We start from the raw sequence: 119,849 nt of genomic DNA, 5'->3' as shown, positions 1-119,849 counted from the left end.
TCCAGCTTTGTTCCATTGCTGGTGAGGAACTGCATTCCTTTGGAGGAGGAGAGGTGCTCTGCTTTTTAGAGTTTCCAGTTTTTCTGCTCTGTTTTTTCCCCATCTTTGTGGTTTTATCTACTTTTGGTCTTTGATGATGGTGATGTACAGATGGGTTTTTGGTGTGGGTGTCTTTTCTGTTTGTTGGTTTTCCTTCTACCAGACAGGACCCTCAGCTGCAGGACTGTTGGAGTTTGCTAGAGGTCCACTCCAGAGCCTGTTTGGCTGGGTGTCAGCAGCAGTGGCTGCAGAACAGCAGATTTTCGTGAGACCACAAATTCAGCTGTCTGATAGTTCCTCTGGAAGTTTTGTCTCAGAGGAGTACCTGTCCGAGTGAGGTGTCAGTCTGTCCCTACTGGGGGATGCCTCCCAGTTAGGCTGCTCGGGGGTGAGGGACCCACTTTAGGAGGCAGTCTGTCCGTTCTCAGATCTCCAGCTGTGTGCTGGGAGAACCACTACTCTCTTCAAAGCTGTCAGACAGGGACATTTAAATCTGCAGAGGTTCCTGCTGAATTTTTGTTTGTCTGTGCCCTGTGGCTAGAGGTGGAGCCTACAGAAGCACACAGGCCTCCTTGAGCTGTGGTGGGCTCCACCCAGTTCGAGCTTCCTGGCTGCTTTGTTTACCTAAGCAAGCCTGGGCAATGGCGGGTGCCCCTCCCCCAGCCTCGCTGTGGCCTTGCAGTTTGATCTCAGACTGCTGTGCTAGCAATCAGCGAGACTCTGTGGGCATAGGACCTTCCGAGCCAGGTGCGGGACACAATCTCCTGGTGTGCCATTTTCCAAGCCCGTTGGAAAAGCGCAGTATTAGGGTGGGAGTGACCCGATTTTCCAGGTGCCATCTGTCTGTTACCCCTTTCTTTGACTAGGAAAGGGAACTCCCTGACCCCTTGCACTTCCCGAGTGAGGCAATGCCTCGCCCTGCTTAGGCTCGCGCACTGTGCGCTGCACTGACTGTCCCGCACCCACTGTTTGGCACTCCCTAGTGAGATGAACCCGGTACCTCAAATGGAAATGCAGAAATCACCCGTCTTCTGTGTTGCTCAGGCTGGGAGCTGTAGACTGGAGCTCTTCCTATTCAGCCATCTTCGCAAATGTCTAGACTTTTTTTTCTTGAACCAATGAGATTTTGAAGTGTCTTCATTAGTTTCCAAATTCTTGGGGGTATTTTCTAGCAATATTCTTGTTAATGAATTTTAATTTGATTTAATAATGGTCAGAGGATGTACTTTGTATTACTTGGATCCTCTTATTTTTAACTTTAGGTTTGGCGGTACGTATGAAGGTTTTTTGTTGTTGTTGTTTTTGTTTTTTGAGATGGAGTCTCACTCTGTCACCCAGTCTAGAGTGCAGTGGCACAATCATCTCAGCTCCATATGAAGGTTTTTTACACAGGTAAACTCATGTCACAGGGGTTTGTTGTACAGATAATTTCATCACCCAGGAATTAAGCCCAGTACCCAATATTATCTTTTCTGTTCCTCTCCCTCCTCCCACCCTCCACTCTCAAGGAGACCCCAGTGTCTGTTTCCTTCTTTGTGTCTGTGGGTTCTCATCACTTAGCTCCCACTTGTAAGGGAAAAAATGCGGGATTTTGTTTTCTGTTCCTGAGTTAGTTTGCTAAGGATAAAGGTCTCCAGTTCCATCCTTGTTCCCACAAAAGACATGATCTTGTTCTTTTTTTTTGGTTGCATAGTATTCCATAGTGTATATATACCACATTTTCTTTTTTGTTGTTGTTGTTGTTTTGTTTTGAGACAAAGTTATACTCTTGTCACCCAGACTGGAGTGTAATGGCGCGATCTTGGCTCCCTGCAACCTCTGCCTCCTGGGTTCAAGCGATTCTCCTGCCTCGGCCTCCTGAGTAGCTGGGATTATAGGTGCCCGCCACCATGCCGGGCTAATTTTTGTATTTTTAATAGAGATGGGGTTTCACCACACTGGCCAGGCTGGTCTTGAAGTCCTGACCTCAGGTGATCCACCTGCCTCGGCCTCCCTAAGTGCTGGGATTACACAAGTGAGCCACCATGCCAGGCCTGTACTACATTTTCTTTATCCAATCTGACATCAATAGGCATTTAGGTTGTGTGTTAGTCTGCTCTCACGCTTTTATAAGGAGATACCTGAGACTGGGTAATTTATAAAGGAAAGAAGTTTAATTGACTCATAGTTCCACATGGCTGGGGAGGCCTCAGGAAACTTACAATCATGGCAGAAGGGGAAGCAAACACGTCCTTCCTCACATGGTGGCAGGAGAGAGAAGTGCTGAGCATAGTGGGGAAAGCCCCTTATAAAACCATCAGATCTCATGAGAACTCACTCACTACCACAAGAACAGCATGGGGGTAACTGTCCCTATGGTTCAATTATCTCCCACCAGGTCCCTCCCACGACACGTGGGGATTATGGGAACTATAACTCAAAATGAGATTTGGGTAGGAACACAGCCAAACCATACCAGATTGATTGCATGTCTTTGCTATTGTGAACAGTACTGCAGTGAACATTTTGTGTGCATGTGTCTTTATGGTAGAATGATTTACATTCCTCTGGATAGATACCCAGTAATGGGTCTGCTGGGTCAAATGGTAGTTCTACTTTTAGCTCTTTGAGGAATCACCGTACTGCTTTCCACAATGGTTGAACTAATTTGCCCTCCCACCAACAGTGTATAAGTGTTGCCTTTTCTGTGTAACTTTGCCAGCATCTGATATTTTTTGACTTTTAATAATAGCCATTCTGACTGATGTAAAATGGTACCTCATTGTGGTTTTGATTTGCATTTCTTTAATGATCAGTGATAGTGAGCTTTCTTTCATATGCATGTTGGCTGCATGTATGTCCTCTTTGAAGAGCATTTGTTCATGTTCTTTGCCCACTTTTTAATGGGGTTGTTTTTCTTGTAAATTTAAGTTCTTTATAGAGAGGCTGGATATTTAGACCTTTGTCAGATGCACAGTTTGCAAATGGCTTCTCCTATTCTGTAAGCTATCTGTTTATTCTGTTTAGTTTCTTCTGTGCAGAAGCTCTTAAGTTTAATTAATCCCACTTGTCAATTTTCGCTTTTGTTGCGATTGCTTTTGGTGTTTTTGTCATAAAATCTTTGCCCATTCCTATGTCTGGGATGGCATTGCCTAGGTTGCCTTCCAGGGTTTTTTATAGTTTTGAGTTTTAAAGTCTTTAGTTCATCTTCAGTTAGTTTTTGTATATGGTGTAAGGAAGGGGTCCAGCTTTAGTCTTCTGCATATGGCTAGCCAGTTATCCCAGCACCACTTATTGAAGAGGGAATTCTGTTTCCCCATTGCTTGCTTTTGTCAGCCTTGTCAAAGATCAGGTGGTCATAGGTGTGCAGCCTTATTTCTGGGCTCTCTATTCTGTTCCATTGATCTGTGTGCCTGTTTTTGTAGCAGCACCGTGTTGTTTTGGTTACTGTAGTCCTGTAGTATAGTTTGAAGTTGGTAATGTGATTCCTCCAGCTTTGTTCTTTTGGCTTAGGATTGCCTTGGTTATTTGGGCTCTCTTTTGGTTTCATATGAATTTTAAAATAGTTTTTCCTAGTTCTGTGAAGAATGTTGTTGGTAGTTTGATAGGAATAGCCCTGAATTTGTAAATTGCTTTGAGCAATATGGCCATTTACGTGATATTCTTCCTATCTATGAGCATGGGAGATTTTTCCATTCATTTGACTTCTATGAGCAGTGTTTTATAATTCTCATTGTAGAGACCTTTCAACCTCCCTGGTTAGCTGTATTCCTAGGTATTTTATTTTTTTGTGGCAATTATGAATGGAATTGCCTTTCTGATTTGGTTCTTGGCTTGGCTTTTGTTGGTATATAGGAATGCTAGTGATTTTTATACATTGATTTTTTTTTTTCTTTTGTATCCTGAACCTTTGAAGTTATTTATCAGCTAAAGGAGCTTTTGGGCTGAGACTATGGGGTTCTGTAGTTATTGAATCATGTTGTCTGCAAGAGAGAGAGTTTGACTTCCTCTCTTCCTATTTGGATGCCCTCTATTACTTTCTCTTGCCTGACTGCTCTGACTAGGACTTCCAATACTATGTTGAATAGAAGGGGTGAAGGAGGGCATCCTTGTCTTATGCAGGTTTTTAAGGGGAATGCTTCCAGCTTCTGCCCATTCGGTATAATGTTGGCTGTGGGTTTTTCATAGATGGCTCTTATTATTTTGAGGTATGCTCCTTGAATACCTAGTCTATTGAGAGTTTTTAATATGAAGAGGTGTTGAATTTTATCAAAATCCTTTTCTGTGTCTATTGAGATAATCATGTGGGTTTTGTTTATGTGATGAATCACATTTATTGATTTGTGTGTTTTGAACCAAACTTGCATCCTGAGGATAAAGCCTACCTGATCATGATGTATTTGCTTTTTGATGTGCTCCTGGATTTGGTTTGCTAGTATTTCACTGAGGATTTTTACATCAATGTTCATCAAGGATATTGGCCCAAATTTTTCTTTGTTGTTGTTGTTGTTGTTGTTGTGTCTCTGCCTGGTTTTGGTATCAGGATGATGATAGCCTCATAGAATGAGTTGGGGAAGAGAACCCCCTCCTGAATTTTTTTGAAATAGTTGCTGTAGGAATGGTACCAGCTCTTCTTTCTACATCTAGTAGAATTCAGCTATGAATCTATCAGGTCCTGGGCTTTGTTTGGTTGGTGGGCTATTACTGATACCATTTCAGAGCTCACGATTGGTCTGTTCAGGAAATCAGTTTCTTCATGGTTCAGTCTTGTAGGGTGTATGTGTCCAGGAATGTATCCATCTCTTCCAGGTTTTCTAGTTTGTGCATAGAGGTGTTTATAGTAGTTTAATGGTCTATTTCTATTTCTGTGGGGTCAGTGGTAACATTCCCTTCATCATTTCTAATTGTGTTTATTCAGATCTTCTCTCTTTTCTTTATTAATATAGCAAGTGGCCTGTCTTACTAACTTTTCAAAAAACCGCCTCCTGGATTCATTAGTTGATCTTTTGAATGTTTTTTTCGGTATCTTGATTTCCTCTAGTTCAGCTCTGATTTTTGGCTATTACTTGTCTCCTGCTAGCTTTGGGGTTGATTTGTTCTTCTCTTATTCTGTCAGTTGTAATGTTAGATTTGTAAATTTGAGATGTTTCTAACTTTTTTTTTTTTTTTTTTTTTTTGAGACAGAGTTTCATTCTTGTTGCCCAGGCTGGAGTGCAAACAGCATGATCTCGGCTCACCGCAACCTCTGCCTCCAGGGTTCAAGTGATTCTCCTACCTCAGCCTTCCAAGTAGCTGGGATTACAGGCATGTTCCACCACGTCCAGCTAATTTCGTATTTTTAGTAGAGATAGAGTTTCTCCATGTTGGCAAGGCTGGTTTGGAACTCCTGACCTTAGGTGATCCACCTGCCTCAGCCTCCCAAAGTGCTGGAATTACAGGTATAAGCCACTGTGCCCAGCCAAGATGTTTCTAACTTTTTGATGTGGGCATTTAGTGCTGTGAATTTCCCTCTTAACACTGCCTTAGCTGTGACCCAGAGATTCTGATATGCTATATCTTTGTTCTCATTAGTTTCAAAGACTTCTTGATTTCTATCTTAATTTCATTGTTTACCCAAAAGTCATTTAGGATCATGCTTAATTTCCATATAATTGCATGGTTTCGAGGGATTTTCTTAGTCTTGTGTTTTTATTGCACAAAAGTGTGTTTGGTATGACTTTGGTTCTTTTGCTTTTGCTGAGGATTGTTTTATGTCCAATTATGTGGTCAATTTGAGGAGAATGTATATTGATTTTGGGGTGGAGAGTTCTGTAGAGGTCTATCAGATCCGTTTGGTCCAATGTTGAGTTTAGGTCTGAATATCTTTACTAATTTTCTGCCTTGATCTGTCTAATACTATCAGTGGAGTGTTGAAGTCTTCCACTATAATTGTGTGGGAGTCTGTCTCTTTATAGGTCTCTAATAACTTGCATTATGAATCTGGGTGCTCCTGTGTTGGGTGAATATATATTTAGGATAGTTGGGTCTTCTTGTTGAATTGTACCCTTTACCATTATGTAATGCCATTCATTGTCCTTTTTGATCTGTTTTGAAGTCTTTTTTTTTTTTCTGAAATTAGGATTGTAACCCGTCTTTGTCTGTTTTCTATTTCCTGGTAGATTTTCCTCTAACCCCTTATTTTGAGTCTATGGGGGTCATTTCATGTGAGATCTTAAAGACAGCATACCATAAGTTCTTGTTTTTTTTTTTTTTTTTTTTTTTTCCAGCTTGCCACCCTGTGCCTTTTAAGTAGGGCATTTAGCCCATTTACATTCACAGTTAGTATTGATATGTGTGAATTTGATCCTGTCATTGTGTTAGCTGGTTATTATGTTAGCTTTTTGTGTGGTTGCTTTATAGTGACACTGGTTTGTGTGTTTGTGTTTTTGTATTAGTTGGCAGCAGTCTTTCCTTTCTATATTTTGTGCGCTTTTCAAGACGTCTTGTAAGACAGATCTGGTGGTAACAAACTCCCTCAACATTTGCTTATCTGAAAAGGATTTTGTTTTGTTTTGTCTTTTTTTTTTTTTTTTTTTTTTGAGGCAGTCTTGCTCTGTCACCCAGGCTGGAGTGCAGTGGCACGATCTTGGCTCACTGCAACCTCTGCCTCTCATGTTCAAGCGATTCTCCTGCCTTAGCCTCCTGAGTAGCTGGGATTACAGGTGTGTGCCACCACGCCCAGCTAATTTTTGAATTTTTAGTAGAGACTGGGTTTCACCATGTTGGTCAGGCTGATCTCGAACTCCTGACCTCATGATCCACCCGCCTCGGCCTCCCAAGGTACTAGGATTATAGGCATGAGCCACCATGCCTGGCTGAAAAGGATCTTAAGATCTTATTTCTTCTTTGTTTGGGAAGCTTAGTTTGGCTGGATACAAAATTCTTAGTTGAATTTTTTTTTTTTTTTTTTTTTTTAGAGAATGTTGAGTATATGTCCCCATTCTCTTCTGGCTTGTAAGATTTCAGCTGAGAGGTCCACTGTTAGCCTGATGGGGAGCCCTTTGTAGGCTGCCATTTCCCTCTAGCCGCCTTTAACATTCTTTCATTTTGAGTTTGGAAAATCTAATGACTATGTGTATTGGGGATGATCTTCTTGTGCAGAATCTTGCAGTTCTCTGCATTTCCTGAATTTGACTGTCAGCCTCTCTAGCAAGGTTGGAGGAGTTTTCACAGATGATATCCTGAAACATGTTTTCCAAGTTGTTTGCTTTCTCCTCCCTTTCAGGGATGCCAGTGATCCATAGATTTGGCCTCTCTACATAATCCCATACTTTTCGGAGGTTTTGTTCATTCCTTTTTATTCTTTTATTTTTGTCTGTCTTAGTTCAGAGAACCAGTCTTCAAGTTCTGAAATTCTTTCCTCAGCTTGGTTTATTCTGCTGTTAATACTTGCATTGTGAAATTCTTGTATCATGTTATTCAGCTCTGTCAGACCTGTTTTAAGTTCTTGTTTAGACTGGCTTTTTTTTTTTTTTTTTTTTAAACTGGCTATTTTATCCTTTAGCTTCTGTATCACTTTATTGTGATGCTTATTTTCCTTGGTTTGAGTTTTGCCATCCTCCTGAATCTTGATCTTTGTTTCTGTCCATATTCATATTTCTGTCATTCAAGCCAGTTCAGCCTGGTTAAGAACTCTTACTGGAGAACTGGTGTGGCCATTTGGAGGACATACAACACTCTGGCCATTTGAGTTATCAGTTCTTATGTTGGTTTGTTCTCATCTCTGCATGTGGGTGTTCCTTTAACTACAGTGTAGATCGAATACAGCCAATAGACTTCTTTTCTGGATGTTTTCATTGGGCCAAGGCTTTGTGCAGGGTCTTTGTTTGAAGCTGCCCTCTTGTCTCTGGTTTCAGAGAAGTGAGTATGTTAGTGAGGTATTTCTGGTGTTGAAGCTTTGGGGTGTGAGCCAGCAGGTGGCACTTAGGCTTACTGGTCATTTGGTATACTCTTGCTCTGTTGGATGGCTCCCCTGTGTTTCCTTACAGTCGCAGCTGTGTCCCCTCTCAATACTTTGAAAGTGTGGGTTCCTCCCCTCCTTGAGTGCTGGCTGTAGATTATGGCTTGACACTCCTGGTATGCCTACTGCGGCTCTGGGGCAATCTCAGTGTTTATGTTCCTTGTTCAACATGGAGGCAGCAGAGGAAAGGATCTTAGCAGTGGTTGTGGCCAAGGGTCTTTTCTTGTCTCCTAGGGGTTCCACCTCAGAGAGATGCAGGTCAGCAGTCACTCAGTACAGTCAGCTCAGGATGTAGGGTCTGTCCTGTGGGCCCAAGCCAGAGGTTCCCTATCCAATGAGCAGTGGGAATGTGTGTGGGACCCGTGGGAGCTAGACTGGACTCCTCTCCTTGGGTCAACTGCAGCTTGTTGGTGGTGTGAACAGAGTACTTAGGGCCTTTGCACCTTCGTTAGTCCAAGGATAGCAAGGGCAGTTCCACTACAGAGGCAGTGGCAGAGAGGCTTTCAGTTGTCTCTGGAGACTCTGTTCAGGGAGTTGCCAAGTTGCCACTGGCTTGATAGCTACAGTGGAGGGTGACTGGAGACCCAGGCCTGGAGGACCTGCCCAGTGAGGAGATATGGGAATGGGCACCCATGTAACAATCTGTCCACTTTTCCGTAGGACTGCTGTGGTATGCTGGGGTCTTGCTCAATCCCTAGTTGTCTTGGATTTTCCAGTACCTGGGGGTATCACCAGTGAAGGCTGTGATACAGCAAAGATGGTAGCCTGCCCTTCCCTCTGAAAGTTCTGCTCCAGGGAGTTATGGACCTGTTGCCAGCCCAAGCAGACCTGTAGGAGGTGGCTGGAGACCCTGGTTGGGACGTTCCTCCCAGTGAGGAGGAATGGGATCTGAGACTCAGTTAAAGCAGCCTGGGCTGGACACAATGGCTCATGCCTGTAATCCCAGCACTTTGGGAGGCTGAGGCAGGCAGATCACTTGAGCCTAGGAGTTTGACACCAGCATAGGTAACATGGTGAAACTCCACCTCTACAACAAAAAATGCAAAAATTAGCCAGGCATGGTGATGTGTCCATAGTTTAGCTGCTTGAGAGGCTATGACAGGAGAATCACTTGAGCCCAGGAGGCAGAGGTTGCAGTGAGCTGAGATAGAGCCATTGCTCAGTTTGGGCAATGGGAGTTGAAACCCTGTTTCAGAGGCAGTCTGGCTACATTTTGGTAGAGCAGTTGTGCTGTGCTGGGGGTCTGCTTCAGCCCTGGACACTCCAAAGCTCAAAGGCCAGAATAACTAAGTGACCCAAACAGCGAAGATGATGGCCTGCCCCTCCATCTGGGAGCTCCATCCTGGGGAGGCTTGAAACTTCTCTCAGCTGAAGAACACTCGTGGGGATAGCTGCAGACTCCACCTGGTGATGAGGAGTGGGATCAGGGACCCGCTTGGAAAAGCAGTCTGGTTGAGTTTTGGTAGGGTAGCTGTGCTGTGCTGGGCATCCACTTCAGCCCCTGGTCATCTTGGACTCTCCAAAGTCCAAAGGCTAGAATAACTAAGTTACCCAAACAGTAAAGATGGTGGCCCGTGCCTCCCTCTGGGATCTCTGTCCCAGGAGGTTTTCAAATCTGTGTTGGCCAGACAGCACTGGTGGGGGTGGCTGGAGGCCCCAGTTGAGAATTCCTGCCCAGTGAGCAGGAACAGAATTGGGGACTGGTTTAAAAAAGCAGTCTGGCCATGTTTCACAGGGAGCTGTACTGTGCCGGGGTACTGCTTCTGCCTGGTCAGAAGCTTGGGCTCTCCAAAGCCTGAAGACTAGAAATGCTATCACCCAAACAGCAAAGATAGCAGACCACCCCTCCCACTGGGAGCTCCATCCCAGGGAGGCTCCAAATCTCTGTTGGCTGGAGAACATGGGAGTAGGTGGCTGGAGGCTCTGGTCATCCAGCCCAGTGAGGAGGGATTGGGGACCTGCTTAAAAGAACAGTCTGACCACGTTTCATAAAGCAGCTGTGCTGGGGCATCCCTTCCGCCCCTGGTCAGCTTAGACTCTCCAAAGCTTGGAGGCTGGAATGGCTAAGTTGCCCAAACAGCAAAGATGGCAGCCCACCCTTCCCTGCTGGAGTTTTATCCCAGGGAGGTGCAACGCTGCTACCAGTGGCTGTCTGGAGTTCTAAGCCAGTGGGTCTTTATCTTGTGAGGTTTGTGGAAGTGGGGCCTGCAGACTGTCACTGCTCAGCCCCCTGGATTCAGCCTTTTTCCTGAGGATATGTACAGAGGTCTAACCTCCCGCTTTGCTGGAGTTTAAACTACTTTTGCTGGGAAGTCTGGAGAGCCCGAGTATCGAGGCTTTCCTGGGTCTCCACATGTGCCTGAGTGGCTGTTCTGTTGAGACTCCATGTAGCTGTTTGTGTCAGACAGAAGGCCCTGGTGGAGTGGGTTCACAAGGAGATCTCCTGACCCAAGGATTGCAGAGATCCATGGGAGAAACATGGGTTCCTGGGGCTGCATGTTCATGCGCCGCTTCCCAGGGTCGGGGGAAGTTCCCTTGGCTCCATGTTGCTCCTGGGTGAACCATCATCCTGCCTTGCTTTTCTCCATCCTCCGTGGGTCAAGTTGCTTTCTTGATTAGTCCCAACGTGAGTAACTAGATGTTTCAGTTGAAGGTGCTGTATTTACTCGCCCTTTCTGTTCCTCTCCATGAGAGCTACATATATTATCTGCTTCTAGTCAACCATCTTGGCCACCTCCAGCACCTAGAATCCTTTAAAATGTATTGAAACTTGTTTTATAGCCCCGAACATGGCTGATCTTTGTTAATTTTCCATGTGTTCTTAAAAAGAATGTGTATTCTGCTACTGCTGTTGAGTGGAATGTTTTATAACTATCAAGTTTGTTGTTAGTGTTCAATTCTTCTACATCTGTGGTAGGCAAGTTATATCACACAAAGATTTCCATGTCTGAATCTTTAGAACTTGTGAGTGTGTTATTTCAGTTGACAAAAGGGATTTTGCAGACATGATTCAGGTTAAGGAAACTTGGATATTTAGATGAAGACTAGATTGTCCAGGTGGGTCCAATCTAATCACATGAGTTTTTTTTTTTTTTTTAAACCTATGAGTCTGCCTTTTTATTGCAAGACAACAGGTAGAAGAAACCACACAAACATATAAGGCAAACACTCTTAGAACGATCATCCAGGTTATGAAATAGAAGTTTTCCAGCAATCCCAGACTCTTCATGTACACCTTCTTCACTTTAACCCATCCCACTATAGAGATTAGTTTTAGTTTTCTATATCATCTAACTAGTTTAATAATTCCATCAGAGATAGATCAGTTTTAAAATTGGAATCTGTTACATAGAAGCTATCTGCATTGGATAGAGCAGGGCTCAGCAGACCCTACCTTTGAATGACTAAGTTGACTTGCTCAGATTGTCCTTGGAGGGAAGAGACAAACGCAAGAAGTGTCTCCACAGTACTGCTTTGCTTTCATCACTGTCGTCTCAGCCATCGCCTCTGGAGGCCTGTGATGTTGGAGCAGCCAACCCTGGAAGTGGTGCCCAAAGCCTGTCTCACTGCCTTCACCTTTTGGAGAGTTGGGCAACAGCATTTGTCAGAAATCTTGACAGCTGACAATCCTTTTCCTCTGAGCTAGAGGTCTTGGCTGGGCTCCAGCGGAGGCTTGAGCTGCCCCACGGAGACCATGGTGCTGAGCTGCCCTGAGGCACAGCTTGCAGGTGGGAAGGTGACCAAGTCTGAGACCTTGTTCTCACTCTGATCACTGTGCTGCTGCCTGTGGCATCTCAGAGTCATCCCTGACAAAGGCGGTGCTGCAGGTCTCACAGCGAAAGGCCCTCTGCCCCACGATCTTGGCCACGTGTTGGGAGCTGCTCTCTGAGCCCTTCCTTGGCTGGAGGGGCCCGGTTCTCTGTCTTGGAACTCGTCCTTGTGCACCTTGTCGATGTGCTTGGCCAGGCTGCTGGGCCACTTTGTGTCGAAGCTGCAGAAGTCACACTTGAAGGGATGGTCCTTACAGTGGACTCTGCTGTATATGCACAGTGCGGCTGCGCTGGAGCAGGAGTTGCACTCAGGACACTTCTCCGGGTGGTCGGCCTGGTGCAGCCAGCTGTGCTCCAGCAAGTCAGCCCATCCTTGCCCTGGAAGGCACAGTTCTGACACTTGAAGGTGTGCTTGATGCGGATGTGCGATTTGAGATTCACCTTCATGGTGCAGTGGACGTCGCTGCAGAACTTGCACTCGAAAGGCTTCTCCCCCAGTGCACGATCATGTGCCTTTTCAAGTCTGGGCTGATTTTGAACTTGGCGCTACAGAGCCAGCACTGGAAGGAGATATCCCCAGTGTGGGATCGCAGGTGGACGGTGAGCTGGCTGGAGTTGCGGCTGGCATAGGGGCAGAGCTGGCATTTGTACGACTGCTCGTCCGAGTGGATCCGTAGGTGCTTCTTGAGGCTACTGCTGTCCACGGCAGCATAGTCACACAGGTGGCACTGATGTGGCATCACATGTGTATGCTCAGGTTGTCCTTCCGGCTGAAGCACTTGTCACAGAACTCACACTTGAGCGGTTTGTCACCCGTTGTGGATTCTGAGATAGCGGTCCAAGTCTTTCATGCCATGGAGAGTTTTGAAGTGGCAACCTGGGTAGCAACAGTCGAATGTCCTCTCTCCAAGGGTGGCCGTCTGTTCCCTTGACTCTGAGGGAAGAGTGATGACAGGGGCCTTCTGCTTTCAGTCACTGCTTTCAGTGGAGAGGCAGGTTGCTCTTGGAACATTATCAAGTTCTGAAGCTGCACAGCTTGCTCTGTCCCATCCTTCGGGTCTTCACTCGAAGGTCCGCTCGTTGGTGAGGATTTCCCTGGACAACGCATTTGAAACAACCCCAGGGCAAGGAGCCACCTTCCAGGTGCGCAGCCAAAGCCCAGTACCAAGGAGGCCGGGGACTTGGGTGCCTGTGTACCCCGAAAACGGTCTCTGAGCGGTCCTCAGAGCATCTTTCCAGCATGTTTTTAACAGCAGAGAACCTTTCCCAGCTCTAATCAGAGGGAGCGGTCACTATGGAAAAAGGGTCAGAAATATAGTGTTGTTGACTTCTGAAGATGAAAAAAGGAGGCCATGAGCCAAAAAGTATAAGTGACCTCTAGAAGCTAGAAAAGACAAAGAAGTAGAAACGAATGTACCCTGCTGACATCTTGTGTGTGTGTGTGTGTGTGTGTGTGTGTGTGTGTATGCTTCTCAATGAAATGTTAAACTTTGAGCCTGCAGTACTGTAAAATAATAAATCTATATTTTTAAATGACTAAGTTCTTGGTAATTTGTTGCAGTACCAAGAGAGAACTAATACATTTGCCAATGTAGTTGGCATTTCTTGTGTGTGAGTGTGTGAGTGTGTGTGTGTGTGAGTGGATGTTTCTTTAGATTCACATTTCTAATTGGTATCACTCTATTTTTTTTAAACACTTATAGTGGAGGCCTACTAGCAATGTAATATTTCAGCTTATGTCTGAAAGTTCCTATTTCACCTTCATTTTTTGAAGATATCTTCATTGGGTAAAGAATTTTAGGCTAGCAGTTTCATTTCCTTCAGTACTTTATAGATGCAATATTTCTTGCATTCTTTCTGATGAAAAATCTGTCATCTTTATTTTTGTTTCTCTGTACGTAATGTATCTGTTTCTCTAGCTACTGAAAAATGAGTGGGCTTTATATTTTAAACAATGGTTTAAGGTACTACAAAAAGGTAATTTTTGGTGAAAAATGGATCAACTAATACTAGGTTGACCAAAAATTGGATTTGTCTGTATATATACTATATATCATATATATATAGTAACTATATGTAATTATATGTGAATATATAGTAATGGTTCTCAAAATTTTTGGTCTTAGGATTACTTTGCACTCTTATAAACTATTGAGGACCTCAGAGATTTTGCTTATGTGAATTATATCCAGCAACATTTATCATGTTCGAAGAGAAAAACTTTAAAGTATTTATATATTTTAAAGTACTGAAAAATAAGCCCATTACATGTTTAACACCATAACATACTTTCACGAGAAATAAACATATATTACAAAACAAAGTATTTGAGAAGAGCTGTGAAGAAATCTCTTAAATGTCTGGCTTAATAGAGAGTAGCTGAATTATCCCATTTGTTTCTGCATTTATTCTGTTGTTGTGTGTCATTTTGGTTGAAGTGTATGGAAAAAAACCTGGTCTCACAGAGGCAAGTACTGTAGTTAGAAAAGGGAAAAGTATTTTAATCTTTTTTAATATAGATAGATAGTCTTCAGTTGATACTAAACCAAATCAAACGAGTAGTTTCTTAGAGGTAAGTTGAAATGTAGAATCTGAAATCAATACACTTCTTGTACTCTTTTTTTTTTTTTTTGAGACGGAGTCTCGCTCTGTTGCCAGTCTGGAGAGTAGTGGCACAATCTCAGCTCACTGCAATCTCCGCCTCCTGGGTTCAAGTGATTCTCCTGCCTCAGCCTCCTGAGTAGCTTGGATTACAGGTGCACACCACCACACCCAGCTAACTTTTTTGTAGTTTTATAGAGACGGGATTTCACCATATTAGCCAGGCTGGTCTCAATCTCCTGATCTCATGATCCACCCACCTCAGCCTCCCAAAGTGCTGGGATTACAGGCGTGAGTCACTGCGCCCGGCCTATACTCTTAATATTAGAATCCACTGGTCCATCTTGGACTTTGAATGGATCTTTCATCCATGCATGATTTTGTAACATCAAGCGTTGGTCATATGGAAAATATTGGTTACTGGGTTATATAGATCCTCTCATTGATTCATACATACAATTATACAGTATTTTAAAATTATATTCATAAATATCACCACCGATTTTAATCTGAAAAGTCTTTAAATATTGGAAAACTGTCAAGGCCACAGTGGCAGACACACGATTTCAAAATACTAATTTTTTTCTTTTTTTAAGATGAAGTCTCACTCTGTTGCCCAGGCTGGAGTGCAATGGCATGATCTTGTCTCATTGCAACCTCTGCCTCCTGGGTTCAAGTGATTCTCCTGTCTCAGCCTCCCAAGTAGCTGGGATTACAGGCATGCACCACCACGCCCAGCTAATTTTTTTGTATTTTTGTAGAGATGGGGTTTCTCCATGTTAGCCAGGCTGGTCTCAAGCTCCTGACCTCAAGTGATCCACCTGCCTCAGCTTCCCAAAGTGCTGGGATTACAGGCGTGAGCCACTGTGCCCAGCCTCAAAATTCTAATTTTTTTATTGAAAGCTTTGAGCATGTAGTCAATCATCTTTGAAATTATAGAATCATTTCATTCATTTTTCAAGAAAATGCTATCTGGATATTAAAGTCTGAACAACTAGGGTTTGTCTCTTCATCACTCTTTCATGTAAAAATGGTGTTCCATGAAAACGGCAGCTAGTTTAGCACACTCAAAGAATCACATAAGTGCTTTTCCTTGAGACAACCATATACTCTGGTATGGAGCGAAAGTGCTTTAGGTGTACTCCCTATTTCATTGCACAGAATATTAAAAATATGTATATGGAAGGGTCAAGATTGTATAAAGTTAACATTTTTTTTTACTGCTTCATCAAGAAAATTATTTTATTTTTGTTATTTTGAGGTGGAGTCTCACTCTGTCTCCAGGCTGGAGGGTAGTGGCGTGATCTCAGCTCACTGCAACCTCCGCCTCCTGGGTTCAAGTGATTCTCTTGCCTCAGCCTCCCAAGTAGCTGGAAATATAAGTGCACGCCACCATGCCCAGCTAATTTTTGTATTTATAGTAGAGATGGGGTTTCACCGTGTTGGCCACTTGATCTCTTGACCTCAGATGATCTGCCCACCTCGGCTTCCCAAAGTGCTGCAATTACGGGCATGAGCCACCGTGCCCGGCTGCATCGAGAAAATTCCTAAGTGAAACTGGCTTCCTTTCCCCTACTCCTCTTGCTGCCTCGATCAAGAGTGTGTAGTGGAGGAAAATACCATGACTGTTCGTATAACTTGGTGCCATCGTTTTGATGCATACTAAGATACCACCAGTTTTACCCACTATTGTTTTTGTACAATCAGTGCAAATGTCAGCATAGTGAAAAAGGCAAATAATGCATTTTTTAATCTTCATTTTTATTTTTTTTCTTAGTGACAGTATCTTGCTCTCACTCAGGCTAGAATGCAGTGGTGTGATCATAGCTTGCTATGAGACAGAAAAAATCCTCCTGTCTCAGCCTCTTGAATAGCTGAGACCACAGGAGTGTGCCACCACCCCCAGCTAATTTTTTAAAAATACCTTTTTGGTAGAGACGGGGTCTCCCTATGTTTCCCAGGCTGGTCTTGAACTCCTGTCCTCAAGTGATCTTCCTGCCTTGGCCTCCCAAAGTGCTGGGATTACAGGCCTGAATCACAGTGCCTGGCTAAATAATGCATTCTAATGGAATTAATCTTATGGACCCACTGAAATGGATCTTAGATTCCTAGGTTCCATGGACTACACTTTGAGAACTACTAGCATATATTTACTATGACCTCACAAGTCCCACACGATTAGCATTATCATCCTTGTCTTACAAATGCAGTAAATCAAAGCGAGGGGTTAAATATTAAGTTTTTTGTTTGTTTTGTTTTCAAATCTATACAGTTAGTAGGTAGCACAGTCAGAATTTGTACAGAGCTCTTTCTTTCTCTGACTTTATACTCTTAACCACTATGCTACTTATAGTTGTCCCTGTAAATCTTCTCATACTAAAAAGCTGAATATTGATAAATTATTGACTTGGTCTGTAGTATGGTAAAGCTTTCTGCTGCTTTTATTCTGGTCATTATGTTCCTCTCTCCAATGTGCTTTTAGTTTGTTTCCTATCTGTCTCAATCATCAAACATAGTAGATTTCTATTGTGTTGTCAGGTAGCATGAATTTGTCTGATGAATGTATTCTAATATTATGGGGAGCACCCATCTTCAACTCTCGGTACATGCAGTTCTGGTGAAGCTAACTTCTTTGCTAGTTCATCTGCCTCTCCCATAGGGTTGAAAGCTCCCTGAAACAAGGACTTTGTCTATTTCCAGTTTCTAGTATTATACATTGTATATGAGATGATCAAGTAAGTTACAAATTAAGTTATTTTATCTCTTTGAATCTCCATTTCTTCATAGGAAAAATATATAAATACTTATACCACAATGTTCTCTGAATTTTATTTTATTTTTATTTTTATTTTATTTTATTTATTTTTTGAGACGGAGTCTTGCTCTGTCGCCCAGGCTGGAGTGCAGTGGCGTGATCTCGGCTCACTGCAAGCTCCACCTCCTGGGTTCACGCCATTCTCCTGCCTCAGCCTCCCGCGTAGCTGGGACTACAGGTACCCACCACCACACCCGGCTAATTTTTTGTATTTTTTAGTAGAGACGGGGTTTCACTGTGTTAGCCAGGATGGTCTCGATCTCCTGACCTTGTGATCTGCCCGCCTTGGCCTCCCAAAGTGCTGGGATTACAGGCGTGAGCCACCGCGCCCAGCCTGAATTTTAATAATATAATGGTACTGATATGCTTGGTCCATGTGAAATGACTAAAATAAATGTTCACCAAGTGTTAATATGTTTATTTACTGTCTTGATAGGTTTATCTCCTGGAAGACAGAAGCAACAAATAGGGAACTGCTACTCTACTTAATTCTAACAAAGAGGAATTGTTGGCAAAAGTTAGTGATGGGAAGCTTGGGAAAATTGACCCAAATTAGAGTTAGAATCCTAATAGGGAGAGAAAAAAAATAGACATGGTTAAATGGTTGACCAAGACTATAAGAAGTGTAACTCACAAAATTCAAAGAAAAGACACTATTATATTGTCATGAGACCTACAGAGGGAAAGATGAGCCAAAAGGAATCACAAACTATCAAAATCTGGAAGTGCAAATGCTCTCGAAGTAAGAGGAATTATTTAAATCCTGTGTGGTTGGAAAAAGAGCTCTCCATTAAGCTCAAATGTTAAAAGAACTTGCACAAAAGATAAAAAGATAGGAATATACATTCAAAAAAGAATACACAAATGTGGCAGGCCTGGAGCAATAGTACCAAGAATTCATATACATCAACCACGTGCCCACATCAAATTCGGGTTCTTGCTGCCTTCTTTGCCGAGCTTAGTCTGTGCTCCTCCCCTAAGCCTCTACCCAATGTACCCCCAATCCTCTTGCCATTTTCGCCAAAAATGAGGTCAGACTTGCAAAAATGCTACGGACAGCTAGAGAACTTCTTAAATTTATGATCTGATGTTTGAGGCCAGGAGTTTGAAACCAGCCTGGACAACACAGTAAGGCTGCATCTCTACCAAAAAAAAAAAATTAGCCAAGCATGGTGGCACATGCCTGTAGTCCCAGCTACTTGCGAGGCTGAGGTGGGAGGGTTGCTTGAGCCCAGGAGTTTGAAGTTGCAGTGAGCTATGATTGTGCCACCGCATTCCAGCCTGGGTAACAGAGCAAGACCCCCTCTAGGAAAAAAATACGAGAAATAGCCACCTGAAGATAAGAAATAGATATACTGTAAATGATGTCATGTTTACAGATGAAGAACTTCTATTCCTATTTTGCTTGTATCTTCTTTGTCAAGAAATGATTTTTTTTTGTACCGGCGGTTGGGGGGGGCGGGAAGGTAGAATTGTGTGGGATCCTGAAATACAATTAATGAAGACATTCTAATAGATAGCTGGTCCTCTCCTGTCCAAGACAAATTTCAAGACAACAGAACTCATGAGTGAATTGCTCAACTTCTGTGAGGGACCTTTGAAGCACTCTGAAGAAAATGAGAGTTACTATTGGGAACAATGGAGAAAGGAAAGCTAATAATACAAGATAATAATTGTAAGAAAACATCCTGAGAAAGTGAGAAGGGACAGGATCTAGTTCACAAAGGCGTTTGGCCTAGGGAGCAAGGGCAGTTTATTAATTACAAATTATTAACAGATGCAGGAAGTGGGTAGAGTTGGTGGTGGTTAAATGAGCAGTTCTCTTATGAGAATCAACTTAGAGTAAAGAGGACGAATTGGAGGTATTGGAGATTTGAATAGGACATATGAAACCATTATCTTGGATAGAAAATTTTCTCTTCTCTTTTTTTCTTCTCTTTTTTCTTTTCTCTTTTTTCTTTTTTCTCTTTTTTCTTTTATTTTCTGATGGAGTCTTGCTCTTTTGTCCAAGCTGAAGTGCACTGGCATGATCTCGGCTCACTGCAACCTCTGCTTCCTGGGTTCAAGCAGTTCTTCTGCTTCAGCCTCCTGAGTAGCTGGGATTACAGGCACCTGCCACCACACCCAGCTAACTTTTTTCTTTTTGAGATGGGGTCTCTCTCTGTTGCCCAGGCTGGACTCAGTGGCACGATCTCTGCTCACTGCAACCTCTGCCTCCCAGGTTCAAGTGATTCTCCTGCCTCAGCCTCCCAAAGTAGCTGAGACTACAGGCATGTGCCACCATACCACACTAAAAATTTTAGTATTTTTAGTAGAGAAGGGGCTTCACCATATTGGCCAGGCTGGTCTCAAACTCCTGACCTTGTGATCTGCCTGCCTCGGCCTCCCAAAGTGCTGAGATTACACGAGTGAGCTATTGCGCCCAGCCAATAGTGAGAAACTTTCCAAGAGCTGGGCGTCATGGCACATACCTGTAATCCCAGCTACTGGGGAGGCTGAGGCAAGAAAATCCCTTGAGCCCAGGAGTTTGAGGCTGTAGTAAGCTAACATTGTTCCACTGCACTCCAGTCTGGGTGACTATGAAATCCTGTCTTAAAAAAAATAAAATAAAATAAATGTAATGGAATTGTTAAGCAATGTTGAAATCAGTGTTTATGAATTTAAAGTGAGGCCAGCTGGAGCAGCTGACTGTCTTTCTCTGACCATTTTCAGTTGCTTTGGTGTAATTGCAGAATAGGAAAAGAGCTGAGTTTAACCCGGGTTGGGAAGTTGGAATTGCCATAGGTAAATGTCATGAAGGTAGATAGGGGCAAGCAAAGTGATTGTGTTTCAGGGGAAGTGGCTCTAGTGATGGATCATGGAACATAAGCTGAGTAAAGAGATCATGAGGACATGAGGTAGGTGTAAGGTTTAGTGATGGACAGTGGAAAAGTGGTGGGATCAATGGATAGAAGAAACGAATTTTAGAAGTAAAGGAGAAGAAAGATGGATGTTCAAAGCGTTGGATGCTTGAAATAAAGACCAGAGATGGTGAAATTATTGACAAGGTAGAGTATGGTCTCATCTTTCTCTCCACGATTGAAATATATCAAATACGAGATATTGAAAGCACTAAGAATAGTGATAGAGGTAGTAGTGAGAAAAAGACAGTGACCCAAGTTCTAAAATAATCAGTGAGGGAGATGGCCAGGAGGTAGGTAGATAACGACAAGGAATGTCTCATCTGTTTCTAATTATAGCCTACTGCTTGGAATTGATCTCTTAGAAAATCTGTAGTAATGAGGCTTGAATTTGTATACTATATACAAATTATAATATGCAAATGTATATATTATACTATAATATACAAATGTATATATTCTCTCTACATATATATTATATCTCTCTCTGTCGGTGGTATCATAGCCATGAGAGGAATGGCCTGAGCAAAGCACACAGCAATCTTGGCTCATTTACAGATTGCAATGGACAATTTACCAGCCAGTGAAGTGATCACTTTGTGGGCTAAGGTGGAGAAAAGATGTCTAACTAGGGGAAGGGAGTGCAATGAAAACCCTGTAGTTAATTTTGTACTTTGTACTTCTAGAAAGTATAAAGAAGCTTAAATAAACTTTTCAAAGGAAATCTTCAAAGGTGTACTCATTTGTAGTCTACCACTTGTTTGGGGGTTCCTCTTACAGGTTCCACTGTGAATGACTATTCCTAAGTAGACGGGAAAATCTGTAGAAAACTCTTTGTGCCTATGTCCAGATCATACTGTTCTGTAGGCAAAAAACCTCGTGGCTTTTCTAAAGCCCCCATTTTCAGACACCTATTGCAAATCTTAGGAGCAGTAATGTCAATTTCTTCTCCCCAATACCACATGTTGACTTCTCCAGTTGTCTCTGGTCAATGAAGACAAGCTCAGTCTTATTTCAGGGTCAAAGTACAGCCAATTTAGTACTGCTTGAAAAGTGGAATCCAAGGGCTATCACCCTGGACATCAATATAAAAATAAAATTGCTGCATTTAATTAGCCTTCACCACTGCAGGCTACTGCTGCTGCTTTCTCTCCCCCACAAAATTCTACCACTTTTTCTTTCCCCAGGTGGATATATCATGTTTAAACATAAAAATTACCCTGTTCTCTCCAGGAAACCAACCATAGAACTAAACTCTACCTTTCTTGGATTTCATCTTTTCTAGAGTTGCATACAACTTTGTATCTTCTCTAGGGTCAGGCTGGAAAATCAAGACCACTTTATCCTTCCCCGATATCCAACCAATTCTAGGTCTCAATTAGGAGAAGGTATGGCTGCATATAACAAGAAAATCCAAAATAACAGTTACTTAAACAACTAAAAGTTTACTCCTTTTTCGTAAAGTCCAGAAGGAATTAATTGAGGCCTCACATGATAGCTACATGAATTTGTCAGAGATATAGGCTCTTTACAGCTCTCTACACTGCCATCTATAGGATGAGGCCCTCATCTTTAGGGTCCAGCATAGTTGCTAGATCTTCAATCATCATCTTCACTCTAGGCAGTAGGAACAAAAGAAGGTGTATCCCGCCTATTTATTTTTGGAGATGGGGTCTTGCTCTGTTGCCCAGGCAGAAGTGCAGTGTAGTAATCATAGCTACTGCAGCCTCAAACTCCTGAGCTTAAGGGATCCTCCCACCTTAGCTTCCTGAATAGCTAGGACTGCAGACACTGTGTCTGGCTAAATTAAAAAAAAAAAAATTTAAGAGACAAGATCTCACTCTACTGCCCAGGCTGGTCTCACGATCCTGGGCTTAAGTGACACATTAGTGTCTCAGTCTCCCTAGTAGCTGGGACTGTAGGATTATGCCATCACAGCAGCTTATCCCCTCTTTTAAGAAGTCTTCCCAGACCTCCTACATATCAGTGGCCAAAACCTAGTCACATGGTCACATCTAGCTGCCAAAGAGGCTAGAGAATAGTCTTGTAGCTGGGTAATAACATGCATGGTCAAATTTCAGCCTTCTTTTTTTTTTTAAAGAGGAAGGGGAGGATGGTTAACTGGAAGCAACTATTTGTCTTGCCTTTTCCTCCTATTCAATACACAGACAACAGAGCAAGAGATACTGTTGCCCTTTGAGAAGCTAAACAAAGTTTGGTATGGCTAAATTCACTAATTATTACTTTCTGAATTAATCAGAAGGTATTCTTAAGAATTTAAAATCTTAAGTATTTTCACCACAAAAGTGATAAGAATGTGAGGTTATATATGTTAATTAACTCAATTTAGCCATTTCACAATGTATATGTGTTTCTTTTTTTATTTTTATTTTATTATTATACTTTAGGTTTTGGGGTACATGTGCACAATGTGCAGGTTTGTTACATATGTGTCCATGTGCCGTGTTGGTTTGCTGCACCCATTAACTCGTCATTTAGCATTAGGTATATCTCCTAATGCTGTCCCTCCCCCCTCCCCCCAACCCACAACAGTCCCTGGAGTATGATGTTCCCCTTCCTGTGTCCATGAGTTCTCACTGTTCAATTCCCACCTATGAGTGAGAACATGCGGTGTTTGGTTTTTTGTCCTTGAGATAGTTTACTGAGAACGATGGTTTCCAGTTTCATCCATGTCCCTACAAAGGACATGAACTCATCGTTTTTTATGGCTGCATAGTATTCTGTGGTGTATATGTGCCACATTTTCTTTTTTTTTTTTTTTTTTTGTATTTTTAGTAGAGACGGGGTTTCACCGTGGTCTCGATCTTCTGACCTCATGATCCGCCCGCCTCGGCCTCCCAAGGTGCTGGGATTACAAGCGTGAGCCACCGTGCCCAGCCTATGTGCCACATTTTCTTAATCCAGTCTATCGTTGTTGGACATTTGGGTTGGTTCCAAGTCTTTGCTATTGTGAATAGTGCCGCAATAAACATACATGTGCATGTGTCTTTATAGCAGCATGATTTATTTTATTTTATTTTTTTATTATACTTTAGGGTTTTAGGGTACATGTACACAATGTGCAGGTTTGTTACATATGTATCCATGTGCCATGTTGATTTCCTGCACCCATTAACTTGTCATTTAGCATTAGGTGTATCTCCTAATGCTGTCCCTCCCCCCTCCCCCTACCCCACAACAGTCCCCGGAGTGTGATGTTCCCCTTCCTGTGTCCATGAGTTCTCATTGTTCAATTCCCACCTATGAGTGAGAACATGCGGTGTTTGGTTTTTTGTCCTTGCGATAGTTTACTGAGAATGATGTTTTCCAGTTTCATCCATGTCCCTACAAAGGACACGAACTCATCATTTTTTATGGCTGCATAGTATTCCATGGTGTATATGTGCCACATTTTCTTAATCCAGTCTATCGTTGTTGGACATTTGGGTTGGTTCCAAGTCTTTGCTATTGTGAATAGTGCCGCAATAAACATACGTGTGCATGTGTCTTTATAGCAGCATGATTTATAGTCCTTTGGGTATATACCCAGTAATGGGATGGCTGGGTCAAATGGTATTTCTAGTTCGAGATCCCTGAGGAATCGCCACACTGACTTCCACAATGGTTGAACTAGTTTACAGTCCCACCAACAGTGTAAAAGTGTTCCTATTTCTCCACATCCTCTCCAGCACCTGTTGTTTCCTGACTTTTTAATGATGGCCATTCTAACTGGTGTGAGATGGTATCTCATTGTGGTTTTGATTTGCATTTCTCTGATGGCCAGTGATGATGAGCATTTTTTCATGTGTTTTTCGGCTGCATAAATGTCTTCTTTTGAGAAGTGTCTGTTCATGTCCTCTGCCCACTTTTTGATGGGGTTGTTTGTTTTTTTTCTTGTAAATTTGTTTGAGTTCATTGTAGATTCTGGATATTAGCCCTTTGTCAGATGAGTAGGTTGCAAAAATTTTCTCCCATTCTGTAGGTTGCCTGTTCACTCTGATGGTAGTTTCTTTTGCTGTGCAGAAGCTCTTTAGTTTAGTGAGATCCCATTTGTCAATTTTGGCTTTTGTTGCCATTGCTTTTGGTGTTTTAGACATGAAGTCCTTGCCCATGCGTATGTCTTGAATGGTATTGCCTAGGTTTTCTTGTAGGGTTTTAATGGTTTTAGGTCTAACATTTAAGTCTTTAATCCATCTTGAATTAATTTTTGTATAAGGTGTAAGGAAGGGATCCAGTTTCAGCTTTCTACATAGGGCTAGCCAGTTTTCCCAGCACCATTTATTAAATAGGGAATCTTTTCCCCATTGCTTGTTTTTGTCAGGTTTGTCAAAGATCAGATAGTTGTAGATATGCGGCATCATTTCTGAGGGCTCTGTTCTGTTCCATTGATCTATGTCTCTGTTGTGGTACCAGTACCATGCTGTTTTGGTTACTGTAGCCTTGTAGTATAGTTTGAAGTCAGGTAGTGTGATGCCTCCAGCTTTGTTCTTTTGGCTTAGGATTGACTTGGTGATGCAGGCTCTTTTTTGGTTCCATATGAACTTTAAAGTAGTTTTTTCCAATTCTGTGAAGAAAGTCATTGGTAGCTTGATGGGGATGGCATTGAATCTACAAATTACCTTGGGCAGTATGGCCATTTTCACGATATTGATTCTTCCAACCCATGGGCATGGAATGTTCTTCCATTTGTTTGTATCCTCTTTTATTTTATTGAGCAGTGGTTTGTAGTTCTCCTTGAAGACTTCCTTCACATCCCTTGTAAGTTGGATTCCTAGGTATTTTATTCTCTTTAAAGCAATTGTGAATGGGAGTTCACTCATTATTTGGCTCTCTGTTTGTCTGTGATTGGTGTACGAGAATGCTTGTGATTTTTGTACATTGATTTTGTATCCTGAGACTTTGCTGAAGTTGCTAATCAGCTTAAGGAGATTTGGGGCTGAGACAATGGGGTTTTCTAGATATACAATCATGTCATCAGAACAGGGACAATTTGACTTCCTCTTTTCCTAATTGAATATCCTTTGTTTCTTTCTCCTGCCTGATTGCCCTGACCAGAATTTCCAGCACTATGTTGAATAGGAGTGGTGAGAGAGGGCATCCCTGTCTTGTGCCGGTTTTCAAAGGGAATGCTTCCAGTTTTTGCCCATTCAGTATGATATTGGCTGTGGGTTTGTCATAGATAGCTCTGATTATTTTGAGGTACGTCCCATCAATACCTAATTTATTGAGAGTTTTTAGCATGAAGGGTTGTTGAATTTGGTCAAAGGCCTTTTCTGCATCTATTGAGATAATCATGTGGTTTTCGTCTTTGGTTCTGTTTATATGCTGGACTACATTTATTGATTTGTGTATGTTGAACCAGCCTTGCATCCCAGGGATGAAGCCCACTTGATCATGGTGTATAAGCTTTTTGATGTGCTGCTGGATTCGATTTGCCAGTATTTTATTGAGGATTTTTGCATCAATGTTCATCAAGGATATTGGTCTGAAATTCTCTTTTTTGGTTATGTCTCTGCCAGGCTTTGGTATTAGGACGATGCTGGCCTCATAAAATGTGTTAGGGAGGATTCCCTCTTTTTCTATCAATTGGAATAGTTTCAGAAGGAATGGTACCAGTTCCTCCTTGTACCTCTGGTAGAATTCGGCTGTGAATCCATCAGGTCATGGACTCTTTTTGGTTGGTAAGCTGTTGATTATTGCCACAATTTCAGAGCCTGTTATTGGTCTACTCAGAGATTCAACTTCTTCCTGGTTTAGTCTTGGGAGGGTGTATGTGTCGAGGAATTTATCCATTTCTTCTAGATTTTCTAGTTTATTTGTGTAGAGGTGTTTGTAGTATTCTCTGATGGTAGATTGTATTTCTGTGGGATCGGTGGTGATATCCCCTTTATCATTTTTTATTGCATCTATTTGATTCTTCTCTCTTTTCTTCTTTGTCTTGCTAGTGGTCTATCAATTTTATTGATCTTTTCAAAAAACCAGCTCCTGGATTCATTAATTTTTTGAAGGGTTTTTTGTGTCTCTATTTCCTTCAGTTCTGCTCTGATTTTAGTTATTTCTAGCCTTCTGCTAGCTTTTGAATGTGTTTGCTCTTGCTTTTCTAGTTCTTTTAATTGTGATGTTAGGGTGTCAATTTTGGATCATTCTTGCTTTCTCTTGAGGGCATTTAGTGCTATAAATTTCCCTCTACACACTGCTTTGAATGTGTCCCAGAGATTCTGGTATGTTGTGTCTTTGTTCTCGTTGGTTTCAAAGAACATTTTTATTTCTGCCTTCATTTCATTATGTACCCAGTAGTCATTCAGGAGCAGGTTGTTCAGTTTCCATGTAGTTGAGCGGTTTTGAGTGAGTTTCTTAATCCTGAGTTCTAGTCTGATTGCATTGTGGTCTGAGAGACAGTTTGTTATAATTTGTGTTCTTTTACATTTGCTGAGGAGAGCTTTACTTCCAATTATGTGGTCAATTTTGGAATAGGTGTGGTGTGGTGTTGAAAAAAATGTATATTCTGTTGATTTGGGGTGGAGAGTTCTGTAGATGTCTATTAGGTCCACTTTGTGCAGAGCTGAGTTCAAGTCCTGGATATCCTTGTTAACTTTGTGTCTTGTTGATCTGTCTAATGTTGACAGTGGGGTGTTAAAATCTCCCATTATTATTGTGTGGGAGTTTAAGTCCCTTTGTAGGTCACTCAGGACTTGCTTTATGAATCTGGGTGCTTCTGTGTTGGGTGCATATATATTTAGGATAGTTAGCTCTTCTTGTTGAATTGATCCCTTTACCATTATGTAATGGCCTTCTTTGTCTCTTTTGATCTTTGTTGGTTTAAAGTCTATTTTATCAGAGACTAGGATTGCAACCCCTGCCTTTTTTTGTTTTCCATTTGCTTGGTAGATCTTTCTCCATCCCTTTATTTTGAGTCTATGTGTGTCTCTGCATGTGAGATGAGATTCCTGAATACAGCACACTCATGGGTCTTGACTCCTTATCCAGTTTGCCAGTCTGTGTCTTTTAATTGGAGCATTTAGGCCATTTACATTTAAAGTTAATATTGTTATGTGTGAATTTGATCCTGTCATTATGATGTTAGTTGGTTGTTTTGCTCATTAGTTGATGCAGTTTCTTCCTAGCCTCGATGGTCTTTACAATTTGGCATGTTTTTGCAGTGGCTGGTACCAGTTGTTCCTTTCCATGTTTAGTGCTTCCTTCAGGAGCTCTTTTAGGGCAGGCCTGGTGGAGACAAAATCACTCAGCATTGGCTTGTCTGTAAAGTATTTGATTTCTCCTTCACTTATGAAGCTTAGTTTGGCTGGATATGAAATTCAGGGTTGAAAATTCTTTTCTTTAAGAATGTTGAATATCAGCCCCCGCTCTCTTCTGGCTTGTAGAGTTTCTGCCAAGAGATCAGCTGTTAGTCTGATGGGCTTCCCTTTGTGGGTAACCCGACCTTTCTCTCTGGCCGCCCTTAGCATATTTTCCTTCATTTCAACTTTGGTGAATCTGACAATTATGTGTCTTGGAGTTGCTCTTCTCGAGGAGTATCTTTGTGGCGTTCTCTTTATTTCCTGAATCTGAATGTTGGCCTGCCTTGCTAGATTGGGGAAGTTCTCCTGGATAATATCTTGCAGAGTGTTTTCCAACTTGGTTCCATTCTCCCTGTCATTTTCAGGTACACCAATCAGACGTAGGTTTGGTCTTTTCACATAGTCCCAAATTTCTTGGAGGCTTTGTTCGCTTCTTTTTATTCTTTTTTCTCTAAACTTCCCTTCTCTCTTCATTTCATTCATTTCATCTTCCATCGCTGATACCCTTTCTTCCAGTTGATCGCATTGGCTACCAAGGCTTCTGCAATCTTCGCGTAGTTCTCGAAACTTGGCTTTCAGCTCCATCAGCTCCTTTAAGCCCTTCTCTCCATTGGTTATTCTAGTTATCCATTCTTCTAATTTTTTTTCAAAGTTTTTAACTTCTTTGCTATTGTTTTGAATTTCCTCCTGTAGCTCGGAGTAGTGTGATCGTCTGAAGCCTTCTTCTCTCAACTCGTCAAAGTCATTCTCCATCCAGCTTTGTTCCGTTGCTGGTGAGGAACTGCGTTCCTTTGGAGGAGGAGAGGTGCTCTGCTTTTTAGAGTTTCCAGTTTTTCTGCTCTGTTTTTTCCCCATCTTTGTGATTTTATCTACTTTTGGTCTTTGATGATGGTGATGTACAGATGGGTTTTTGGTGTGGATGTCCTTTCTGTTTGTTAGTTTTCCTTCTACCAGACAGGACCCTCAGCTGCAGGTCTGTTGGAGTTTGCTAGAGGTCCACTCCAGACCCTGTTTGGCTGAGTGTCAGCAGTGGTGGCTGCAGAACAGAGGATTTTCGTGAGACCAAAAATTCAGCTGTCTGATAGTTCCTCTGGAAGTTTTGTCTCAGAGGAGTACCCGGCTGAGAGAGGTGTCAGTCTGTCCCTACTTGGGGGGTGCCTCCCAGTTAGGCTGCTCAGGGGTCAGGGACCCACTTTAGGAGGCAGTCTGTCCGTTCTCAGATCTGCAGCTGCGTGCTGGGAGTACCACTACTCTCTTCAAAGCTGTCAGACAGGGACATTTAAGTCTGCAGAGGTTCCTGCTGAATTTTTGTTTGTGTGTGCCCTGCTCCCAGAGGTGGAGCCTACAGAGGCAGGCAGGCCTCCTTGAGCTGTGGTGGGCTCTACCCAGTTCGAGCTTCCTGGCTGCTTTGTTTACCTAAGCCAGCCTGGGCAATGGTGGGCGCCCCTCCCTCAGCCTCGCTGCCGCAGTGCAGTTTGATCTCAGACTGCTATGCTAGCAATCAGCGAGACTCCGTGGGCATAGGACCCTCTGAGCCAGGTTTGGGACACAATCTCCTGGTGTGCCGTTTTCCAAGCCGGTTGGAAAAGCGCAGTATTAGGGTGGGAGTGACCCGATTTTCCAGGTGCCGTCTGTTACCCCTTTCTTTGACTAAGAAAGGGAACTCCCTGACCCCTTGCACTTCCCGAGTGAGGCAATGCCTCGCCCTGCTCGGCTCGCGCACTGTGCGCTTCACTGACTGTCCTGCACCCACTGTTTGGCACTCCCTAGTGAGATGAACCTGGTACCTCAAACGGAAATGCAGAAATCACCCGTCTTCTGTGCCACTCACGCTGGGAGCTGTAGACTGGAGCTGTTCCTATTCAACCATCTTGGGAAAGTATCTTTTTTTTTCTTTCTTTTTTTGGAGATGGAGTCTTGCTCTGTCACCCAGGCTGGGGTGCAGTGGTGCGATCTCAGCTCACTGCGAGCTCCGCCTCCTGGGTTCACGCCATTCTCCTGCCTCAGCCTCCTGAGTAGCTGGGACTACAGGTGCCCGCCACCACGCCCAGCTAACTTTTTTTGTATTTTTAGTAGAGGGGAGGTTTTGCCGTATCAACCAGAATGGTCTTGATCTCCTGACCTCGTGATCTGCCCGCCTCGGCCTCCCAAAGTGCTAGGATTACAGGTGTGAGCCACCACGCCCGGCCATGTATATGTATTTTAAAACATATTGTATAGGATATATATGTACAATTTTTATTTGTCAATTTAAAAAAGAATGGAGACTTGAGGACCTGGGGTGTTCTTAAACAGGAGTGTGACATTCGGTCTTGTTTTAGAAGAATCCTATTTTGGAGGCTTTGTGGGGAGAGCAGGTTGGAGTGGGGCAACTTTAAGAGGTTCATGGTGACCTTGGCAAGTGCAGATTTGATGAAATGATGGGGGCAGGGGTCAGGGAAAGGCAATCCCAAATCTTGGACTTTCAGATCATTGATTTTTTTCTAATGTCCTGTGATCTTTTTCTTTTACCCACTTCACCATTATGTGAACTACCTCAGAATTGCTTATTTTAAATATCCTACTTTTTGACCGTCATTTAAGAAAAAATATTTCCAACAAACCTACTTTAGCATCTCCACTTCAAAAAGTCTTTACTCCCAAACACTGCCCCTACTACTTTTCATACACATCAACCACCTGCCCACATCCACCTCTGGTTCTTGCTGCCTTCTTTGTTGAGCTTAATCTGTGCTCCTCCCCTAAACCTCTACCCAATGTACCCCCAATCTTCTTGGCATTTTCTCCTTTTATTGTGAATATTGTATATGTCATTCCCCCTTTCCACTGGCACCTTCTCACAGCATTTAAATTAAAGTCTCTCCTATTTTAAACAATAGTCAGCCGGACATGGTAGCTCATGCGTGTAATCCTAGTGCTTTGGGAGGCTGACACAGGAGGATTACTTGAGGCCAGGAGTTTGAGACCAGACTGGGCAACATAGCAAGACCCTGTTTCCACAAAAACACTTAACTTATATATATATTTTTGAGACAGAGTCTTATTCTGTTACCCAGGCTGGAGTGCAGTGGTGCAGTCTCTGCTCACTGCAGCCTCTGCCTCCCAGGTTCAGGTGATTATCCTGCCTCAGCCTCCTGAGTAGCTGGGACTACAGGCACATGCAACCATGCCTGGCTAATTTATTTTTGTATTTTTACTAGAGATGGGGTTTTACCATGTTGGTCAGGCTGGTTCCAAAATCCTAACCTCAAATGATCCTCCTGCCTCAGTCTCCCAACTTGCTGGAATTACAGGTGTGAGTTACTGCCCCCAGCTGAAAAACTTACTTGGATGATGTTGTGGGTGCCTGTAGTTCCAGCTACATGGGAGGCTGAGGTGGGAGACTCACTTGAGCCTGGGAGTTTGAGCCTGCAGTGAGCCATGATTGTGCCACTACACTCCAGCCTGGGTGACAGAGTGAGACCCCATCTCTTAAAACAAAACCAAACCATTACATAACCCCAGTCTTCCTTTCAGGGCATACTCCCTCTATCTCCCACCCTTTCTCCTTCCTTTCACAACCCTGCTTCTCAAAAGAACTGTCAACCTTTGCTGGCTCAACTTTTTTTTTTTTTTTTTTGGAGACAGAGTCTCACTCTGTTGCCCAGGCATGATCTCCGCTCACTGTAACCTCTGCCTCCCGGGTTCGAGAGATTCTCCTGCCTCAGCCTCCCAAGTAGCTGGGACTACAGGCGCCTGCCACCACACCCGGCTAATTTTTGTATTTTTAGTAGAGACGGGGTTTCACCTTATTGGCCAGGCTGGTCTTGAACTCCTGACCTCATGATCCACCCGCCTTGGCCTCCCAGAGTGCTGGGATTACAGGCACGAGCCATTGTGCCTGGCCTGCTGCCTCAACTCTTTACCTCTTCTGGACCCTTGTTTATGTAGGAATTGAAGTCACCGATTATAATAACAAATAGTTGTTGAAGATGATTTAAGTACTAAACTCTTCAATAAATAGGGGTAAAATGGGGCAGTAGCTAAAAGGTCAGTAGTTGGGACCCTTTACACTCTTAAAGAGAAGGACCATTCAATCATGACCAGTACTGGACAGCTCATTGACACCAAAGTGAAGAGCTCAAAGCCAGATTTACATTAAGAAAACTAATGTGGGCTGGGTGTGGTGGCTCACACCTGTAATCCCAGCACTTTGGGAGGCCAAGGTGGGTGGATCATGAGGTCAGGAGATTGAGACCATCCTGGCCAACATGGTGAAACCCCATCTCTACCAAAAATACAAAAACTAGCTGGGTGTGGTGCCACGCACCTGTAGTCCCAGCTACTCAGGAGGCTGAGGCAGGAGAGTCACTTGAACCCGGGAAGCAGAGGTTGCAGTGAGCCAAGATCGTGCCACTGCCCTCCAGTCTGGTGACAGAGCAAGACTCCGTCTTAAAATAAAACAAAACAAAAAAAACCCAAACTAATGTGATGTTTCTTCTATGAGAGTTGTGAAGCAAACCATATGTATGTGTGCATATATGTGCATACTGTTACTTCTATAACATTGTGTGTATATAAGCATAAAACTATGTCTAGAAAAGTGTTCACTAGTGTTAACAGTGATTACCACTAGGGCCTAGGATTTGAGTAATCTTTACTTTTTAGAAAAAAGCTTGAATATTCTTTGAAAATGTGTATCATTCTTGAATTCAGGAAGATGTAAAATAACTTTACATTTTGGGGGAAGCTTTTAATGGATTGTTTTAAAGTGACCTTCATTCTTACCTTGCCTCCATTTTAAACTGCATGTCTAGTAAGAAGGAGGATAGAAATAAAGAAGGGTCGGTAGCTCATGCTTGTAATCCCAGCACTTTGGGAGGCCGAGGCGGGCGAACCACGAGGTCAAGAGATTGAGACCATCCTGGCCAACATTGTGAAACCCTGTCTCTACTAAAAAATACAAAAATTAGCCGGGCATGGTGGCGTGTGCCTGTAGTCCCAGCTACTCGGCAGGCTGAGGCAGTAGAGTCACGTGAACCCAGGAGGCGGAGGTTGCAGTCAGCTGAGATTGCACCACTGCACTCCAGCCTGGGCAACAGTGCGAGACTGTTTCAAAAAAAAAAAAAAAAAAAAAAAGGGTGATGGGAAGTGACTTAATCTTCTTGTATGGTTGGATCCTTAGGTTCAAGCAGGTAGCTGAAAATCAATTGTATGAAGACACCTGTGTCACACCTAGGCACAAACCCAAGTGCAGAGACCCCTCCTACTGCATGCAGTCAGAACATGAACCTGCTTTTAAGTTTTTGCTTCCCTGGAAAAAATGAGAATATTGCAATAAATTTGTTGAATAGCAAAAATTAAACAATTGTAGCAATATGTCAGATAACTTAAGCTTCTCCAGGAAAAAAAAAATTGTACTTTAGGAAAAAAGCAATGTCTAATTTGTTACATTGTCTTTACAAACCATTCATTAGCGTTTATGTCATGAGCTTGTGTCCATTATGGTCAGAGTAGTTAGATTGTGAATTGTGGGCTTGAAAGAGAAATGTATTCTTTCAACTGCTGGAATCTAGCACTTGACTTTTCTCATGCTGAAAGATGATTTTTCTTTATTTAGAAAATTTCCTCAGGCCTTGGCCAAAATGTTTTTAAAGCTTTGATCCTTTCATAAAGAATAAAGAAAAGAGGACAGGTGCAGTGGCTCATGCCTGTAATCCTGGTGCTTTGAGAGGCCAAGGCAGGAGGATTGCTTGAGGCCAGGAGTTTGAGACCAGCCTGGGTAACATAGTGAGAAATGGTCTCTACAAAAATTTTAAAAATTAGCTGGACATGGTGGTACATGCCTGTAGTCCCAGCTACTCTGCAGGCTTAGTGGGAGAATTGCTCGAGTCTGGGAATTTGAGGTTCAGTGAGCTGCAATTGTACCACTGTACCCCAGCCTGGTTGACAGACCAAGGCACTGTCTCCAAAAAAAAAAAAAAAGAACACTATTAAATCGTATACAGAAAACAATTAGCACACATATTCTCCTATGAGTGCCACTTGAGGAAGACAAACTCAGAATAGAAATGTACAGTCTTCCATTCACATAATGAATATTTGAGCACCAATTCTGTTTCCAGCATCAAGTTGGGAACTGGGAATACCATGCTGAATAAGACATCAGTTCTTGTCTTGAGAAAATCTTAGTCTAGTGGAGGTCAGAATGGTCAGTAGGCAGTTACTTATAGAGTAGTACCTGCTTCAACTGGGAATTCACAGGGTGCTTCCATGAGCACAGAGGTGCTCCCACACCAGTATTTGAGGGTAAGGAAGACAACTTGGAAAAGTTCAATGGAACTTCTTTAATTTACGCATGACCTTAGTATAAAATTTAAATCCTTACTTTGGCCTTTACTGGAAATATTTTAAGTTGCTACCAGGTCGTACCACTTAAGATATGGTGGGTAGCATTTTTTATACCCACTGTGACTTGCATGGACACTGTTGAACCTTTACATGTGGTATCTGGAGAATACATAGGAATCAGGACAAAGGGGTGGGGAGAGAGAAGGACAAAAGAAGGAATGATATGAGAAATAGTGCTAAGATGAGTGACCACACTTGTCACTAGACAGCACTGAATATGGTACTTTTCTTTTCTTTTTTTTTTTTTTCTGAGACGGAGTCTCATTCTGTCACCCAGGCTGGAGTGCAATGTTGTGATCTTGGCTCACTGTAACCTCCGCCTCCCAGGTTCAAGCGATTCTCCTGACTCAGCCTCCTGAGTAGCTGGGAGATTACAGGCGTGCACCACCATGCCTGGCTAATTTTTGTATCCTTAGTAGAGACAGGGTTTCACCGTGTTAGTCAGGATGGTCTCAAATCTCCTAACCTTGTGATCCACCTGCCTCGGCCTCCCAAAGTGCTGAGATTACAGGTGTGAGCCACTGCGCCTGGCCAGTGCTGAACTTTTCATAATAAACTATAGGTGTATGGTTAGGCTAGCATAAATGGTTTCTAGTGAGTTTTTGCTCAGAATACCATTTATTCTTCAGAGTAGCTACAAGGGCAAGGAAGGTTAAGGTGCCTGACACCACATTTAGTATATTTTTTTTATCCGTAACACTTCAAACATTTTAATTGGAAATCATTTCAAACTTACAAATAGGGTTACAATGATAATACAAATAATCCTTGCTTCATTGCCTTATTTCTTTCATTCTCTCACATTCTCCCTCACACGTGTGTGCACATGCCTGGGTAATTTTGTTTGACTCATTTAAGAATAAGTTGCATATGTCGGCCAGGCACGGTGGCTCACGCCTGTAATCTCAGCACTGTGGGAGGCCAAGGCAGGCGGATCACGAGGTCAGGAGAGCAAGACCATTCTGGCTAACACAGTGAAACCCCGTCTCTACTAAAAATACAAAAAAATAGCCAGGTGTGGTGGCGGGTGCCTGTAGTCCCAGCTACTTGGGAGGCTGAGGCAGGAGAATGGCGTGAACCCGGGAGGTGGAGGTTGCAGTGAGCCAAGATTGCGCCACTGCCCTCCAGCCTGGGCGACAGAGTGAGACTCCATCTCAAAAAAAAAAGAGAAAAAAAGAGTAAGTTGCATATATCATAGTCTCTATTCCTAAATACACCAGTGTATACTTTTGTAGAAGATACTTTTACATAAATGCAGTAACTTCAGTATATTTAATATTGATATAATACTGTTTTCTAAGCTACTATCCATATTCCGTCAGTAACTTCAATGTCCTTTATAGCAGTGGTCCCCAACCTCTTTGGCACCAGGATCTGGTGTTGTGGAAGACAATTTCCCATGGACCAGGGTTAAAAGGGGATGGATGGTTCTGGGATGATTCAAATGTATTACGTTTTTTGTGCACCTTATTTCTATTATTACATTGTAATATATAATGAAATAATTATATAATTCACCATAATGTAGACTTGGAGGAAGCTCTGAGCTTGTTTTCCTGCAACTAGACGGTCCCATCTGGGGGTTATGGGAGACAGTGACAGATCATTAGGCATTAGATTCTCCTAAGGAGTGCGCAACCTAGATCCCTTGCATGTGCAGTTCACAATAAGGTTTGCGCTCCTATGAGAATCTAATGCCACGGCTGATAAGACAGGAGGCAGAGCTCATGCACTAATGGGAGATATGGGGAATGGCTGTAAATACAGATGAAGTTTTGCTTGGGTCACCTGCTGCTCACCTCCTGTGTGGCCTGGTTCCTAATGCCCAGGAGGCTGGGGACCACCTGCTTTACATTTTCTTCTCCGACACAGAATCTAGTCTAGGATTAGGTACTGCATTTAGTTATCATGTCTACTTAGACTCCTTTAATTTGGAACACTGTCACATCTTTTTTTTTTTTTTTTTTTGACACTGACACTTTTTAAAGAGTCCCATATATTGTTCATAGTATTAAAATACTAGATAACCTGTTAGTACCTGGCACAGGGTTAGTATTTATTGCTTGATCTTGAAGACAGATATGCCTCCAAACAGGAAAGAAAAATGATTGGTAAATGTTCATCTAGGCTGTAAGCACTGTTAAGAGCTGTCTACTTTGCTTAACTAGTAAAGCATATCCCATGTAATCATTTTTCAGAATTAAATACCATTTTAATATAAGGGTATCCAGCTCTATTTTACATTGTTGCCTACTCATTACAACATTTCACTCATTTAGTTATACAGTTCTCTGCTTTGGAATTTTAACTTTATATGGAATTAAAAAAAAAGCCTTTGTCAAAACTAGCCATGTCTCCTGATTTGCAAGTGAAGCAACCAAACGAAGAATAGAAAGCACTTCTGGGTGAAATTTAACCTTTTGATCAGGAGATTATATAATAGACACTTCACATAATTTAGGTGAGAATTCCAGTCTTATAGCCAAAACATAACTATTATTTTGGGGAAAATGGACATCAAGTACATGTGAGAAAATTACTTCTTGTAATTTTGCACAGTAAGTAAGACTACAAAACACACAGGCTGCACAAATCTCAATGAAGTGCAGAATTATATTGAATGCTAGGTTAAGGACCTTACCCATTTGACACTAATCTTATTTTGGTGCTCATAGCACAGAGTCCATCAACACTTGATTATCTTCTGTATGGATGTAGATTTTCTAATCTTCTGTGTAAATCTTACCACTCCACTGCAAACAGATGGCAGGAATGTTTTACAAAGTACTTTTCTTCAGAGTGCAGTGTACATGGTTGCCATTGAACCAACACTGATAGTTCTGCCAGAAGTAGGAATTGAGAAGTGTTGCAACACAGACAAACCTGAGCCTCTAGTCCCAAGTCCCCTACTTAGCTGGCAGTGTGGCCTTGAGTTTGCTAAGCTTCCATTTTCTCATCCATAAAATGGGAATAATGGTAGTTCCTGCTACGTAAAGGCAGTATGAGGTTGGTATAAAAGCTTTGAAATGAAATAAAACAGGGCTCTGAGATGGGTTTAGTTTGGCCAACATTTCCAATTCTACATTTCAGTGTTCAGCATATTAACATGCTTTTAGGTTGTTTTTGTGTTTCCAACTGCATATATCTCATCATTCATGAGCTGCTCAATTAAGAAAGTCTGAGCCACCCCTAAAGATGGCAACATGAAATAAAGCCATCTTTGAAGCACCCAAAATCACAAACAGGGCCTTGCCCAAGGTTAAGTCATGATTCTGCAGGTAAACTATGCACTGCCACAGTATACAGGGACCCCAAACTGGCTGGTGTGAAAGTCATCCTTCTATAATAGAAATGGAGTCCCAATGCTCTAAATCCTATACACATCACTTGGGGAATCTCTTTAAAATGAAGATTCTGATTTAGTAGGTCTGGAGTGCGGGCTGAGATTCTGCATTTGTAGAATGTGTTTAGTGAAATATTTTGATACTATCATTCTAAAGACCAATGATAAATACACTGAAACTTTATTAAAAGATCAGGGTATACAGAAAACAAAAGGTATGTTTGCAAAATTATTTATTTACATCTTAAGCTCACATTAAAATTTTTCTAGGATAGAATGGCTAAGATGAAATATACAAAGCTGATATAAACACATAACTCATTAATCTTTATCTGAACAGAAATATAGAGATGGCTTTAGATAATCTGTTTTTCCTTCACAAAACCAATGTTCCCTTAAATCATGCCATGATAATGTCTCCCCATTAAGAACTTAACTTGTATTGCCCAAAAAAGCTGAGAAGCAAGAAGCTAACTTTGATTTGTTAAACAGCTATTCATATGCCACAAAACCAAAACGATTTTACAGTGCTGAGAGGTCCAGATAGGTCCAAACGTGATGATTTTTAAATGAGTGCTTTGGTTAATTAGGCTTTGACTTGGTTTTTGGCATTACTTGTATAATTATATCATTCCAATGAGTCACTACAGGTAATCCATTCAAAACATGACTTGCTTAATACTATCACAAAGCACTTAGCCTTGCCTTGACTGGAAATACCTTTAAGATGCTGACAATAGCAACAATTTCTCTTTTCTTTCACTCAGTAAAAGAAATCACAGAAATCACAAAATAAAAAATTCATTTCTCACATGTTAAAAAAGCAAAGTCTGCCATAAACCCTTAGAGAAGAAACAGTTTCTCATAATATCTGCCCTGGGTATTAGTGCATTATTAAAATACTAGACCTGTAAGATCTCTTCCTATGCCTTGGAAGCCTATGACTTCATGATTTACTCATGAAAAATATGCCGAAGGCTAAATATGCAATGCATTGAAATTTCTGGGAAGAATTCACATTTACAACCATTTACAAAATCTGGATTTAGTAAGAGTTTTAGAAAAATAAATAAAACACTGTGGTTCTACTTCTCCCCTTCTACTCTCCCTTCACAAATCTGAGCTTACGTGCAGGCTTCTAAAAAGCAGAAGAGAGCAAAATAGGATGAGAGAGGTGGGTTTTACTATCCACATTTTCCTTTTCTTAATGTAACGTATTATCACAAAGGCAAACTTGATTCCCTTTTCTTGAAACGAAGATCCCATCTTCTAAGACGATCTTAAAGAACTGTTCTTAAATCAAAAAGCTTAAAAATCAGTGCTTTTAATAAGCAACTAAATGCCTATAAATTATATAACTTAATATTTGGAAGAGTGCTATTGTAAAGTTTGAAACAAGATCTAAACATAATTTTAAGTTTACATTTAATGTCTAAAAGGTCTTTTAAAAGCTATAAGCTGTATTATAAATTGCCAACTAAATTATAAATTGCCACTCACCTTCTCAAAAATTGTTGCACAAATGTATACATTTAAGGTATCTGTATGATATTTCTCATATTGATCTTTTTCCCAATCTCATAAGTGGGATAAAAAGAGAAATTAAGCACCTAGATGTTGGTTAAATTCATTTGAGCAGCATTTTGATTTTGAATAGAGATTCTAAATGTAGTCTAAACTTTCCAGAAAGTCATATTTACATTCATTGTACATTTTATATACACATAAATACAAATTTATAGGAAATAAACAAATTAACCTACACCTATCATAGTATAAAAGACAAAAATTAAAAATACAACAACTGTGATCACATGCTAAGGCCAGCTATCTGGGAAATATTATTATTCAGTTCCAACAGCAATAACCTTGAGTAACTTGACACATATCACATAAATACACTACAGGTACTTAGTTTATTGTCCTTAGCCTAGGCCAATCCACAGTTTTAAGTGAAACAATTTTCTGTGAAAGCTAATGCCATACAAGTAGTTAAACACTTACTAGAAATGTTTGCACCGCAGAAGAAAGATCTAAAGAAGGCATGATAGCAGATGTCAAATATTTTGAAGTATAATTCTAGAGAAGGATTAAAATTAACTCTTTATCTAGGGGGAAGTCAGGGCTTTCTGACAAGAGCTGTGCAAAAGTTCAAAGGTCTGCTTCATCAGTGTGAACTCCCAGTCCCACAAAAAACAGTGCCTTGTTAAGGCTCTTGTAGGCCTCCTGGGTTGACCGGTGAGACTCATAAGCCCCAAGAAACCCTGAAGTTCCCTGATGGAAATTATTTTGTTGAGATTGAGTTTCTGACGTGATGACTTCTTGGGCAGTTTGCTTTCTCTTGTGTTCCTGCCCATAAAGCAGTGCTTGGTTTTGCTGTTACACCTTTTGTAAATAGATGGGCTTGGCCCTCCAGGAATATATCAAAGCGAACTTTTTGGATTATTGTCTCATGAAAACAAGCAGGTTGTTGTGATGAGCTTGGATAGTGCCCTGCACCTAGTAAGTCTTCCACCAACTGCTGGCGGAAGTGGCTAGAAGCAGATACTATAATTGGAAGAAAAAAAGGTTGCCGAATCTAAAATGTTGACTGTTCTATAAAGTTTTGATCTTGAGCATGAGTGGAAAGTCCTGTTTGGCACTCCTTGACCTCAGGTGGCATGCCAGTGATTATCACAGTAAGAATTTCTTAGAATCAGATTTGAGGTATAGAAGGAACGAGAAACACAGAAAATTTTGACCTATATTCAATAAACTCTTCTGTAAGTCAGGTTTTTAACCCTAAAATCAAGGCCTTTTTTTCCCCCAGAATATTAAATTTACTAAAAATGTAGAAATAAAAATTCTACTATGGCTGTAAATATATGACAAATAAATGAGGTCACATGGTTTATACATTTCAAATTCTTAGAGAGGCCCTACAGTAGTTCAGGAAGACAGTTCACTGTATTGTTCCCTGAGTTCTTGAGGCAACCTCAAGTAAATTCATGAACTCCAAGATTTGAGAGACAGAAAACCTACATGGTCTGCTCATCCCTCGTTTCTAAGAGTAGCTATTTACTCCAAAGTGGTTTGTTCAGTGCTTTCCCTATAGTTCAACTGCTTTAATTATGTGGCTTTATCCATTTCTTAGAAGACCAGCTTCCCAAATGAAACTTTTAAGAGAAAGAAGAAAAGGCTGTTTAAAGCAAGTAAGCTTTTAACATTAGTTAAGAGTGCAATTGAGTAAATCAGTTCTAAATCTATAATACAAAAAGAGTGGTAATACTGTCACAGGTGTTAGAAGGTGAGAATTCTACAGATTTGGGTTTGTCTGACCTCAGTGGTTAATAACCACTTAATAAGCCCTGCCTCCTAACCAATTATACTCTACCAATTAATTGTGTACCAATTCAAAGAACCAAAACTATTACAATGACTTTCCAGTATTTAAATATGTAAGAACACCTAAATTTGGTTTTAAAATAAAGTTTATAACAACCATTCTCATCAGATCTCAAACTTCAAATATCTAGACTTTACACATAGATTTGTAATAATCAAAAAAAAAACCACAAAAACTCATTCAAAACTGGCATTTTTTAGGTTCTTGAATTGTTTTCATATGTCCACATTCTTGGTGGCTATTAGAATTTTAAAACAAATTCAAATCTTGGGAATAATTTAGTGAAATATGTATTTTCAAACTCCCATAAGGATCTATTTAGAAAAACTAATTATGATAAATGGAAACTCCAGTTCTGTTGCTGGCAGTTTTAGGTTAGGCTTAATTTTAACTTTGAGAACCTACTGAAATGTTCATCTATTTCAGTAAAGTGCACAAATATGAGTGTACCCTTTGGTTTGGCTATGACCTCAAAGGAGGTGTAGAAGTCAATGGCGCTGGTGTCAGGTTCCTAACTATATTACTGAGGCTGGCAATCTTCTCCTCCAGGAGGTAATTTTTCTTCTCTGCTGTTTTCTGTCGCTGTTCAGTTACTTCCAGAGCTTTCAACAACTGGGCATTTTCAACATACAAGTCCTTCACCACTGCGTCTGCCTTAGTGTTCTTGCAGAGCTAGAAACAGAACCAGAAACATCTTGACTCCATTTCTGTAACTCTTCTTAAACCTTCAGTTTAAGGTCTGACATAAGGACAGTTGTCTCATAAAGGCAAATCACTTCTTCTAATTACATTCTTTTATTTTACAATATAGCTTTAACATCAGACTTGGCATCGGGGACACCACTGGAACAAATCCACTTTTTCCAAGCTATTTCTTTGCACGAGATATTTATGTAAGTTACTAATAGAACAGATTAATATTAGATGGCACCAAAAGTTTTTTTCTACCTAGATAGGCATTATTTCTTTATTTATTCTTTAAAAATATCAAATACTTTTATAACTTAAATTCCTGAGGTGTCAGGTGTGGACTGTTTAACTCTGCTTGTAACAACAGATGCTTGAACTTACCATTCATAACTACAACCCACTGATTATTTTAAAATTTAGCTCATGTATTATAACAGAGATAAGATTTGGGCAGTTACTTCTCCTGAACTGTCTTTGTTTCGTTTGTTTTGTTTTGCATGGGGGCCTTGTCTAGTCTAATCTTTATAGTTAGAATATATGGTCTAGGTTGGGGTGGGAAAACTCATTAGCAGCCTTGGGATACTCATTGTTGTTCTGGTTAATATTTTCCAGTCGCCCTTCCCATGTTACCTTTTAAGTGTTCATTTTACACCCAATTTCAAGTAGGGCATCTAAAAGTATAAAGGTTTATGAGAATGAAGAGTAACTAAAGAGTAGCTTAACAACCTATTAGCATTTCAAAGGGCAGGGATAAGGATGACAGCACTCTCAAGTTCAGAACCTAGATGACTGGCAGACGTCACACAACATTTCAGAACCTATTTTCTGTTGAACTTCCCGAATACAACTTTTTGTTCCTTCCTCCCTCCCTTCCTTTCCTTAAAAAACACTTTGATGGTTCTTCATCGCCGATAGAAGAAAAATCAAGCTTCTTTCTTGGCTCAGCACTGGCGGCCTACTGTCCTGTTCCCCCTCCTCTCTAGGCTCTCCTCCTGCCTCTCCCAGGACAGTGTGAACTGGCAATGCTGAAGTGTTTATACGTGTCCACACCCCACATGTGGTCATAACCCATGACGTGCCCACAGCCCAGGATGTCCTTCCCCACACTTTCTTAACTAGTTGAAATCTTAACTCTCAAGATGCAGCTGAAGAGGTCTTCAAGAAGCTTTCTTTAAACTCCTGGGTTGGATCAAATATCTCTTCTCTTGTGTTCCCCTCTACTGAAAACGGGACGGATCCCACTTATTTCTGAATCTACCATTTGACCAAATGCTTGGCACCCTGTAAGTGCATTCTATATGGGCAGGGGCTTTGTTCACTGTTGTATCCATGTGCCCACAGCAGGACCTGGCTCACAGTAACTATGTGTTGAATGCTTGAATATGTGAAGAACTGAATGGATAAATGCTCACTGAACGGGACTTTTTCTTCCCTCTGTATTAAGAAACAGGACAACCAAAAGTTGCTGTCTACAGCTGAATTCAGACCCTCTTTTTGGGTTGTTATTCTTAGGTTTTAAGTATCTGAAGAACTAGGTTGGGCATTTTCTGCCCCCCACCCCACATGTTCATCTCAGTTTCCAGAGAGGCTATAACACTCTCCCAGAGGGCAGTACTCTCTGCTTGTCTCTTCAGTGGATGCACAACTAATTTCTAAACACCAAGGCCACATCTGCCACCAGCAGGTGAAAAGGAGCAGGCTGTTTAGTGGTCCTGGAATCTGGGGTCTAGATTCTAATTCAAAGTACATGTTTTTGGAGTTTAGCTGTAACAATAAGATACTTTTTGAGGTTTTCATAAGCTGTTGGGAACAGGAAAGGTAAAGTTCCATTTATTATCCCCCTATTTTTTTAACCAATATCATTTTTCAATTTAAATAGGAATATTTCCTGTCTTGGGCAGAGAAAAATCTGTTGATTCACATGGACCTAAAGTATGTGAATGTACATGCTTTAGGTCCATGTGAATCAACAGATTTTTTTTGATCTTTAAAATCTTAGGTCCATGTGAATCATGTTAACAAAGATTTACACTTTTAAATTGTGGACAAACATGCCGTAAACAGAGCTTTGGAAAAAATACAGAGTTCATATTTTTTGGGGTGGTATGAGGGAGACCAAATCCTAAGTTCTTACAGACATTTATAATAGAATTTGCCTTTATTAGACAACATAAGTTAACGAGTTAATGGCAATAAAGGGATGTAAAACTGGAGTTAAAGCTGGAATGTGATGTGGGTGAACAGAGATGACCAGGGAGGCTCACTTGTTCTTTGAGCTGATTCACTTTCTCTTGAAGAAGCCTTTTCACTAGTTTCAGTTTCTGTTCAACTTCTATCATTCGTTCCTCCATGACAGTTACCAGTTGTTCCTGGTTTCCCTGAAGGGAAGAAAAGCGTATTATTCGAAAATCATGTCGCACTGAAAACACTGGTTTATTTTCCCCACAAGATGCCTAGAGAAAGGACGGCAAATGTTTTGCCTTTGTAACAGGAAGGATGGATTTCTCATGAAATGAGAGTTTTGAGCCCTGCATGGATTGCATATGTCAGAAGAGTAACCCTATCAGAGAAAGGATCAGATTGAAAAATCAAAAGAATCTTACCTGTGTTACCATCATCCCTCGATATAAAGCAAAATTCTGAAAACCCATAATTTAATACCTGTGGGTACCTCTAGTAAAATGGACATCCAAGGTAACTTAGAAGATAGTTATCAACCTCCCATCTGTGATCTGGGTCTCTGCAATGTTGTGGGTCTCTCAACAACAAAACAAGCACTGAATATATTCAGGGTTTCCTAACATATCCAATCAGCTTGCAATATGCATGTCTGTTTTTCCTTTGAAGTGGCTGATGACTGTGAGGGTGGTAAGTGTTTCTTTCTTCATAATAGCCTCTTCCTGCCAATTTTTCTAGTCATCTGTTTCCCACTTGTAAATGTGAAGCACACATCTGGATTGGAGGATAGGTTTACTATCAGAGCAGACTGAAAATGAAAAATCTGTTCTCTCACGATGGTGATGGGTTAAGGAGTAAGTGGGTTTTGTAGAGGAGAGAGACCTAGAGAGATTAGAATGCAATTGACTTATTAGAATGCAACCCCCATCCCTCTGCAGTCCACCAAAATGTCCCCATAAGGAATTTCAGATTTCATAAAGGTGTTAACAGCTGATGGTGGTTAAGACATACTTTAAAAGACATGCAGAATGACCAAACATGAGTCAAAGGCTACCATCTGTTTGGATACTAAGTAGTAACATTTAACCACAAAAGAAACCCTAAATCATGTGGTAACTAACTATCCTGAGGATAAAAATTGTAATAGGCAAAGGTCTAATGTAGGAAGTAAGTTACAAAAAATTAGGCCTGGAGGACATCTAGCTTTTGAAAAGGCCTATATTAAAAAAAAAATAGCTTTTTAAAGTTCAAACATAAATATAAAATGTCTGATGTCTATTTGCCCAACAACAAAGCAAAACAAAAAAAATAGATAATTCAAAGAACACAGAGTTGGCAAAAGAGTGGGAAAACAGGAAAAACAAAGGCAGTCATATACTTAAAATTTATTTTATTGTTTCGTCAAAAATTTCCTGTCAAAAAGATTTATACATCTTATACAAAACAGTATAAATACCCCTGGTTTTCTTCGAATTCCATATATAAAAGTAGTACCTTTTGTTAAAAATAGTTACAACATATGGAATGAGAAAATATATAGACTACATCCTTTCAATAATCTTAAATCCACACTCTTTAAAGGGTATAAATAAAATGATTTGTAACAAGCTGATGTTTGTGAATTTGATTCACAAGATCTGTCATTTCTACATAAATAAGAGACATAATACTGCAAAGTTTAACAGTAAAAATAACGAAATAATTTAAAAGAGCACTTAATTCCAACATAGCTTAGCTTATGTTTCTGTGTGTGGTGTGTGTGCATGGGTGGGTGTGTGCGTCTGTCTGCCATGGTAAGAAATGCCATCAATAGCAGCCCAGTTTTCACAGGTGCCCAATCCTTCTGTAGGAATCTGCGTGCACTGCTCGCTGCTCCGGTAGCAAGGCCTAGAGAAAGAAGGCAAGTGGTACACTTCACCCTCATGTCAGGATGAGTTTTTAGGGGGAGTCTAAATTCACACATCTACAATGCAAACAATTTTTAAAAGCACACACATTAACACTACATAGGCAAGCAAAGCAACACAAACTGCAGAAGCGATCACATCACTCCACACACAGAAACGTGCAGATTTAACAATATTCTGTATTCTTAAAATTAGTGTCAGCTCAGCAGCAGGAAGTGGAGAGCCTGCAGTAGCATTCTGGTGTAATAAGCAGTCCACCCTGTCATCTGGTTGGAGGATTTTTTTTTTCTTTCAAAAATCTTAGTTTTTGTCTAATCCTGAAGGAATGGGAGGAAAAGGATATTTTTTAACATTGGTGGGTGGGTTGGAAACAGCAGGCTTTGAAAATAGTGTGTAAGAGAGCAATGAGTAGAATCTTGGCGGATCATTTGGTTAGAAGGTCCGCTAAAAACTGAGATCAAAGTTTTGTAGTTCAATTATATACTGCAGAGTTAAAGCATCTAACACTCCACTGCCACAATTTAAGAACTTTAATATTGGGAAGTGGAAGAGGTATGTATAAAGCTTCCAAAAACAGATTTTAAAGCTCATAAGACAAAAACCTTCTAAAGTTTATTAGAAATACAGCATAGGTACGTATGTAGAGGGAAAAGTTTATTAGAACTGACAAGTGGTAGGAGTACTTCGTAATTAAGCATAGATGGATAGTAGAAGAAACAGAACTGTTCCTATGTAGAGTTCCAGGGAGAATGTGACATTGCAAAGCCACTCTGAGGGGATTCAAATAAGAGATGGGAAATTCCTTATCAAGCATTAATTGAGAGACAAGGTATCTGAACACACAAGCGCATGCAAACCAGAAAGGATTAATGTAGAATTCCACAAAGAAGGACTTTCTATTTTATTCCTAGCTCTGAATTAACTAAATAGGCAAGCCCCAAGAGTTAAGAAACTTCTGAGAAAGGATGATGAATGAAGCACTAAAGAGAAATAACTCTGCATACTTGAAAACCTAAGATCGGATGTGGTGGTAAGCTGGGATCATGCTAACGCAGACAAATGAGAAGATTTTTATTTTCTTAAATAGTTTTATGAACTATGTCAACTAGAAAGATGTCACTGACTACACACTCTATTTGTTGTGAAAAGTCATCACTTGTGATTTTCATGGGATGCAGCAGGCTGCACGGCTCTGGCACAGGAAAGCTCAGTGTACTTTGTTAGTAGAGCATATCCTAGCCACATTTAAATTTTGTAATATTTTTGGCATGGGATGGGAACATTAGGCCAATTGTGCACTATGTTTAAGTGACCCTGATACTTCATCGCCTATTACAAATGGGCAAATCGTCTATTACAGAACACTAAATGACTCAGCTTAGAAGCTGAGAGCTCAAAAGTAGCACTGCAGTTCTATGGATTTGTCATACAAGTAAAATATAACTCTCTGAAAGAAGATTTAGGATTGTGATTTTGTTTTGTTTTTTAAATTTAAGAGATGGAGTCTTGCTGTGATGCCCAGGCTGGAGTGCAGTGGCTATTTACACGCATGATCGCAGCTCACTGCAGCCTTGAACCTCTGGCCTCAAGCAATCCTCCTGTCTCAGCCTCCCAAGTCGCTGGGACTACAGGTGTGTGCCATCAGATTTAGGTTCTTTCTCTCCACCTTTGAACTGGTATAACTTTCAACTAAACAAGTAAAAGTAACAGGTGATTAACAGGTGATCTACTAGAGAAGAGAGACCTTCATACCTGTGGTGTGTTGGTTTCGGAGGTCCTGTTTTCAAGTTCCTCCTGCAGGTGCTGGTTTATCCTTTCTGCCTGCAGCAGCTGGTGTTGAAGCTGCAGAAACTGCTCCCTGGGCACCATCAGACAGGCTTGCTGCTGGAGCAGCTGCAAATCCCAAGCATAAGGGGATGGGCTAGGCATCGCAGTGGACCTCAGGTGCTGCATCTGAAGGACAATGGCAAAGCCCTGGTCAGCTGAGTCCCTTCAATCCCAGAGCTGCCCTTCATGGTGTCAGGCAGTGAGGAATGAAGACTATTAATTCATTAATAACCCCAGACCCACTGAAACTTGGAAACAGGACAGCATATGGGCCTGAGGAATATAGAAATGAGAAAAGCTATTTCTCTTAGCAGAGAATATGCTTAATAAGTAGCCTTTCTTAAAAGTTTTAGGCTTAAAAAGCCCCTCCCAACTCTGGAGTGATGTTAAGGGCATGATGTACATAATACATCTGAATTCTATTTCATTTTTTCTTACACTGGAAAAATTACCTTCCCCCTTTTAAAAACTGGGGTTGGAGAAAGTGGTTATGCTTTAGGGTTTTACCACTTTACCATACATAAAGATTCTTAAATTTTTTTGGAAGAACCTCATCTTGCATCTAAAATTATTTTAACCTACCTTTAGTTTATCAATATGTAGTTATACCCTTAAACAGCACAAGATAGACAATTCTGGGGCATAAAGTAATAATATCCTAGAACATCTGGGAACTGGAGAACATGGAATGGAACTATTCAAGACAATGAGGAAATGTGTACCAACATGCCAGTCAAAGTGGCGGGGGAGGAAAGGGAGGACGATGCACGGCATTTTGGCCAGTGAGGCAGGCCACCTCCCATCTATACACACGCGGAGCATGCAACAAACATGACCAAGACTAAACTCAAGAAGCGGCACCTCCAGGCTTGTGAGAAGGTGGAAAAGGACCTCTAAGACTCGGCTATAACTAAATGTTACCATGAAATGTCAGAGCCACTATCCATTTCCTTCTATCTAAATTTCTAAGTGGGGGTGGAGACGTTGCCCACTTTGACATACCTCTAGTTGTAGATTCAGAAAACCACTTCATTTTCATGATAAAAATTATGGAGAATTATCCCATAATTTTATATCAGTGGGATAATTTTCTTCATACATAATGCTTTAAATACTGAGGAAAAGTTTGATGTAAACAGACATATTATACCATTAAAACAAAATGAATACTGGCTCTTAAGTACTTATTAACTGTTACAATCAGCAGAAATAACATGAGCAAGGGGTATAATGAGATGGCTCCATGCTATGAAAGTTCATTGAAAGAGAATGTTCTACCTTCACACACTATCTCAGGCAGAGAACTGCACCCTTCTCTGCTACTTCCAACCACTGAGTTCTAGGTACAGGTTAGCCACAGACAAAACAAAAAGAAGAGAAAATTACAGGAGTTATAAAAAGAGAAAAGTATGAGTTATAAAAAGAGAAAGAACAGTACTAATTAGGTCTATTATATACATGAATAAGAGCATATGAAAGACACTTACATTTTTCTGTATATAAATTTTACAGACATTAAAATGTCCTACAACTCTAATTCTGCAAGGCATCTTCACTTACTGTATCCTATTTGTGCCCCTCCCAATATAATGATTTATTAGATTCCAGGTCCAGGCCAGGCGCAGTGGCTCATGCCTGTAATCCCAACACTTTGGGAGGCCGAGGTGGGCGGATCACTTGAGGTCAGGAGTTCAAGACCAGCCTGGCCAACATGGTGAAACCCCGTCTCTACTAAAAGTACAAAAATTACCCAGGCGTGGTGGCACACGTCGCCTTTGGTCCCAGCTACTCGGAAGGCTGAGGCAGGAGAATTGCTTGAACCTGGGAGGCGGAGATTGCGGTGAGCCAAGATCACACCAATGCACTCCAGCCTGGGTGACAGAGTGAGACTGTCTCAAAAAAAAAAATATATATTAATATGAAAATATATATATATATATGTCGGGTATGGTGGCTCACGCCTGTAATCCTAGCACTCTGGGAGGCCAAGGCGGGCGGATCACGAGGTCAGGAGATCAAGACCATCCTGGCAATGTGGTGAAACCCCATCTCTACTAAAAATACAACCGGGCATGGTGGTGGGTGCCTGTAATCCCAGCTACCTGGGAGGCTGAGGCAGGAGAATTGCTCGAATCTGGGAGGCAGAAGTTGCAGTGAGCTGAAATCCCGCCACTACATTCCCACCTGGTGACAGAGCGAGACTCTGTTTAAAATAAAAAAGATTATTCCAGGTCCAGTATAGAATGGATCTGATGTTAAATCTCTTACCACTTGGAAATGCAGAATGCAGTATAAACTATAAGCCATTTTGTTGTTTAAGTGTCTGAAATGTTGGCTATCATAGAGGTACACAATAGACTCGAGAATTGCTGATATAGCCTGTAACCCTTTGGTTGAATGTTCAAAACAAATTTATTAAACCGCTCACGTTGAAAAGCCCTGAAGTAGGAGTCAAATTCTAGCCCTAATTTTTTTCTTTTCCTAGTCTAGTGATCTGTGATCTTTAATTACAGTGGGGGGATGTGTTATGTTAGAACAGTGACTGTTAAACTAGTATATAGAGATGAGTCTACTTCCTCCAAGGGAGTGCACATATCAGATTAGAACCATGAAGACAGCTGTGCTCAAATCCCGACTCCAGAGATTGTGATGTAGAAACCTGTCCCTGCCCAGCCCGCCACCCGCTGCCCCAGTCAGGTAAGAATCCCTGCCAGAGTGAGAAGGAATGTACCTATCCCTCAGGTGAGCTGGGACACACTGGTCATCCCCCAAATTAACCTACTCTATAGATATCATACTATAAATAAAAATCCAACTTGTAGCGCTGGAGAGGGGGAATGGTTAATGCTTGATAGCTACAGCCGAGTGATGAACAGGTTTTGGAAGTAGTGGTAATGGTTGTAGGATGTTGTGAATTTAATGAGTGCCACTGAATTGTACATTTTTAAACGGTTAAAATGGCAAATTCTATGTTAGGTATATATTTATTACAGGTTAAAAATTAATATACTAAAAACCATTGAATTGTACACCTGAAATATGTGAACTACATAGTATGTGAATTATACCTCAATAACACTCTTTGTGTTTTTTTTGTTTTGTTTTGTTTTGTTTTGTTTTTTGAGATGGAGTCTTGCTCTGTCACCCAGGCTGGAGTGCAGTGGTGCGATCTCAGCTCACAGCAACCTCCACCTTCTGGGTTCAAGTGATTCTTCTGCCTCAGCCTCCTGAGTAGCTGGGACTACAGGCACACGCCACTGCGCCCGGCCAATAACACTGTTTTTAAAAACTTCAATCTGGAGAAATCTCCCAACACTTTGGGAGGCTGAGGTGGGAGGATTGCTTGAACCCAAGAATTCAAGGCTGCAGTGAGCTGTGATCACACCACTGTACTCTAGCCTGGGTGACAGAATCTCAAAAAAAAAAAAATATCCAATTTGTATAAATCTATAGTGTTAATAATTTTTTTTTTTTTGAGACGAAGCCTTGCTCTGGTGCCCAGGCTGGAGTGCAGTGGCACAATCTTGGCTCACTGCCATCATCTCCACCTCCCGGGTTCAAGCGATTCCCCTGCCTCAGCCTCCCAAGTAGCTGGGATTACAGGTGCATGCCACCACGCCCAGCTAATTTTTGTATTTTTAGTAGAGACGGGGTTTCACCATGTTGGCCAGGCTGGTCTCGAACTCCTGACCTTGTGATCCACCTGCCTCAGCCTCCCAAAGTGCTGGGATTATAGGCATGAGCCACCGTGCTCGGCCAATAATTCAGTTCCATTTCCTAATGAAAGTTTCATTAGAATAAATAGGTATGAGATGTTCTTTTCAGTGTTCAAATAGAAAAATCCATGCTTTTTCCTTAGCTATTTGGCTCCAGCGTCAAGAACACTGTTTTCCTCCTCTGTTAGCAAATATTTACTACTAGGTCGGAAAAAAAAACAAGGGGAAATTGCTTACGATAGCTAATAATGTCAACTGGTGCTGGGTAAGACGGGAGCAGGTGGGAGAAGAATTGGCCTCTTGGCAGAGCCTCTGGAAAGGCTCTCACAGTGACTAAGTACACACTGCTACTTTTCAATTTGATACTAGACATATGGGCTTAGTTTTAGACATCTTATTCCTCAGAGAATATAATTATATTTCATCAGAAAAGCATGTCTACATCTAAGTACAGCCCACAGCTCAAAGTTTTTAATGCATTCATTATATTACTGTTAAAAAAAAGAAAAAATGGTTTAGATTTCACTAAAAGTTTCATGAATTTCCCCTTTAGTTGATAAATCAGAGAACACAAAATTGACAAACTTCACTGGTGATTTAAATGTTAGTGCTATATGTTTGCCCATATTTCACATTAAAAATCAATGCTTGGTGCTTGGTTTTTAAAAGCTACCTTTGCATGTGGCCAGCTTCATAAAAGAAAACACTTAAATAGTTCCATTTCTTCTTTTTTTTTTTTGAGATGGAGTCTGGCTTTGTTGCCCAGGCTGGAGTGCAATGACGTGATCTCAGCTTACTGCAACCTCCACCTCCTGGGTTCAAGCAGTTCTCCTGCCTCAGCCTTCCGAGTAGCTAGGATCACAGGTGACCACCACCACGCCCGGCTAATTTTTTTGTATTTTTAGTAGAGACGGGGTTTCACCATGTTGGCCAGGCTGGTCTCGAACTCTTGACCTCAGGTGATCCACCTGCCTCAGCCTCCCAAAGTGCTGGGATTACAGGCGTAAGCCACTGCACCCGGCCCCATTTCTTGTTATAATTCTGGCTTAGAAATATGTGTATACATAGTACTTTTTAAGAGCACAAAAAGACAATTTCTACAGGTTCTTCTCTGCCTTACATAAGTCTTATAGTTCACTAAATGTTAGATTGACTAATTTCATTTACCCAAGGTATATCAATGAAATCCTTAAGAAGGATGTATACGTAAGTTTGTTATATCCTATAATTAAACTTGGTAATCAGAAAGCAATCTAGAAGACTGGAACTCAAAGTCCAAGCTGACAAGGTAGTTTTACAAATCTTTTTTTTCTTTTTCTTTCTTTTTGAGACAGGGTCTCTCACTGTCACCCAGGCTGGAGTGCAGTGGTGTGATCTCAGCTCATTGCTACCTCCAACTCCTGTGCTTAAACAATCCTCCTGTCTCAGCCTCTCAAGTAGCTGGGACTACAGGTACGTGCCACCACACCTGGCTAATTTTTAGATTTTTTTTTTTTTGTAGAGACAGGGTTTCGCCATGTTGCCCAGGCTGGTCTTGAACTTCTGGACTCAAGCCATTTGACCGCCTCAGCCTCCCAAAGTGCTGGGATTACAGGTGTAAGCCACCATGCCCAGCCACAAATACATTTTCATAGTTATCAGATGTACCTCTCACAAGGCAGTGCTGAGTTCTAAATGCAGTAATGAAGAATAGCAGCACTTGAAATTAAAACTTCCAAATGTTAATGCTCTCAAATTTCCCGCATGGATTTCCCAACTGAAGAGGGTGCTAGAGACCAATCGTGTCTGTAAAATGCTGCAATATAGGATGGATCAGTGAACTGGTATAAACACGGTGATGGCAAGAGTGCTCAGGGCCCCTTGGCTAATCAGAGAGTCCCTGCCCCCTGAATTTGCAGAGGTACAGGTCTTTGCATTTTAGGTCATCATTATTACTTACTCTGAAAAGCAGTATGGCTTCCTATGGCAGTATAATTAAGCAAAGTTTTCTGTTAAACTTGGTAAGGCAGACCAAAGAATTCAACTTGGCAGTGTACTTAGATTTTCACAATGGGAATTCAATGCCATGTCTAGTCTCTCCCAACAAATAGCTCATTCATGGATTAAAATATTCTTCATAGCTAAGGCCATCTGCTGAGAAACTTACCTCCATGAGCTGCTCATCCAGTTTTACTTGTTTCTTTTTCAGGCCTTCATTTTCCAAATGAATTGTTTCTAATTCTTGTTCAAGGGAATTCATCTGACTGACCTGTTTAAAAAAACAAAATATTCCCTTTAAACAAAAACAAAAACACTTGAGTTGCTCTACTTTATTTTGACAAATCTGTGCTTGTCAGAAATCTCAACTCTTGGAAGAAAGCCAAGTTAATTCAGTGACAAACAAATAATATAATTCAGTGTATTGCTTACATTTAAGTAATCTAGTTTTAATCACCTGTCCTCACACAGAATAGATTCCTTAAGGCAGCTGGCTTTTAAACTTGGATGCCACCCACTGTAAGAAATACATTTTATCTTACAACACAGTACACACACCCACACATATGTACAGTACATATCACTGAAATATCCTTACCATGGACCATGTACTCTGATATTTTGTAGTATATTAATAAAAAATGCTGGTTTCCTATAATTTTCAATTTTAAAATTTAGTTGATACCTTTTTTTTTTTTTTTTTTTTTGAGACAGATGACTTGTCACCCGGGCTGTACAATGGCCTCCACTTCCCGGGTTCAAGCAATTCACCTGCCTCAGCCTCCCGAATAGCTGGGACTACAGGTGTGCACCACTGCACCCAGCTAATTTTTGTATTTTTTTTTTTTTTTTAGAGATGGGGTTTCACCATGATGATGAGGCTGGTCTTGAACTCCTGACCTCGTGATCTGCCCACCTCGGCCTCCCAAAGGGCTGGGATTACAGGCATGAGCCACCGCATCCAGCCTCACTTTTATAAGTCTTTACTACAGGAAGAACCTAGTGAACTAGAGGACACTGAGTCAGAATATTGCTCAGTAAAAAACATACAACACTATCTTAGAAAGCTGACTTTGCTTCTATCAAAAAGAGCTGAGGAGAACAGCATGAATTGTGAAACAGAAGTGTAGTCTTCCAGGTCCATTTTAAAATTCAATATTAATTAAAAGCCTATCACAGACTTTTTCCCCCCTAATGAGCAGCTAAATGAAACCCATTTTCTTTCTGCAAAGTTTACTTGAACGTACCTGAAATTAAATGACATTTCAGCTTTAGAGCACAACCAGGCCTTCCTACTGCAAATGGTCATGATAACTTTCACAAAAACCAAAAATTTTATGAATATTTTATAGTAAAATATTTTTCTCAGATTTCTAAACACACCATATTTTTTATAAAGAGGTAATAGTGAAAACTGAGTTGCAGTTTAGAAAAAGAAAAGTAACAACTCTGAGAAGTCTGGTCTAGAACTCTAACTTCATGGGACAAATTACAGAAAGCAAATTGATTGGCACTGCAGAGGTGTGACCAGTGGGTAGCCAGCCTCCAGGAAGCCTCAAATGAGCCCCACCTCCGGGTATTCACACCCTTATACAGTCCTCTCCCACACTATACTAGGGTTTAGTCTGCGTGACAAATACAATGCAGCAGAAATATTGGTATGTCACTTGCAGGATTAGATCATAAAGGGACCACAGCTTCTGTCTTGGTCTTTCGGTCTCAGTATCTGTTTCATCACTCCTTCTGGGGGAAGCCAGATGCGACACCCTGAGAAAAGGCCCGGGTAGTGAAGAGCTGAGGTCTCAGGCAAGCAGCCATCAAGGAACAGCAGCCTCTTGCTAACAGTTGTATGAATGAGCTTGGAAAGTAGATTCTCTAGCCCCAGTGAAGCCTTCGGGTAACTGCAGGCCTGGCCAACATGTAGACTGCACCCTCATGAGAACCCTGAGTTGGACCACCCAGCTAAGCTGCTTTTGAATTCCTGACTTGTAGATAAGACAAGAAATGTTGTTTTAATTTGTTACATAGCAATAAAAAAAATACAGCCCATATTAAGATGTTTCTAATATTCAGGTGATAAATATTTTGCCAACTTATAAAGGCTTCTAATACTAATAAAGATGATTAACTGCCTTCTTTAACAAAGCTTAAATATTGTGTGTGGTTTTTTGTTTTTTTTTTTTTTTTTTTGAGACAGTCTTGCTCTGTCACCCAGGCTGGAGTACACTGGTGTGATCTTGGCTCATTGCAACCTCTGCCTCCTGAGTTCCAGCAATTCTCCTGCCTCAGCCTCCCGAGTAGCTGGGACTACAGGCACGTGCCACCATGCCTCGCTAATTTTTGTGTTTTTTAGTAGAGATGGAGTTTTACCATATTGGCCAGGCTGGTCTCAAACTCCTGACCTAGTGATCCACCCGCATCGGCCTCCCAAAGTGCTGGGATTACAGGCATGAGCCACCACACCTGGCCAAATTGTTATTTTTTCAACCATTATTCAATCAAAAAGAACCACAATACTATTTTGACAAGATAACAGCATAAAGAGATACATGCCAAAATATGCCATCATAGTCATTTCCTTAGAAGTATACCTGAGAAGAAACACACTTAAGAACACATTATAGTGAGAACATAGATACTGGCCATATATTCTCAAAAACTCACCTTCCTGTTAGTAGGAGATTGTTCTTTCTGAAACTGATCACACTCTCTCTTTAAGCTCAATTTTTCTTGCTCTGTGGGTTTCATGGTACCTGATGGGTTTAGATGTTTTTGGTGCTTGGGAAGAAGATTGGATTCCAGTTGACGGACCTAACAAGAACAAATGTAAGAGGAAGCAATGCTAATACAATCACTCAGCCAGCAAAAACAACAAACATAGGGAAAGTTTTAATTCAGTACTTGGGTCCTGTTTAACTTCCTTTTTCAGTCAAGCCTGTAAATACTTGAAGCTAGCTTTTCTGGATTTCAAAAGACCCTTTCTAGGTGAGTCTGGTTGGGTCTGCAAACCCAACACTGTAGGAACAAGACAGGGAAGAGGAGACTTCTGGGTCTACTAACTCTCCAGGAGTCAACAGTGTATGTGATGTGGCTGCCAGGAAAACAGGCACAGCAGTCCCAGGCCCCTTTTTTCTGACATGAACACTACTTTTAGGAGAGAATGGGCTGACAGTCCCATCTGCTCTTATTGGACTGTTCACATCTAGAACAGTTCTATGAGGACATGAACAATGTCTGTCTTGCTCACCACTGCAGCATCAGTGATAGCAGTTTCTGGCATGGAGTAGGTGTTCTAACTAAATATCTGCGACTCTTCAGAGTTCCTCCTCAAAAGAGGTGTTAAGCATAGGTTAAATATCACTGGGAGACTATGCAGCAGAGGTAAGGAATTCAAGCACCAAGTTGGTGGTTGGAAAAGACCTTAAGCCTTGAAATGCTGTCTGTTAAAGGAGGCACCTTTTTCTCTCATGAGGAGTTATTTAGACCTGCAAGATCTGAGTCTAGTTTTCCCATTTTTGTACCACTAGTCTTGGTGGCCGGCCAATTTGAAGAATATATGGTTCACATAATTTCCATGAGTCTATATTTTGGATATGAAGATTAAAGTCACAAATATATTTTAATATAAAACTGCTTATAAAAATATTTTATAAACATCAGGATAAAATTATATGTGAGTAAATGATAAATTATACATTCTTAAAAGAAGTCTGCTATAGCAGGATACTCAAATCCATACCTTAGAACCATTCCAATCATATCCAACACTCATTTTCCTATCAAACTAGTCATTTTCAAACATATGCCATGATGTGCAGTTTCTTAAGTTACCTTCTCCCGGGAGTGCGTGAGTTCGGCTTTGGTGTTCTGTACCACAGTCTGGAGCCTCTCATTCTCTTGCCAAAGCAGCTGCTGTTCCTCATTCATCAGATGATCCAAATTGTCCCAGGACAGCCTTTTCTGCTGGTTATGGAGCCCTGATGGATGAGGCACTATTTCTGGGGCCCAGCTCTTAAGAGAATTATAGAGTGTAAGCCTTAAAAACAAGCTATTGGGTAATTGCTGTTTTGAGACAGGTGTCATATTTACCCAATGACAATGACTCCTAGTAAGTACCTTTCAATTGTCCCCTTAGTCTTCTAATGAAAGTACGTGTAGGTACATATAAATATGAATAAAACAATATTCTTGAAGTTTGATTTAAACAAAAAGGTTTGGAGGGTCTCTGTTTAAAATGGTCTTTGACGAAATAGCCATGTCATGTCCAATAGTGAATATGACTGTAGGGCAAGGCCCAGTTCCATAAAGGACCCAATTGCATTCAGACTGGTGGCTTAAAAGTTGCTCCATTCTTATGAAGTTATCTTTAAGCCCAGAAGATACTCGATTCACAGAGGACATAAAGAGAAAGCTGAAATGCACTGCCAACTCAAAAGCTTTCACAGGCTAAACTCTACTTTCATTTTCACATATGCAATCATATCCTTTTTTTAGAATCCAAAGCACATATTGTCCATGTAATTAACGTCTGAATTCAGAAATGTGCTTTCAGCTACCAAAGTGATTTTTTGGATCTTGAAAATGATATAAAAAAGATAACACAAATAGATAAGCCTCTTGCCTTTTAAACCAAACATGAAAAAAAAAAAGGTACAATCTCATTTTCAGAAAAAGTCAGCCCAGAAGTAATTTTAAAAATGGAGGCTGGAGTGCAGTGGCACGATCTCAGCTCACTGCAACCTCCACCTCCCGGGCTCAAGCAATTCTTATGCCTCAGCCTTCCAAGTAGCTGAGATTACGGATGTGTGTAGTACCACACCTGGCTTTTTTTTTTTTTTTTTTGAGACAAAGTCTAGCTGTGTCGCCCAGGCTGGAGTGCAGTGGCATGATCTCGGCTCACTGCAACCTACGCCTCCCGGGTTCAAGTGATTCTCCTGCCTTAGCCTCCCGAGTAGCTGGGATGATTACAGGCATTCGCCACCATGCCCAGCTAATTTTTTTATTTTTAGTAGAGATGGAGTTTCAACGTGTTGGGCAGGCTGGTCTTGAACTGACCTCGTGATCTGTCCGCCTAGGCCTCCCAAAGTGCTGGGATTACAAGCGTGAGCCACCATGCCCGGCCATTTTTGTATTTGTAGTAGAGACAGGGTTTCGCCATGTTGGCCAGGCTGGTCTTGAACTCCTGGCTTCAAGTGGTCTGCCTGCCTCGGCCTCCCAAAGCGCTGGGATTACAGGCATGAGCCACCACGCCCAGCCCAAAACAACTTTTTTTTTTATAAAAAGTTTCACCAAGAGATAAAATGACTGAATGTGTCTACTTTTATTGTAGGACAAAATCTTGACATCTGCCCCAAAATGACATCTATAACATTGTTCTTAATTTATTTGCACACAGATTAGGCAGCATTGTGACTTATTAAAATGAGACACTTTCTACCACACCACCATAAGGTGTCAGCTAGCTAACACTTTAATCAGCTCTTCCTGGACTTTCTGGTGCCATAGCAACCTACTTGTAGCAATGAATTATCTCCTGAAATTCAATACTACTGTTTTATGCCTTTTTAGCAGAAGCTGTACTTTTTTGCAAGTCTGTGTATAAGTTCCCAGATTAATTTCTTGCAATGTTTTTCTACATTTGATTTTTTTTAAGGTCACACAAATACTTTTATCTATCATTTAAGAAAATGTTTTAGTTTTGTTATTACAAAACTCAACTCAGCGATGGTCTGACTTGCTCAATACAAAAAAAAGATGTGTTTTATATCACTATGGTTTCATTTATATGAAGTTTAGAAAAAAGCATCCCTAAACTACAGTGACAGAGGGTACAAAAGTGGTTCCCTTGGGGTTACCAACTGGAAGGAACAAGAGAGAGCCTGCTGGGTGCTGGAAATGTTCTACACTTTTATCTAAGTGATGGTTATACAAACACAGATATATGAGATATGCATATTTATATATACATGCATATACACATAAAAACCAAGTTGTAGTCTTAAGATTTGTGTACTTTACTGTAAATAACTTATACCTAAATAAAAAAAGAACAAATCACCTTGCCACCAGCATTCTGAAGTTGCTTATGCAAAGACATCACTTCTTGTTTTAAAGCTTCCTTTTCCTGCTGAGTCACTCGTAGGTCAGATTTCAACCGGGACATTTGCAGGTTTACATTCTGCAGGGTGTCTTCTAAATTCTGAACCTGTATTGTGAGAACGATCTTTTACTGCTACACAAACTCTTGTGGTCTCACCTCTAGCATGTTCAGGAATGAATAAGGACAAAAGAACTTTCAAGTCCATTTGTTTCTCTTTACTAAATCCAGCTTTCTTGTCAGTAGCTCAGTGGAAACCCAGGACAGTATGTATATTTACAGGATGTTAAATTATATTTAGGACAATGATGAACTATGGAGCAAGGTATTGCTGATAGTCATCTGGTAGAGTACTAAATGGTATCTTACAGAACCAATGGGTGCCAACTGGCATCACAAAAGATGGTTTCACTGAATTTTGTAGAAATTATGTTTTAGCCTATGATGTTGGACTGCAAAGGACCCTCTTAGCTGAAAATAAAAATATATACTTGTAGAATCCTATTCTAGGCTAGGCATGGTGGCCCACACCAGGAATCCCAGCACTTTAGGAGGCCAAGGCAGGAGGATTGCTTGAGCCCAGGAGTTTGAAACTAGTCTAGGCAAGATGGCAAGAGCCCTCATCTCTACAAAAAATAAAAAGCTGAGTGTGGTGGCGTGCGCCTGTAGTCCCAGCTACCTGGAAGGCTGAGGCGGGAGAATCCTTTGAGCCCAGGAGTTTGAGGTGGCAGCAAGTGGTGATCTGGCCTGGGATACAAAGGGAGACCTCACCTCTTTTTTTTTTTTTTTTTTTTTTTGGAGACAGAGTCTTGCTCTGTTGCCCAGGCTAGAGTGCAGTGGCACGATCTTGGCTCACTGCAACCTCTGCCTCCCAGGTTCACGCCATTCTCCTGCCTCAGCCTCACCAGTAGCTGGGACTACAAGTGCTTGCCACCACGCTCGGCTAATTTTTTGTATTTTTTTAGTAGAGACGGGGTTTCACTGTGTTAGCCAGGATGGTCTTGATCTCTTGACCTCGTGATCCGCCCACCTCGGCCTCCCAAAGTGCTGGGATTACGGGCGTGAGCCACTGTGCCCGGCTGAGACCTCACCTCTTAAAGAAGAATCCTATTTTAAGCTAATATCACATATAAATTCCAATTTTAAAAATTTAAATTCATAAAAGGAATGTTGATACAGATCTTTAAAATAGGGCATAAACTGCCTTAGAGGTCCTATTTATAAATTAGGAACAAGCAGTCATTTTTATGCACTATTCTCAAGCCTTCATAATTAGTAAACTTTGAGGGAAATATCATTTAAATTCTTTTGCCGCAATATATTTGCAATATTATTTAAATCATTTTGTCATACTATATTTACTTTTTTTTTTTCTTTTTTTTGAGATGGAGTCTCTCTCTGTCGTCCAGGCTGAAGTGTACTAGCGTGATCTCGGCTCACTGCATCCTCCGCCTCCCGGGTTCAATCCATTCTCCTGCCTCAGCCTTCGGAATAGCTGGGACTACAGGCACCTGCCACCACACCCGGCTTTTTTTTTTTTTTTTTTTTTTTAATTTTTAGTAGAGATGAGGTTTCACCATGTTGGCCAGGCTGATTTCGAACTCCTGACCTCAAGTGATCTGCCCACCTCGGCCTCCCAAAGTGCTGGTGAGCCACCACGCCCAGCCTTACCACCCTATAAACACACATCAAACATTGGTCAAATTGAATCATTTGGAACCCTCTTACGCTACTTCTACCTGGAACATTCTTTTTACTGGGATTTCTGTTGGAAGATCTAGAAGAATACTAACTGTGAAGATGAAACAAGAATTGTCCACGTACCTTTTCCTGAGAAGCCACCAGCTGTGACTTTAAGCTCGCACTCTGATGTTCCCAGGATTTCTGTTCCTGCTTCATCGTCGCAATTCTGTGCTCTAAAAGACTTGATTTTGCCAACTGTTTCAGGAAGGGAAAAAGAGGTAAGAGGGCATTTGTGCAAACATAGCTAGCCTTAACTTACATGCCTGCACGTACGCTGTCAAGAACAAGTACCATCTATTTATGTAGGGGAGCAGGGCAAGGTCAAAGGAAATGGTCTTCCTGGCTCCAAATCAAGACAAACCAAAGACTGTTTTATACGTCTAATTTTGAGGAGTTGCTTCTTTTTGGAAATTTCCTATTTTTCTTTTCTATTGCCTCATATTTTGCGGGTGGAAGATGGTAAGCTGGAAGGCCATTAAAAATCTCAAGAGCATACCATAGGAAGAAAACATAGAATATCTATTAAGGCAGGTGGGGAAAAAAGGTGGTGTTTTTGGATTTGCTAAAGAAAACAGAAAAAAAAGTGTTTATCTATGAAATTGATCTCAGATTATTAAACACATAATTTATATTATAACAAAATAGCGGTATAAAGTAGCACTGTGATATGATAATGAGAAATTTTATATTATCGAGTTTAATAATATAATTAGTAAACAACTAATTTAGACTTCATCAGTCTTGGCTGCAGGAAGTCTAGGGTCACAGAATGCCAAAGAAATGCTGCTCCAGGACACTCTGGAACAACAGACTACCACAGGAGGCCCCTGTGCCACTGTCCACAGAGAAAGGTTCATTACGGTGTGTATTGTATACGATGATGGTAAAGTCTTATTACTTCTACTACCTTATCGACACAGCTATTTAATTCCTCACTCAGAGCTTCCTTTTCTTTCAGCAGTTTCTCGTTGTAGGTTAGAACACTAGAGATTTTTTGCTGGAAGTCAGAGAGATCAGGACATCTGTGCAGCTGTAAGAGATAAACAAATGGGCCCTCCCATCACATCTCATGGCTGTAAGTACAAAGGGGTATTTCTAAATAGGGCATTTTCATGGCTGCTGCTATTTGCTTATCTGTAGATATTTCAGAGGACATAAACTCTAGCGGAGACTATAATAAACTTCAAGGATTCCCTTCTGGCTTCTTTCTGTTCCCCAGTTGACTGTTGAAATGTCTGCTTAGGTAGATTCAACCAGGCAGACATTGTTAAATAATGATCCTAGCTCTCCATTTTACCTTCAGGATAAAATAACATACTGCCATTCTATCATCAATTTAACACATGTAGCATATTACATTTTCCTCATGCTTTTAACAAGAAAAATGTTTTTCAAAAAATCAGTCAAGACTATAGAATTGGGCTGCGGCGGTGGCTCACACCTGTAATCCCAGCACTTTGGGAAGCCAAGGTGGGGAGGATCACTTGATCTCAGGAGTTTGAGGTCAGCCTGGTGAACATGGTGAAACCCTGTCTGTATTAAAAATAATTAGCCAGGCGTGGTGGCGCATGCCTGTAATCCCAGCTACTCAGGAGGCTGAGGCAGGAGAATTGCTTGAACCTGGGAGGCGGAGGCTGCAGTGAGCCGAGATGACTGCACTCCAGCCTGGGCAACAGAGACTCTGTCTCCAAAACAAAACAAAACAAAACCCTAGAATTGGAATGAACCACATACAAGTAACAACCCAAAGGCAAGTTTAAAGATAAAACCGTGTTTTCAGCTTGTTCCCTGTACTCTTCCTTTCAGAAGGTGCCTACGCTGACTGGCCAGTAAAATGTTGTTGGTGTGAACACACTGGCTTTTTCTCTCCACTTCATGAAATCAAGACAAACCATATACTGTTTTTATTCCTCTTCAACATCAGTGCTGGTACTAGTCTCATTTTGGGCTGGATAATTCTTCGTCAGGAGTTGGAAGTCGGGAGGCATTCTGGACACTGTAGGATGTTTCACAGCGTCTCTGGCTTTACTCAAAAGATGCCAGTAACCCCCCACCTTCCAGTTGTGAAAACAAAAAATGTGCCCAGACATTGATAAATGTTCTGGGGCAGGAGAGCAATCCTTACCCCTTCACCCTTTTGAGAACCCATGCTTTAAAGAGGCTGTTTCTTACACTTCTTAACCCTTTCCCATAGTTCATAGGTTTTTAACTTTCCTCTATTTCACTTGACTCTTCAATTCTTTATTATCATTATGATTTTATGACCATCTTTCTACTTCCTAAACCTGAAATTCTTTCACATTTAGCTGTAGGAATAGTATGACAAAACAGACTTTCAGGGTTGAATCTTGTCTTCAACTGGTGACAAATCCAGCATACCTTACAAATCTGAACAAGTCAGAAGGATATAGGAAAATGTATTTTGAAATACCCGGGCACTGGTTTAATAAAGGACCTTCTACTTTATCCACTGCCTTGTCTTCCCACCCTCCAGACACCCATAAAGCTTGATACCATTTTGGATGTCTGTAAACTGGTATGTGACTTTTGCTGATGCTATTTGTGTTTCCTTTCAGTGCAATAGATAACACACATAGAAGGGCTTTGTGAACTATGAATCACGATATCATACAGAGTGACACATGCCTTCTAGGTCCATGTTGTATAATAGCAATGATGGGCTGACGCTACCCTATTCTTGGGATCCAAAAGGATCCAGATGTCTGATAAAACAACTTTCTACCAAAGGCAGACCAGGCTCACTATTTCTTCATCTCACTATTTACACCAATGCCTGTTTAAAAAAAAAAAAAAAAAGCAATAAAAAGGTGCTGAATGACATCCCCATCATGTTGTTTTTCTCCTAGCTCTGCTGCTTTCCTTCTGTTCTCCAGCTTAGCAAAGCCACAAAGCACACATTTCCCATACTATGAATTTGAAACCTATCATTATCATCTAAAGGCTGAACAACAGACAGGCTTTCAAAGAGTCAAGGAAAAAAGGATGCTCAAGTTAATTAAGATAAAGTTGGTAATAACAGCCTTGGAATACTTCACCACACCACAGAAAGGCCCTATGAGTTTTAACTTCTGTTATGTTTATATGGACAGGCGACTTCTCTATCACAGCAGAACATGCATTTTGCACAGCAGTAGCTGACTTGAAAAGATTCTTACAAAGCACCTACTGAGTACCAGTACTATACTAGGCATTATGAAAGACACACATACCCTGAGGGTTTTATAATGCTATTAAGAAAGCAAGACGCATAGGAGTCAATCAGATCAACATAAACATAATACCAGATTTACAGACTCAATGTTTCCACATTCAGGAAAGGACAACTTTGTGCTTACAGGCTGAAGAGACAGATAGAAGAAAGAAAATTTTATGAGTGCCATCATAATCTGATGCTGAAGTAAACAAGTAAAATGGAACAACTAAATTTTCCTACTATAAATCAAGATTGTTCCAATTGAAAGACTCCTGTAAATACTGAAAACAGGACAATGTTTAGGACGCAAATTTTTTTTTTCCAACAATGCATTTCTCCATGAGAGGACATAATTTTTAAGTTGAGACCTCTTTCATATTTTCATATTTAAAATTAAGCCTCTTTTCTTTTTTTTTTGAGACAGAGTATTCTGTCGCCCAGGCTGGAGTGCAGGGGCACAGTAGCACAATCTCAGCTCACTGGAGGCTTGACTTCCCGAGCTCAGGTGATCCACCCATCTCAGCCTCCTGAGTAGCTGGGACTACAGATGCACACCACTACACCCAGCTAATCTTTTTGTAGAGATATGGTTTTGTCCTGTTGCCCAGGCTGGTCTCAAATTCTTGGCCTCAAGTGATCTGCCCACCTTGGCCTCCCAAAGTATTAGGATTACAGGCATGAGCCACTGCGCCTGGCCTAAAGTTAAGCCTTTGAAACTTTGAAATAGGCTTCTGAAGGCCACATTCATAAGTGAGACTGCATGCCATCATGCTCTAGAACTGATGCCTCATAGTTGCTACAGAAAAAAGGCAGAAGGATCAGCTTCTTCAGTGCCTCAAAAATCAGTGTGAACAGAATTAGAAAAGTTATAGGCAAATAGTCTCCCTCCTTTTAGACAAACATATGTTACTTTATAACCTGGCTGGGTGACAGAACAACAGTTTCTTAAACTGAAGTGGTTGGGATTCATTTATGATAATAGAATTTAAGAGTGGGCCGGATGCAGTGGCTCACGCCTGTAATCCCAGCACTTTAGGGGGCTGACATGGGTGGCTTGCCTGAGCCCAGGAATTCAAGACCAGCCTGGCCAACATGGCAAAACCCCACCTCTACTAAAAACACAAAAATTATCTGGGCATGGTGGTGGGCACCTGTAATCCCAGCTGCTCGGGAGGCTGAGGCACGAGAATTGCTTGAGCCTAGGAGCCAGAGGTTGCAGTGAGCTGAGATCACACCACTGCACTCCAGCCTAGGCAACAGAGGGAAGAAGGAAACTCTTAAAAATGGGGGGGGGGGGGGGTTTTAGAGTGTACAACATATATAAGTTAGACACATGGATAATTAGCAATAGCCTTTACAAAAAGGATTTTGCACTTTAGGTCCTCAACTTTGCCAAGCAGTATGTCCTCAGCTACCAAGCTAGTTGACGGGATTCGGTACAAAGGACAACTGGTGGCTAGTAATACCAGCCCGACAGGAGCCCACCAGGTACATATTGTTCTGTGAACCCCCCTTAGCTGCACACAGCCTTACCTGTTTCATTTTCTCCAGTTCTTCTTTGAGAAGGAGGTTTTCCTGTTCCACAATATGGGTCTGTATTTTAACTTCAGAGAGCTCCGCCTCCAGAGAAGACACTAAAGTGGAGGACTAAGAGAAAAAAAAGTCAAATAACAGACATACATATTTAGGCTGGGGAAACTTACCAGGTTCACAAAAGGCCATATTAAGGAAACAATAATATGAACTCAGTGACACTGTTTTATGACCATTTTTTATCCTTATACGTCAAAGACTTTCCACTTAAATGGCATGGAAAATTCAATATCACTTCATGCTAAAAACTCTCAATAAACAGGTATTGATGGAACGTATCTCCAGATAATAAGAGCTATTTATGACAAACCCACAGCCAATATCATAATGGGCAAAGGCTGGAAGCATTCCCTTTGAATGGGCACAAGACAAGGATACCCTCTCTCACCACTCCTATTCAACATAGTGTTGGAAGTTCTGGCCAGGGCAGTCAGGCAAGAGAAAGAAATAAAGGGTATTCAAATAGGAAGAGAGGAAATCAAATTGTCTCTGTTTGCAGATGACATGATTGTATATTTAGAAAACCCCGTTGTCTCAGCCCCAAATCTCCTTAAGCTGATAAGCAACTTCAGCAAAGTCTCAGGATACAAAATCAATGTGCAAAAATCACAAGCATTCCTATATACCAATAATAGATAGCCAAATCATGAGTGAACTTCCATTCACAATTGCTATAAAGAGAATAAAATACCTAGGAATACAACTTACAAGGGACGTGAAGGACCTCTTCAAGGAGAACTACAAACCACTGCTCAAAGGAAATAAGAGAGGACACAAACAAATGGAAAAACATTCCCTGCTCATGGATAGATAGAATCAATATCGTGAAAATGGCCATACTGCTCAAAGTAATTTATAGATTCAGTACTATTCCCATCAAGCTATCATTGACTTTCTTCACAGATTTAGAAAAAAACTACTTTAAATTTCATATGGAACCAAAAAGGAGCTTGTATAGCCAAGACAATCCTAAGCAAAAAGAACAAAGCTGGGGGCATCACGCTACCTGACTTCAAACTCTGCTACAAGGCTACAGTAACCAAAACAGCATAGTACTGGTACCAAAGCAGATATATAGACCAATGGAACAGAACAGAGCCCTCAGAAATAACACCACACATCTACAACCATGTGATTTTTGACAAACCTGACAAAAACAAGCAATGGGGAAAGGATTCCCTATTTAATAAATGGTGTTGGGAAAACTGGCTAGCCATATGCAGAAAACTGAAACTGGACCTCTTCCTTATACCTTATACAAAAATTAACTCAAGATGGATTAAAGACTTAAATTAAGACCCAAAACTATAACAACCCTAGAAGAAAACCTAGGCAGTACCATTCAGGACACAGGCATGGGCAAAGACTTCATGATTTCTAAGGTAAGTTTTGCATGTTTCTCCACTGTAAAATTACTGTCTTTTTCTTGGAGGAGATACTTTGAGACTATACAAATCCTATTTCTCCTCAAACTTCTGCTTATTAATTTTAACATCTATCAATGCATGTTGTCTACAACTATTATTACTGGGGTGTTTGCCTAATGATGATTTTCTATTTTCTTCTTCATTTATTAATTGGAATTAGAGCTGTTGTTTTCCCTCCCAGCTTAAATTTTTATATCAATATGGACTCATATTTATTTATTTATTTATTCAACTTTTTTGGTGGGGAGAGAAGGTCTCACTCTGTTGCCCAGACTGAAGTGCAGTGGTGCAATCCTGGCTCACTGCAGCCTCAACCTCCCGGGCTCAAGCGATTCTCCCGCCTCAGCCTCCTGAATAGCTGAGACTATAGGGGCATGCCACCATACCCTGCTAATTTTTTTTGTATTTTTTTGTAGAGACGGGGTTTCACCATGTTGGCCAGGCTGGTTACAAACTCCTGGGCTCAAGTGATCCACCTGCCTTGACCTCACAAAGTGCTGGGACTACAGACATGAGCCACTATACCTGGCTGGTATTTACTGTAGTCTGTTTATTTCATAATTGTACTTACTTTATTCTATACTATCACTTATTTTGGTGATCAAATTGTTCCAGCTTTGGCCATCAGGACACAGGCCCTTTTGACATGTCCTTTTTTTTTTTTAAACACCTTTTTCCTTCTGGCCCCATGAGATGTTCCAGGCTTATCCTGTATTTTTCTCTGCCCTAGCCCTAGAATCAATCATTCTTCCAAGGAACCCTGGTTCCTTTTATAGGAGAATGGTGCTTAGTAAACAAGATCTGGGCAATCCATGCATATATACACATCTATGTTTCTGTATCTATCTAGCTTTGTATACATATTAGAAACCATGAGTTTATCCAAATATCTCAGATCTCAATCTAACATCAGAGGGCTCATCTTAGCATTCCCCATTGCCCCACTTGCGACTTCTTCTCCAACAGTGAGAAATCTAGTTCTTATTGCTCACAACATATTTACTTATTTGTTCAATTCTAGTAATACATATAGTAGTTTCAGAATTACCCATACCTCTCATGAGAATCCTGTTTACTGACTAGATTATCATAGCGTGTAGATACAGTTCATCTTGTCTTTAGCCTGGATAGTATCCAGTCAAGATATTAATTTTGGAATTACTTAAGATAATTGTTTTCTTCCCTAGTGTGGTTATATTACCCATTTATAACACAGTTAGGCTCATCTGTTCATGTATGTGCTCCCTTTGGGTTTCTTCTCCCACCACTACCATATTGATTAGTTTTACTTGTGCACTTATTTTGGGGGTAAGTGAAGAGTATGTGAAACATTACTATGGTTCTAAGAGTCAGAGCTATACGAAAAGATAAACTCAGAGAAGTGTCACTGTTCTTCCTCGTCCCTTCTTCTGTTCCATCCCTTTCCCACCCTCCCTTTTTAGTTTCTGGATTATCATTCTTGTGTTTCTTTTGCACAAGTGACCAGACGTGTACTTTTTAATATCCCTTTCTTACATGCACAAAGGCATTTTATAGATACTTTTTTGCACTTTTCTTTTTTCACTTAACAGTATGTGTTGGAAATCATTTCATATAAATAGGGATTTCTTTTCTTCCTTTTTCTTGAACAGCTGCACAGTACTACTTCATGGTATGGACATACCCCCCCCCATTTATTCACCTACTCTCCTACATATCAGCATCTATGTTGTTTCCACAATTTTGCAATTAGAAACAGTGCTGCAGTGAGTAACCCTCTGCATATGAGTTTTCATATTGTTGGGGTGGTATCTTTAGGGTAGATTCCTAGAAGTGAGATTTCCAGGGCAAAAGCTAGGTACATACGTAATTTTGTTAGGTATTGTCAAATTCACCTACAAAAAGGCGGTATCAGTTTGTATTCTCCCAGCAAAGCATGAAAGAGTCTGTTTCCCCACAGCCTTACCAACAGAGTATGCTGTCATATTTTAAAATTGATGCCAGTCTTATAGGTGAGAAATTATACAACAGTGTTGTTTTATTTTGTGTTTCTCTAATTTTGAGTGATTCTGAACATTTTTCCATAGCTTTGAGGGCCATTTTAATAATTTGATTTTATTATTTAGAGATAGGGTCTCACCCAGGCTACAGTAGTGGTACAGCCTCGAACTCCTGGGCTCAAGGGATCCTCCTGCCTCAGCTTCCTGAGTAGCTAGGACCACAGGTGTGCGCCACTATACCCAGCCAATTTTTAAACTTTGTGTAGAGATGGAGTCTTGCTATGTTGTCCAGGCTGGTCTTGAACTCCTAGGCTCAAGCTATTCTCCTGCCTCGGCCTCCCAAAGTGCTGGGATTGCAGGTGTGAGCCACCACGCCTGGCCCATTTTTATCTTTTGTATATGATTTATTTGTTCGTATGTTTCTCCCATTTTGCTATCAAATTTTTGGTCCCATGTCCCTCCATTTTTAAGAGTTCTTTACTAGCAGGGATATTAGGACTTCTCACTGTGGTATATGTTGTGAATATTTTCTCCTAGTTTGTCAGCTGTCTTCTAACTTTGTTTATGGTATCTTTTTGCCAAGTAAACATTTTTTAACATATAATCAATGTTTTCTTTTATTGCCTCTGGTTTTTGAGTTACAGTTAAATAGGCTTTCTTTAAACCAGGGTTAAAGACTAATTCACCCATATTTTCTTCAAATATTTGTATAGTTTTATTTTTTATATTTAGTCTCCTAATCCAATTAAGTTTATCCTTGTGCATGGAATGAAATATAGGTCTAATTTTATCTATTTCCAAATGTCTACTCAGTTGTTCAGGCACCATTAATTAAAAAGTCCATCTTTACCCCAGTGGTTTGAGAAGTGGCCTTGGCTATACATTACATTTCTATTTGATTTGGGTCTAATTCTAGCCTTTCTATTCCACTTATCTACTTGTCTATTCATGTGCCAGGACCATACTGTTTTAATTACTAAGGCTTTATGTTTCAGGAAGTTTAATACAAACATTTCTTCTATTTCGTGGGATTTCCTCAAAAAAAGCTGCCAGGTGGCTACAGACCATACCTGCACTTTACGACGTTCCAGTTCTTCTTTCAGATTAAACTTCTCTTGTTCCCGTTCCTCCAATGCACTGTTTCCTGGCTCTTTTTCCTTCTGGCATAGCATTTCTGTTAGACGTTGATTAAGTTCTTGCAGTTTTTCCTGGTTTTGAGAGTTCTTTTGGCTAAGTTCTGTATTTTCCAAATCCAACTGTTGGTTTTTGATTTTTAATTCTGAAATCTAATTAAAATTAAAATAAGTTTTTAAAACTTGTTACCCTACTTGTGCTAAAAAAAAAAAAAAAAATTTAGAGACATAATTGTCTTTTCCCTCTCTATTTAAAGTTTAAAATATATATATATTTCAAAACAGAAATAATTACACACTCATTATTACAAATTCATTCCATTCACAAGTGTATGAAGAAGTGAGACACTCAGACTAACCCCACTCTACAGGGCAGCCCATTGTCCACAGCTGGATACGTGTCCCTCCAGATCATTTTCTATGCATATACAGAACCCATACACACATACAGATTCTTTTCTTCTCTTTAGCAAAAATTTGGAAATTTTATGTTTGGACAGTTTGCTTTTTCTACTTACTTACTTAAAGACTCTTTCCAGGTGGGCACGGTGGCTCACGCCTGTAATCCCAGCACTTTGGGACGCCGAGACAGGCGGATCACCTGAGGTCAGGAGTTCGAGACCAGCCTGAACAATGTGATGAAACCCCATCTCTACTAATAATACAAAAATTAGCCGGGTGTGGTGGCATGTGCCTGTAATCCCAGCTATTGGGGAGGCTGAGACAGGAGAATCGCTTGAACCCAGGGGGCAGAAGTTGCAGTGAGCCGAGATCGCACCATTGCACTCCAGCCTGGGCAACAAGAGCGAAACTCCGTCTCAAAAAAAAAAAAAAAGACTCTTTCCAAGTCAGTGTGTTCAGCAACCACCACATACTACTTTTTATTGGCTATAGGATATTTCATGTAGTAAGATATTCCATAATGCATTTATCTGTTCCCACATTGATTGATAGACATAAAGTTTTAAAAATCATTATTTCTTTTAAATGGATCTTTTAGAAAATCCATTTATACATGGTAGCATTTTGTGTTTAGAATTATTTTTTAGAAGTAGGATTGCTGGGTTAGAAGATCTGTGTGTATATATATATTCATTACTGTTTCAACAGATATCTCCAATATGTCTTCCTCACAGTGCTACCACCTTATAATCCTAACAACAATGCATGGGCACAGTCATTTCCTCACATCCTTTTAAATACTAGATATCAATCTTAACTTTTTGCTAATTTAATAGGTTAAAAAAAGACACTTATTGAATTTGCACTTCTCTAATCACTAATAAGGCTAACCATCTTTTGTATTTTTTTTCTGTGACTTCACTATTCATATAGATTGCCTATATTTCAACTGGATTTTCCCATTTATTTGCAAGAGTCCAAAATACATTTTGGATGTCAACACCTTGTCTATTTCAAGTGCTGAAAATACTCTTTCCCAATATGTCCTTGTCTTTTGACTGGTTCAGACAGATTCTTAAATGGCCTTCCCTTTTTATAACTGCATGTTGTAAGATTATACAAATTGAGCACTGAATGGCACCAGCTATCTGAATAAATTGTAATTCTGTGAAATGATATGCTGATTAGCTGGCATTCTGTATATGTGAAATTCTGCCCTAAACTTTCTGCTTTCAATCACGGTGAGGAAAAAGGAAGGGCTAACATTGACTGAAACTGCACAAGGGCTAGAGCTAGTATTTCATAGGTATGGTTTAAGAGGTATCACCTCCTCAATTCTGCTGATTATAAAGCTTTATCAAGCACTTAGGGCCTAGAATAATATATACATTATTTAACATAAAACAGGAAGCTAGTTTAGAGTCAGTATGAGGTAAGTTTCCATTTTCAAATTCAGAATTTACAACCTTACCATCATTAGCTATATGCTATTCATTACCGTGTGCTGTAAATTTACAAATTTCAAAAAACGGGAAAATTTTGGAATCAAAAAACATTGAGAAATACTAAGTATTTCCTTACCTGTTTCTTTAAATTTTCAACCATCTTCTGAACTGCAGTATTTTCTTGTTTTACAGTTTCCGTTTTTTGCCTAAAAGGAATGATGAAAATAAAATTTAATGGTTAGGCTTTAAAAGCTGATGTAAAAGAATTTTAGTCTTTGCAAAAATGTCTTAGGAAAATGTAAGTATACGTCTTACCACATTTCTTCCTGAGATCCATTTAATGTCCCTAATTTCAGGTTAGAAATGCTATCTTCTTCATTTAAAGTAGTAATTTCATTTCTCAAAATAGAATTTTCCTGTTGAAGCTTTTCAGATTCATATCTGAAGCAGAGATTGAAAAAAAAGTTACAAGGCAGTCATCTGGCATCTTTGGAAAATATTTTCTAGTAACATCCAAAAGGATGAGTATTCAATGCCAGTTAAAAAGAAAAGTCTAAATTAGTAGTCTCTTAGTATTTGGAAATTGAGTTACGACATATTGACACATTTCTTTTGGGAAGTAAGAATTTCACTAAAAGATGTTAGAGAAGTGTAGCTAAAAAACCCTTAAGCCTGGAGAAATGAATCGAGACTCAATGCTCATTCTGGTTGTTGATTTTTCTCAATGGCAAGCATACTGCTTTGAGCAAATGACTTCATTTATCTCAGTCTCAAGTCCTACCTGTTCTGAATACACGTAAGCCACGTTACAAAGCTATATTAGCTTAGTTTTAGGCCCCTGGGTACCTAGGGAAAGAAAATTCTCTATGTAAATCAAAGGGCCACAATGAAATATGTATACTGTTTACTTTGTGATTTTATTCATCTCATTATATTCTGATTTTTAGGACTAAAAATGGTCTGAAGAAGAGGAAAAACTACATTCAGAATTAAATTATTTCAGAGACATATCAGACTTCCTGTAATAGTTTACAAGTTTTTTTTTTTTTTGAAAAACCAAATTTGCTAGAAGACTATGCAATTATATTTTACAATGTCAAGTGGGCAGTGGTTCAAAATAATTCTACTTGTATCTCTGCTTTTCAAGCATATTTATTAGAATCTGGAGGCTTCTCAAATTATATGTTCTAAGATAAATTTCCACTGTTTTGTTTTGTCTCTCTCTTTTTTTTTTTTTTTTAAAGAGACAGGGTCTCACTCTGTCACCCAGTCTGGAGTGTGATGGCATGATCATGGCTCACTGCAGCTTTGACCTCTCAAGCTCAAGCATCCCTCCCACCTCGGCCTCCCAAGTAGCTGGGACCACAGGTGTGCACCGCCATGCCCAGCAAACATTTTTTTTATTTTTCTGTAGAGGCAGTCTCGCTATGTTCCCTAGGCTCGTCTGGAAACTCCTGGCCTCAAGAAATCCTCTTGCCTTGGCCTCCCAAACAGTTGAGATTGCAGGCATTTAAGCCATGGTGCCTAGCCATTTGCACTGTTTATAGGTTATCAGCATGTGCTTCAAGTGATATGAGCACAAAACTATAAAGACAGAACATTTTTTCTATATTAGCATAAGAAGTGAGTTCTTATCTAAGTTAATAATACACAAAAAGTCATTCATTTATATATAACATGTTTCCTCAAAATGAGGAAAGTAACACTTAGCAAAAAAAAAAAAAGAAAAAAGTTAAAGAGGTACATTGAGGATGCACGTGGTTAAACAGCAAACACTCGCCATTGTGAACTTTCACACCCCATATGAACATTTGTTTGCTACAGAGGAAGGGAATGCCTCCTAAACAAGGTTATTTTATTTGTTAACACGGCACAGAAGCAGAAGGAAGTCTAGAGAGTACTGCTCTCTTCTTGAAGACTAACAGGTTAGTTTCTCTAGGCACGGCAAGCAGTGGAAGTTAGATCTGGTGAGGTGCTCTGTGGGATTCGTGACGTCTAGAAGGTGTACATACATTACCTCAGAAGTTCAACTTTTTGCTGCATCTCACTGCACGTGATCTGCAAGTCATGCATCATTGCCTTCAGCTCTTCCTCCTTTTCTCCTTGAGAAAGTACATCTTTTTGCTTAACTAAAATAGTGACTCTCTCCTTCAACTTCCTAGTCAGCTCCTGTAACTTTGTTTTCTCCAGTTCTAACTCTGCTATTGTGGCCTGACGCTGAAAATGTTTGTCTTGAAAGCCTAGGAGAGTAGCGTTTTCCTCCAGTATAACTTGATTCTGTACTCTTGGCCTTTCTTGATGTGTCTGAATTGTTCCATGTAACCAGGCAATTTCGTGTGCTTTTACTTTTTCCAAGAGCTGTGTGTTCCCCTCAAGGTACTGGTTTTCTTGCTTACATTCTTCTATGACATGATGTACACTCCTAACCCTGGGCACACACTCTTCCAGTGTCTGATTGAGCTGGAGTATATTTCCATCAGGTTCGATTTCCAGGTTCTCTAAACTGGCTTCCCATAAGCAGCAGTCACACCGCTGGACCACGCTTTCCTGCAGCTTCTCAATCTTGCCTTGAAGTCTCAAAACCAGAACATTCAGCTCCTCATTTTCTATTTTGACCTCATCGTAACTCTTTTCCAGGCTAAGGAATGTTTCGGTGACTTCCTCCATTTTCTTCAGCTCATCCTGCAACCTGAAAACCTCTGCAGTGAGTTCTTTGTTATTTTCTAGTGCCTCATCGTAGCGTGTCTCCATCATTCTCAGCTCTTCCTGAAGGCAGTCATTTTCTCGGCTCACATCTTCATATAACAGCTTATATTTGGGAGAAGCCTCAGGGATTCTCTCAAGCATCTTCAGTTTCTTTTTTAGCACAGAAACATCAAAAAGTAGGTCCTGTTTCTTTTCAGAAGCTCGATCACAGTCCGCACATAACATCATTAGCTGTTCCCGAAGCTGACTAATCTGATTCTTCAGCTCCCAGGATTCAGTCCTGGTCTCTTCACTGTTTTCAAGCTCAGAAAAACCCTCTACTGAAGCTTCAGACTCCTCTATTTTGACTTGCTGTCTCTGAACAGAGCTCGTCCCTGTACTTCCCAGATCCCGGACCTCATCATCCAGGTCACTTAGGACATGCCGCCTGGTCACACCTTCTACTTGCTTCGTTCGGTTTTGCTGTAAAAACGGCTCTGTTTGTCCCGCAGTATTTCCAAAAAACTCAGTAGCTGGCTCATCCAAACAAGAAGACATTACTAACCCTGGCTCTAACTTTTGTAGCCTCTGTTGCAATCTAGAAATTTCAGTAGCCATTTTCACATTTTCCTTCACTGCCTGTTCATGAGCTCTCTGCAGGCTTAAGAGGACGTCCCCATTTTCTTCCAACAGCTGCTCCCCTTGCTGAAGCAGGGACAGGGCTCCATCTCCTTCCACCTCCTCCTCTCCTATCACCTGGCAACCACTCTGAAGCGTGGAGAGAGGAGATGCTGCCTGCTGCATTTCCTTTATTTTACTCTGAAGTCTGGAGATTTCTGTGCTCATCTCAGCTCTTTCTCGATCTGCTTTCTCACAGGTCGCTTTGTGAATGTTCTCCATGGCCAGAAGCTTGGACATCATTTCCTGCCTTTCCTGGTCATGTTCCATTTCTAGTCTTTCCAGCCGCTGGCTGGCCAGCTGCTCCGAAGCCCCTGCCTGGCACAGGACCTCCTCGCGCTCCCTCAGTTCTCTTTTGTGACTGCTCTTTAGCTCGAGTATCTGGTCAGACAGCAGGCTTTGCTGGGTTTCAGATACATTTCTTAGGTCTTCCAGGTCTTGGAGTAGCTGCTCTCTCTCGATGACCATGCTGTTCAAATGTTCTTTGTATGTTTTCTCCAGCATCTCTCTCTCCTGGGTCAGGACCAGAGAAGTTGCTTTCTCTCTCTTAAGAGTCTCTTTCAGCAGCTCCTGGGCTTCTGCACACTCCTGGGTGAGCTCGTCCTTCTCAAATTCCCACTGGGATTTCTCCTCGCGCTGCTGTTCCCGGAGGTCCTTCAGCTCTTGGCGGTAGCGCCCCTCCAGGCTTTGCAGAGTGCTTTCACACCTCTCAGTGACTTTCTGACAATCAGACTGAAACTGGGCTTCTATCTGAGAGGTTCTTCTATTACACTCTGTTTCCATTTTTTCCCTAAATATAGTCAACATACAGCATTATTGAAACTGCCGCCAACTCCAGAAGCAAACAAAAACCATTTTCCCATGCACTGAGAAAGCTGCTGAGCAAACAACTGAAATACTCTCTAAAAATGGTCTTAACTTACTCCTATGTGATTCATTTATACTGGAAAGGGATCTCATTTCTGAAGGCCAAGACTGGCAGCCATAATTCACTTAAAAGACTTACCTCTCTGGAGTTAGGGGGAAATCTTAGAAACTAATTTCTCTGGCATACTCCCGGATGTATTTGTTTATGGATTTTTAAACCAAAGACAAATGACCAAATGTATATTAATCTAATCCCTAACTTGGGAAATATATACCATTCCTTCATTTTAATTAAGCATGCATTATAGGATATCAGTCACATAAATGACACATATTAACAAATTCATTCTGCTTTTGCTTCTTACTTAACGAGGCAGCACCAAGTCAATCAGGATGTGATGAAACGAAGCCCTCAAATAAACCTGGGATTTCACATGAGGAAGGTAAGCACGGAGTGCTGTTTCTTAACTCTGGGAGGAAATGTAACCTTGCCTGGAATCCAGTTTATTAATAGCTTTTCTCAGAAAGCAACAGGATTGAACTAGGAAGGAACCACTTTTGGGATAATCTTATCCTCCTCTTGAGCTTTATGAGGTAGAATAAATCTTAATACGAGGAATACTTCCCTCTTTTACAAACATAACAAAATAAAAACAGTTCCAATCATCCCAAGGTAGGTTCACATCAAAACAATGGCAAAAACAGTAAAAAATATTTAAAAGAATCTACTCAATCAATGGGCTACTATGCCTTCTGATTTCTCCCAGTCTCTTAAGCGATTGGCACTTCTTATTTATTTATTTATTTATTTATTTATTTTTTGAGACGGAGTCTTGCTCTGTCGCCCAGGCTGGAGTGCAGTAGCGCGATCTCTGCTCACTGCAAGCTCCGCCTCCTGGGTTCACGCCATTCTCCTGCCTCAGCCTCCCGAGTACCTGGGACTACAGGCACCCACCACCACGCCCGGCTAATTTTTTTTGTATTTTTAGTAAAGACGGGGTTTCACCATGGTCTCGATCTCCTGACCTCGTGATCCGCCCACCTCGGCCTCCCAAAGTGCTGGGATTACAGGCGTGAGCCACCGCGCCCAGCCACAACTGGCACTTCTAATGCCCTGAGGGATGGCACCCCAGGTAGCTCCATTTCCCTTCACTTTCTTACCTTCCCTCCTGAAGCTCCCTTTGGTGCTTTTCCAAGAGCTCTTTTCTTAACTCCTCTTTCTCAAGAGTGTGTTTCTCCACCAGGCTTGTCAGCTGCTCCTGGTGAAACTGCTCTAGTTCCTGAGTCAAGCCTCTCACCTTCTCTTCTGTCCAGACACTACTCTGAAGGCCTTCCCTCTCCCGCTCAAAGCTTGCTTGAGCCTGTGTCAGTCTAGCCTTGAGCTCCATCTCATGTTCCAGCCTCAGCTTCTCCTGCAGGTGAGTCTTTTCCTCCTCAAGCTTCACTTGCAGTTGTTTTTTCTCCTCCTCATGCCTGCGAGTGGCCTCATGATGTGCCTCCTTGAGCACTGCTGCTTGCCCCTGAAGTTCAGCAATTTCATTTTTAAGGTCACTTATTTGTTTTTCTAAGGTGTGCATTTCGTTCTCATGCCTTTGCTTCATGTTCTCCTGTGCCTTCTCGCAGCTGACCACGGTTTTGTCCAGCTGCTTTTCATAATGGCGCACCTGAAGGCAGAGAGTGACACCACCACAAGATTACTCAGCTCAAGGTCACTGAATGTGAAGTGATGGAGCAGCAAGTACTTTTTTTTTTTTTTTTCCGCACAAGACATTTCTCATTTCCCTATTTTGTTTTAAAGTAACTGAATTCAACACTTTAAGCAGGATATTTAAGTCAGGCATGGTTTACATATCTCTTTCAAGTGGCTGAATTTTATTAGTGTCCGAACAACTTTATTAAGAACTGAGCAGCCATTGCACATAGATACCCTCTGTCTTCCCATGCATCCTTTCCAACTGTAAACTTGAGTCTTGAAACACATATATTTTTTGAGACAGGTTCTCACTCTGTCACCCAAGCTGGAGTGCAGTGGTGTAATTATGGCTCACTGCAATCTCCATCTCCTGGGCTCAACCAATCCTCCCACCTCAGCCTCCTGAGTAGTTGGGACTACAGGCACACACCACCATGTCCTAATTTTTTTTTTTTTGGTAGAGATGGGGTCTCACCATGTTGCCCAGACTGGTCTTGAACTCCTAGGCTCAAGTGGTCTGCCCACCTCGACCTCCCAAAATGTTGAGATTACAGGCATGAGCCACTGTACCCTGCTGGGTCTTAAAATACTTAATTAAATATTAATTGAACACCTATCAGGTACTTGCAGGCCTCAGAACACAACGCTGGGTAAGATACAGTCCCTGCTATCCAGGAGAAACCAGTCTAGACATGGATATGACAACTATAAGTACAGTAGGAGGCAGAAAATTAAAGGTATAGAAAAAAGAGCTACAATGTAACCCAGGGATTCAAAGGAGGGAAAAAAATCACATTTTAGTTGGAGAAATTAAAGAATGGCTTCATGCAAGAGGCAGCATTAGATATAAATCCTGAGGGGTAAGTAGACTTTCGAGGGGCAGAAAGAAACTAATATCAGCATAGTTTGCAACAGCACAAGCAAAAGAGGACAGAGTTTGATGGACAACTGGGAACTACCCAATTTAGCTGGAGGATAAGGTAACTCAAAAAAATGGTGTAAGAGAAGACTGGAAACGTAAGTTGAAGCCTCATGGTGAAGAGTTTAGAGGCCAAGGTTCAGAACTTGTACCTAATTTGGTAGGCAATGCAACATCAAAGGGCTTTTTTTGGTTTCACTGAGATGTTTTTAAAAAAGAAATTGGGAGATAATATAATGGGTTTCAAGCTTCAAGTTCCGTGATTGCCAGGGCTGAAGATATTACATTTTGGGGAAACTCTCCAGAAAAAAAGGGACTTGCTGTCAGCCTACAAAAGCATCCTGAGGATGTGGGTTCCCAACATAGAATGTGCTGCTCTATGAGAAAAAAGAATTGGAAATGCCCTACACACATAAGGCTGTCAGAGCCAAAAGAAATTAGAGAAGTGGATTGGTGGCAAGGACTTACTTTATCTTCGAGCTCCAGTCTGAGGCAACATATGTCCCTGTGATGTTGTTCTTTCATCTGTTCAATGACCAGCTCTGCCTCAATGCTCATATTCAATGGATTGCATTCTTCAGAACCGAGCCCTGAAAACACATGGGACTCATTGATCCTGCAGCAGGTTCTTTCAATAACACAATGTGGCATCTGAGGAGGGACATCCAGTTTAACTAAGGAATAATTTTCAGCCTGAATTACCAGAGATGTGAACTAATAGGAAATAACAGAGGCCAAGAGAAGTCTTTTCTCTTTTCAAGCATTAGGGCAAACAAGAAGAAATGAAGGTGAACAGATTCTTTCATGTACAGGCAGTGGAAAAAACCTTAATAGAATCCACCTCTTAGAATAGTAGGTGGTGGGGGGCGGGGGTGGAAATTGTTGCTTAAAGGTGGCTACCTCCTAATGCAAATGCTGCAAATTGAGGTAACAGCATGAGGTAGTTTGGTCAAACCAACCAGACTCCTACCCATCCAACAAATACTGAATGACGATGTGGCAGGAAAATGAATGGCCAGCATACTTGTTGCTATGCCTTGAGGAGTTAGCTTCATGGGTCACACTATCCATAACCCATCACTCAACATTACAGAAGACTGGCTATTTCCTATGAATTTCCTGGAGTGTGAGTAGATCCCCATTTTAAATTATCAGCTAAATTTTTAAAAAATAGGGCATAGGTTAGGAACCAGGATACAGGCAGTTGTGGGTAGAAATTCTTAACTCATGCATGAGCTCATCTCTGCAACTGCCCATGATGATAACTGAGAATGACACTGAAAATGTGAAGCATAAGTTGGGGGCTGAGCCTGTACACAGAAGAAAAGATTATGACTAATCTCTTAAGGCAGTGGGACCCAAAATAGCTCTGGATGTGGGGATACACAGGCAGATGGAAGAAAGGAACTTTTCTTGGGTATAGGTCTAGCAGCTGCAACTGGCAGTCTTGCTTTGGGTCTTCTCTTCATATTTGATGGCATATTCCCAACTGAGAAGTAACACCCAGGGTGTGAGCCACACCATGATGGTGCAGCTTCTTGTCCTCATGAGGAACAACCCCAACACTTGGCCATCTATGGAAAAGTCCATAACAGCTGCCGAGATATATCATATTATGAGATCCTCAGACTAGAATGAGCTAAGAATCAGAGGGGAGGTCTTAAGGCCTCTTCGTCTCCTCCTTCCCCAGTCTGTTAATTATTCTGCAGTAAGAGGAGGAATAAACAACCTGTGTAAGAACGACACTCCTATCCCCAGTAGCACTGGGGAAAGTTATTTATAACAGAATAACTGATTATGAGCTGTCTCTGAAATTTAAACTCAACACCCCCGAGAAAAGAGGTAGGCTATCAGGAGAGAGGAAAGGAGCTCATAGTTAATGCGGGAGGCTCCCAAACTCTGCCTTCCAAACTTGCCACTCAAAATCTTCCTCAAAGGCGCAGGAGGCCAGCCCTTATTTATCATCTTTGTTCTGCTGAGGCAATACAGACATTCAGCACAGCCAGTATAAGAAAACCAGCTATGGATTCTGTAGTTTCTGGCTGGCCTGCTCTCCAAAACCATCTTCATATGAGTTAGGCACACCCTTCCAAGGGGACAGCAATAGCTCAGTGTCTGAATTCTAATACTCCCAAGGCCTGGATTCCCAGATTTGCAGCCAGTTTTTTGTTTGTTTTGTTAAACAAAGCAAATACCCTCGTGGTTTGATTCTTCCATTCCTTTGTTGACGCATATCAAAATCAGATGGAAATGTTCTCATAAAAACTTCAAGGCCAAATGAAAAACCAGAACCACAAGTGAAACAGCTCAAGAAAAGAGTAATGGCCAAATTCTTTTTTTTTTTTTTCTTTTTTCAAGTTGCCAAAGTTTTGCAATTTTATATTGAACCACAGTTCTAAAAACAAGGGTAAAGGCTTTATCTACAGCCTGTCCGAATGTGTTTACCATGGTCGGGCTCAATGCCACCGCTGTTAGCGTCAAGTTCTTCTGACGGTGAGTTCTTCAACGGAAGCCTGAGCACTCTGCCTTGTGCACGATATTCTTCCAGCTCAGACTGGAGTTCATCTACTTGGTCTTGTAGTACCTGGGATTTAAAAACCAACACAGGTCTTAGATGTGACACCAAAAGCACAAGCGACAACAACAACAAAAAAGATAAATTGGATATCATCAAAACAAAATCTTTTGTGCTTCAAAGGACACTATCATGAAAGTAGAAATGTTTTGCAAATTAAGTATCTGATAAGGGACTTGTAACTAGAATATATAAAGACTATTATAACTCAATAATAAGACAATTTTTAAAATGGGCAAATAATCTGAATTGATATTTCTCTAATGATGATACACAGATGACTAATACATGTAAAAGATACTCAGTATCATTACCTATCAGGGAAATACAAAACGAAGCCACAATAAGATACCATTTCACACTTACTAGGGTGGCTAGAATCAAAAGGACATACAATAATGACTGTTGGTGAAGAAGTGGAGAAATTGGAACTATCATACTAGTGGGAATATAAAACTGCAACCACTTTGCAAGAAGTTTAGCAGTTCCTAAAAGGGTTAAACAGAGGGTTACCATATAACCTAGCAATTCTACTCCTAGATATATGCCCACACAAAAACTTGCACACAAATTTTCACAGCTGCGTTATTAATAATAGCCAAAACCCCCCAAATGTCCATTAACTGGTGAATGAACAAAATGTGGTATATCTACACAATGGAATATTATTCAAGAAATGAAGAACTGATACATGCTACAACATGGATGAACTTTAAAAACATTATGTTAAATGAAGGAAGCCAGTCACAAGGGCTAATACTGTAAGATTCCATTTACATGAAATGTATAGAATATGCAAATCTGTAGAGACAGAAAGTGCACTAATAATTGCCTAGAACTGGGGGGCTTGGGAGAGATGATGGCTAAGTGGAGCAGGGGTTTCTTCCTGGGGTGATGAAAATGTTCTAAACTTGAGTGCGGTGATGTTTGCACAATCCTGTCAATACAATAGAAGACTGAATTTATACCTTCAATGGATAAAACATATAGTGTATAAAGCTGTTAAGAAAACAAGTGGATGAGGCTGGGTGGGTGGATCACCTGAGGTCAGGAGTTCAAGACCAGCCTGGCCAACATGGTGAAACCCTGTCTCTACTTAAAAAAAAAAAAAAAATCAGGCGTTGTGGCAGACGCCTGTAATCCCAGCTACTCGGGAGGCTGAGGTAGGAGAACTGCTTGAACCCAGGAAATGGAGGTTGCAGTGAGCTGAGATCACACCACCGTACTCCAGCCTGGGTGACAGAGCTAGATTCCGTCTTAAAAAAAAGTAAGAAAGAAAACAAGTGGATGAACTGGGGGAATTTCTGAAGGTAGAGCTGACAGATTTTACTGATGAATTCATTAAATGTAAAGACATTTAGAAAATACCTCTATTTAATTAGAACCAAGAGCTAAAATTTAATTATAAAAGCAGTAGAAATGTTTTCTTAACCATGTATGTATATTTCCTGAAAAGGAGGGCTGCAAGTAACTTCATAATATGATTGTTTTACTCATCTCTGCACAATTAAACTTTTTATCTAAGTAGCTGGAACTCAGTTATATTTGTCTCATTAAAATAAACACGTGTTTCTGGTTTAAGAAAAAAAATTCAAATTCCTAACTTCAGGGGAATTTTTTTTAAGTCAAAGATTCTTGTTATTTCTAAAAATGTTTCCATCTCTCCTAGAAGAAATTGGGAATGATTTACTAGCTAAGACTTCAGTGGTTTCTGTTTCATTTGTATTTTATAAATAAATGGAGTAAAAAATGTATTCAGAAAAAAAAAAACCCACAGGACGAAACCAAATCACATCAGATTAGATCTGCAGTGATCAATGAGGAAAGGCTAGTTTTTGAGTAATAATGTTAATAGCTAACATTTATGTAAGTGCTAACTCGATCCTTGGCTCTGCTCTAAGCACTTCACATATACTCACTGATGGAATTTTTGCTACAGCCTTTTGTGGTGGGTACTTTTATTTTTACCATTTCATGCATGAGGAATGGAAGTACCCACAGATGAAGTGACTTGCTTAGGGTCACAGAGCTAGGGAACGGGGAAGCTGGGGTCTGAACCCAGGCACTCCTGCACTTACTCAGTTCTCTTTGTCTACCTACCCTGCACTGCCGCTCATATTCATTTCTCATCTGTGTCAGTCTCTCTTCTTGCAGGAAGAACTCAGCACTGCTAGGATCGAGGTCACCAAACTAGAAGGGGAAAAGGGCAAAGCTGTAATTTTTCCCGAGTGTCCTTCTTTGACCCAACACAGCAAAGGCCCAGTTTCTGGTATTCACCCAGTCTCTTGAGTATGATAGGAATGTGACATGTAAGCACGAACACCACCAACTGGGTGATGGGGAAGACGCACTAGAGTGACGTGTTCGATGAACACAGGCATCATTTCTCAGTGCCAGGCAGTATTCTCCTTCATAACCAACTTAGTAAATTATATCCCTACAAAAGTGAGAGCACCCTTTAGCTACCCCAGTAAAATTCCCTAATAAAAATGTTCTGGTGGCATTGGTTCCGTTCTTTTGAGTAAACTACATAAAATAGGCTGCCTATCAGGAAATGAGATTTGAACAGGTTTACCTTTTCTGCTAACACATTTTCCAAATTTCTCTGAAGTTTGTTTGTCAGATTCTCATATTCTGCCAACTTCTCTGCATTTTCCAGAAGCTCATTTTCCAGACGACTGTTTTCCTGAACAAGTATGGGGAAATTAAATGTGGTACAGATTAAGAAATTAGCAAACTGTGGTATTATTTTATATACAGCATAAATCAGTACTGTAGATTAAAGATGTTCATCTATCTTAAAAGCTGTAGTAGACTACAGGAGGCAAAAGTAAATATAAAAGGTTGATATCTATTTTATAACAACAAAATAAGTTTGCCCTTTTGTTTTTGACCACGTAGAACTGTGCTGTCCAAAACAGGTAGCTGCTAGTAGCCATACTGGGTACTGAGCCCTTGAAGTGTGTCTAGTACAAACTGTAAGTTTAAAATACACACTAGACTTTGAATAGCCCCAAAATGTAAAATAGCTCAGTAATATTTTTTGTATACTGATAATGTGTCAAAATGATAATGTTTTAGAGATACTGGATTAAACAAGATTATCTGAAATTAGTTTCACCTGTTTCTTTTCACCTTTCAATGTGGCTACTTGCAAACTGAAATTATAATGCAGGCCACATATGTGTATCTATTGGACAGCATTGCAGTAGAATATGAAAATATTCTCAATACATAATATTGACAAATGAAAGAAAATGATTACAAAATACCTTGTTCAGCTGCCAGCAAAAGAGAACTCAGAAAAAGTATAAAAAGTAGAGTAACTCTAGGCCAGGCACGGTGGCTCACGCCAGTAATCCCAGCACTTTGGGAGGCCGAGGTGGGCGGATCACAAGGTCAGGAGATCGAGACCATCCTGGCTAACATGGTGAAACCCCATCTCTACTAAAAATACAAAAATTTAGCCGGGCGTTGTGGCGGGTGCCTGTAGTCCCAGCTACTTGGGAGGCTGAGGCGGGAGAATGGTGTGAACCCGGGAGACGGAGCTTGCAGTGAGCCGAGATCACGCCACTGTACTCTAGCCTGGATGACACAGCAAGACTCCATCTCAACAACAACAACAAAAAAAAGTAAAGTAACTCTAAAATCAATTTATTGATATTATGATTTGGTGTATATTTAATTTATAAATTTATTTTGGTTTAAAGATGTAAAAACTGTACATATAAATTGCTCATAATTTGTATATGTTTATATTATAATAACACATCAACTAAAATCCATAAAAGTTTTTTAAAAGGATCTGTATATAATTTTTAAGAAATATTTCCAACCACATTTGCCAAAACACACACACACACACACACACACATACACAGACATGCCATTTGACATTTTTCTTTTCCAGTGTTAAAGGCTGATTGGAAGAACATCATTTTCTAAGCACATTTTGCCAAAAGAATACAGAGCCAGTATATTTTTAGTATATTCTAGTTCACACCCTCATACAGCAATATAAGTAAAAAAAAAAATGTACTTAGAGCATTTAAAAAATACTAACTTCCCCTAAAATGCCAATTCTATAACATTAATCTTTCAAAGTACACCTAAATGTACAGGCTAGAACAACACAGAGTAATCTCTGTGTATCAGGCAGTGCTGGTGCTCTGGAGATTGACAAATCAGATACTGTTGTTATCTTGGGGAGGGAGGCAGATGTGGATACAACTCTATATGACCCAGTAGGAAATGTGCTATCTCTTGGCAAGAAAAAAGTAAATGTAATGGGAATGAAAAAGTAATTTGGCCTGCAGTGTTGGGGAAAGCAGTGAAGGGGCATAAATGTGCTCTGCCCTCTGAGGCAGGGAGAGAGCTGGGGTAGGTGCAGTGGGGTGGGGGAGAGCATGGCACTGGGACTTGGTGGCAGCAGCTCAAGTTTGAAAGGTATGAGGACGAGCTCCTTTTCAAGAGCCTTGACTGCTAACACATTGTTTTTGTTGTTTTTTTGCAAAGGGTGGTAACAGCATGATTGTAACTGATCTTTAGTTAAGTAACTGGTAGCCATATGGAGGTGGAAGAGATGGAAGAAAGAACTGTTCAGGATACACATTAATTAGCTGAGACATCATGATGAATTCTGAACCTAATCAGAGGCTGGGGAAATGCAGAGGAAGGAGATAAATCTGAGAGTCACTTCGGAGCATCAACATAACTTACAGACTGATGAGTAATCATGAGGGAAGATGACGAGGAATTTTAGCTTCTGAGACTTACACCTCATGGTGTTGATGTTGATTAGGGAGAAATTCACGAGATGAAACAGTTAGATGGCTAGGGAGTGATAATTAGCTCAGTTTTTGATGTGTGGAATATCAAGAACCTTTTGCGATAGCAATAACAGCAAACATTTCATATGTACTTATTATTTTCCAGACACTGTATGTGACTCATCTCATTTAGCCCACACATCAATGCTATAGGGTAGGTATTATTATGGTGCCTATTTTTAACATTAGGAAACAGGCTGAGGAACCTGATCAAAGTTTTCAGTAAGTGGTGGTACCCAGATCTGAACCAGGCAGCCTGACTCCAGAGCTGTTGCACCTTATTATCTGGTGTAAGAGTCCAGCGAAGAGAAGGACCACTTCTTTCACTGAGACACAGGAAACAGGGGAGGATGTTTGAGAGGCAAGGCACATTTGGAGGCTGAGGTGGGAGGATCACTTGAGGCCAGGGTTTGATACCAGCCTAGGCATCATAATGAGACCCTGTTTCTACAATTTTTTTTTTTTTTTTTTAGATGCAGAGTCTTGCTCTGTCGCCCAAGCTGGAGTCTAGTGGCACAATCTCTGCTCACTGCAACTTCCTCTGCCTCCCAGGTTCAAGCAATTCTCCTGCCTCAGCCTACCAAGTAGCTCGGATTGCAGGCATGCACCACCACACCCTGCTAATTTTTTGTATTTTTAGTAGAGACAGTGTTTCACAACTTTGGCCAGGCTGGTCTCGAATTCCTGACCTCAAGTGATATGCCTGCCTTGGCCTCCCAAAGTGCTGGGATTACAAAACACATTTTTAATTAGCTGAGCATAATAACATGAGCCTATAGTCCCAGCTACTTGGCAGGCCGAGGCTTGAGGATCACTTGGGGCCAGGAGTTTGAGGCTGCAGTAAGCTATAACTGCACCACTGCACTCCAGTCTGGGTGACAGAGTGAGACCCCATCTCAAAAAAAAAAAAAAAAAAAAAAAAGAGAAGAAAAGGCACATTTGGAGGCCGGGAGAAACAGGCATCCATGTAGCAGGAGGCAAGACCATCTGCTGAGAATGAGGGGGGCGGGCAGGCGAGGAGATGGGGATCTGAGGGTGAGGGCCAGGTTTGGAGTAGCAGCGGGAGGAATCAAGGGGTCAGCCAGGTGCCAAACAGCCCTGAAGACCTAGTGAACCCACAGTGCGAGAGAAGAACAAGAGATGCTAATCAATACTGTGAGCAAAGCAGGAGCCTGGGTAGCCCTGCTGAAATCCAGATTTTAGCAGGGCCCTGCCAAGTCTGGGTGAAGACCCAGCTGGGCAAACTTGGAGGATTTTTGGACTGAACCCTGTGCAAACATGCCCGCTTCCAAAGCTATAGTTTTCCACGTGGTGTTCCCAGCAGGGACGCAGACCACAGAACTAATAAGATGATTACCTTTAAAGAGAGGGCAAGGCGGTCTCGGATATAGTTCTCTTCTGTTTTTGCCTTTTCAATTTCCTGTTCAAGTTCTGAACGCTGCTTGCCTGCCTGCTGCAGGATCTGCTCTCTCTCTTTTCGGAGTTCATTTTTTAAGGCTGCTATTCGCTCCTTGTACTCTTCATCCAGTTTCCTGTAAGGAAGAAAAATGGACAAGCTGCCACCACGTCTTTCAGAAGTCCCAGAATCAATCTACCAAAAATGGAAACACAGAGGCACAGAGATGAAAAGCACCTGGATAAAATATCTAGTGTACCCTGCTTTCCCTTAGGGCTTGACCATATCTGAGTCACTCCGGCAAGGTGTGGCCAAGAGGCTGGCCAGAAAAGTCCCCAGTGCACTGTTCTGCCCCTGCAGCTGCAGGCACCACTGCCCTGGGCCAGGGTGGTGGGTGAGGAGGAGCCTCACTCTGCTGGCCTCACCTGAGGTTGTACTCATTCCGCCGCTCTATGGCCGCATGGTGATCATCCACCTCCGAGGCCATTAAAGACTTGAGCTTCTCGGCCTTGTCCAGATCTGATCGTAGCTTCTCTTTTTCTCTGACCACCTGATCAACTCGTTCCCTAGGATCAGAAGTACACTGAGTTAATGGGAAACTGTTTCTAAGCAACAAGTAGACCCAGAAAAGCTCTCATCTGGCTTGCATCAATACAGAAGCAAAACTAAGACAACCAAAACCCTCCCAAAGCAAAAAGGCATTCCACCCTTCCCTTCAAAAGCCTACATGTCAATCTAAGTTCTCCTTAATTTTCCTATAGTTTAAGGAAGATGTGTGCAGCAGTTGGATAGAAGATGAGCAACATTTGCATACAGAATAGAAGGATGTCTATCCAAGGCATCCAAATGACTTGCTGGACAAGTAGAAAAGGGAATGGGGCAGGCGAACCTTCTGCTCAACTCACAACAAATGCCGGATTTCAGCCTTAAAGCTGGCCAGAGCCGCCTGGTGAATGCTGTTCTTGGTGACCAAAAGTTCATTTTCAAGGGCCAGTGTTAATTCTGTCAAATTGATGTTTCCATCGAGGCTAAAATCCAAGGCCTAGAAATCAGAGCAAGGCATAAATTCCAAAACAAATCATTCATTCCATCTTCTGAAAGCAGAAAACCTGAAAGCTATACAAACTCTGAGAGCTGACAATGATCTAGAAATTAGACAATTCCATTGCTTTAGTGATTGCTTAGGAACAGCCATCAGTCTAGAACATAGTTAAGTTTTCTCTAAGCAAAGCATAACATGGTTATTTGTGTTAAAAAGAAAAAAAAATTATCTCGGCCAGGTGCAGTGGCTCACGCCCGTAATCCCAGCACTTTGGGAGGCCGAGACATGTGGATCATTTGAGGTCAGGAGTTCAAGACCATCCTGGCCAACATGGTAAAACCCTGTCTCTACTAACAATACAAAAATAGCCCAGCATGGTGGTGTGCGCCTGTAGTCCCAGCTACGTGGGAGGCTGAGGCAGGAGAACCTCTTGAACCCCAGGAGGCGGAGGTTGCAGTGAGCCGAGATCGTGCCATTATACTCCAGTCCAGGTGATAAAACGAGACTCCGTCTCAAAAAAAAAAAAAAAAAACCCAAAAAACAAACAATAACAACAACAACAAAACTATCTGGCCCTGTAAATAAACACAATTGTAAGAGTATTTCTCAGGTCAATAATCTGGGGTTAAAAACATGGAAAGTACTTAACAAAAGGCTCCTGGTTAAAAGGGCTAAAAAAAGTTACCTTTTATCTTTAAGACTTTGTGAACAGAAGTACCATTAAGGAGAAATAAAATCAAATCACAGTTTCCAAAAAAAAAAAAAATTGAAAATTTTCAACCCTTCTCCAGTTTGTCATTTTTCTCAATTTCAGCTGCCACACCTTCAGGATCTCCTGGCTGTTCTCAATGCCCTCTTCCTGCCAGGTGTCGAGTATTCTCTCCACAGATGCATGGCCCATCCCATCATCCAGGCAGGAGAAGACCCGAAAGCCAATGGTACTTGTCATTGCTGATGAGGTTGTGGTACGTCGTCCACTCTCATCGAAAGACTGGAAGGAGGAAGAGACTTGAGTAAGCCTAGCTTGATTCCAGGCATTTCAACAAGATATTGGTCAGCCCTGACCAGGATGGGTAGAAGGCATGTTTCTCTAATTTACGGTGCCAGGAAAAAAGTCATGCAGCCTCTCTGATCTCGGTTCCCAAGTGAGTCAAGCCTACAGAGCTTATCAAAACCAACTGTTTTGGTAGAGAGTTCTATGACATAGACGAGATATGTCCCTAATTAACACCAGGTTTCTTCTGACCCAGAGCTGACATGACAAGGCATAATGAGTGGTCCTCCCACTGTAATTTATGGTCATTTCTCAAACCCAACCTTTCCTTCCTAATGGTTAAGTCTTTCTAATTCTTCTTTTGCTTCCCTCTCTTTCCTTAGTATTTAGCTTCAGACAACAGATTAATTTATTAGACATTACTTAAATGGGTTCTAACTTTTACTCACAAAGAAAGCACTTTTGCTTATTTTTTACCTGCATGGAAAGGTGCCTTTTTAGTTGTCTATATGGAGTAGATGCTGATGGTGTAAGAGATTTTCCATTTTTAAACAAACCGTAGAAAAAATCTTCTACACTCATTGTACCGTCAGGATCAAGATTATGGAATACTTCCTCGAGCATCTAGAAAAGAGTCATCACATATTTTAAATACTCCATTCAAGTATACAAGGCCCAAAGTATACTTCCGGCCAATACTAATCAGTACCATGGTTGGTCCCAGGACTCCAGAAATATAATTATGCCCCTTTATTCTCACTTTACTGATTTCCCTTTCCAGTAATGATATGCCCTCCTCCTTCCCATAAACTCAATAAAAGTCAATTTCCAACATCTTCATAATCTTATGCAATTTAGCAATTAACTATATTCTGTTTTACACTCCTACAATAGGCAGTCTTTAATGTTGTTACACATTATTCTTACAAATTTAAAAAAAATACCTAAATAATATAAAGATACAGCTTCCCAGTGTTGTAACAGTAGAAAGTGGTTGGACATCTGTTACACTTTTATACTGTGGTGACTCTCGGTGATATTTTATGTTGAATTTTTGAAATTGGTAGGCTAGCACAGCAGAATTTGGTCTGGGACAGATTACAATGATCTGATTACAATTAAGATTTGGAATCTGAAATCCATAACCTGGGGTTTAGAACCTTACTTGTAACAATACTGAGTGTGTTGGCTTTTTGCTTTAATGTTTTAGCACAGGAAAAACAAGACTTTATGTGTGTGCAATAGAAGGGTTCCAAGACATGTAAAGGCAAGGGAGTTTTGACTGGCTAGTCCGCACCCTCTGATGGTAATCAAATAGCCCCTGTCCTGTAATAGGGAAGGGGAGATTGGGCTACAGCCCCATCTAGAGGCTTGCCTGGGAATGGCTGGTTCCCTAGCTCCACAGAGGAATGAGAAGGTAAATAGAGCAACGTGAATCATTGAAGCCACAGAACGAGGAGGAAAGGCAAAGCCCTCCCACTAACAGTCAGATTCCTCTTTATTCTGGGGTTAAAATGTTTCTATAGGAACATGCCTCCAATGTACAAAATGGAAATCTCTTGGAGAGCTTGTTAAAATGAAGACTCTAATATGGTAATTCTGGTGGTGGGGACTCAGATTCAGCATTTCTAACAAGCTCCCCGTTAAGGCCCATGCCACTGAGCAGTAAGGAGACAGAATAAGCAACAAATTGCTCTTGTTGCATTTGAGCCTACAACTGGACTCATTCTAACACAGGCCTAAATTCTCTGCAACACATTCTCAAACTACTAATATTCATTTTGTAAATCTGGACTACTGCTAGGATTTGTACCATCTCATTATTGTTGATTTCATTCTTCGTGTAAGGGCTTGAGGCAATTCTTTCATCTCAAATGCCTTTTTTCCCCCAATTCACACCCAACAGGAAACATTAGTTTCCATTCTTGCTTTCATACGACTTCCTCTGGAGGGAACTCTGAAACAAGAAAACCATTCTAAAGAGTGGAAACGTTTGCAAGAAGCAACAATTCCTAAAAGAGGATCAAATCAATGGAAAGATATTTGGGGCAAGATTCTGAGGTTGCCAAGATCCCTTAACTTTTCTATCCTGTTCTTATCAACCAAAATAATATTTTCTTGGAGGACAAGGCTTTCAGGACCTTCATACCAGAAATTACAGTCAAGTCCAGGTGTGTTGACTGAAGTTAACAAGGTTAAAAGTTTGGCTCTAACCTTAGATCCACACTGCTTGACCTTGTGACATTAGCCAAATCAGTGCACAGCTTCCAGACTGCCTAAAGACCTCGCACCTAGAAAGTCCTTCCGGTTATTTTAGATGGTGGACTGGGCAAGTGATGAATAAAAGAGTGTGGATTCAGAAGACGGGGGGAGCTACGCAGAAAACAATGCCAGTTAAATGGCCAACTAGGGCACGCTCTACACTTTGAGCAGGAGCTGTCTCTGGAACTGTGAGGACATTCTTATTGTTACATGGACCAGGTCTTTGGATAAACTGGTTTACTGAAGTGTAAGTTGGAAAATAATCACAAACCCAAACACTCAAAGAGGCCCAGCAGATGATGTCAACGAATGAGGCAAGATGGGTTTAAGACATCAGAAAGTAGTGAGTGCTGGGAAACTGAACACAGGAGTGCATGTCCTCTCCAAAGGAGCTGGCTGCATCTTACTGCCCATAAAATGGAGCCAAATCTTTGGATTTTTAGAAAAATCTCCTGATTTTTTTTTTCAATGTAGCAAAAAGTTCAATTTTAAAAACACTGGGCATGACAAATAAAATAGGCTTGGGGCCAGATCTGGCATCAGGCATGCTGGTTTGCCTCTCTGCCCTGTCATTGTTCTTGCTTTCGGAAAGGAGTGTGCTAGTTACAGGCATAAGACAGTGACTCTAGTTCCCCTTCACGAAAGCAAGGAACAGCCATGATTTCACTGTCTCTACCTATAAAATGAGAGGTGACTAAATCTAAAATGGCTTTCAGTTGTAAAATTTTAGGATTCCAAGTAAATGAGATCATCTTGAACTTCCAGCTCCTCTGTGGTTTAGAGCTAGTAATACTAAGTACTATAGAATTTCCCTATTTTTCTTTAGCAGGAAAAACACTAAGTAAAAGCTATATTCATTGAGCAATCCTCTACTTGTCTTCAGGCCAGAGGAAAATAACTAAATGTGCTACTTCTTTTCCTGAGCTTTGGAAACCACCACAGAAGAAAATGCAGCTCTCCACAAGTGGCTACAGTTTATTCCAAGAATTGATTTTCGATAAATAATCCAAGTTTGTGCAATATTTTTTGGCAAAAACAACCCAAGGTTCTGCATATTGCACTGATTTACAATTCAGGAGAATAAATTTAATTTTATGACTTAATAGTCACTAATGAAAAATAAATTACCACTAAGCCATTAAAAAGGTAAACAAAAGGTATACAATGGTCAAATATACATGGAAGAAGGGGAAAACAACAAAAAAAAATTTCTGTAAGCTAGGCTACGTGAAAACTTTTAATAATAAATCAAAAGCTATTATTTGTTTAGAAAAATACCACTAAACAAATATTTCTATTATCTGTTTAGAAAAATAATACCACTTATCCCCCGAGCAAGCAGAAAGCATGGTTTCAAATATCATTATAATCAAAGATTCCCAAAGCGACAACTGTAGCCCTAACCTAACTCTCTCCAATCCTTATTTTCAGCTCGTTGAAAGGCACATCGTAGAATTATTTCTATTCTTTTTTTTTTTTTTTTTGAGACGGAGTCTCGCTGTCGCCCAGGCTGGAGTGCGGTAGTGCAATCTCGGCTCACTGCAGGCTCCGCCCCCGGGGTTCACGCCATTCTCCTGCCTCAGCCTCCTGAGTAGCTGGGACTACAGGCGCCCGCCACCACGCCCAGCTAATTTTTTGTATTTTTAGTAGAGACGGGGTTTCACTGTGTTAGCCAGGATGGTCTCGATCTCCTGACCTCGTGATCCACCCGCCTCGGCCTCCCAAAGTGCTGGGAAGACAGTGGCGTGAGCCACGGCGCCTGGCGAATTATTTCTATTCTTATGTTTCACGGCCATTCATGCACCCAGTCCTATCAGTTCCTCTCTTAATTTTTTAGAAAACATAAAGCTCAGAGTTTTACCAAAGAAGAGTCTTTTGGGGGCTCCTTCAAAACTCTTCTTAGTATTTTCAAAACAACCAATCTACCCTTTACCATTTTCTCATGACCAGAATATTGTAATGGCTGCTGGCTGCTCTCACCCAAGGCTCTCTTCATGCCAATATGTAAAAGCAGTTTAGCTCCTCGTCAGCAAGCAAGATTTTTCTATATATTGCTCAATCTGCTTAAGAACTCAGAGATGATATTGAGATGTTCTTTCCAAAAACTTAAATTTATCCTTCTGGCCTTCAAAATACTCCCCCAACTCAAATCTACTGAAATCCTTGCTTAATTCTTCCTCCACGTTTCCCACAATTGACTCTGCGAATGGCACCTCTACAGATACATCTGACATCATGGCTACACAGAGCTAGTGCCTGACAGTTTCACATGGGGTAACCTGCCTAGCACAGTGAGCTTATAATAGCTGGGTGAGTGTCAGCTCTTGTCAGTTTTTCTTTTCCACAACACAACAAGAGCTCCTCGATGACCGAATCTTCATGAATGACTTCTTAGGAAAAAAGAAAATGGAGTCTAACAAGCTGCAGAGAACCACACTACAGCTGTTCCCAGCCTGTGGCCAGCTACGCTTTTACCATCATTATTATTCCTGAATTATACTGCGAGGCTTACCTCTCCATCCACATTCTGTAAACCATACTGCTCACAGATGGAGACCAGCTTCTTCCGGTTCAGGTGACCGTCACGGGTGATTCCCAAGTCTTCACAAACTTCTTGCAGTTTCTCTTCTATCCAGTCTTGGGGAGGGGAAGATCCACTCTGTGAAGCATTCAAGTCATCTGGGTTCCAAAACCTTAACTGGCCTGAGAGAGAAGCATAAGTTGCACGGTTTCCAAAGGAATTGCAGAGAGAGTGCCTATTCTTAAAGAAAACTGTGCTTTTTGAAAATAAATATTATAAGAAAAAGGCAATAAATGTCAATTCCATTTTGATTTGGTTCTGAAGCTCCCATGAAACAGAATCAATGGTTCTAAGGCTGCAACTAGAGTAAATGGGTTCTTTTGGCTCCCTGACAGTCATACTTGTGTAATAAATATAATCTCCTGTGCAATACTGCAAAGTTCTAGGCTTGTTTTATTTCAACTGAGCACATCACAAGCTTAGGCTATAGCGATCATAACAGAAGGCTGGTTGAGGGCCATTATCGAGAACTCTGTAAGCTCTATCTCAACTATAGCTACCAGAATGTATTACCTCCACTTTCTTTCCAGTCTAAGTACTACAGCATCTTTTACTGAAAAGAAAATAATTTCATGATAAAAGTCTCAAGATTAGCCTGTTCCCAAATCCTTACATATGAATATTCTGACATACAGAAACCAACAGTCCAACTGAAAGAAAAAAAAAAAATCAATGGTTGCAAGCCATAAGTTCCCAGTTATCTATACATTAAGGTAAATTTCATTGGAAGACTTAAGGATCAAACTACTTATTTAAAAATCAAAACTGCTTATTTATTCTCTATTAAAAGCCCTCACTTCTAAATTTTGCTTTACACATTAGAGATTCTGTAAAGTCATTACTTAAACATGAGATAATTACTGGCACAATTTTGTGTGCTTGGAAGAACCTCAGAGGGTTGAAAGCAGTATTTAGTGCTACTCCCACTCTTTACTGACAGGAATTAAGCCCATTACTGCTGTGGCGTTTCAACCTAGAGAACAGGTTGTAATTACACTTAAGTACAGTTAATCCACAGAGGGCTGTGAACTGGGCTGAGGTTCTGTTAGCTGAACCACAGTGCCATCTGGTGGCCACAGGATCAACGTGTTCTGATGCTTCTTAAATACATTTGAAACTTGTCAAGGGATGCATTTTTAAATTAATTAATTTATTTATGTTGTTATTTTTATTTTTTGAGACACAGTCTCTTATGTTATCCAAGCAGGAGTGCAGTGGCACAATCACGGCTCACTACAGCCTCCAACTCTCAGGCTTAATGGATTCTCCCACCTCGGCCTTCTGAGTAGCTGGGATGACAGGCATGTGCTACCACACCTGGCTATTTTTAGTAGAGACGGGGTATGCCATGTTTCCCAGGCTGGTCATGAACTCCTGGGTTCAAGTAATCCTCCTGTCTTGGCCTCCCAAAGTGCTGGGATTACAGGCGTGAGCCACTGTGCCTGGCCAAGGGATGCATTTTAATAGGTCACTATTTAAGACTGTTAGAAAATTAATCTGAAAGTCTGTATAAGAGAGAAATCAGCCCGTAAGTGAAATTATATATCTTAGTTACCATCTCTTGCATGATATTAAATGCTAGGATTTTAAAACTGAAAGCTATCAATTGGGAATAAATTTTTTGTTGCTGTTGTTCTTAATGTTAATTCCCAGCTGGCCTGCAGCATAAGAGATCAGAAAGACGGGGTATGGAGAGCACCTGGCAGCCCTTCCCTTCCAGGCACGTCCTGACACACTCGGCTCTTACCTTCCGCTTCATACTCCTCACTGCGTTGCGTCTTCCAGTGCTAGAGAAGGCAAGAGAAGATTAGTGTGCTTTAGAACTTATTCAGAAAGAACTATCCTAGCTTTTCCTAGAGCAGATCACTCTCTGGCTCTGAAATCATCATCTAGGTGAGTCACATAATTTCAGGACTCTCTAGTGTATCCACCTAGATGAGTTCTCTTCAGTTAACCAGCCAGTCAGGACGAGACTCCTAAGAAACTCCACACGGCCTTCTGCAGCATTTCACCAAGGGTTTGTCCTCATTTGCTATGTCACTTATTCAACAGCAAAACCTATCACAATCAGTTAAACCCAGCCAAAGCAAATATCCAGTATCCATCAACCAACAAGTATCTGTATACATGCATTTATGAATTTATTCTTCAATAAATGTGTACTGAGTGCTTCTCTTTGTGCTAGGTACTGTGCTAGGTCTTGGTAATACAACCATGAACAGGACAAACATTTCCTCCCTCAAGAAGTTTATATGCTAATGAAGACATACAGACAAGAAAACAGGAAATACAACAGGGTAGTATTTTAAGTGCTATGACAAGGAAGTTCAGGATGCTATGTGGCTACACAGATGGGATACTTTAGACTTGGTAGATCGGAAAGAAGCAATGTCTAAACTGAGACCTGAAGGATAAACTGCAGAGAGCCAAATGAAAAGAAGGTGGCAAGCCGGGCGCAGTGGCTCACGCCTGTAATCCCGGCACTTTGAGAGGCCGAGGTGGGTGGATCACGAGGTCAGGAGATCGAGACCATCCTGGCTAACACAATGAAACCCCGTCTCTACCAAAAATGCAAAAAATTAGCCAGGTGAGGTGGCGGGTGCCTGTAGTCCCAGCTACTCGGGAGGCTGAGGCAGGAGAATGGCATGAACCCAGGGGGCGGAGCTTGCAGTGAGCCGAGATCGCGCCACTGCACTCCAGCCTGGGCAACAGAGCGAGACTCCGTCTCAAAAAAAAAAAGAAAAGAAAAGAAGGGGGCAGTTGTTATTTGCTGAAGCAAGGAGGCAAGAATGAGCCTGGTGTATCTGTGGCATTATGAGGAGAGAGCTGCAACTTAAGAAGGCTAGAGAAAGTATAAAATGTACATTACCAGTAAATTACATTAAAGGCAGTTCAATGTATCGGAATTGGACCATTTTGCCACCTTATCAGGCTTCATCACTCCTGCCTCTTCTCCCAAGTCACAGCATACAGTTGTAATTTGTGTACTGCATAAAAGTGCCCCGCTAAGAGCACAGGGCAGGACCAAAATCCAGCCCCTGCTCCACTGGCCGGGGATAGTACAGGTTGTCTTTGGACTAGTTGCAACAAGCAGGTCCACAGTGGCTGTGGCTTCCAGCAAATGGCTTTAGCCTCTCCAGTAAACTGCCTAAAACTAATCACTGTTATGGGTGGTTACTACAACCATCAAAGAAAACCCTGTTAGAAAAGGTGAATCGCCCTTTCCAAACCGGGCTGCTGTCATAGCAGTGATCCAGCTTTATGAATGAAGCTGCCTTTGATAACAAATAACCAGCACATTTTCTGGTAGCTGACCTGTACAAGACTAGTTGATTGCTTAGAATCCGAAAATAAACTCGACAGGAAAGTCAGCCTAATTAATACCTGTCTCTAGAACTTGGATTCCTCATGACAGATGGTATGCCACGTAAAATTTTTAGATGAAATGTTGTTTTTCAGTAGTTCATTCAAGTTAATACGAGTTGAAGTTCTTTTTTCAGGCAACCTACGCTCATCTACTTTATTCTCCACACTCACTAGTGGTAGTTCTCACCTCTTAAATGAGGGCCAACCACCTACCACAGTTTCACAGGTCCATGTTTTACTTAGATATTTAAGATAGTACCAATTCAGAGAGTTCATTTAATTTGGCCATACCAAGCTGACAATGCTGAGATGGGTTGTTGCTGACAAATGGAAGGCACCAAAAGGCCATAACTCAAAATGTTTAAGTTCACTACAATTCATGCAGATTGCAATGGAAAGTCACTAATAAACACAGTATCAATGAAAAGTGAATTAGGACACGGTGTGATTTTTGCTGTGATAACAATTTCATCAGCTCACTCAGCCTACATTTCTACATAAAGATGTCTCTCTAATCTAGTGGATGTCTGAGGCATGGTGGGGATGGGGAGCAAGTGGTAAAGTCAACAGTCTTTCATAAATTTTCTTACATTCTCATTTCTGGTCAGAATTAAATTGTTTTCACATAAGAAATTTTAAATCAACAAAACTATCCTGCCTGTCTGTCCCTCCACATTTATTTCCCTATTCAACAGAGCAGACAATTTAAATGCTCATACTACTTTGGCATACAAAATTATGAAAATTCATTATTTAGCATACCAGTTGGAAACACCCCAGAACTAAATCCACCAATTCCACCCATGACAAATAAAATAGGGTTTTATGGTCTCAGAACCATTGGTCGAAACCTACCAAATCTCAAGCAGGGCATGATTTCTAACAGCAGAAACGAATGGGAGAAATGGCAGGAGAATATGTTATCACTGGCCCCAAACCATAAAGAGAGTCCCAGTTGGAACATACAGCTGTAAAAATGCAACACACACACCTTCAAAAAATCCTTGTCACTACTAAAGCATTGGCTCATTTACTTCTCAGTTCATTTGAAAATAGTGAGCACAGAATTCAGAGAAGCGTGATGCTTCAATATACTGTTTCCAACGTCTTATGAGTCTACGGGACTGGGTGCCTATGTCTGATTCACTCTTTGGGACAGTACTTCCCTGCTGCCTTCTTCCCCAGATTCTTACTCCTAACTAATAAGGGATAGAGTATGGAGGCCACTGCATAGACTTAGGAGCCAGACTGCCTGGTGCTAAAGCATGGCTTCCCTACCAGGTTGGCCTTAGGCAAGCTTCTGACCACTTCTGCCTCAGGTTCTCTGCCTATAAAATGGGAACAAAGTAGTACATATTTCATGGAGTTATGGCAAAGTGCTTAGAATTGTGCCTGGCACATAGTAAGCTCTATACAATTTTGTTATTTTTATTGGACATATGTTTATATGATACATATAGTATTTTAATTTCCATATTTAAACTTAAAGCATTCAATTGGGTAGGCCTGGGGAGGTATCTGTTATTCATATACATTTGTAAGAAAAATGCCAAGTCTTCCAAGCAGAGAAGCAAGAAACACAGACAATTCACATAAGAGGCAACATAATTAAAAACAAACAAATAAAAAAAAAAACATGGGGGAAGGGTCATCTCAACAGCAATCAAAGGATTAAAACCAAAAAGTCATTTTGTTCCCCAAAAAAAAGGTCATTTTCTTCCTATTAAATTAGCAAAGTATTTAAGATATGACTTCTACTACCATCAAGGTTATGATTTAAAATAGGCCTGTTTATATGTTATGGGTAGCACTGTAAATGATTATTACATTTAGTAATGTAAATGGCTTTATGTATCAAAAGCAATAAAAATGTTCATTTTTTTTGATCCAATAATTTCACTTTGTATTCAAAGACAATGAAATCAAGGAGGAAGAAAAGCCATATGTGTAAATATGTACATCATAGCACTTTTTGTAACAAGAAAGTATTGAAAACAATTTAAATATTCAACAATAGAGCACAAAGTATAATAATACACTAGAATGCAGTCATTAAAAGTATAATTAAAAAACCACGTAGGAACATGGAAAAACATCTTATGAAATGTTAAATGAAAGACCATTACAAAAATGCTATCTATACTGTGATTACCACCAGCAAAAACATTTATACAATAGACAAAGGCTGGAAGGAAATAGACATAATAAAAACAGATGCATCTTGGTTGAAGGACTATGGGAAACAATTTCCTTTTATTCTTTTACAGTTATAAATGTTGTTTATGCAACAGAAATAGGTACAACTCTCACTATTTGCCCACTAAATTCTCACTAAATTTATTTCCTGTGACTTGGGGGTGGGATAAAGGGAAGCTCCCTCCTTTGGGAAAGATTGCTCTGCCGCATCTGCAACATCTGCCCCTATTATGACAGATGAGGAGGTTTGGTGGGAAGCCCAGGTGCTGCTCAGGCTGGTGAATGTTGGATGCCAGTGGCAAGATCAGAGACACTCGACTGAGACCTGCCTTGTGGACTGAGACCATCCCAAAGAGACATTCTTGAGACAGTCCAACCCAAAAGCGTCAGATACGGCACAGCCTTCGAAAGCCCAGGCAGCATCCTCATCTTCAATGATTTCACACAAAATCTTAAGGCAAGTGGGGGTGGGGGTTGGGGGAGAAGGATAGTTTAAACATGGTTTTTGTTTGTTTCTATTTTTAAGACGGAGTCTCACTCTGTTCTGCAGCCTCAACCTTCCAGGCTCAGGTGATCCTCTGGCCCTCCCCGCTGACCCACCTACAGGTGCCTGCTACCACACCCGGCTCGTTTTTGTATTTTTTTTTTGTAGAGATGGGGTTTTGCCATGTTGCCCAGGCTGGTCTCAAATTCCTGGGCTCAAGTGATCTACCCACCTCAGCCTCCCAAAGTGTTGGGATTACAAGTGTGAGCCACTGCACCCAGCCAGTTTAAACATGTTTTAAAGTCTTCTGGGAGTAGCAGTATCCCAAGAATTCCCCCCAAGACCCTTTGTAAGAAACACAGAACCAGCCAGGACCACCCTGTTAAAAGGAGAAGCAGGCTTATGCTAATGGCTACATTTTCATTTCAAGACCACCTCAGTTAGAGATGGGGCTTACCACACAGATATGAGGTATTCTGTGCTTCCTTCTACCTAGTCTCCACCAAGGGTCGGTTCCCTTAATAAGAAGGAGAAAAGCACAGGGTGGCTGTGCATTTGTTATTAAATTGCTATTTCAGGGGGGTGGGTGGGGGAAGATTCAATTCATTCACAGCTCATTTATTTTCATTCTCACTGCCTGGAGCCAGTGGTTCCAATTAAAAAGCAGGGAAAGAAGGAGGGGAAGGCAGGTTAGAAGGCTGGGGGGATTAAATCATTCGATTACTGGAACACCACCAGTAAAGGGAGGCATCATTCTGGAAAAGGGTCCTTTAATTGCTGATGGCTTACCCAGCACAGTGGAAGCCTGGCAGGTGGCCTGTAGACACAGATCTGCCATGAGCACTAGAAGGACGATTATCACAAAAATCTTTGGAAAAGTAGGGGGGAAAGCGAGGGACAATGGCTGAGATGTGTTCACAAGACTGAATTCATGAGATAAGTTTTATTTCTTCCCTTGAAATGTAGCCTCTCATTGGAGAAAGAATGGATATTAATATACATAAAACTCATCCCTGTGGGACTTCAGTTTCTCCCTACTCTGGAGACATAGTTGTAGACAGATAAGCAAAACGGTTTGGCAGAGACACTGTCTGGGTTGTTTGGCTCTGCCACTTTCCGTGACTCCTCAGTACCTTACAGAGTGAAGAGGACACTCCAGTGCACCCAAAGGGACATGGAGTCATATGCTTGGCACTTAGGAAACCTTAGCTATTGTTATTATTTCAGTCAGAAAAATGGTGTGGTTAGGGGTTTGGACTGCAGAGCCACACTCGAGTTCAATTTCCGCTCTACCACTTCCTCGTGCTGTGACCTTGGCCAAGTTACTTACCCGCTGTGTGCCTCAGTTTCCTCATGAGTACATGAATAACAATGCGTACCTCTGATGGTGTGCTTCCTATTTGGAAAGCACTTACAACAGTGCCCATTAAGTGCCAAGCATTTGTTAATAAATATTACAATGACTATTGTTACTACTTGGATGTGTAAAACTAGGACGAGGGCAGAAAAAACAGCAGACAGACCAGTGCCAGCTTTAAAGAACAAACCCAGAAGAGACTCTCTTTAAAAGCTACAGCCTTGATATGTTAATTGGCTTGATTTAGTTATTTCACAATGTATCCACATATCAAAACATCATGTTGTACATTGTAAACGTACATAACTTTTATAATTATACCTTAATAAAGCTAAGGAAATCCCCAGAACTACAGCTTTGAGCATGATGATTGTGATGAAGTGGTGAACTTCCAATTCAACTTAGGATCAGGGCTTCCCCTGGGGCCCCTCCCTGCAGTGTCCCCGAGGCAGCCACGGCTGGCGGGGGCTGCCTTGTCCTTCCTCATTACCATGCCAGTGTACTGGCCAACAGCCCCATTGAGAGTAGGCAGAGGGGCGAAGGTCAGAGGTTGTCCAGCCCCAAAATGGCTGCTCACAAGACAGTCCCCACCCCCTCAGGTAGACAAAGGGAGTCCCCCCAAACCCACTCTGTGGGCCGTGCATCTCAATGTCATTCTGGCCATTGTAGCCAGCTCTTGAGTTGTCCTACAGCTGGACAAGGGTGCCCTGCACACAGCGGCTGCACAGGCGGCACCGATTTCTGGAATGCTTTCTTTGGAGGGACACCTGCTTTGCCGGACTGCAGAGCAGATGGCCCGAGCCTCCTGGATCTCCAGCTTCCAGCCCCAACGCCGGGCCAGCATCTGCAGCCTGTGGTCCTGGTGTGGCCCCCGCCCACAATAGCCCAGCCGCCACCCCCACCAGCCATCTGCTCCAGCGCAGACCTTTGCGCCCTGCAGAATGTACGGCTAATTAAAACCATTACCGGGGCAGACACGGGGCATTCTTTCCCAGCAGAGGTTGCTGAGCTGATCTCAGCAGCCTCAGAGCCTGGAGTAGAGTTGTTGTTATTGTTGTTTGTTTTTTTTTTTTTGGAAAGGAAAAAGCCCTGTAAACCCAGAGAGAAGAGGAAGGAAATGTGCTAGAGTAACATAGCTCCCCAAACAAACTGAGCTGTAGTGTGCATTTAGAAGAGCAGCACATTGAGCTAAGCACAGGAAGTCTGAAAAAACCAGAAATCAGTTTAAGGAGAGTGCTCATGAAAGAAACTTTAAGACTCTTAAAAAATACAGCATCTATGGCATATTTCACTAACAGTCCTAAGTATTTATAAAGTCTGTGCTCTGAGCTGGGTAGTGGAAGCTGAGTGCGCCCGGCAGGGCTGGCTATTGTTTCTGCAGGGACACACTTCCTGGAACTGTGGTTCATTTTCCACTATGCCACCTTTGAAGGCAAAGGCAATGGAGAGTCTGACAGCCCAGCTCCCAATCTCTCCATTCTGAACTCCAGGACAAGCTCCTAAGGCCAGGGTTGTCACGACCAGAATGCAAATCAGTGCCTTTATCTTCAAAGGCAATTAAGTGCTACAAGTGCATGCGGGGGATAACAGGAATTAATACGATTTTTAAATGCACACACATTTAGATGAGTCCTACTACAAATTCACACACATTTAGATGAGTCCTGCTACACTGAAGGCTAAAAAAGCCTTTGGTACTGCTGGTCCAAGGAAATGCTGAATTTAAGAGTTTGGGCCTTAAGCCTCTTCTCCTACAAAGGTTGGGGACTAGTTTTGGTTCACTGGATTTTAAAGTCCCTAAAGGAAAGAGATTTAAAAAAAAAATACCTTTTCTGCTCCTCAGAGCTGCTAAGTAACGAATACTACTTTTCTGTTGGAAAATATTTAATGATATGTAGGACAGAAAATGTTACTGTCATCATGAACATTAATTCTTGATTTCTTGTCTGTTTTAGTTTCTAGTTAGAAGATAAATATTAGAAATTGTTGATCTGGAAGGAGGTGGCAGTGAGGTCTGGTCTCCAAGACAATTCCCGCTGGGATCAAGTCAGGAAGGCTCACCAGGACACTAAAGCCTAAAAGTATGTGTCAGAAAAAGAGACATTTTATAAGCTTTGAAGGAGCTTCTTTCTATCACTTTCAAGTGATCTACAATTGCATCTTGAATGAATGTTTCATCTCTGGGAATAGCCGGATGATCTGATAAGACTTAAGACAATGAAGGAAAAGACTGGAATTCCATTAAAAAAAAAAAAAAAAAGTCCATCCTGAAGACATCATAGCCTTTGGTAGAATAAATGGCATCAGCAATAAAACTACTTGCTTTGTCAAAGACTGGAACAGAAAATTTAACAAGGGAGTAACAGGAAAATAGGTGCATTTCAGCTACAAAAGATGTTAGCAGAACTTCTCTTGGTTATTAAGTTTACTGCAGAATTAAATATTGACTCTGTATGTGTAAATGAATAATTCATAAACTGCAAAGTTATGCATACATGAAAATGAACATAAGGGAAAAGATAAGTCAGTTTCACACTTCTTGAAGAAGTTTCATTTTATATAGGGTAGTAAAATCAGTTTGTCTTTTTTTAAGCTTTTTAACAACCACCTCCCCATCCTCCTACCCTCATAGTCCCAACACAAAGACTGGATTTGCTTGTAGTGCAGTAATCAGCTTTAACTTTTCTCTCAGGTCCTCACTTAAACCACACTGTGCAAGCCAATGGTTTTGGCTTACACTACCATTGTCTACAGTTGGAAAAATGACTGTATAACACGCCTTGCTGTTGATAAGAATCTTACTAGACCCGATTTATTCCCTGTGGAGGAAAACAGTTAACAAGGTGTACCCTGTTTTCAACCAGGGCAGAAAGCAAAGTGGTCCTGCCCCAATTGTATTAATTGCACAACCTTTTCTACCAGGCCTGAGTAATCGAGAACAGAATTGAGAATTAGTTTAGTTTAGTTTTGTTTTCCCTTCCACCTGCCCTCAGAAGAAACATAAGCATAAAATTCAAGGTCAGTTCAGTAGCTATTAATATACAAGGGAAAAAATGTACTCTTCTTACTCTCGCTTGTTTCTTAACAAAGTAAAGCAAAAACAGTGACAACCAAAATCTCATTAATCACACCTTAGGTTGGAATCAAGAAGGTGCCCTTTGTTTGTCTGGATTAATTCAGAATAGAAATGGCCAACTGAACTGACTTAAGCGAAAATGATCCCATAAAAAAAGAAAAATCACCACTTTCTTTTCAATATCACCCAAGATGAGAGGTCAGGCTCCCAAGGGATCCATTTGCCAGATAAACACGTGAAATTGGAAGTCGAACACTCATGGTAGCCTGATGGTGGGACCTACCTGTCACTTATGAATTAGCACATTCTGCTTCGGGATTTCCAAGTGAAATTCTGAAATGCGTATTTTAGTGCTGAAGATTTAGCTAGGTTACAGTAGCCTTTCCCTACAGAGTAGCTTTATTGCCTTTTAAACTAAACTTGGTAGAAGAGACATGCTTAGTAGCTAGGTTATATATTTTCTGTTTCAGCAGGACAGAATCAAAGTGTCTGATAGAAGCATGGGGTGGCGGAAGAGATTTCCATCTGAAAAGACTTAAGACAATAAAGGAAAAGACTGGAATTCCATTAAAAAAAAAAGTCTATCCTGAAGACATTATAGATGTAAACATGTAAAATGTTTACAATTTATGTTGGGGCTTTAACATATATGAACTAAAACAAAAGTAACATATGATCAAAAGCAACTCGTAACAAGATTTATTTTCATACATTCTACTCAGGAGAGGAGGCCAAGGTGGTAGAACATTTGCTACCCCCTAGTGCCAACATGGGCTCTCCCACCTGTGCCACCACATCACAGTGGGCACTCTGAATAGGCACCAGATGAGCTCCAAGTCGCTTGGAAGTCATGAAGCCTGAAGCTTCACAGGGGACTCACATTAAATATAAATTTAGTTGCTTCAAAGCAATCTCTATAATAGCCTCCCTCTCACATGCCTGTGTTTCTAGATGTTTTCTTCTTGAGTGGGAGATGAAGAGTGGAGTTGTAAGTAGACTGCAGTGAATGATTCTCAGTAATCACTTATGATGACCCACAATTTGGGTTATGCTTATGGGCAATAGGAGAAGGCCATCCAAATAAGGATGCAGAGAAAACTGTGAACCACTAACCCAAGAGCCTAGGAATGAATTCTGGCTGACCTGTAGCAACCTCCCCTACTATGAAATCACCTTAGAGGGCAAAAGAGGAGAAAGTATTATTTTATCTTTTCAGATGACTGTCTGCTCACTAATCCCTATAGGATGAGTTTCTAGAAGCCAGCCGCCTTGGGGACAGTTTTTATAGGAGTTGTGACACTGTTCTATTCCACTGCCCACTCCTCCACAATCCTTAGAAAAATACAATTATTCTTTGATGCAACCCAGAGCTAAAATTAGTCTTCTGTTGAGTAGCAACAGTTAGATTTCCCTCTCTTTAACTTCGGATGATGGGTTTAGGCCCTTTTATTGTCTTCATCACAAAAAGAAAAAGTCATTTGAGGAAAAATCAGACATGTCTGAGAGCAGGGGAAACTGAAGTCCAAAGGTGAGCTGAGAATCCCTCCTTTCCTTAAGCCGGGATCCAGAAGTCAAAGGAAAACTGCAATCAAAACAAGGAAGGCCTGGCTTCAGCTCCCCATCTTATTACTCCTTATGAAATAGTCACATCAGGGGAGACTTGGCCCCAGTCCCTCTTTCCACATTGCCTGGTGGCCCTGAGATTAAGTATGAGCCCAAGGAATAAATTCCCAACATCCCCAGAGAGAGGAGACAGAAGGGCTTCCAGCAACCAAAAGGGAGAAAAAAGCAGCCAGCAGTACAATAAAGAACTGTCAGAGGCCGGGCACGGTGGCTCACGCCTGTAATCCCAGCACTTTGGGAGACCGAGGCAGGTGGATCATGAGGTCAGGAGTTCAAGACCAGCCTGGACAAGATGGTGAAACCCGTCTCTACTAGAAATACAAAAATTAGCCAGGCATGGTGGCGCGTGCCTGTAACCCAGCTAGTAGGGAGGCTGAGGCAGAGAATTGCTTGAACCTGGGAGGCGGAGCTTGCAGTGAGCCGAGATTGCGCCACTGCACTCCAGCCTGGGCAACAGAGCGAGACTCCATCTCAAGAAAAAAACAAAACAAAACAAAACAAACAAACAAAAAACAAGATTTGTCAGATTCAGAACTCATTATAAGAGGAAGAAATCAATCCCACACATCATTGAGAATTTTTTTCCTCCCTACACTCTGCAGCTGGGGGCCACTCTAGAACAGGGAAGATCACTGGGTCTCCTAAGAGATCTGCACAGCTTCTGTAGAAGGGACAGAGGTTTCCAGAGCAAGCTTGTACTGCCCATTGCATGAACTTCTGTAGGCCAACAGAATGGCCCTCAACTGCTAAGCCTAATATGGAAAATGACCAGAAACAGGAATGCTGTCTTGCCATAATAGTAGGTAACAAGACTGATGCATTGACAAGGCTGTACCACAAGATTCCTGCATACACAGGTGTGAAGGCAGCAAGTGTGACCCATAACCACAGCTGCTGTGCAAAGCTGGGCTTTGCCTTTTTCAACTGCCAACAGGAACATCGAAAATGTCTTGTGTGAAGCTATTAATTTTTTTTTTTTTTTTGGAGAGAAGGTCTTGCTCTGTCACCCAGGCTGGAGTGCAGTGGCACAATCTTGGCTCACTGCAACCTCTGTCTCCCGGGTTCAAGCAATCCTTCCACCTCAGCCTCCCCAGTAGCTGGGACCAAACGGCATGCACCACCATGCTCAGTTATTTTTTTTGAGTTTCGTAGAAACAAGGTCTCACTATGTTGTCCAGGATGGTCTTGAACTCCTGGGCTCAAGTGATCCTCCTGCCTCAGCCTCCCAAAGTGCTGGTAGGCATGAGCCACCAGGCCCAGCACTGAAACTTAATTTTTTAAAGAGATGAAGTAATTTGAAAACTGACAGGCACAATTCAGCTTACAAAACACTTTATTTTTAGGCAAGAAAGCAGTTGGATGAGCTTTGGTTTGAGTCCACTTTTGGTAATAAAAAAAGGTGTGGTACAAAGGTGTTATCTTGTATTCCTACAGGCATTGCTCTGGTGTGGGATATAACAGAATAGCAAAGTCGAGTCAGTTGGAGTGCTCGCTGAGAACAGAAATCCAGAGAAATGACCCTCTCCAGATCTCTATTTGCAGTTCTGTTGATGGAGGGTGGTGAATGCTACTGCTTCTGTGTATAGCATCAAGAGGTCATATCTAAGGGGTTTCTGGAGGAGTTAAGGGAAGTTGTAAGTACATCAAGGGTGAAATGATACTCCCAAAATATCATTTTACTAAGACATAAGCCACAAGATTTTGCCCAGGCTCAGGCCTCAACTCTTATCTTTATTTATACATGAAATCAAAGTCTCACTTTAAAAATAGTAAATCTCCCTGGGCACCAGTAGATAACATATAACAAGGATATAAGAAACATGTTGCCAGCAACAAAGTCAGCTCTGCCCAACAGCTTTCTGAGTATTCCTAGATGAGGACTAGAAACTCATGTCAAAAAATAAGTAAGCATTTACTTTGTCAGTACCAGATAATACCTCGGGGACTGAAATAGTTGGGGAAATGAGATATTAAACTTAAAAGTGTTTTCCAAATAACAAAAACTTACCTGCTCAAGTACTGAGACATTTCCCCATTTTTTTTTTCATAAAGAAGTACATTCCACATCACTCAGGGTTATAGAACAGACTTTATGATACCCTTCCTGACAATAAGAAAACTATTATGAACACTGTACTAACTTAAGTATGTAAATTACTTGCATCCCTGAGATTGTATATGTAAAATTTTTGTGCGTATGAGTATATGTGTTTTACTGGGGAAAGACCCCTATCTCAATTCACAAAGGGACCCAAGAAAGGAGAAGGACTCCTGAAACTGTTCTCAGCTTTTTCTGCTTTTGGCTTTTTCTATTTTCAGCTGTCACTTCTCATCTACACTACTCTTATACCACTTTTGTGGGTTTTTTTTTTTTTCTCTCTCTTCTCTCTTTTAGTTGCTTTTCTACCTCTCTTCTCAATAACATTTCTGCCACTGCTGCTTCACTTGTGGTGAAGGACAAGTGTCATTTGTTTTTTTTAAAAAATGATGCAGACTTCTGATCAGCAGACCGGTCATGTGTCCTTATAAATTTCCGTATTTATTGCCAACACTTGGGCTCAACATTTGGGCTCTTTTTTGTTATTTGTGGATTTTGGGGTATTCTGGAAAGTTGAGGAAGACACTGGATGTCTGATTGCTGGGGCCATTATTGGGAGCAAGCTTTCTGTAGATTTCAGTAAGCTGAACATGGATGTTAGACTGCAATGAACACACAGGTGCACGCACACCCACACGCACACACACACACGCACACACACACACACAGAGTCCACTGGTAATCTACAGACCACTTTCAGAAAGTTGAGGCGCTTTGTTTCTTTTCCAATTTATATTAGTATCTGAAATATCTGTAGCCCCATTCTGAGCTGGGATTTGCAAGGAATATTTACAGCTTGCTCAGCATGGCATTTTCAATCATGTTCTATAAACGGGATGCTGGTAAATGAGCCATAAAGAAAGAATAAAGAAAATGTTACTGAACCTCCTTTACTGGTAGATTATGGCAATATGCAAAATGAAAAGATGGGGGATGAGGGAGGCTGGCGACACTCCGCATGCTGGACAACGAGACAGGCCTGGGTGCAAGGAATCCAGCAGGAAGAACCATGGCAACTGCTGGGCACTGGAAAGCGCCCCACGCTCAGTATCTTGAGGCAAAAACTAAGTGTTCTAGCTGCTTTATCACACTACAAAAGATAAGATGCAGGCTCTCAAAATGCCTGAACATGTTGGTTTCATTTCCTGCTATAGATGCTGTTTTATAGTTTGGGGCAAGGGAGGGGGAGGAGCTGGTTCGCCTTTTAAATAACTAAAAATGATCATGCTATAGAGGAGAGAGATATTCAAGAATTAGAAGTGGGAGACCTCAGATGATGTGGAAATACCTGAACTCTAAATGTGTACATGACGCATGCACAGAAATGTCAGCTCTCCAAAAGCTGAAACGAGGTAAAAACATTCAAAAGATAGAAACATTATATATGTCCAAAAGGCAAGTAATAAGATTAGCAAGGAGTTGGTAACTGAGAAAAGCCCACATCGTGCCATCAACCCCCTCAGCTCTCCTGTCTCTGTGCTGCACTGACGTGGGGCTCCACACTCGTGATCCAGATGAACGTGCATGCCCAACTCCTTACCTCACCGCAGTCACTGGCTGGGATGTGTGAAGGCCGCGCTTCTTCATCCAGTGGCTCAATCACCGTCACTTCGGCAAACTCCTCCACGGACTCTTGGAACTCAGGCAAGGACCTTCGCCCGTAACGCTTCCCACCTCTAACATATTTGGGCTGAGCTTCTAGTGAGCAGTCTGAGCGAGGAGACAAGAGTTGAGGCCACATGACATGAGAATCTCAGTTCTTAGCTGCCACTCACAGCCATCGGACACAGCCTCTTATACCAACCTCAAAATAAACCACCGTTTGCCAATTGTGGTGGCTGTGGGTGTATATGAGCCATCAGGTCAGATGCAGAGCACGCCTTCTAATTCTGAACGATTTATGGGACCATGAGTATATATCTGCACATGACGGGAGCAATCCAACAATGGCAGCAAGGGATCTGACTTAATAGTAGAGGATTAAGGTCAGGAAAAGGTGAGGGGTCACATTTGTTCTTCTGTTTATTAAGCTGGGTTTTCCAGCAGGATGGGAAGACATCATATTAACAAAGAGACACCTTGGAGGAAGTCTTAGAAAATGGTAATACAACGGATACCAAATCAGCACTGTATACTCAGTATCCACATCAGTTAGTCTGAAACACCCTCCCCTACCTCAGTGATTCCTTTGTTAACCATTCCACTCTCTGATCTATCAGACAAGCAGGATGACAGAACAAAGAAATGGACACAACACATTCTAAGCAATTAATGACAGCTAGTTACTTATATGAAACCCGGCATCAAGATCTCATTGTAAAATTAAAAGCAGTAAAATAAAATAGCAAACGTGAAACCACAGTAAAAAAAAAAAATTGTATTGTTTTATCTCTTTGTAAGCATCGGTGTTGTACAAAATAAAAAGGAATGTGCATGAGGAGAGAGTCATCTCTTGACCTTAAAGAAGGACTTCAGCATTTTGACATCACTTGCCTCAGGTTCAACATTCACCACCTTCCCCGTTACCATCACCACCACTGCTGCCATCACCACTGTCATCACCACCACCACCACCACCACCACCACCTCCACAACTACAGGCTGAGCTTTTTCTACAATTGGAGCTTTAAAGCAATAAAATAAATACTTCACTCTATTCAAATGTTATCTCAGATATAGATTTTTTAGCACCTTGTACAGCATTAGAATAAAATGTTTCATTAAAGTACAAAAGATGACAATGCTTTGATTTCTGTTGTCTTACTGTCCACACAGACATACTGTCTCTTGAGAACAGATATGTATTCTGTTTGAACATGAGTCTTAGCAAGGTATGTCTGAACTCAGACATGTAGACTTTTAAATGAGATTATGTACACGTATTACAAAAATGACAATAGGTGATTAGATAAGAACTAAAAGAAGGGCAGTTCCTTTATCACCACTGAAACCATGTTGGGGTTTAGCCATTACTTTACAGTTTCCCAGGGAGGACTGGCGACCCTCTTTGACTAACCACCTCCCCGCCATGTCCTTCCTCTGGGACAAGCTCAGATTTCACTATCTTCACAAATGTAGCCAGACACATTCTGAAAATGCTCAGCAAAGCTCAGAGTGAAGTATTTATGGTAGCTATATAATTTCTAGTGATATTTATACCCAGCTTTAAAAAAGTCCCAGTCAAGTCATTTTATTAGGTCGAGTGATTCTCTTACAGGAAGTGTTTAAGCATACAAAATTTATACTGAAAATTGCATGCATATTTGAAGGTACCTTTTATCAGAAGACACTGTGTCAGCTTGTGACCATTCAGGAGCGGCCCAGACACCCGAGCTACTTGTTGGCAGCTGACACCCACAGATGCTAGTCAGATAAGAGGCAATGCAGAACCATCCTTAATTTATTACATATTCTTAAATTTTGGTGGCAGACAACAAGATACACCATTAGTGACTATAGGGGTTTGGAAAAGATTAAAAGGAACACTTAGAACCTTGGATAATGAACCACAGTATTTTCCCAGTGTAAGAACAAAGTCGTGTCCTGGTGATGGAAGTGGCGAAGGAGCTCTTATTGCATGCTGCACTTATTCAGAGGTTAAAAATAAATAAATAAATAAAAGCAGTGGGAGAAAACAACTATCTTTTAAAAATCCATTGTGATCTAATCCCAAATCTACCGGTGGATGAAATCGTTCCCTGGTTGTTTACTACTCACTACTCCATGTAGTGCATAGGGTAGATGCAGTGGTGGATTCAAAACAGCTCTTTTTCTAAGCAATAAAAGGTAATAGATTGTGAGCCAGCAGGGACCCTGTGGAGTTTTGGTTTATTTACTCATTTATTTTTGCATTGCCAGGCATTAAATTGTTTATTTCATTATCTTATTATAATAACCAATTTGAGTAAACTTTAAGTTAATATCCTTCATAGAATGTACAAACATGATAAAGTCAATTTCGAGAGACATCTATTAAAAAACTGTGTAACCTTTTTGGAATAAAGACATTAGCACACACAAAAATAAATGGGTTAAAGTTTTCTCATCACTTTATTTTCCAAACCATGCAAGTGACCAATAACGAAGTGGACTAATCACACCATTTAAAAATAGTCACCTCTTAGAATGACACACTCACACATCCCTCTCCCATTTAGAGCATCCGCCTCATTGCACTTAACATGATACGATGGGAACAGAGACAGCAAAGGTAAGGATGTCCAGAGAGAACATTCATGGTCAACAGCCCTTGCTGGGTTAAGCACTGAAAACACTATGATTCTCCTTGTCAATCTCAATCAGAGATTTAGAACTGAACAGCAGCAGTCCACCGAACCGTGGAGATTATAAGACACTCTTACCCACTCAAGTTAAAGAATGCCTTGACCCTTTCTGACCATGCCTAATGGAAGAGATCCAAAACTGCAACCCTGGGGCTGCGTTTATTTACTTTATGAGCACATCCAGATGAAACCTTTATTTTTCAGGCTGTCATTCTGGAATAATCTTATCTATGTCAGATAACATGGAGGCTTTTGGTTTATTAAGAAACGAAATTATTGACATCACAGAGCTTCCACAGGTGAGAGTATCTGCTCCAATCACCAGCTCCAAGAAGGGACATGAAATGCCTGGCCAATATGGCGAAACCCAGACTCCACTAAAAATACAAAAATTAGCCAGGCATGGTGGCTCGTGACTGTAGTCCCAGATACTTGGAAGGCTGAGGCAGGAGAATCAGTTGAACCTAGGAGGCAGAGGCTGCAGTGAGCCGAGATTGCACTACTGCACTCCAGCCAGGGCAACAGGGCGAGACTCTGTCTCAAAAACAGAAACAAAACAAAACAAAAAGAAATGCTACCAAAACAAAGTATAAAGGACTGCCATGTTTTCAGTGTTTGAGTTCCTTAAAAGTGTATTTATGATTCTCCCTGGATTGTCAAGCTTCTGAGTCATTTTTCCTTCTTTCTCATTTTCCATTTCTCCTAGTTGGCATCACTACAAAAATTAAAATGGGCTTCAAAGGAAAGCAGACAAGCCCAGCTTGCCTAGAGGTGTCTCAGACCCCACCCCTGGAAAGCTTATTATGAGACACACCAATCAGAGGAAGGTGGCTTTGAGGCAGTCCAACCTGACCTAGTTTAATGATCTAGGTTTTATCCCATAAACCAAATGCTTGGTTATGAGCAGGGGACAGTAGAGAAACCTTGCTTCACCCCTCCACTGGAGTAATGTGGAAGTGAGTGACAGTCTCTACAGAGCACGTGGGAAAAACATCTGATTCAAGAGTTAAAAAGATGAAGAAAATACTATTCCTTCTGGCCTTAGAAATGACAGCTGGGTTGCTCACACGCCACATGTTATTTCACATCTCATCTGTCCCAAGAAGAGAAACTCCAGAGCTGTGATAACGTTCCCCTTCCAAATCAGGATAAACCACCATGCACGTGTATGATGCTGGACCAGAGATCTTGCAATCATAATAAAAAGAAAGTTAAAATATGGTGTCAGGGAGAATGACCACTCTGAGTAGATAAGCCAGCTGCAGCCAGGGGAAATAACCAATACCCACCTCATTCCTCTCCCAATTCCTTTCCCAGCAGCAGTGTGGAGGGGAGAAACACAGCCTCCCCTACTCTAGGTTTCAAGCAATACAGAGTACACTTTTTAAAGCTCTCCCCTAAAACTGACCACTGCACCAGATCACCACATCTGCATCAGATGTGATACAGGTCACTGCTTAGCATGCTCAGCTTTCCTAAAACCACTGCGTGAACGGCCAAAGCCAAAGCAATGAGGACCTAAGGGAAGCTAAAATCATTATGCAAAAGCCTGAACACTATATATTCAACTGAATGCTTTCTTTGCAAAAACATAAGCTCAGGACCCGGAATGAAGTGGCAGCCATAGCTGCTTCCTGGAAGTTAAAGGAGATTCTTCAAAGATGCTCCCCAGTGTTAGCCACATTCATTTAACGCATAAGCGTATTTACCAAACACCTGCCATAGGCAAAACATTATGTTGTCCCCACTGAGGAAGAAGATGGATATTTTATCATGTTTTTTGAATCAAAAAATTCCCTGTTCCCAAAAATGACCTGAGGCCATTTCCAAGGATGAAGAAGAAAACCCTGTCCTTAGGGTGCTGGTATTCTCATTTTGGAATTGCTCGCATAGGACTTTGCTTTCTATGTCCCTTCCTGACTCGTTTAGTGAGCCTGGGAAATCATTCCCAGAGACACCACCCCCATCCAAAGAACCTCAGCACAGGAGGCCCTTCATGTTACATTGCTGCTGAACTCACAGGAGTGCTGAAATCCGTCTGAAAAGGAAAGGTAAAAAATGAAGCATGCGCAAACCTCAAGGCCAGCATCCCCAAGAAGCTTTCTTGGGAAAAGGCAGTCATGCAGCAAATGAGCCCCACCCAGCCCCATTCTACATCCCACCTCCTCGCCTATGCTGAATGCACCATCACACAGGGATTACACGTGAAAATGCAAACCCACGCCTGATTCTAAATAAGAGAAGGGAAGAGAATCCAAGGGAACACTAAGACCAAGAAAAATACAGACAGAGACCAGTGGAGACTGACACAGAGAGACAGATTTGGACAGAGAATGAGACAGAGACTGAGACCAAGAGCGGGAAAGAAGTGGGTGGGGAAACAGGAGATAATAGGGACCTAGAGGCCTATGGAGGGGTGGGGAAGGGGAGCAAGAGTTATAGATGTGGGAGGACCACCAGGAAGGGAAAGAGCGGAGTGGGAGACTGAGGAGGAGGAGGGGAGAGGTGAGCTGGGGTGGAGGAAAGAAGGGAATGGGGAGGGGAACGTCTCAAGGATGGGAAGGGAGAAGGGGAGGCCAAGAAAGGTTAAACATTAAAAAGGCATCAGCAAAAGCTTTCTGACATGATCTGCCATTCCTTTTGCTTCCCAGTACACTCCCTGCCTCTAGGGCCATCACCAGTAAGCCGCCGCACCACACTTCTCTATGCACCAAGCCCTTTCCAATTAGCACCTCCCTCCCCAACTACTCCTCTCTCTTGGAACCTCCACACAAGATGCAGATGTTTAATTAGGTCTTTCAGTTCCTCCCTGAATGCAGTGACAGAATCTTAGGCGCAGTCTCCAACCAGTTCTTAGCCACCTGAATGATGCTTCTTGCTGGAACACAGGGGCTTCTGGACACAAACGTAACGGGGTGGCTTTGATTAGCCTTGCCCAGGAGGAAGGATTCCAGGGGAAAGTTACCACCCCCCGAAGGTGCCGAAGCTGGTGGATGAGTGTGGCAAGGCAAGCCCCAGGGCTGACTGGATGGTCTAAGTCTTAATGCAATTGAAGTTCAGTCAACAGGAAAAAAATCTTTGAGTTGATAATGATTATATAATTGTTTCCCCAACCTTTTCATAGGAGGATCAACCAGCAGATCTCTGTTAGGATGCCTGCATCTATAGCCATTTTTGGGAAGAAGGGTGAGATACACTTTTTACCTAACTGAACCCTCCCCATTGTTCAAGGGGAACTCAAAACTCATTTCTTTCAAGTAATTTCTTGGTACCACTTTCATGGAACCCTTTCTCCTCTGCATTTAGTGTGATGCACACTGTCTATAGCTCCTTATTTATTTATTTATTTGAGACGGAGTCTCGCTCTGTTGCCAGGCTAGAGTGCAGTGGCACGATCTCAGCTCACTGCAAACTCCACCTCCCAGGTTCAAGCGATTCTCCTGCCTCAGCCTCCCAAGTAGCTGGGACTATAGGCACGTGCCATCACACCCAGCTAATTTTTATATTTTTAGTAGAGACGGGGTTTCACCATGTTGGCCAGATGGTCTTGATCTTTTGACCTCGTGATCCATCTGCCTTAGCCTCCCAAAGTGCTGGGATATGGCTCCCAATTTCATAATAACCACAGTCACATTTTTCTAAAAGCACTTTATATGTTAAGATTACCCACCCGGATAGACTGTAACACTTTCCATGGGAAAGAGCTGTGCTTTGGAATCAAACGGACCTGGACCTGGACACCCAGTTCATATCAAGGTTGGGAGTGCCAAACCTCATGAAGACTTAGTTTCCTCATCTGGAGGGAGGGAAAACAATAGGCGCTTCATGAAGTAAGGTCAACATCAGTCTAGCAGCTCTGCCCAGGGAGCTCCAGCCACACTCTGATCCTTCCACCGGGACTCCTGTGAAGCCAGTGGTGACCCAAAGCCATCGGGCCAGGGAGATGTGTCCAGCATCAAGCAACCACGGGAGCAGTTAGCAAGAGTCTCTCAGTCCTCAATCCTGACGAGTTCCTCAACCTCGATTTTTGGTAACAACTAAGATTAGTGTAATGACATTATCCAGTTCGTCACCTCAGAAACTGGAGCTACTCTGATCTTGTTCTTGCCCCAGTTTTCTCATTAGTCTCCTTTCCCTGCGTCAGTGAGCTGATGTGAGAGGAACACAGTGATTTTCTAGGATTCCCTGTAGAAAACCGTCATCCTCATGTCCCCTGTTTGGAAACCTTCTTATATATCCACTAAGGTTGAAATAAAATATACACATGGCTGGGCATGGTGGCTCACGACTGTAATCCCAGCACTTTGCAAGGCTGAGCCAGGCAGAGGTCAGGAGTTTGAGACCAGCCTGGCTAACATGGTGAAACCCTGTTTCTACTAAAAATACAAAAAATTAGCTGGGTGTGGTGGTGCACGCCTGTAATCCCAGCTACTCGAGAGGCTGGGGCAGAAGAATCGCTTGAACCCAGGAGGCAGAGGTTGCAGTGAGCCGAGATTGCACCATTGCATTCCAGCTTGGGCAACAAGAGCGAAACTCCATCTCAAACAAAAAACAAAACCATACACACACACACACACACACACACACACACACACAACTCCCAAGTAAACTGTCTCATTATCAAAATTCTCACCAGCCCTATTTATTTAATTTTAAATGACATGAGTATTTCTTGCACATATACATATTTTTAAGTTGCCTTTCACCCTTAGTCCATTTACCACATAAGTATTCTTTCATAGCACAGTTTAATAGTGTGCTATGAAATTCTTCACTTGCTTTATACAGTCTGAGTATCCATTATCTGAAAGTCTTGAGATCAGAAAAAGTGTTTCAGATTTCAGACTTTTTCAGATTTTAGAAAATCTGAAGTATATCAGTTGAACAACCCAAATCTCAAACTCTGAAATCTGAAATGCTCCAATGAGCATTTCTTTTGAGTATCATGTTGGTGCTTAAAAAGTTTTGGATTTTGGAACATTTCCTATTTTTGGATTAGGGATGCCCGACATATATATTTTTTCACTATTTTAAATGACTAACCTTAAACACACATTTTTATGTACATCTATAATTATTTACATAGCGCAAAATCTGAGAGTAGCATGGATTAGCCAAAAGCATTATTACAGTTCTTGGTGCCTATTATCTTAGGTAATCCTAGAAAGGTTCTATCATTTTACAAAACATCAGTGGGGATGGGTGTTTCCAATTTCAGGATTATAAACACAATCCTAATATCTTCTTTTGTTGTTGTAGTTGGCACTGGTGGTGGTAGTGGTTTGCTTTGCTTTTTTCTTTTTTTTTTTTAGACGGAGTTTCACTCTTGTTGCCCAAGCTGGAGTGCAATGGTGCAATCTCGGCTCACTGCAACCTCTGCCTCCTGGGTTCAAACAATTCTTCTGCCTCAGCCACCTGAGTATCTGGCATTACAAGCATGCACCACCACGCCCAGCTAATTTTTGTATTCTTTAGTAGTGACGGGGTTTCACCATGTTGGTCATGCTGGTCTTGAACTCCTGACCTCGTGATCCGGAGTGATCCCACCTCAGCCTCCCAAAGTGCTGGGATTACAGGCATGAGCCACTGCGCCTGGCTTTTTTTTTTTTTTTTTTTTTTTTTTGAGACAGAGTCTCGCTCTGTCACTCAGGCTGGTGTGCAGTGGTGCGATCTCAGCTCACTGCAACTTCTGCCTTCTAGGTTCAAGCGATTCTCCTGCCTCAGCCTCCCGAGTAGCTGGGATTACAGGCACCTGCCACTATGCCCAGCTAATTTTTGTATTTTTAGTAGAGATGGGGTTTCACCATGTTGGTCAGACTGATCTCAAACTCCTGACTGCAGGTGATCCACCTATCTCAGCCTCTCAAAGTCCTGGGATTATAGGCGTGAGCCACCGTGCCCAGCCTGTTTTGCTTTTAACTCTTGGAGAAAACTTCTGGTCCTCACTGTTAGCATTTCATTGATGCCAACAGAACAGGGACTAAGTTCTTACTTATCTTACTTAACCAAGAGAAGACAACAGAACGAGCCTTTGGGCCATCTGTGTGTAATACCTCCTAAAATCAGGGACTTCAGCCAGACTTCAGTGCCTAACCCAAGGCCTCTGAACATAGTTATAAACACAAATCTTCAATCACTGAAATCAATAGCTGGCCCAGTGACAGGCCATAAGACCTGGTTCAAGGCACAATTGCTGAGTAAACGAAAAAATTTCTGTTAACTGTATGTATCACTTCTTCAAAATATAAAGAAAATAATTCCAATTATGGCAGTCCTTGAAATTAGGAAGGTCTGTTACAATAAAACAATCATCTGTACCAAAACAATGCCTGGTCCTATTTTTCTAATGAGTTGGCTTTTTCAAACCTGAGTTTTTCCCCACGAATAAACAAAGAGACATTTCCAGTGAATCACATCAAGGAAGAAAGGGCTTCCTGCATTATGCTAACATCTACTAAAGAACAGAAATCTAATGCAAGATGCATCAAACGAGGACAAAATCTCTGGAGAGAGGATCCAGCTGGCATGTTGAGGCCATGTAGCTTGGAGCTTGTGCCAGCATTTCCATTACAAAAATCCTCAATGGAACAGAACAGAGCCCTCAGAAATAATGCCGCATATCTACAACTATCTGATCTTTGACAAACCTGACAAAAACAAGCAATGGGGAAAGGATTCCCTATTTAATAAATGGTGCTGGGAAAACTGGCTAGCCATATGTAGAAAGCTGAAACTGGATCCCTTCCTTACACCTTATACAAAAATTAATTCAAGATGGATTAAATACTTAACATGTTAGACCTAAAACCATTAAAAACCCTAGAAGAAAACCTAGGCAATACCATTCAGGACATAGGCGTGGGCAAGGACTTCATGTCTAAAACATCAAAAGCAATGGCAACAAAAGCCAAAATTGACAAATGGGATCTAATTAAAGTAAAGAGCTTCTGCACAGCAAAAGAAACTACCATCAGAGTGAACAGGCAACCTACAAAATG

At 41.3% G+C, this 119,849-nt stretch overlaps 1 protein-coding gene and 1 pseudogene across 7 annotated transcripts; both read right to left on the bottom strand.

The window, feature by feature from the left end:
- Window positions 1-11,659: 11,659 nt before the first annotated feature.
- On the bottom strand, window positions 11,660-32,191 carry LOC116484682 (zinc finger protein 64-like; annotated as a pseudogene).
- Window positions 32,192-37,235: 5,044 nt separating this feature from the next.
- Window positions 37,236-114,406, bottom strand: NIN (ninein). Of its 7 annotated transcripts, XM_058429274.1 has the most exons (27): window positions 110,109-114,403; window positions 96,116-96,155; window positions 94,300-94,490; window positions 90,003-90,149; window positions 89,355-89,522; window positions 88,395-88,531; window positions 87,915-88,055; window positions 87,451-87,625; window positions 83,840-83,950; window positions 83,365-83,454; window positions 81,135-81,273; window positions 79,158-79,279; window positions 77,239-77,741; window positions 73,865-76,000; window positions 72,163-72,288; window positions 71,984-72,053; window positions 69,938-70,153; window positions 65,402-65,515; window positions 61,562-61,684; window positions 60,736-60,849; window positions 58,873-59,019; window positions 56,646-56,825; window positions 55,479-55,625; window positions 52,984-53,085; window positions 47,047-47,247; window positions 43,474-43,587; window positions 37,236-41,191 (listed from the first exon to the last, which is right to left on the bottom strand). In XM_058429274.1, exons 1-27 carry the CDS (start codon window positions 110,307-110,309, stop codon window positions 40,982-40,984), a joined length of 6,165 nt encoding a protein of 2,054 aa, XP_058285257.1. In that variant the 5' UTR covers window positions 110,310-114,403; the 3' UTR covers window positions 37,236-40,981. The 7 variants fall into 7 exon arrangements, with proteins under 7 accessions (XP_058285257.1, XP_058285259.1, XP_058285258.1 ...); XM_058429276.1 differs by lacking the exon at window positions 58,873-59,019 and having other exon boundaries at window positions 110,109-114,406; XM_058429275.1 differs by lacking the exon at window positions 83,365-83,454 and having other exon boundaries at window positions 110,109-114,405.
- Window positions 114,407-119,849: the final 5,443 nt, after the last annotated feature.

Source organism: Hylobates moloch, unplaced genomic scaffold (genome assembly GCF_009828535.3).
Source record: "Hylobates moloch isolate HMO894 unplaced genomic scaffold, HMol_V3 SCAFFOLD_16, whole genome shotgun sequence".
NCBI lineage: Eukaryota > Metazoa > Chordata > Mammalia > Primates > Hylobatidae > Hylobates > Hylobates moloch.
The sequence above is the reverse complement of the archived record's forward strand: the minus strand, read 5'-3'. Positions and strand labels throughout refer to the sequence as shown.

What these genes read in the sequence shown, in the direction of transcription:
- NIN (XM_058429274.1), bottom strand. Translation starts at nt 110,309, where the DNA reads ATGTGGCCTCAACTCTTGTCTCCTCGCTCAGACTGCTCACTAGAAGCT. An exon ending in AATATGAGCGGCAGTGCAGG is followed by an intron (nt 81,274 to 83,364) that starts GTAGGTAGACAA and finishes TTTAAATCCCAG; the next exon opens with GTACTACAAGACCAAGTAGA. An exon ending in AACTGGAGAAAATGAAACAG is followed by an intron (nt 61,685 to 65,401) that starts GTAAGGCTGTGT and finishes TATCTCTTACAG; the next exon opens with CTGCACAGATGTCCTGATCT.